Source organism: Schistocerca gregaria, chromosome 3 (assembly GCF_023897955.1).
Source record: "Schistocerca gregaria isolate iqSchGreg1 chromosome 3, iqSchGreg1.2, whole genome shotgun sequence".
Classification (NCBI taxonomy): Eukaryota; Metazoa; Arthropoda; class Insecta; order Orthoptera; family Acrididae; genus Schistocerca; species Schistocerca gregaria.
Window position 1 is genome coordinate 666252125 of NC_064922.1, and position 144179 is coordinate 666396303.

Genomic DNA, 144179 nt, shown 5'->3' on the forward strand with positions numbered 1-144179 from the left:
CAAGACAAGATCTTGTAGCTTGACTATCACCAGATCTCACTAAGGAACAACAGAGGAAGCTACTTGCCACTCTTCAAGAGCTCTCTGAATGCTTCAATCCACAGGTGAAGAGCAAATTACAACCAATAAGCCAGAAATCATACTGTGTGCAGCAACAGAATGTCGAATAATTCACGACTAGGTACAGAAAATGATGATGAATGACATCATTCAGCCTTCGCAGAGCCCATGGTCGTCACCAGTGGTCCTCGTAAGGAAGGATGGCAGTTGGCGCTTTTATGTTGATTACAGGAAGCTTAACATGATAACTAAAAATAAAGTTTACCCTCTTCCACAAATTATTGATACACTAGATTGTCTGAAGGAGGCTAAGTTTTTCTCAACTACGGAAATGTACTCGGTATACCAGCAAATAGAAGTAGACGAGGCTGATCGTGAGAACTGCATTCATCACCCCTGAGGACATGTATGGTTTAAGGTAATGCCATTTGGTTTGTATAATGCACCAGCAACTTCTGAACGAATTATGGATAATCTAAGTCACCTGAAGTAGACAATATGTCTTATTTAGATGACATAGTGTTCTTAGAGACATTTGGTGAATGCGTAAAAAGACTGAGGGCCGTTCTTAAGTGTCTCCAACAAGGCGGACTGAAATCTAATCCAAGAAAGTCTTTTTGGAGCAAAAGAAATCAAAATATTTGGACACCTTGTGTCAAATGAAGGTGTGTGGCCAGACCCAGAAAAGGTGAGAGCTATAATGGAATTTCCTATTCCTAAAAGTATTAGAGATGTTAGAAGCTTCCTCGGATTGTGTTCTTATTACCATCGTTTTGTCAAACATTTTTGTATCAAAGCCAGGCCACACCAGGAGTTGTTAAAAACCAATGCTAAATTTATCTGGGGTGGTGCTCAGCAAGATTCTTTTGATGTGCTACGAAAAGCTCCGACAACTGACACTGTTCTTGGTCTGTATGATGAGAGAGCACCTACAGTACTACACACAGATGCCAGTGGGTACAGGCTTCGTGCTGTTCTGGTGCAAATTTCGGATGGAAGAGAGAAAGTTGTAGCCTATGCTTCTAGGACACTTACAAAAGCCGAGAGCAACTGCTCAACTACAAAAAGAGAATGTCGTGCTGTGATCTGGACCACGTGTGAATTTCGACAGTATCTCTATGGAAGGCCATTCACAGTTGTTACAGACTATCATTCACTTTGTTGGTTGACAGGTCTTAAGGATCCAACACGACAACTCGACAGGTGGCGCTATGCCTTCAAGAGTATGACATTACCGTAGTTTACAAAAGTGGAAGAAAACAAGATGCCAACTGTCTCTCAAGAAACCCTGTGCAAGACCATCAAGACTTTGGTGAAGAGTCACTATCTCGCTGCACTCCAGGATCTCTTTGCTGACCAGGATGACACCAAGATCTCAAATTATGCTTGCCTTAAATCGGTCACAGGATGTGAAAGGACAATTTAAGGTAGTTAATGGATTACTTTGCAAGAAAAACTTTGATCTGTTTGGGAAGAGGTGGCTACCAGTGATTCCTAAACACATCCTCTTTGATGTTCTACAGCAAATCCATGACACACCTGAGGCCGGACATTTAGGATTTATTACGACAGACAATAGGATCTGCAAGAGATTTTTCTGGCCAGGTTTATTTAGAAGTGTTCGTCACTGTGTGTCGCACTGTCAAGAGTGCCAGAGGAGAAAGGCAGTTCCTCAGAAACCACCTGGCCGACTTATACCAATTCCACCAGCCAAAACGCCTTTCCATCACACTGGGATTGACCTCCTCTGACGATTTCCAACATCTGCTAGAGGCAACAGATGAATTTTTGTTTGCACTGATTATCTGACGCGCTATGCCATTACAAAAGCCGTGAAAACAGCCGAGGTAGCCAAATTCATCGTAGAACATGCTTTATTAAAACACAGTGCCGCGAGATCATTAATTACAGATCGAGGGAAAGTTTTTAAATAGTCTTGTGACAGAGATAAACCATCAGTGCAATGTTACTCATCACATGATGACTGCCTACCATCCGCAAACTAGCGAGCTTACTGAACGCCTTAATAAGACTGTAGCCGACATGCTATCATTGTTCATCAATGTTGAGCAGAGCAACTGGGATGAGGTGCTACCTTTTGTGACATTTGCCTACAACACCACTAAATAAGACACCACAGGATTTACGCCATTTTTCCCGGTGCATGGGCATGAGGCAATGGCGACGACGGACACTTTTTTCGTTACATCCTGATGACGTGGACGACTACTACATCAGCCAGGTGTTAAACATAGCTTAGGAAGCTCGGCAGTTAGCTCAACTCTGCACACTGCAGGCTCAAGAAAACGATCACCGTAGATATGACGCGAGCCACCGCCCTGTTGTCTACCAGCACGGTGACCTTGCCTGGATCTTCACTCCTGTTCAGAAGGTTAGTCTCTCTGAGAAGTTCCTCAGGTGTTACTTTGGACCTTATCAGTTGTCTGACGTTACTTATGAAGTTGAAGATTTCGACCCTGATGATGAAAGATCAGAGATAGGGTCCATGTCCTTCAAATGAAGCCCTATAAGGATCCTGCAACCCAGGGTACATTCGCAGCTCCAGCAACAGGCAACAAGCAGAAAGGTACCGAAGAACTTAGCGGCAAGTGAAGTTCTAAGATCACCGTCATAGCAAACCTCAGTCATTGGGAGTTGGAGTACGCAGGATCGATGACTCGTTCCTGGACTACGAGGATGTAACACCGAGATGCTGTTCTCTTAAGGAGGGAGCAACGTCATAGAAGCTGAGTAGCAAATGTCGTGTAGTGGATATGATAATTGTTGCATCGAGGGTCGCGAGTTCAAAACTCACCTGGACTGTACAATTTTAGTTTCTATATTCGGTTAAAGTACATTCTAGGAGTATCCACAAAGAGCAAGAATCATTGTACTGGAATGTTCTGTAGCTGTATATATACCGTATGTTTTGTGGCTGGGGGCCAGTCACTCCACGCTCTTATATGTGAAAGTGCTGAAAATATTGTTAATAACTGCTAATAGTAATTGTTTCATTGCTAATATGATTTAAACAACTACAACATAAGACAAAAATAATTTACAATTTTAGTCTAGGCTTCATCATTGTGTTCCATTTTCTAGTGCAACTGTGTTTACCAAGCTCCCTTCTGACAAACCCAACACAGCATTTAGGACTTGTGTAGAAAATTGAAAATGTACCTTATTAGCTGCTCCTACAAATTACCCAACTTCAAGGACTGAACGTTTCTTTTCGCTGTAACGCTCAATGCAAAAGAACATGAAATAACTTTTTGGGTGATAAATGTTTTGATTGTGTAGATATAAATATAGCATTGCATCAACAGCAATTACTTAATAAATGAGAAGCAGCTGCTTTTTTTCAGTGTCAAGTTTTCTGTAATTATATTATGAAATATTCCTGTGTTATTACATTGTAGTGGCACAGTACTGTTTGGAATCCACATCTTTTCTCATGTTTTCACCATATTCTTCCAAAAGACTCTAGTAATATCCAGCAAATTAATCAGTAAGAGGTGTACGTTTTGTGTTCCACAAAACTGGCTGTAGCTTTTCTGGCACAGGGAACGAACTTTCATCTATGCAGAACCACATTTTCCTATCAAGTACTGCTTCTTTTCTGGCATTAAGTGTCAGTCTCAAAACACGTCCTTTAAGTCCATTCAAAACGTAACAACCATTTCCTTATATTTCAATGTTGTCTATTGTATACAAAGAAAAAAATGTTTCATAAAATTGTTGCTCCCACAAATTCCCAGTGCATGCTGTAATTCAATGCATGTGCACAAGGTTCTACAGCTGCTCAAATTCAGAGATCTTGTGTTTCTAGTAATGAGTGACGGAAAAGTTAGAGTGTTCAATAATAGTGGTAAAAAATGTGCACAATAATGAAGATGATAGACTCAGTATTTAAAGTGATGAAATCATGGAACAAGTACACCTAAAATTTACATCAAATTGGTGATTAGTGTTTTGGCAGAGAATATTGTGAAATGATCTTTTCAAAACCCAAAGAAATTCTGGTTGTACGTAAAGGCTGTTAGCAACAAAAAAGTTATAGTGTCCAGTTACTGTCAAATGTGACAGGGACAAACTGAGTAGCAAAGCAAAAGCTGAATTCCATTTTCAAACATTCCTTTACAAAGGAAAACCCAGGCGACCTGCCCCAGCTTATTCCTCAAACCACTGAAAAGATAACTGAAATCAGTATTAGTATCAGAGGTGTTGAGAAACAACTGAAATCATTGGAACTGAACAAAGCTTCAGGGCCCAATAGAATCAACATTAGATTCTATGTGGAATTTGTGGCTGAGTTAGCTAATCCTGTAACTATAATCCACTGTAGATCCCCGAAACAAAAAACCGTTCCCCACAGTTTGAAGAAACCACAGATAGACTCGTCAACAATAAGACTAGTAGAAGTGTCGCATGAAACTACTGTCCAATATCTTTGACATCAATTTGTTAAGAAATCTTAATTCTGAGCTCAAACATGATGAGGTATCTCAAACGGAATGACTTCATCCATACCAACTCGCACGGATTCTGGCAACATTGATTATGTGAAACCCAACTCACTTCTCACATGGAAGCTTAGGATCAAGGCAGACAGAGGCAGTATTTCTCTATTAACAAAAAGCATTCAACTCAGTATCAGAACTACACCTATGTCCTAAGTATGATGATGGTGTGTCAAGTGAAATTTGTGACTGGATAGGGGAATGTGTGGTAGGGATTACACAGCATTTTATCTTGGGTGGAGGGCCATTGTCAGATGTAAAGTAACTTCATGTGCACCCCACACTGTATATTAATGACCTTGATGACAATGTTAACAATACTGTCAGACTTTTGCAGGTGATGCAGTTGTCTATAATGAAGCTAGTTTTCAAGCTGCTCACAATTGATCTCAGGAAAGCTAACCTTACTTCATGCAAAAAAAATTCCATCAGTCTGTAATTTTCAATCATTATAATTACATTACTTCGTTTTATAATTTTATACAGTCCGAAATCATTTTTGCTAATAACACGTCATGGCGACAAACTGGATGCAATCTAAGTACGTATTTTGATTTCTTTTCTGAGGGATTTGGTTGAGACCAAATTATAAAATTAACTTAGAATTTTAATTGTGATATCATCCAAGTAACTTTTGAATTACTGAACCAAGCCACCAACAGATATTTAGCACAGTAGAATATCCAAGCTTTCCTGAGTATGCAGTACCTGCTTCTTAGACACACAAATATCACTAATGAATTAAGGCAGCCATCCTATCAAATGCCAATCCAGTATTATAACCATCACATCAAGTCACCTTGCTCACATTTCAATTAATGTCGAAAACAATCAGTTTATTATTTAAAGGAGGCCATTTCTATGTGGGCCATCAAACCGTCTTCCATTACAACACACATTCCTTGATTACATCCTACTTTTCTGTGTATTACCTAACCACTGGAGTGATCTATAACATCAATTTATCACAAGCTGATGTTACTTTTAAGCAGTAAGTGGAAAGTGATTAGACAACATATGTGCTACCCTTGTGAATCTTAAGTATGGTTCTTGTGTACCACCATACATTCCATCGTTTAATTTCATTTAACTATCATTTATTTCCCATGCCTTTTCTATAAAAGTAGCTGCTTTTTTATTAATGGTACAATATTTTTTGCCATTTTCAGATCTGTGATATCTGCACCACACACAAACTTTAAGGAGAATATCACAATAACATGTACTATTAACAGTAATTAAGAACACATGTAACATAACAAACACTTTAATCTTTGAGCCAGTAACAAAGTGAAATGTTCGAAACCATTCTGACTATAGGCTCAAACTTCACACACATACAGTACATAGATTCCATCTATTTATAATGGTATACAAAAATGGCAACAATACATAGTATGAGTATTTCATTTTAGTCCATCCATGTTATTTATACAGATTGCTTTCACTACTATTCCTAAGCATTTACCCCCACAGCAAGAATTCTGAATTCATTAAAGCATAATCAAGCAAGAAAGCTTAGGTGCCAAAAAATATTTGATTTAACAATAGCAGATCATATACAATGCTTAATCTTAGAACAGAATCAACATTTTCACTTCTTACTGATAGCAGTACTACATACAATTCTGCTTTTTCTGTAGGTTTATCCATAACATTTCAGAATATCACTTATGGAATGTATTATATATTAAATTTATTCCACTAATCATTTGAGAAATTTAATGAGAATTTTAGCACCGTGTTTCATACAGGCCACTGCGCCCAATGTATCTAACCCATTTTATAACATCATGGTCTGAATAATTCAGCTTTGGTTCAAACACTTTCAAGTACCGAACTTTGAAGCCAGAAGGAGCAAATGGGACCTGAAAATGAAGACAAATAAGCAACTAAAAGAAAAATTAAATAACTTTTGTTAATTATGATTTGTATATGAAAACAATACCTCAAAATTCATGGATATAGGAGGTCTTGTCCACTTCTTTTTTGTGTCAGTTTCAAGAAGTTCTATTTCTGCAGATAACTGTGTTTCTTTCATGCCTGCCATTCTCTTGATCCTTAAAAGAAAGGGAGAAAACATTGAATACTTTAGCAAGTCTTGACAGATAAAAAGTAAAAGGTTGACTCCACACAGTGGTAACAATACACACAAACATGTAAATTGCTTTCACATTATGGAGGTTATCATTCTGTACTTAGAGGAATGTGTAACCATGCTATGAGGAAATTTAATTTAGTTTACAAATAAAAGTTCTGCTTGACAGCAATATTTTGCCAATGTTGGCCACAGAACATAATAACGAACTGTTTTTCAAGTCCTCCCATTTTCTCTTCAGCAATTTCTCTTCTTCAGGTAACCAACATTTATGTTTTAAATCAAGTAGTGCATTCTAAAGAAATGTTTTATAGCCATGAATCATCTATGAATTGAACTTTTTTTCTTTTTCCAATATTAAGTGACAAGCCTCTAAGCTTCATCTGTACTGCGATAACAGTTCACAATGTGAAGTTCCTTGAGATTCAAGCATTTATTATGGATGTAGTTTACCTCAACTCTTGTAATTGTTATAAATTGACAAAGTTCTACTTTTTTCATCGTTAGAGAGCACTGTCTGAACATCACTGATAAGTTCACAGTTCTATTGGATGTGAACTGTAGATTAAAACTGAAGAAACTGCAAAAAGGTGGGAATTTAAGGAGATGGGACCTGGATAAACTGAAAGAACCAGAGGTTGTACAGAGTTTCAGAGAGAGCATAAGGGAACAATTGACAGGAATGGGGGAAATAAATACAGTAGAAGAAGTAGCTTTGAGGAATGAAATAGTGAAGGCAGCAGAAAATCATATAGGTAAAAAGACGAGGGCAAGTAGAAATCCTTGGGTAACAGAAGAGATACTTAATTTAATTGATGAAAGGAGAAAATACAAAAATGCAGCAAGTGAAGCAGGCAAAAATGAATACAAACATCTCAAAAATGAGATCAACAGAAAGTGCAAAATGATTAAGCACAGATGACTAGAGTACAAATGTAAGGATGTAGAGGTTTATCTCATGAGGGGTAAGATAGATATTGCCTACAGGAAAATTTAAGAGACCTTTGGAGAAAAGATAACCACCTGTATGAATATCAAGAGCTCAGATGGAAACCCAGTAAATCAAGTTCCAAGCAAAGAAGGAAAAGCAAAAAGGTGGAAGGAGTATATGGAGGGTCTATACAAGGGCGATGTACTTGAGGACAATATTATGGAAATGGAAGAGGATGTAGATGAATATGAAATGGGAGATATGATACTGTGTGAAGAGTTTGACAGAGCACTGAAAGACCCAAGTCGAAACAAGGCCTCGGATGTTGACAACATCCCATTAGAACTACTGACAGCCTTGGGAGAGCCAGTCCTGACAAAACTCTACCATCTGGTGAGCAAGATGTATGAAACAGGCGAAATATCCTCAGACTTCAAAAAGAATATAATAATTCCAATCCCAAAGAAAGCAGGTGTTGACAGATGTGAAAATTACCGAACTATCAGTTTAATAAGACACAGCTGCAAAATACTAACGCAAATTATTTACAGACGAACAAACAAACTGGTAGAAGCAACCTCGGGGAAGATTAGTTTGGATTCCTTAGAAATATTGGAACACGTGAGGCAATACTGACCCTACGACGTATCTTACAAGATAGATTTAGGAAAAGCAAACCAATGATTCTAGCATTTGTAGGCTTAGAGAAAGCTTTTGACAATGTTGACTGGAATACTCTCTTTTACATTCTGAAGGTGGCAGGCGTAAAATACAGGAAGTGAAAGGCTGTTTACAATTTGTACAGAAACCAGATGGCAGTTATAAGAGTCGAGGGGCATGAAAGGGAAGCAGTGGTTGGGAAGGGAGTGAGACAGGGTTGTAGCCTCTCACCGGTGTTATTCAATCTGTATATTGAGCAAGCAGGAAAAAAAAAAAAAAAAAAAAAAAAAAAAAAAAAAAAAAAAAAAAAAAAAAAAAAAGAGAAGACTTCGGAGTAGGTATTAAAATCCATGGAGGAGAAACAAAAACTTTGAGGTTTGCCAATGACATTGCAATTCTGTCAGACAGAGCAAAGGACTTGGTAGAGCATCTGAATGGAATGGACAGTGTCTTGAAAGGAGGATGTAAGATGAACTTCAACAAAAGCAAAATGAGTATTCAAATTAAGTCGGGTGATGCTGAGGGAATTAGATTAGGAAATGAAACTAAGTAGTAAAGGAGTTTTGCTGTTTAGGGAGCAAAATAACTGATGATTGTCGAAGTAGAGAGGATATAAAATGCAGACTGGCAATGGCAAGGGAAGTGTTTCTGAAGAAGAGAAATTTGTTAACATCAAGTATAGATTTAAGTGTCAGGAAGACATTTATGAAAGTATTTGTAAGGAGCGTAGCCATGTATGGAAGTGAAACATGGACGATAAATAGTTTGGACAAGAAGAGAACAGAAGCTTTCGAAATGTGGTGCTACAGAAGAATGCTGAAGATTAGATGGGTAGATCACATAACTAATGAGGAAGTGTTGAATAGGATTGGGGAAAAGAGAAGTTTGTGGCACAACTTGACTAGAAGAAGGGATCAGTTGCTAGGACATGTTCTGAGGCATCAAGGGATCACCAATTTAGCACTGGAGGGCACCATGGAGGGTAAAAATCGTAGAGGGAGACCAAGAGATGAATACACTAAGCAGATTCAGAAGGATGTGGGTTGCAGTAAGTAGTGAGAGAGGAAGAGGCTAGCATAGGATAGAGTAGCATGGAGACCTGCAACAATCCAGTCTCAGGTCTGAAGACAACAACAACAACAAAAACAACAAAAATGTGTTGGTTTGAACTCCATACTGTTTCAATAACCATAGTCATGTGACGGGTGATGTACACCAGAGTTAATCTGGCCTTTTAACTGACTGACCCATACAGTTTTTGAGGACATAATGTTAAATGAGGGCTCTGAACTGATTTAAGAAAAATGTCCTGAGTAATTTTGGTCATCAATCTGGACTAGCTTGATGTAACCTATCACTCTTTCCTCTCCTATTCTAATCTTTTCATCTTAATCATAGTATCCAACACACATCTTTAATACTCCGCAAAATGAGAGAAAGTCATTCACATTATTAGAGCAGACTGATGTTTGGAAAAAAAAAGTGTCACTTTTGAGCGCTCTGGCTCTCCTAATAGGAAACACACTCATTCTCACACAAACACATGTACACACAAATGTACACTATCAGAGTGATGATCAATTGCACAGGACTGCAGAAACATTTATTGGAAGTTGTTTGAAATTTGACAACTGACTTGTGTACTTTTCAGTGCTGGTTTCAAAAACGCAATCCATTTTTTCTATCACGTCAGGGTTTCTCACAAAAAAAGGGAGTATTTTTGGGTATAATAACAAAATTTAAGCAATTTATCACATTTTTCCAATGTTATAATTTTTTAAAATATATATCATGTTCTAAACTACATTTCCAGTACACTTCCATTTCCCTTTAATCTCAGAAGTCCTTATAATAACGCTTTCACTTTCTGTTGAAGCTTCTTTTATTGCTTTTCCAGCTGTGGAGTCATTGAGGATCACCTCCTTATCATCCAGCAGTACACCGCTACTATCATGTTTATGTTCATCTTCCTTGATAGCTTCTTTCCATTACTTTGATGTCTTGGTGGAATATTCCCCCCTGCTCTTCACTTACATCGCCAAGGTTTGCAGGGAGTAGTCAATATGTCAGTGGACAAAATGAACTTTAAGAAGCTGGGATGTAACATGAGCATTAAAGTTGTCGAGCAAGTCTGCCACGATTGTATTTTAGTTTGGCTCTCTTGTTTCCTACGGAACCAGGAACAACTGATTTAAATGCCCATGCTGCCTTTTCTTTTTTTCCATTTTGTTCACAAACCTGGGATATGTCATTAGTTTTCTAATGTCTGGTCTGACGAAGATTCCTTCCTTTAGCTTTGCCTGGAATAAACCAGGAAACTGTCCACAAAGATATCTGAATCACTCCCCTTCTTTTGGCAAGGCCTTAAATTGTTTTATCAGCCCCAACTTAATGTGGAAGTGGTGGACGTAACATTTTTTTGGGATCCACGAGGCTTTTCCTCTTAACATTTTTAACCCCTACCAGTAAGGTTTATCTCAAGGGCCAAGCTTTCTTTTATGTAGTGTTGCTGTCTCTACTGTCCCATTCACAGGAAAGCAAGGTAACTTTGTATAGCCACTTTGTTGACCAAGCAGCATTGAAACCACCACCTAGTGTCCATTAGTGGTCTGAATAGCAGTGTTTGCTTAAAACCAGTTCAAGGTTTTCATAACATTCTTTTAAGTGAACCAAGTGTCAAACTGGTATAAAAGCATACTCATTGCCATTGTGTAAAAGTACTGCTTTAAGGCTTCTTTCTGAAGAATCAATAAAAGGTATCCACTCATCATGAGTGTATTCTATTTTGGAACGTTCCATAAGTCCAGGAACATCACTGCAAAACACCAGGTCACCTTCTTGAAGGAAGAAAGATACAAACACTTTCCCTCAATCGATACCAAGAAAAGAATGTTAGAGACAACATATGTCTATCTTTCAATCTAGATCCTAAAACCTCTGCTGATTCTTTATAAAGGCCGAGGTCTCTAACTAAACCATTCAGTTCAGATTGTGAGAATGGAATGGGATCATTGTGCTAGGATCGTAGCAATCTCCGTCTCCTTCACTATCACCTTGCTGAGCTAATGGCTCGTGATCATCTGTATCGTACAAAGAATCTGGAGGACAGATTATTGGTACGGTCCACGAGGAACAGGGCAAATGGCTGACTGAATGTTAGGGTAAGAAATTTCTTTTTGTTTTTTCAAATTGAAACCTTGTACGTTACAAGTACAAAAATAGCAGTCATCACTATGATTTTGGGCCCCCTCCAAAGTATTGGTATAAATTGGTTTAGGGAAAGGGAAAGGGAGTGGTTAAAAGAAAAGAAGACAGAGATGGAGTCAGCGGGGAAAATGACAAGTGTGTGTGTGTGTGTGTGTACAAGTACATGATTACCAAGTGCACACAGAAAAAAGGGGACATCATGACTACTTCTACACATCAAGGGGCGCAGGACTGGAGTAAGGTTGGTACGCCAAAGGCAGACAAAGTTTGGGTAATGTGTGTAGAATTTTGAGTAGGATGTCCCTTATCTCATATGTAGTTGAAGACCCTGTGAAGGATGTGGTTGAACTTTTTAAGACCAGGATGATATTGAGTTATGAGGGGAGTGCCAGTAGGAGGCTGGTTACCAGATTTACTGGTGTCTTAGGGTAAATCTGTTTACACACAAATTGGACAGGATATTGTCTGTAAGGCTCTCTGTCTACTTTGACACCTCTGCATAAAACTTTATGACTCTGTTCCCATCTCTGAAGTGCTATACTACAACCAGTGGAACTTACAGGTATTACGTCCATCCCAAAACTACTTCTGAACCCATTTCCCTCTTCATATTAGCAACATCTCACAATCTTACTTTTTACCTACTCCCCAACTTCTACAAATCCAATCCCAAAAGTCTCCCTACTTGTCTCATTGAGAATGGTTACAATGCTCCCACAGAATAAACCTCTGCCTTTGTTGACCAACACTTCCAAACTGCTGACTGACACCTCTCATCCTACATCCAAGGTGCTACTCACTTTCTTCACCACCTTTCTACAGTTCCAGTCCCATTACCAACACCTTCGTTGTTACTGTGGATTTGACATCCTTCTGCACTGACATGCCCAACTACCTTTCCTACTGTTGTCCTGATACCAAACCCACAACATGACTGACAATTATTTAACTTTTCAACGCCAGATATACAAACAAATCAATGTTACTGCCATTAGTATTTCATGGTATCATCCTATGCCATCTTATTTAGGACAATCTGCAGGAATTCTTCCTACACAGTCAACATCTACAACCCTTTGTCTGGTTCTGGTGCACTGATGCCACTTTCATGAGCTGAACTCATGATAACCTTTCCCTCTTTCCTCCATAACCTCAACACGTGTTCCCAAATCTGTTTCAATCGGTCCTCCAGAATTCAACTAGCCACCTTCTTTAAATGTTGATCTGCACCTCTCAGAGGCTTCATGAATATGTCTGTTCATATGAAGTGCACCAACCACCAACATTACCCACACTGTGACAGTTGTCATTCATTCCACATCAAACAGTTTCTTCCTTACACCTTCTTGGGCTCTTCATCTGCAGTGGAAACCAGGAGTTATTGAAATATACTCTTAACCGAGCCTTTACTGACAGACAATATCCTATCCAGTTCATTCATAAAACTGATCTTCTGTGCCATCTCATCCTCTGATACCTTTAAATCTGTTAGCCAGCCTCCAAATGGCATTCCTCTGATCCACCCAGCATCACTCTTGCCTTTAAACACTCAGCCACACCATTCACCAGGACTTATACTAGCTCTCATTGTGCCCTAAGATAAGAGGTATCAAAACCAAAATCCTGCTGACATGACCCAAAGTAATGTTCCACTGGGCACTCAACCAGCTGAATATCTTTGTCAATCTCTACTGTGATAGATCCTTCCCATATGTGATTCTGGGTGGATGAGTGTAATGTGTATTGGACAGCTGTGAATACCTGTGCAAAAGTTTACAATTTCTCCTGGAATGGAAACAGTTTCTTTCATTTCTCAATTATTCATCCTAACAAAGACACTTGGATGCACTGCTGCCTGCAGTCTTCGAGTATAATGATGACATCATTATGACTGTATTATATTGCATTCTTTATCATAGCAATGGATGATGTAATTTTCAACCAGCCACTCAACCTGCAGAATAACTTTGTCCATCGCTATTCAAATCCTGCACCACATGGATTATTCCCTTGGGGATGACCCACATGTAAGACCAGCCCCACTACCTCCTGCTGCAATCCAGTCACAGGTATTCTCTGTACTGTAGTAACCAGGGCTGCATGTGAAAGTAGCCTTGTTATGTGTCACCTATGCTGTATTACTGTGCAGCATTTATGTGGGCAGAACAGGTACCCAACTGCCTACTCTTCTGAATAGCCACAACCAGACTGTGGCCATCTGCAGACTTTACCATCCAGTTGCTATAGATGGTTCACACCATAACACAAATGGCCGACACCTGCTTCATGGCACATGCAATTTGAATAATTTCTTCCAGAACAACTACACATGTGTGAATTGTCTCTCCAGCATATCCTACATTCCCACTGCCTCAACTTAGCTTTTGCCTTCTGTCATTGACCACTTCCTCCCTCCCTTCCCCCCAATGTATATGTATGTGTGATTCATGAAGATATGCTAATATTTTAATGTGTTAGTCTACAAGTAAAACTAAAGAAATAAGTTCATATAAACATAGGTCCCCAAATGTTTAGTTATGAAGTTACGGCTAATAATAGATTTTGTCTGAAATTTAGCAACTTTTCCGATATGAAGCCACCGCAAAACTGTACGAGGTTGAAGTAAAGCAAGATTTCCTTTTATTTTGTTGTTATTGGTCTGGTGAATCTAATAAAACATGTCCCACACATGTATCTGCAGTAGTTTTCCAGAACATGCAGAAAAGCAAAGATTATTATACAAGTGAATTTGTTTAATTTCCATTAATAATGTAGAAATGTTTATGTCATTGTTGGCAACCGTTAGTGAGCTGTTTCAGTAGTTTTTTTAACCTTGAAACAAGTTAGTTTTCTTTACTGTTCGGTGAAAGAACATAACAGAGTAATTAAGTGAAACCACATAGTAACTGTTGTAGTATATACAAAATAGGGATGACTTTCAGATTTATGCCAGAGGAATATGCCAATATGGCATTTATTTATGGCAACTGTGATGGTAATGCTATGGCTCCAGTTAACGAATATTGGGTATGTTATCCAACTTTGAAGATTCCGAATACATGAAACATTAGTGGAGTATTTCAAATGTTATGGGAGACAGGTTCTCCACCTAGCGTTCATAATCAGCAAGAGTGATCGATATGTGAAGATAATTATGAGGATATTAGGGGTACTGTTCACTGAAGCCTGGGTTCCAGTACACAACGTATCTCTCAACAATTAGGCATTTTACAATCTAAGGTATGGTGTACACACAAGTAAAATAATCTATATCATTATCATACACAAAAAGTGCATCATTTACATCTGGAAGATCCTGCCCTTCGCTTGAAGTTGTGCAACTGGTTAAATACTAATCGGCAGTTACATAGGTACATTTTATTTACTTACGAGAGAGAGTAGTCGAGATGGTATAAACAATTTGCATGAAGCGCACATATGGTCTGAAGCAAGCCCACATACAATAGCGCAACACAATTTCCAGCAGCAATTTAGCATAAATGTGTGGTGTGGTATCCTCAACATACACTTTATTTGACTATTCATTTTCCCAGGACATCTAACTGGTGAGACATACTAACAATTCCCTCAAGCAGAAACACCCCACTTGCTCTTAAGATGTTCCACTTGCTATGCAACTGCAAATGCATTTTCAATATGACGGCATGCATCCACATTTCACTGACATCATTACTATGCATTTAAATGGACATGTTCCCCAGAAATGGGTTGACCGTGGTGCACACGTCTGTGGCCACCCAGATCACTTAATTTAACACCAATGTATTTTAGTCTATGGGGATGGGCAAAAGACATAGTTTAAAAGGATGAAGTTAATACACCTGAGGCATTACCTGGTCCCATTACAAATGCAATAGACTAAATTTAGATCAACCCTATGAAACTGAAACAAGGAACAATATCTATTCATACACATGCATCTAAATGTAATGTACTCCGTGGAGGCATCTTCGATCATTTATTGTGAAATTGTATATACATTTTACAACTTCCTTAACGCTGAGCTTTGTTTTTTTTTCAGTTTTACATTAATTCACATGTGCTATGGTATTAATAAAAGCAGAAGATCTGCACATTCATACAGTTTCAGTTAAAATTATTACCATCATTTTACCAAAATTAAATTCTCTACAACTTCTGTTGCAAATTTTGTGCATTTGTCTGGAATTTAAAAAACAAATTGTGCAAAGTTGTAAATAAATTAAAAATTTTACAAAATTGCTTCTTTGCTTCTCTGGATGTTCTGGAAAACTACTGGATACACGTTTGGGACATGTTTTATTAGATCCACCAGATCAACAACAACAGAATAAATGGAAATCGTGCTTTACTTTAACCTCCTACTGTTCTGCAATGGCTTCATATTAGCAAAGTTTTAAAATTTCCAGCAAAACATTTGCGGACCTATGTTTATATGAACTTTTTTCTTTAGTTTTCCTTGTAGAGTAACATATTAAAATAATTGCATATCTTCGTGAATCACCCTGTGCTTTCTTTCTCTTTTTTTCTTTCTTTTTATCAGTGCTCAGCAGTTTGTTCATGCCACCCAACAGGTCTGCTGACAATTTCTCTCATTCACAGATGACAGCAATGCCATCAGCAAACTGTCACTGATACTCTTCCACTCTGATTTTTTTCCACTTCTGACATTGCTGCTTCACGTATGAGGGCAATTAAAGTAACAGCAAACTATCAGTATTAAATGTAGTTAACACAGAAGGCATTTGGAACTCATGGAAAGGGAAGATGCACGCTTTGCGGAAGTTCTAGTATATGCAGACAGATAGCCTGAAAACAAGCTGAATAGGAAAAGCAGTTGAAACAAAAGGGCTGTGTCCCTATCTGTGTGCCTCGTCACAGACAAAGATATCCAGACAGGCAACCTCCGTAAGGGCCTGTAGACGCGGTCAGGGGTGCGGGACGGGGGGGTTACAGCAGTTCTGTCAGATGACACGTGATGGCGCTGGGGAGCGAAACTGCTCGGACAGCGGGCAGCAGGTAACTGCACACGAGGCCGTAGCAGTGGAAATCCCCACCACCACTTCCCCTCAAATGCCGGCACAGGGCACCATCCAGTTCTGAGACATTTAGTCGTTGCGGAAGATTACGTTATCTTTCTTAATATCCTTTATTTAATGAGAACAGTTATATTTAATACCATATCTATCATATTATTTTGTTTGGATCTGATGTGTTTTTCCTGGAAGCTCCGATTTTTCCTAACTTTATGTTTTGGGCGCAAAAGAATTTAATATCTATGGATAACATGTTATAAATCGATGTCAGTTTCTATGTGATGTGATGAAATAGATCTTCCTCTTAATCACAATGTAACGTTTTACTGATTTGCACGTCCATGTACCCATCCCTCCACAAGTAACTTACTCTATTCAAATTTTCTTATTCTTCGAACAATCCGCCCTCAAAGGAAAGGAAACGATGTTTCTTTATAACACTTGCCCCTGCTACCTCTTGCATGGCTTTTCTTTTAGGGGACATAGTTCCTTTGTAGAGACAGTTGTACTAAACCATCCTGGCATTTTACTCATAGTCGGCAAAAACTGGTCTGTCATCTCTATCTTTACTGTGTAGAAACGAGTAGTTAGTTTAAACGAAAAACTTCTGTAATATTACCATTAGGACTTATATTACAGACAAGAACCTCGTTATGTCTTCCGTAATACAGGGGATAAACACATTTTGTGACCTGACAGCACTATAAGGAAAAAGCAAATGAAGCTGTTATCAGCGTATTACTGTTGGCATTGTACAACAAAATTGGTATTCCATTCAATAATATTAATGTTCTCTTCATTGTAGTAGGTTGGAATTATTTCACAAATGATCGATCAAAACTGCACACTGTCTCTGTTAGAGGCTAGAACAACATAAAAGCAAGCATTAGCCAATGCACAAGACTCGGAAAACGAATTATTAAATGGCCTGTCACCTAAATCAGTCATTAGCAACGATAAACACACTCTTCGTAACAAACAGACCGAACCTAAAATCATTCTATGAATCTGCATGAGCTGACTAAAGGAGCAATTATTTGTGTAATCGTATTCAAGCAGATTATTGATCCTTATGTGACTGGTCGGCATTTTTATTCATTTCCTATGTCCTATGAAATGAGGATAAAGTAGATATCTTTAATTGCAACGCATGTTACCGCCGCCAGTTGCAGCTGTATGCAGAATTACGCAACAGAATTGTCTTGTGACACTATGTTGTAACGTCTGTTATAGAAGGCCAGTTTTCAGCATAAAACCTAGTTATGAATATTGGCTCATCACGGCTCCCTATTAGAGAATCAGCCAGCTGCTACAGCCAAAATTACGCACAGCGGAGAAGCGCAAAATTTTGTTGCGGCGCTCCTTTCCATTATTTATTAGATGTATTTTCCAACATTGCTTATTTCAAAAGGTCTGTCTTCTCAACGTACTGTGAACAACTTGTCTCAGGCTTTGATGCCTCAGGTAGAGCCCATAGTGTGTGTACAGAACTGCTCCAATATGCACAATACGTCACCGTCGAGAAGCTCGGCGCAGTTCGCGTGCAATGTTACATGTTGAAGCGATTAAGTTTCATGTGTTGCTATTTATTTTTGTCTTCTTTCGAGTTTGTTCGTTATGTTCGACATTAATAATGCTGAATTGACCTATGGCTGTGTGTGGAAACTAATCAGAAGACTAAAGGGCAGTAGTATTACTTGTCATAACTTCCTTCAAATTCCTGAAACATTTGCTCGGTGTGTTCAGCTCTGTAGCAGTAGTGACAGCAATAACATTAAAAATGCTACTGCCTGTAGCAAAAACTTTAGAGAGGACGTTTGTTTACAGTATCTACAAGCTGAATTAAAGAAACTTCAACCAAAATAGGTTTTAAAGCCGACTGCAAATTCTATAAGCTCGTGAAACTCGTAAAAGTGCACTTAACATGCTAGAAAAAGTAGATCAAAGCATAGAATCAGAGAAAGGTATTATCGAGGATGAAATGAAAAAACTTCAAGAATTATCTCCATTGAGAGAAAACAATTGAGCGTTTAATTTGCTTTTCGTTCTCAGTATATTGTTATCCGCTATTACTGTTTCACGCTTTAAGCAAAAAGAGGAGGTAATGCAAAGCATTAAGTATCTACACAGTGCTGATGAGTAAAGTACACAAAAGTTTTGCTAAAAGCACTTCACGAGTAAGCAAAAAACAAGCTTAAGTGAAGCATAAAATTTGTGTGTGTTGAGCATTTCATCAAATGATTGGCATATGCTACGACCAAGAAAGTGACGCCATATACGGACCACATAGCCTGGTACAGGTTGAGACACCCGAGTTTCTCCTGCATTATACAGCTTTCAAATAACTTCCCAGAATTCAGCCAGGTAACACTTTCAGCGACAGCCTTGAAAGTGGCGGGGTGTTCTCCCGCCGAAATATCGGCGGTCGCTGAAAGTGGTTTATACGGAGTCCGGAAGCAGTCTGTATACTGCTGGTCACGAAAGAGATGCAAAAATACATCACTGGATGTATTTCTTCCAGATCCGACTCCATAGAGCAATCACTTGGACATCACAGTGATAAGATAATAGAAGCATCGAAAGGTCCTATAAGCTCTGGGGCAAATGAGGAACAATCTCCTCCTAGCTTCATTGTCTCTTCAAACGCAGCTCTCTGTGTAAAGAAGCAGATGTGAATAAAAACCTGCCAAAACTTTTAATCGGAAACTTCAAACTATTCCTCAAGAAATCTCCGCAATTTACACCAAGATCATTACTGTACCTACATCCGTATAAAGGCACCTAACACGTAGGTAGAGACAATGAGGGCTAAACAGCGGCAGAAAGGAGCACACACATGGAGAGCTTCCGCAGTTCATTCCAGATGGGATTAAGGTATTTAATTTGTCATTGTTGAAGCACGGCGATCAATACTGAAGCTTCAGAATCATCAAACGCAGAAATGACAAGTAAATGGAATTATATCGTTTCCTTTCTACTTAATATCTGCACGAAAAAAAATGTTCTACAAGATTGCTGATTGTGACGAAAAAACTGCGTTTAGAAAGTGAAAGCTCTCACGATTGTTGTGTTTCCTGTACTATTAAAAATGTGTAATACTTAATAACGACTGAAGGATGCCAAGTTATAACTTATCTCATAGAAAAAGTTAAGCCATAGAATGTATGTGTCAAGGTGACCCATAATACGTAGTTATACATCTGTCATTACTAGGAAGACAATATGATAATTTCATTGCCGTAGGAAACAATAAGTCCCTGTGTAGGTAAGCTTCAATCGAACTCATATCTTATTACATCGCCCTTCAGTTTAGTAAATTAATGATGGCTTAAGCAGAATACTGCCATGCGCGAACGTGAAAAAATTGTCTCTTCTTGACAGTGACGTCATGCGGAAGCGCTCGCGGCCAAACGCTTTGGCTCAAATTTTCTATGTTGCTTGTTGCTGCCTCCACAGATGCAGCTACACTCTCTCGGTCTCTCCCCCCTGTCACCCCACCTCGCTACCCTTGATGTCAGGGAGGCCGTTGCCGAAGCGCCTCTAGCGTGATCTCCCGAAACTAAGCAGGCGACACGCCTGACATCTACTGTCATCTAACGGAAATACGAGCACACCCCCGGGACAGTGGTTTAGGGGGGGGGGGGGGGCTTCCTCTCTGTATATGTTACTCTGTGGCATCGTAAAAGAAGGAGCAGTAATACAATTTTTGTGGTCGGAGGGTGTAAAACCTCGTCAAATCCATAGAAGGATGTTGGAAAGGTATGGAGATAGCTGCATTAGTGAGACAAAGTGTATGAGTACACAGTTGCCTTTTGGAAGTGGACGTACACTAGTCACAGATGAACGATGCTCTGGTCATCCCAACACAACTGTTACCAATGAGAATGTGGGACACACCGGAGCCATGATTCATGAGAACGAACATATTTCTGTAGAAGCTTTAGCCAGGGTACTGCGTTTCAGTGTTGGAGATCCAATCACACCATTATTAATGTGGTTCTTAAGTATAATTTTGTGTGTGCACGGTAGGTGCCTGGGATGCTCATTAGTGAACCCAAGATGACTGTTCAAGGCTGCTGCATAATTTCTTGTGCAAGCCAACGCTGAAGATGACGACTGACATGTATCATCAAGGAGACAAAACCTCAAAACCTGGGTGCATAATGCAAAAGTGTCTTCAAAATGGTGACACACAGTTCTTTCAGCCAAGAAGAAATTCAAGACTCACTACTCTGCCAGAAGGGTCCTTTGCACCCTCTTCTGGGGTATGACGGGTCGATTTTGGAGCACTATGAAAGAAGGGGTGAAACAGTTAATGTTGCCATGTTGGAGAATCGGCTTAAAGCCAGCCATATGAAGCTGTTGCAGAGGCCTTCTGTCTAGAGGCATTCTTACTCTTCACAAGAATGTGCAGAATTGTCATGATTACTAAATAATATTCTGAATCTACATCTACTCCTCAGTATACTTTATAGCTAAATATCTGATTTTGAAGTATCTCTCACCATGATGTTATCTAGTCGGTATTTTGCTGTGTCTCCTGGTCTTTTCCAGGTATGATATCTCCTCCTGTAATTTTTTACCATCTATTTGCTATTACTAGTTGAAATTTACTGCAGATCTGAAGAATATGTTAAGTTTCCTCACATATTGCCTATTTTTCTACTGCATGTGTATCTGAACAGTAGCTGTTGGCCATTGTTTTATCTGCATTCTGGTGAGAAACCTATTGCTGAACCATCCTCTCTTTGCCCTATGTTCTTAGTCAAACTACTGCTGTTATGCTGTTTTCTGATGCACATGATATTTTTATCTTCCTTCCATTTCACTTCACTGGCCTCTTACTACATATAATTTCAGCATTTACATTCCATATTTTCGATGATCTAACTTATCTATTGCATTCAAACTCCTGACATTCTAAGTCCAAAAACTTGTTACATTTTCATTGGTTTTAAAAGCTTTTGCCATGGTCATCTCCAAACTGGCAGTGTCCATCCAGAAACAAAAATTGGGGACTTGTGAGAAATCATTTGGTAATTTGTGTGTCGTCATTGGTTTCGTGGACTTCCGTCTCATGACTAGTTCAGTACAGCTCTCTACACTCCCTATCCTGCTTACTGTAGTTTAGCCTTTGTCTCTTACTACAATTTTTAACCCTTACACTTACTTCCACTATTTAAATGATGATTTTTTTAATCCCTGCAATGTGTCCTATCACATGATCCCTTCTTTTAGTCAACTTATGCCATAAAATCCTTTGCATGCTATTTTGTAAGTACCTCCTAATTTCAAACACTTCTATTTTCTTTTTGTCTAATACACTTTGTGTGTCTTTCATACAGTGACTTCCATTGTTTTCTGCATTCTGATGGTATTTATTATTACCAACTGCCATCTTTAAAGGCAGTTTCCCACCTAAAGGGTCAGAGGATATCCTGAATCTCCTCCTTCATCCTTTTCAAAACGACACTTGCAGGGCCTGATTCCTTATACAACAATGTAGGGAAAAAAGGATTGCTACTTACCATAAAAAAGACATGTTCAATTACAGACAGGCACAAATAGGTCTTTTTTGGCCACAGCCTTCAGCAGCAAAAGAGAAACACACACTGCACACACAAGCAACCAGCACCTCAGGCATGCTTACTTGTGTTTATGAATGTGTGTGTGTGTGTGTGTGTGTGTGTGTGTGTGTGTGTGTGTGTGTGTGTGTCCCTTTTGCTGATGAAGGCTGAAGACAAAAACTTCAAGTAAGTGTCTTATTTGTGCCTGTCTGCAACTTAACACGTCTTCTTTACAGGAAGTAGCAATCTATCTTTTCATAGATTGTTAACATTACTATCTGGAGCTTCAACTGTGGCTCCTTATACAGGAAACCTTTGGCTGTTGTAGCTAATTATTTTTGTTAAAAGCTACTTAAGTACCTAAAGTTGCCCTGAAATGTATTTATTTCCAGTTCCCACTTCCTCCTTCCCCTTCTCTGTCCACCTCCTTCTGCCCCCTCTACCTGCTACTACTTCCCTCTCCGTCTCTCTCTTCTTCCCTTTCACTCTATCTCCTCCTTCCCTTACATCTCCTGAAATATGTATTGTGTAACAGTATACATGGATACTATCAGCTAAATGCATTGTGACTAGAGTAGTAAAGAAGCGATCACTGTAATGTGATGCCTGTTTCAACCGTTTTACTGCATGGACAACAAAAATGTAACCAATGATAAACCTTTTTCTTTTCATCATTATTGCTAAGGTTATTGCAAGTTACTAAGTGCTCTCACTCTCTAGTACTGGATGAGTAACATCTGAGTATTCATGCATGCTGACCTTCACTATTTTCACACACCCCCCCCCCTCCCTCTCCCACAACCAACCCACCGATAGGTGGTTCGTAGCTCCACAATGATTCTTTCCGAAGTGTATGTGATGTGTGCCAAGTTTGGCTGAAATCAGTCCACTGGTTTTGGAAGAGAAGTGGAACATATGCAAAATTTGATGAATTAGAGCCTATATAGTAGCCCTACCTACACTTAAGTTACAAATGAAAACCTCATGGAAATCTGTCTAGCAGTTTTGGAGATTACCGTGTTCACAGAAAGATGAAAAACATTTTTACAGATTTATTACCAATATAGATTGAAGCAGTTAACTGACTACCTCCAGACCAGAGCCAGAATCTTTGGATCAGTAGTTACAGTATTAATTTTTGTATTTTAGCATTCTTATGCACCAAAATTGTGTTAAATATTAGCATTAGTATTGAGGGTACATTACATAATTCTGAGACTTTCATTACTGTACCAGCATAATTGGTAACTCAACATAAAATCACAACAGAGTATAAACAACAACTTTCAGCAATATGTATGAACCATTAAGTACTGTGAACAGGTGTAACAATTCAAGCATTTTGACTTTTTTGTACTACCTTTTTAACTTCTAACACTTACTTCCACACAATTGCATTTTCTGATGCTTTGTACTTAGCTTTCCCTTTTAGGCAAATTAACTGTACACCTGATGTATTCAGGGGTGTTGGGATTTTAACTTCAATCTTCTGACCCAGAAGGGAAGGTTTGAAGTTAGATTTCAGAACAACTTTCACTTCCATCTTGGTACGTCCCACTTCTCTCACAAGAGGAATAACTCTGAATGGCAATGAGATATCTTTTGTCGTACGGTACCTGAAAAGGACCACCAAACCAGTCTCAACAAACTTAATACCTACAGCAATTTTCCACACACAAATAAAGATATATTCATTAGTTTCACAAAAAAGGGCATAATATAACCTTGGCATCATGAAACTTATTTATTTTGACTACAAACAGTTTATTTTGTCACATTATTGAAGTACAATAGTTAAGCTCATTGAAATATATTAAGATACTTTTAATACTCTTCCCAAAACAATTTGCAGACTATAGAATATACCCTTTCCAAGTCAGTAGGGGAAGTTGCTAGAATAGTAATTTGATCCACAGTTTAATTTCGAGAGTAATTTTGTATGCAACCTCACAAGTCAATGAGATAGATATGAACATTAATGTGATTTCCTGAAGATTTCCGTACAGAATCTGGGGTACCAGTTTCTTGTTAGGCTACCCCTCCACCCTCCCCCTCATGAAACAGTGCACTATGGCTCTTCATAATATCTCAGCCATGACATAGTCTGGACTGGAGTTTCTGCACTCCAACTGGGATTCAGCAGAGTTTTGGTGACTTCACAGAGACTTTCCTGGCCATTAGTTGGAAAAATTTGGTAAACATTGGCTCTGCAAAGTGGCATCTTTAGGGGGGAAAAGAAGTAATCGCTCTGCAACCAGCATGCTCCACAACTCCAAACATTCTAGAAAGTTCTAGAGTTAGACTGAACTCAACAAAAATCAGAGAATCAGTTGCAAACTCTTGTGGAGACAAGGGAGGTCCAGTGGAACCTGGACAGAGTGTTATTAAAATTTGAAATTTAATAAAGAGACAATATTTCAGCCTAATTGAAGAATTCAGATTTTTATAGAAGCAGCTTTGCTGTAAAAATAGCAAATTGGCAATTGAAACTTTAAAACTCAATTGCAAAGCTGTGATACAATTACATTTAATTATTTGCTCTTTTGATCAGTGCTAGATTGACTGCAAGCACTTAAAATACATTTATTCAATTTTATCATATTGAAAGCTTATGTTCATCATTATTTAAATTTTTAGGAAGTAGAAACTGAGTCTGATGTAACATAACTGACACTCACATACAACATTTTTTATCTGTTTTCTTTTCAGTGATTTTATGTATACCAGTTCACTGTCACATTCAACTTCTAGAAATGGTATAAATGAATTGCTTATGTATGGCTTGGTTGTAGCCCTAACAATGGTGTCTTCATAAATCTCTTCAAAGCAATCTGCTTCAAATGGAGAGATGGTGGTCAGCCTGACAACAATATGAGAGGTTCACACCTGCTATGTGTCACTGTTACAAAAGAACTAAAACAAGCTGTAAATTTACAAGCAATGGACCTCTAATGAACTGACTTTCATACCAGTAATAAGACTGGTTGTGACATTTGGTCTAAATGCCAACTCATTTGTCCTTAACAACCGTTAGCCTGTGACAGGATGTAATAAAATATGACGAGGTCACAACCATCCTCATATCACAAACAATAAAGAGAATTTCTCAGTCTCAACTAAAACACAGTGAAATTGATTGCAAAACACCCCCCCCCCTCCTCTCTCTCTCTCTCTCTCTCTCTCTCTCTCTCTCTCTCTCTCTCTGTGTGTGTGTGTGTGTGTGTGTAAGTTAAAAAATGATCCTAAGATTTCCCCAGTGGGTGAAAGAAATAACACTATTGACATATTATTTCTATAGGTGATTTCCTATAGATTCTCTCTCTTTCAGTGGACGATAAATAGTTTAGACATGAAGAGAATAGAGCTTTCGAAATGTGATGCTACAGAAGAATGCTGAATGCTGAATAATGAGGTATTGAATATAATTGGAGAGAAGAGAAATTTGTGGCCCAACTTGACTAGAAGAAGGGATCAGTTGGTAGAGCATATTCTGAGGCACCAAGGGATCACCAATTTAGTATTGGAGGGCAGCGTGGAGGGTAAATATCATAGAGGGAGACCTAGGGATGAATACACTAAACAGATTCAGAAGGATGTAGGTTGCAGTAGGTACTGGGAGATGATGAATATTGCACAGCATAGGGTAGCAAGGACAGCTGCATCAAACCAGTCTCAGGACTGAAGACCACAACAACAGGTGATTTTCACAAAACTGAGTTTATGTGGGCATTTTTATAAACAATATAGCAGGAGGAAGACTTTAGTGCTGATAAGGGAATAAGTGCTTCCCAGTGACATCCTTCTATAAAATATTTGAAGTCTTTTTGCTACAGTGAATTAAAGAATAAAAATTCAAGCTTATGATGGTAACCTCTACCTTCAAGAGGAAAAACTGACGTATTTTGTTGTCACAAATTGTATGACGACACCCTTTGATGGCATTTTGTAATTAAAACATCTGGATTGCCTATTGGTATTGAAAGTGTGGAATTTTGAAAGAGTATGCTATGTCAGTACTAAAACCTATATCTATTCCACTAGGCATAGGTTTTAGTACTGGCAAACTCTACTCTGTTAATTCTAAGCTTTTGATATCTGATGATGGCGGTAGCAGAAACCTCTTAACAAAGAAAGGAACTTTAATGACGTCCTTAAGGATAAATAAGTTTGGCATTTAGACCGAATGTCAAATACTGCATTACTGGTATGAAAGTCAATCCATTACAGATCCATTGCCCGTGCAGTCACAGATGGTTTTAGTTCCTTTTGTAACAGGTTCTGATTCATCATATTGAAAGTATAGACCTCTCTGACAAAAGAGCATTGTTAGTTTTGTCTTGGACAAACTAGACTATAGTACATTAACACTAATACAGGTTATGGTTTTTTGCATGAAGACTCTCTTACAAAATTTCCCTGCACTCTCCTCTCCTCACCCTCTCAAATCTCCCTCTGCTTACACATGGAACTTCATCCTGGCATTACTACTCGTTTATCTAACTGTAGACAAGTGCCTGACCCTGAATGGATAAAACTCTTGAGACAAAATATTTAGTAGATTTTACCTCATCAGCTCGAATTCTCCGTCAGGTGGAATGAAGCTGATGGAATGTTCCGTCTCAAATTTTGATAGCTTCACACATTGATGGAACTGACAATCATCTATGACAACTACAGGCTTCCCTGAACGTGCTGGATCATCACCACCTGCAGTCAGACCTTTTCCTTTGGCTTCCATGACTATCTTATCATTGATACCAAATTTACATTCTGGCATACCTGAGAGGTAAGATTTCATGACTACTTTACCAGCAACATGTGCTGACAGTACTTGACCTGCAAGAAATTTAACACACAAAAATTAACATTAAGTGAATATAGTTTTGTATAATACTTCACATCAGGTTTTTGTTTTACTAACACTCACAATCACATTTCCACTAATTTCTTGTTAGCTGTGATTCTAGTAACATTAAAAATTTAGGAGACAGCTATTGTGAGAGCACGATCAATAAATATTAAGCTGACAATTATGTTAGTGGACTTGACATTCAGTTTTTTTTAGTATCAGCATTATTCACTATTCGTGAATGAAAAGTAACCTGAGATGAAAGTTGTGGAGAAGTGCTTTAACTTGCACATATTGTGTGGAATAAGGCATGCCTATCTGAAGAAAGCAACAAATATGAAGAAAAAATATTTTTAAATGATTAATGAAGCTATATCAATTCAATGCCACTACTCAAGACTAAGCTTACAGTGGACATGGGACCTGACTATTTGACTCATTGTGGAGATACTCTGATAAGAAGTTGATACAGACATGTACTTGTCAGTGTTTTAATAGCAGTCCATTCTAACTGAACATTCTAAGTGAAGTTGTAAACATACATTGTGACTGATCTCACAAAACTTCTGATGTCTGATGCAGAGGAAATAAGAAACTTTTTTTCTTTAACTAGCAAGAATGAGCCTAGTCATATGAATTGAATGTAAAGAATATGACAGATGTCTTGAAAAACTGTTACTCTCTAGAGAATTTTTTGTTAAAATTTGATAGTGCCATAGGGTTTGGACTGAGAAATTTCACTATGTATTAGGGAAACTGCAGCAGGACTCAATGTTACATATTACTTTCAGAGAACAATTGCACCAATGAGGTGATTACATTAAAGTAGCACAATTTCAGTTATGACTACAATGTGTATACACACTCAAGGAAAAAGATTATTGGATTTTCCCAGACTTCTCAGTCAAAAACACATTTTCCCTGGGTGAAAATAGCACTTTCTCTACTAAATTACAATACACTTTCCCTTGGAGCTGTAGAAGTTATCAATCATTTGAATGGTCAAGGTTTTACACACTCTGGGGTAGAACTTCCTGGCACTTTAGGAAACTAAACCCAGGAGGGAGGGGGGGGGGGGGGGGGGGGGTGTTTGAAAAGATCTTTGATGTGCAGCAACATGTGTACTGCATATTTTCTTATTATCAAAATTGAGATTGTGAGGTGGTTTTGTCAGCCAATCATAGCTCATGTCACATACTCTAGCCAGCCAAAGACAGCACAACTTAAGATAAGCTGCAGTCAACCAACAGCAACGTAACGGAAAAGGTAATGGTTTAAATTACTAAAACTGCAGTATAGCTACAAGAAAAGCTAAGCTTTCACACATAACATTAGTTATTTTAGTATTTGTTACCCACAACTGTGTCAGTAAAATTTTAAATTAAGGCATAAAAGTCTGATCATCTGGGTCTGAAACTATTCTATGTGGCTGGTCATTGAAGCTTTAAGTTTTGAAGGAGAGTCAAATGCTCAATTTATGAAAACCAGTGCACATTCCATATTAACATAATTTGTCCTCTGTAAAATGAAATTCACTCTGAGAACAACGCATATGAGACCACCACTTGCAACCTTTACCTGTGAAATGTTAAAGAGTTGCGAACATGAGAGATCGCAGAAGTCCACTGAATGCATTATTGTCTAATTAGCCAACCGCCTTAATGTGATATTGCCTGTAATTGGTCGCTCATTTTCATGCCCTACACTTAAGTGATTTGCCAAGTTATTTCAATCAGAATCATAAAAGTCACTTTCTCAAGAAGCTGCTCTATGAAAATTGAATTGCTATATTTAGCAGCAGTTGTAGCTGAGTTTTGTATCCCCAGGATTACTTTGGTGGTTTGGAGTTATCTACAAAAACTGTTTTGAGATGAGGGCAAAAGAAATTTTTGAATAATAGAAATGGTATCACCGCCACTATCAACTTCGTACTGTTGATAATCTTGAAATATAATGGTTCTTAAACTTTTTACACTCATTTAGCAATTTCCCAGCTTTAACAACAAGACAGCGATGAAGGTATGTCGAAACAGCCAATTTTGTAGATGCGTCATTGTGACTAAAGCCCAGGCTTACAAAAAAAATTTATAATAAATGAGAATGATGATTTACTAAACTTGTTTAGAAACTGTAGGTTACTTAAAAGAATTTATTAAATTTTACACCAACATTGAATAGGTTGTGTATATGTTTTCAATTTGTTAATATGATTCGTATTCTGTTTATTAGTCCTCAATTCCTTTTTATTCACGAGTCTTATAACTTCAAGTATTTACACAATTTACTTGATGCATATATAGAGGGGTCAATAATGCACTACTGATTACTGCAACTTGTTATAAACTGTGGATGAGAGTTAAGATTTATGAAATGACAAGGGATTTAAGCAAAAAATATGAAATGATTGTATGGCATGAATGGTTGGGAGCCCCAAATGGGGAAGTTCAGCTACCTAATTGCAAGTAGTTTGAATTGACACCACACTGGGCAACTTGCATTTTGTTAATGAAATAATGGTGGAGTCAACCAAACACACCACCCTGAGCACAGAAAATCTCTGACCTGGCCAGGAATCAAACCTGGGTCTGCTACATGGCAGTCACACAAAATGACCATTCAGCTAAGGGGTCGGGCAAGGATTTTGATTTAACTTTATCAGATTTGCACTGAACATTTAAACCAAAATGTACCCTCAACATTACTGGGTACATACATCAATTTAGAAGTAAAAACTTTATCAACACACAATTATTTCATAAATACCGGAATATCTAAAGGGGGAGCCCATTGTACCACAACTATACACTTCCCATCAATTCTACCTCTGTAGCACAAGCTTAAATGCTAATCGCTGCAAAATTTGGGAGTGTATTTGGTATTACTTTTTGATATAAATGGCAATTCTGGCTTCCCCTTCACTTCTCAAAACCTAAAGTAAATTTCTTATTCAACATGGAAAAGGAGAAAATAAATGAAACCGCACAACCACGTTTAATGAATAAAGAGAAGAGCTGCAGCCATAATGTCACACACCCCTGCATTAGCCAGGCAGCCATATTGTGTGCCTGAATTGCATGAGATCTGTCAGTTTGCTTGGGATTTCTAGGAAACCAGCAATCAGTGACTGACTGCTGCAATCTGCCCACACATGCGCAATCTACAAAGTGATCAGCTGCTCATGCGATGGGTCACTGTGATATGTTGTTCGTGTGTGGAGACCTTTAGAAATGTACCCAGTTGTGATGTCACACTCATCAAAAGCAGTTTGTTATGAAGTAGTGCACAATCTTTGTTCTTAAGCCTCCAACACTTTGCTGTTGGCAGATGATTGTGCATGAACTGGGAAACCTAAGTTTAAGTTTGTCATTATTATCTTGTTTATGTTTTCTTGCTGCAGTCATGGGCTGAAGTAAAATTCAATGTTAGATTATCAGTTGTTACCAGTCAAAGCTACTGAAATTTAACTGCAAACTGAAAACATGAAAAATTCCTGGACTTCTAAAATATGTTCCTGTGATTTTCCCCAATGAAAAAATTCCCAGCCTTTTCATGGGGCTTATACACCCTCAACTACCAGAAGCGAGCAATATGTTATTTGCTCCACAATTTTGCATTGAGATCATAGCATATTTGTGTGCCAGCTGCCGAGCGTGTACAAATTTAAAACTCCCTAAAAGAGTAAAAACCCAGAAATTTTGCCTTTTTCCAGCACATTCTCTACCAACTGCATCATTTTTGTGGCTTTACTTTCATCAATAGCTGTCTCCTACCTTAAATACTTCACAAAAAGTAATACTGTATGCCTTGTAAGAAGCTCTAGTTCCGCAAGGTATGCAGCAAACTTTCTGTGAAAGGAGAGAGGTACTGACAGAAGTAACACTGCAAGTGAGAGTCATGAGATGGGCCCGGAAAAGTTTGGAAATTTGTGGTAAGTTCTATGGGACGAAACTGCTAGGGTCATTGGTCCCGAGGTTTATCCACTACTAAATCCAACCTGAACTACCTTACACTAAGGACGGACACACACACACACACACACACACACACACACACACACACACACACACACACACACACACACACACACACGGCAGGACTCAAACCCCAACAGGGGGGAGGGGCGAGCAAATCATGGTAAGGCGCCATAGACCGCACGACTACCCCGCATGGTGATATGCCCGGGTAGCTTTGTTAACAGAGTCCATAAAAGGCAAAGGTTCCAGTTTGAGTGCTGGTCCAGCACTAAGTTTTCATATGTGAATGTATGTATGACCAGTACCATCACATCATCCATTGTGGTCTTGTAAATGTAAGTTTGTCTTCCTATACATAGCCGCACAACCAAAAATTGCCTCCAACAATAGTTTGAATGGAATTTCTCAAAGCTTTTCCCCCTTCCTGACATCTAGAAACTGGATCTTTTTTCCACTTAATTGCACAGCAGTTCAGAATGCACAACAGAAAATACAGTACACACTAGATCATATACTTTATTTCAAAGAGGATTTATACTGAACATTTAAAAATATCATGAGAAAAAATCATATCCCATCTACAATGACCAATATAAATGGATGACAATTGATATGCCATGTGATTTACTTTGTGATGACTAACTGCAGAAACTTTACCTCATAATTGCGTTAAATGAAAGTTTTCAGATGAGGAGAAGGAGACCGTTTATCAACTTTCACGAACAATAAGAACTGTTGAAGGTATGAAAGTCCAAATGGAGATTACTGCCAAAGGAAGAAAATGTGGAGAGAATTACCAAATGGATCTGTTTACTAGGTGTGCTTCCTATCATACAGTGGAAGTGCTTTGCAAGAAAATGTGTTGAAATTTCGTAACGTTTTGAAAACTTGTAAATGAAACAAAAGTAACAGCAATGGAAGGGAAACAAGAGGAGCAGAAACAGTGAAAAATAAAACAGGTAAACCTGTTTTAAATATTAAGGACAGAGCGATCAATATCCAAAATTAATTCAGACGGGGTTTGAAAATAGAAATATAACGCTATAAATGTTTTTTCCAAGAGGAATCTTTGTAGAATTACAACGAAAGAGCTAACAAACTACACAATGTGGTGGCTAAGCCTGCTCTCATTTATGGTCATGAAAGGTGGGCCTGAAGAAAACAAGCAGCTGAGATGAGGTTTCTGAGGTCACTTCTCAGGCTAACGGTAAGAGAGAGTGCGGAGTGAAGATACAAGACAGCAAAAAGATGTAAAAAAACAGTAATGACAGATCTGTTGTTGCTGTTGCAGTCATCTTCAGTCCAAAGACCGGTCTCATGCAGCTCTCCATGATACGCCATCCTGTGAAAGCCTCTTCATCTCCGAGTAACTTCTGCAACCTGTATCTTACCGTATTCATCTCTTGGTCTGCCTCTATTTTTAACTCCCCCCCCTCCCCCTCCCCCCCACCAATACTTCCCTCCAGTACTAAACTGGCGATCCCTTGCTGTCTCTAAATATGTCCTACCAACCAATCCCTTCTTCTAGTCAGTTTGTGGCACAAATTTCTTTGCTCCTCAGTTCTATTCAATACTTCCTCATTAGTTACATGATCTAGCCACCCAATTTTCAGCATTCTTCTGTAGTGCCACATTTCAAAGGCTTCTATTTTCTTCTTGTTTAAACTCTGTCACCCATGTTTCACTTTCATACATGGCTACATGCCATACAAATACTTTCTGTGAAGACTTCCTGACATTCAAATCTATACTCTATGTTAACAACTTTCTCTTCTTCAGAAACTTTTCTTGCACTGCCAGTCTACATTTTATATCTCCTCTACATCCACTATAATCAGTTATTTTGCTGCCCAAATAGCAAAACTGATACTACTTTAATTGTTTAATTTCCTAATCTAATTCCCTCAACATCAGTTTACCTCATTCTACTAAATTCCATTATTTTGCTTTTGTCTATGTTCATCTTATATCCTCCTCTCAACACCATGTCCATTCTGTTCAACTCTCCATTTATTTAGTTGCTTTCCTCGTGCATGTGATTTTGGCTGTCTATAATAGCCAACTTGGGACCCCACACTTCAATCAGTAGTTAAGAGAAATTGTAAGTGTTCCCTGAACAGTACTTTTCCTTGTTTCAACCCAATGCACACAATTTGTCAGTCTTAATGAATGGTAACAGATTGGTTTGCCAAATCAAACAGTAGCTGGAATATATAGTATTTGTAAGTTTAGCACTCAAAATGTGAAGGATGCAGTAAAATATCTGAAATCTCTTGGCAATTTACTTTACAACATGTGATTAATCTTAATATTTAAATATCATCTAGGGTAAATGATTCTAAAATTTGAAAGAAACCCCTATTAGATTTATGCAATATCTTTCAATCAGTTTGTAAGATAAAATGAGCCTTCTTTACAGCCCCTAAAAAATGTGAATATTTGAAAATGCTTTCCGTTCCCTCCCCTAAAAATATTTTTCCTTGAAGAATCTATCTCAAGTGTCAAGGGAGAAAAAGCCATGCACTGCCTACATTCAATTCAATGAGTGATATATGAAAACAGTATAATTCTTTCATAATGAATCTTCAGCATCCATTAACTTAAAACTGAAAATTGATATGACACTCATTTTTAACTAAGAGAAACAGATTGCATTCAAACCACTGAAGTATAATTTCTTTTTAAGCTTCTCAGTTCGACTAGTCTTCCCACAATTAGGTACTCTATTTTACACACACCTTGTGGTGACATCAGAAGATTAACATATTCAAGGACATCTAAGAACAATTCGTTCCTTCTGTATTTTATACCCTCTCGACGCCATCCAATCTGTCCAGTAACTTGCGATGTTATCTGTGCTTGTTCTTCCTTAGTCTGAGATTTTATTCCCTGTTGTGTTATGAAAGTTTTCAAAACACCTGTGTCTGAATTCTGAGGATAACCGAAGTCCAAGATTTCTGCAAAAAATTTTGTAGCAAAATTATCAATTAATTCCCTTTGTCAAATGATTTTCAAGTATATGCATTTTGCAACATATAACAATAAATATATGTCTACTGACATTAATAATGAGAAAACTAATTTTACAATAAGAAATATTTGTATGTACAAAAATCAATTTTTAAGTAATTATTAAAGTAATACAAACAAACAATTACACAAAAGAAATAAAAGTCCAAGAGAAACTACCATAAAATGCATTCGAATGACTGTGCGTGTTTAATATCTGCATTTCCTCAAAGAGTTAACTGTATGAAAAAAATAAGCAAGTTTTTATGTCCTCACCATCAAGTAATTCATAAATGAGCACAAAGTTATTCTTGATATTCTCTTCTGAAATCTTTCCAAAATAGGACTGCATAACATCTATTATCTTCAACAGAAATTCAAACACCATGGCAGCGTTCACATTCTGCTTTGTTACTGCGGCAAGCCATATATTTGCTCGCTGTGAAAATAATAAATATGGAAATTTAAACAGAAATTTCTTTATGGGCACTCTACAGATGTTACACAAGTGAATACGCTGTGTCTTTCTCTGTCCACTTGATGTACAATGGGGGGAAATCTATGCCATTTTAGGTAAAGGGCACAAGGAAGGGCCAGGAAAGGGTGTGAATACACGTGTGTGTGTGTGTGTGTGTGTGTGTGTGTGTGTGTGTGTGTGTGTGTGTGTGTGTCTCAGAGAGATAGAGAGAGATAGAGAGAGATAGAGAGAGATAGAGAGAGATAGAGAGAGATAGAGAGAGATAGAGAGAGATAGAGAGAGATAGAGAGAGATAGAGAGAGATAGAGAGAGATAGAGAGAGATAGAGAGAGATAGAGAGAGATAGAGAGAGATAGAGAGAGATAGACAGGATCAGGACAGGGCAGGGAATGATCACAGTCCACTCCTGTATGACTGTTGTGTTCTGAATCTTCATGATTTTCCTAATTATTGTCTGAATACTTCAAGTTACTGCAAATCTTTCCCTGAATGACTAAATCTGGGTATGGGACTTAATAACATGGTTAAGTATCACGCAACCCCAGAACCCCTGCAGATAGGAGATAACAGTGGCATGAGAGGTGACTTATCAGCCAGAAAAAGTTGCATCAAAAGCCCCTCCTGGTTACATAGTTTTAAAGAATTAATTTGCAAACTGAAGAAGCTTTCTGACAATGTAACTATGAACAGAAGTGATAAACAATGTCAAAGATCAATTTTTGCTTTAAAAAAGAAAAAATTACATTTATTTTGAAAGAGGAAGATGAAATGGCCACATAATGGATTTTTGCCACCAGGTAAACACAAATCTCTAAAATATCAACAAATATGGTAAACTGCTGTAGAAAATGCAGGCTGTATCAGTTAATGGCAAAAAGGTATACATTTGAAAATAAACAATACAACAAGCAAAAAGTCTCAGTAAACATGGCCTCTAAAGTGTATTCCATAAGAGCTATCCACTTTGCTACATCTTTGTTACTGTGTAAACATCTGTAATGGCCATTGTTTTCTTGTTTTGATCCCTACTGCCTTGTCCCAAAACATGGAAAGCAAACTAGTGTAATATCCTCCAGTCTCTGTAACATTATTTTGCAATTGCACTAACATTGTAATTATTTTTTTATTGGCCTCTTTTCCTACTATCTCACCACAATAGCCTTCACTGTAGTTATTACTTAACATTAGTTAACGTCAACATCTCCATTTTTCCTTTTGCCTTAGAGTTCTCTACTTCTTTGCTGCTGCTGCTGCTGCAATCCTGTGTCAAACTTTCTAAAATCACACATACCACCAGTAACTGTATCTTCCACTGCATATGTTTCTTAGGACTGAGACTAAGCAAGATACACAATATTTGATCTCAGACGAAAGTTTTAAGAGCACTGAGCCCTGGTAAAGTAAGACAGGCATAATTTATGGCCAATGAAGTTAGTCTACAGTGTTTTAAACACTTAATGTGAGTTGCCTATAAGCCTCCAAAAATCAGATCGATGACTTCCATTCAGCCATAATTATATTCTCTACAGTGACAATACTAACATGTCATAATGGGAGACATGAATACAGACCTGAGCATTCTCCCATTACAACCCCTACACTACACAATGCAGTCACAGTAATGGCAACAAAAAAAGACGAAGTAGCTAGTGAGATGTAACGAGTTGAAATTGAATTCACCCGCTATGTTTTCTGCTCCCAAGAACAGCTAAAATTTTTTACCGTTTAATTCTCTAGTGCAGTGTTCATGTGATATATCACATCTACAGGAATAAATAAAATTGGTTTTTAGGCAAAATCTAAAATTTGTAGCTCAGCTGTTTACGTTCATGGGTATAATGATTCAATTAGCTTTACAGAAAACATTAGTAATACAAGGTATTTCAAAAAGGACTTTACAACTTTGAAAATTCACATAAATTGATTCAAAGTACCGAGAGAGGTGATTGTAGTATTATAGGAAAATACATGAAGTTTTGTCTCATGTAGTTTGCTAGTGCCGAATTACACTTTAATGACCACTTGCAGCAGTTGCATTAAAGATGGCTGCCATCACTGGACCCGAGTGTGCTAGCACTGCACTTAGGTTTGATGATTCAAAGTCGGCGACAACAGTTCATCATAATTTCCACACCAAGAACACTAAAGATCCTCCTAGTACCCCCACAATTTATGAGTGGCATTAAAATCTGGAGAAACAGGGTGCTTAGTAAGACGTGGGAAATCATCACTTCATCCAAGCACAGGGAGTGAGAATTTTGTCAACAGACCTATGGAATCAGTCCGGCATGCATCTCACGAACTGCAAATCTCACAGACGCCTGTTTGGCGTTTGTTGAGAAACCGTTTGCATTTGAAACTGTGCAGATTGACGATCATACAAGCAATAAAAAAAGACACCAAAAATTGCTCAAAAGAATTTCTGTGCGGAGGATATGTTAAATCAGTTACATGAGGATCAATATTTCTTGAACAAAATCATCTTTTCTGATGAGTCGACTTTTCACTTTAGTGGCAAGGTTAACAAACAACTGTTGGATTTGAGGAGCGAATATCCATAACAAACATTGCAACATGTTTGTGATAGCCCTAAACTCAACTTTTTTTGTGCACTGAGCAAGATTGATGTGCACGGCTCCTTTTTTCCCCATGAAAACCATCAACGGGATGGTTTACCTGGATATGTCGAAAGTTTGTACCACCTCTGCCGGCTTCTCTACCTGAACTTTGAGCAAGAATTTATTCTGTCACTGAGCAAGTTTGGGATGTGTGCAGGATAACCAACAGAAGCCACATACAACATCTTTAGTTTAAGACATAAAACCTTTGTGTGTTTCCCTACAAAGTAACACTAAACCTAGTTCTGTTTCCTTCATCAATAAATTGATATGAATTTTTAGAGTCTAAGTCTTTTTGAAACACCCTGTATTGTTACCACTCATTCAAAAGCACGCACTGCCAACTTTTCGAGAGTTATCTAGTGTATGTGCGGATGGATATGTGTGTGTGTGTGTGTGTGTGTGTGTGTGTGTGTGTGTGTGTGTGTGTGTGTACACCTGTCTTTTTTTTTTTCCCCCCTAAGGGAAGTCTTTCCGCTCCCGGGATTGGAATGACTCCTTACCCTCTCCCTTAAAACCCACATCCTTTCATTTTTCCCTCTCCTTCCTTCCTTCCTGACGAAGCAACTGCCAGTTGCGAAAGCTCTAATTCTGTGTGTGTGTTTGTGTGTTTTGTTCATGTGCCTGTCTGCCGGCGCTTTCCCGCTTGGTAAGTCTTGGAATCTTTGTTTTTAATATATTATCTTATGAAATAATTGATTAAAAGTTCAAACCCTCCAAAATCTGTGATGTTGCTTAGTAGTATGTTAATTTTCCTTCCTTATGGAATTACAATATGGAATATGCACTTCCATTTACATGTGTATACTGTGGATACTGAATGGTGCAATCAGAACTGACCAACTACATGCAAAAGGGCATAACTATCAATACATCATATAACTGCACTCTCCTGTGCCATTTGAGAGAGAGAGAAAGAAAAAAAAAACGTGCAGAAAATTGGCGCGCAGAGTTCATTCACATCAGGAGAATGTACTGCCACATGAAGCCCTCACAACACTGGAAACTCTGCATGACCAATTTAGAATTGTTACATCATCCGCCAATTCTCCAGATTTGGCTCTGCCTGACTTTCTTCTTTTCCCAAACCTAAAAGAAGACCTCAAAGGATGACAAACTGACAATGATGATGCAGTGACTGATGCTGTGAATACTTGATTGGACTTGCAATCAAAGACCTTTCATTTAAATGGTTTTTGAAGTAATCTGAGCATGCCAGCAAGTGTATTAATGTACATAGGTATTATACTGAAAAATATACTGGTCTTATGAAACTTTTATCATTCTCTATTTGTTAGGCTAGAAACTTTTTGATCCCCCTCATAATTATACTCTCCACAACTGATGACAAAATTCATGAAGTTACTAATAATCTGATAGCTCTCTGACGAACGTGGTCCTATATGCACATATAAGAAAAAATCTTTCTCCTCAGATGACAAATGACTTGAGTCCAATGATGAACAAGAATACTGCTCACATACAAGCTGCAATCCAAAATTTTCAGGGGCGGTGCTGCCAAAGAGAAAGTAGGAGTAGTTGATCTTTGCACTGCTAGGTGGTGAGAGCTGTATATCTGATGAGTCAATGTGCGGAGTTGCATTCAGCTGGGAGGACGTGTGTCCACAGTGACTTCCGTAATACTCTGTGTGTGGCAATCAGAAGGCACAGTGTGCACAGACCTTCGTCAGACTGTATCGGATGATCCAACCTTCTAGTCGTGGATTATCACCTGTGATGAGGGCTGGATTTGCGGTTATGAGCCAGAGACAAAGCAACAGTCATCCCAGTGGAAGGGCCTGGGCTATTCAAGACCCAAAAAAGCGAGACAGGTGAAGAGCATGATCATCATTTTCTTTGATACCAAGGGAATTGTGCACAAAGAATTCATCCCACCCAACCAACCGGTGTATATGTGCGGATGGGAACTACTTTGAGGTGATGGTGACATTAGTCCAAAGGTAAGATTTTGAACAGATGGCAGCACCAGTCCCAGAAATTTTGGATAGCACCTCTTACATTTCAAGGCAAATCCAAAAGTGGAACATTACGAAGCATACAGAAAGCTGCAAAACAGCATAAAGCAATGTGTTCCCACTAACAAAATCAGGGACACTCATTTGTTTACAGTGATATGACAACTGTGATTCTGTGAAACAATCTGTAGCTTGGAATGCCAGTAAGGTAAAATTAGAAACCTGCAAGCTTACATAAAATTAGAAACTGTTTTTCTGGTCTCAGCTGATTGAATTTTTCCCAGGACCAGTCAACCATCTTGCTGCAAAGAACCACTGCACACAAGAAACCTCAGACTACATAACTATGACACTTTCCACCTAACATGCATTAAAATATACACAAAAAGAAATGCAAAAATGAGAATCTCTTCTAATGCGACACGAAATGCGAACCAGCACCACTGTGATCAAGAATGACACAGATACTTTACTAGGCCTACCTGTATTAACATACACTTATCTCTTGTGAAAGGAGCATATCTCACGACATGGAAAAGAAGTGTACTCCAACCTATCCCTAAGAACAAAACCCCACAATCACCTTGTGATTACCATTCAATCAACCTCTTACACTGTATCCAAAGCACTGGATTTTGTCGTTCATGGCTAAATTAATGAACACTGGCGTAAGTTCAACATTTAGGACGAATACCAGTCTAGTTTACATAAACATCATAGCATTAACACTGCATTATGCCATGGATAACCACAAGCTACAATACTGACAATACTAGACTTCTGCAAAGCATTTGATGCCATTAGCTTTGACGTACTTCTCAGAAAAAGGTGGCAGTTAAATTTTTTAGATAGTATACTGAAATAATTTCAAAATAATTTGGAAAACAGACAGCAATATGTTGTCTGTGGGAATAAAACGTTATCCTGGAAACATGTCCTCTCAGTAATACCAAAGTGGTCAGTCCTAGGTCACTACGGTTTTCCTATTTTGTTGATCTTATTTGTTCTACCTTATCTACCTTACAAATATTGTTAGGCCTACATTCTCCAGCTTTACCCAAGTGCTAGACCTGAAGTCATTAATACTACCATCACCAACAGGAACAATGCGTCTTCAGTGGTGAGAGGGAGAGGAGTGCAAAACCTAGGATGTAAACTAAATGCAAAGTCCTAAGTAATTTTAGTATCCCACCTTAAATCAATAAGTTCTGAATTCTGCAAACAACTGCCTCTTATCCTTCTCGGTCATATTCCAATACCTTACCAAAATACAGTGAAGAACTTGGGTCTAACTTTGCACGAGCATCTCAATGGGGCAGAAAATTTGCTACATGCATGAAGACTTCCACTTGCCACTATGCCCTCAAAAGTTTTGGAATGTATTTCCACGTAATCTGAAACATGAACTTGTGCAATCAATTGTTGTTCTAATCCACACTGCTGTGATGTAATCCATTATGACACGAGTACTGAAAACACTACCAACTGTGACTATTGCATGCCATGTCCATTTCATCTGCTGTTCAGTGCACTAGCATCCCAGTAACTTGCATCAGACATCAAAAAACTGTCCTATCATCAGAAGTAAAACAAGGGTTCACATATCTAGCACCCTAGATTTAAAAAACATTCGTAAACTACTACTATGCTACTGCCATCCACATCTGGAACAAGCTACCCTGCAAGCTGCACAGAAATGCTGTTTTAAGAAGAATGTGAAACATTTCCACCCATCACCCTCATAATGTTTCCCAAAAATTAACATGCATGATCTGTATTTCCATTGTCAAACAGTAAAGAAAATGCTCACGTCATCTCCCATTTTCACTTGCTCGCCAATTTTCAGTCAGTCTCGTCACTTTACTTCACTTTTCCCTTCGTTCATGACATGTTTTATAAAGTTTCCCTTTCTCTCTTGGCAATCCCTTCTCGTGCCTTTTGTTGCCCGTGCTCAGTTTAGAACTACCCCTCTGTCTCTTGTCTAAATGTTTTACTCTTTAAGGAATGTATACTGTGCTTATTTTTTCTGTTTTATAGTAAGCCTCCTGAAACTCAAGATTGCCAAATGTGGTGGATAGCATGCACATTTATTCATACTTCAAATACCTTAGTTGTGTCACTCAATTTTTGATTGCCAAAGGTCAAGGTATAATGCCCTTAAGAAAAATGATTCGTTTTGGAACGCAGTTTTTTTCCATTTCTAATGTAAGAGAGATTGTTCTAGAGATGAGATCATTGGCCTAGCTTTGAAGTAGATGAAATAAATTTAATCTAGAACGAAATATTCACCCTGCAGCGGAGTGTGCGTTGATGTGAAACTTTCTGGCAGATTAAAACTGTGAGAAACCAAGGAATGAGGTACCGGCAGAAGTAAAGTTGTGAGGACAGGTCATTATTTGTGCTTGGGTAGCTCAGATTGTACAGCACTTGCTTGTGAAATGCAAAGGGCTCGAGTTCGAGTCTTGATCTGGCACACAATCTGCTATGAAGTTTCAAGTTTCAGTTGGTTTGGTTCATGGCTGTTTCCAGCCCCTGGTTTGACTACTATTTAACTTCAGGCACAAGGTGGTGGGCACAGGTCTCATGGATAATAACAAAAATGCTAGCAACATCTGTTTGATTCTTTATAAATGGCCCATATAGTGCTGAGAAATTTGTTCTTACTTCCAGTCAGTGTTCAATGACCAACAATAATTGTGCACGAGGTCTTAATAGTTAATTCTTCATGTGAAACACTTACTTTAAGAAGCTATGGCATCAGATACATCACACAGCTATAATTATCTCTTGTCCAATATCATATTATGCATTGCATGGGGATTAATCCGTTGTTGCAGAGTTAGGGATCATCAGCCACTGAAGTACATGACTGCAGTTCGTTGCCATTTCCAAATCGTTAAAAATTATGATGCAGGCTCCATATTAAACTATTTCTTATGAATTTCCTTTGGTTATAATCACGCCAAACTGAATTCTATGATGGCGAAGTACTTCATTTACATGACTACATGAAGTTATCCTGCAGATCCAAGCTGACCCTTGTTGCGTGAAACAATTTGTACATTGTCAGTACCATTACTATGACAGACTTACATTATTTCCATGTCCTTTCATAAACATATTTTTAATGATTTTTGAGAAGGAGATAGAATCTGACATGTCACAATATCGAATGATTAAACAGTGGCATTATTCACTGCAATATGCTTCTCTTCAATTTCACTATGTCAACAAATGGATTAAACTATTCATTCTATTCTCTGTATTTGTGCCAGCTAACAGCAATCAGGGAAACAAGTTATCTTTTCAATCAGAGCACACATGTAATTTAATAACATTTTAGAAACCTAAGTGAGAAAAACAGTGAACAGGCACTTTTTTGAAACAATACCTTAATGTGAAAGAAAGATGTTCTTGCTATATTAGTCACCGGTGATCTGACTTGCTGCCTGGCATGTATAACATTGACACGGAAAGCATCAACAGCATTTCGTCCAATATCATCTCTATACACTCTGGAGATCAGTACTTCACCTTTATGGTTATATACAAATAACCCACCGATCATCTTGTGGGCAGAGGTACCTGCAAAGAGATACATCTTTTAAAGAAGTACAGCGTAAATTAAGTTATTGTAAAAGGAATTTAGACACTTACAAATGTGTACGAATGTCCCCTCCTTGGAACTATCCATGGAGGGGGGGGGGGATGTTTCACATCATGAGTACAATGTATTAATATTTTACAGCATTTATCTAGAGGATAAATATAGCATAAATTACTGAGTTACTAAATTACCATCATATAACCCCTGATGACTTGGACATAAAAAAGGCAAATGAAATGGAATTGAGTAGATTAATCACAAACAACTTAAACTGGCGTAAACCACATTATAAGTCTAAATTCAGCTATGAAATTACTCTCCACTTCAGTAAACGATTTATATGTACACAATACCTTAAGGTAAAACCTCAACAAAATTATGAGAGAAAACCATCCGTTAAATGTGACAAATTACACATTTAACTAATCAGACCAACTTCTTCACTGCAGAAACACACACAAATTTAGTGAAAAGTTTTAACAATATAAATCATCATGAACACTAATATGACATGCACACATCCCTATACTGGCAAAGAAGGAAATACCAAGTCCACAAAAATTGTAATCAGAAACGAAGAGAAAACTTCTTACAGTTTCAGTATGACTTTCTACATAACATAGCACCTTAATCACAGCACGGGGATAAGATATCACAGGAAGCTCCCATCCACTACCATTTAATCAGTGATACCACACACAAGACATCCGGCACATACACTCATGTGATTAACTGCTTAATTTGACAAAGCACAGACGATTAAATCTTTACTGCCCTCACTTTCACAGCCAGCATAACATTCAGTACTGAGACTGATTTGATGCAGCTCTCCATGCTACTCTATCCCATACAAGATGCTTCATCTACCAGTAATTACTGCAACCTACATTCTTCTGAATCTGCTTAGTGTATTTATCTCTTGGTCTCCCTCTACAATTTTTATCCTCCAATGCTAAATTTGTGATCCCTTGATGCTTCCGAACATGTCCTACCAACTGTACTTCTTGTCAGGTTGTGCCACAAAGTCCTTCACTCCAATTCTATTCAGTACCTCCTCATTAGTTGTGTGATCTACCCATCTAACCTTCACATTTTGAAAGCTTCTATTCTCTTCTTGTCTAAACTATTTATTGTCCACATATCACTTCCATACATGCCTACACTACATACAAATACTTTGAAACGACTTCCTGATACATAAATCTATATTCTATGTTAACAAATTTCTCTTCTTCAGAAACACCTTCCTTGCCATTGCCAGCATACATTTTATATCCTCTCTACTTCGATGATCATCAGTTATTTTGCTGCCCAAATAGCAAAACTCCTTTACTACTTTGTCTCATTTCCTAATCTAATTCCCTCAGCATCACCTGATTTAATTCGATTATATTCCATTATCCTCAATTTGCTTTTGTTGACGTTCATCTTATATCCTCCATTCCTTTCAGCTGCTCTTCCAGGTCCCTTGCTGTCCCTGACAGAATTACAATGTCATCAGCGAACTTCATTTTTTTTATTTTTTCCATGAATTTTGATACCTACTCCGAAGTTTTCTTTTGTTTCCTTTATTGCTTGCTTAATATACAGATTGAATAACATCAGGGATAGCCTACAACCCTGTCTCACTCAATTCCCAACCACTGCTTCCCTCTCATGCCCCTCGACTCTTAACTGCCATCTGGTTTCTGTACAAATTATAAATAGCCTTTCGATCCCTGTATTTTAACTCTGCCACCTTCAGAATTTGAAAGAGGGTATTCCAGTCAACATTGTCAAAAGCTTTCACTAAGTCTACAAATGCTAGAAACATAGGTTTGCCTCTCCTTAATCTAGCTTCTAAGATAAGTTGTAGGGTCAGTATTGCCTCCCGTGTTCCAATATTTCTACGAAATCCAAACTGATCTTCCCCGAAATCAGCTTCTACTAGTTTTGCCATTCGCCTGTAAAGAATTCGTGCTAGTATTTTGCAGCTGTGGCTTATTAAACTGATGGAACAGTAAATTTCACATCTGTCAACACTTGCATTCTTTGGGATTGGAATTATTATATTCTTCTTTAAGTCTGAGGGTATTTCACCTGTCTCATGTATCTTGCTCACCAGATGGTAGAGTTGTCAGGACTGGCTCTCCAAAGGCTGTCCAGTAGTTCTAATGGAATGTTGTCTACTCCCAGGGTCTTGTTTCGAATTAGGTCTTTCAGTGCTCTGTCAAACTTTTCATGCAGTATCATATCTTTCTTCTTTATCTACATTCTCTTCCATTTCTATACTATTGTCCTCAAGAACATCACCCTTGTATAGACCCTCTATATACTCATTCCACCTTTCTGCTTTCCCTTCTTTGCTTAGAACTTAGTTTCCATCTGAGCACTTGATATTCATGCAATTGGTTCTCTTTTCTCCAAAGGTCTCTAATTTTCTTGTAGGCAGTATCTATCTTACCTCCAGTGATATGTGCCTCTACATCCTTACAATTGTCCTATAGCCATTTTTGCACTTTCTGTTGATCTCATTTTTGAGACGTTTGTATTCCTTTTTGCCTGCTTCATTTACTGCATTTTTATATTTTCTCCTTTCATCAATTAACTTCAATATTTCTTCTGTTACCCAAGGATTTCTATTAGCACTCACCTTTTTACCTACTTGATCCTCTGCTACCTTCACTATTTTATCTCTCTAAGCTGTCCATTCTTCTTCTCCTGCATTTCTTTCACCCATTCTTGTCAATCGTTCCCTAATCCTCTCCCATAAGCTCTCTACAACCTCTGGTTCTTTCAGTTTCTCCAGGTCCCATCTCCTTAAATTCCCACCTTTTTGCAGTTTCTTGTTTTAATCTGCAATTCAGAACCAATAAATTGTGGTCAGAGTCCACATCTGCCCCTAGAAATTGTTAGTTACGATGTCTTAATTATTTCATCTTCGTTCCATCTTCATCAATGCCATTGTAGTGGCTTCAAACAAACTGCACCTGGCAGCCATACAATCATTTTTTCATTTATTACAAAAGTTTTTCAATTACAAGTATTTTTTCAGGCTAATAAAATAGGTTTTATTATGTCAAATGGTAACACTTATTAAATTTAATCGGTACACTGAAGACCTTAGCTGTTAAGGAAATGAACGCTTCTAGTTCAATTTAAGCATGCATTCTCCAACAAGGAAAACTATTGATAAAATGTGTTTTACAACATAGCTCATCAAACTAAGCTATCGCTTAGGCACAACTGTTATTGTCAGACCATAGCCACCACACAGTATCAGTTAGAACTCTGCAAATAATTACTAGGTTCTCCTGTGTATTGGTGAGTACCGAGTTACTTTTTACCCAGCTTTACAAAAATGTTCATATACGTTTGTAAATTTGTAGTATTGTAATATTCTCTTTAAGTGCTATAGGCCCTATGTCTGGAGCAGGATATATACCTAGAGGATTGGAGAGAAGTGTATTAATGACCCATGAACATACATTACTGGCATCACCATTCCATGGGCAACATAGAACAAATCTGGAATAATATTGAACTGTTCGAGACTCCACAGATTTTTCCTGGCAGCCAGTCATTCTTTCTTCAGTGATGCATAATCTTACCTACAGCAAGATATACCCATGTTCAATATTTATTCTTTTACACTGAAATTTCTGCATATCTATTTCCATAAATTGATTCTTTTTCTTACACTATGTGCTTTTTACTGCATTAACAAAGACACTTTGCCAAATCAGTTCATTTAAGCTGCTTCATTTACAGAATTACTATTACTTTGGATGGGAATGATTCAGTGTTTGTAGATGCAAAATATTTGATAGTAGGAATCAACAGTCAGTGTCCAGTATAAGAATGGGTGATAAGATGCTAAGGGCAGAAACTGACTGTTCACACACTTGCACCAAAAGATGACAAAATTCGTAATCTAATAGAAGTGAAGAAATACACTGCATGGCAGTATTATACAGATGATGACTGTCAGAAAATTGTCACAAGTTAAATCTGCAAGAGGCTATATGATATGAGAAATTAAAATGGTATTTAATAACACATGGAAAGCGTTTAAGACAACTGTGAATTACCAGATGAAATTATGTGTAATGTGTTTTGTTAGTAATATTGTCACGGTCACTGAATAACTAGTCTTGTTTCCACTTGACCCTCATTTGGTGGTGGGGGTTGGATACGTTAGCACTGTACCCCAAAAGCGTCTCTAACGTATCTGCTTGGTTGTATGTGGCACACGCTTATCTTAACTGCTGTAAGCCGTGGTTTTAGTTGTAATATTCAATCAGTGTTTCAAAACATTTTCGTCCTGGTCGAGGATTTGTCCGTTTCCGTCTGAAACAGTGTTTCCGTACATCAAACTGCTTATCTGGTAGTGATAAAATCTGACATTCTATAGTGTGTGTCGGATGACCTCACATTAATCAATTTATTTCCTAACTCTCTCGAATGAACTTCATACTGAATACCATTCAGAACTTAGCTTTACTATTCGCCGTTTCTAAACGGTAAGTTTTCCTGACGCCAAACTTAAGTACATACGAGTAATACTACTAGCACTTACCAGCTTCACAGCTCTAAAGCAGCAGTCTGATCCCCTTCCTCTTCTACTCCATCACCATTTCGAGATTCAGCCCCCTTCTGCCAAACATCCATACACCCACAACATGGCCCCTTGAACTCAGAGATAACATTCATTAATTTGTGTCTATCGACAGATGAAAGCGAGTTATGCCGCTGTTGTTTTTATGGTAATTGAGTACAGCCACTGCTTCATACTTAAATTTGCTGTATCTTTGCGGCTGCATTTACAGAAATTGGACAATAAACTGAGATTCTAAAATTTTAGGTCGTTAACAGTAACAGTTGTGCAGTTTATGTTCCTTTTCTTTTCTTTTTTTAACTTCATTTCCATTACAAACTGAAAACAACATACTCAGGAAATTATGTCGCACGTATAAGCTGAAGTAAATGTGCTGAATGTGAAGAATCAGGTCCCAATTAATTTCGAAGATACGCGATACACGGCTTTTAGTAGCGTTCGTTCGTTTTAATCTCTGAAACTATAAAGATGACATTTATGTTTTGAATTGTTGATAATGCGCCCTTCGTACTACTGACGCTGAAACGTGTTGATTTTAAAGACCTGTCCAGTGTTATGCAATCATGCGTGTGCCAGACAATAACAATTTACCTAACTCCAACGTTGAATCTACGAAACCCCGAGAGGAGCTCGTAAGTTAAATTCTATGTATGTGATGGCAACAACTTGCCTGAGATAAACAGAATCCTGTTTTAAACACATTCATTTAAATGAAGGGAAACCACTACTGGAATAATAAATTGTCAGCATTGTAGAGAAAGAGCACAATATTTCCTCATCATCTTCTTATTCTTTTTCGTCTTCCTTATCAAACCTGTTGGGACACTGTACTCACAGCCATCCTGATTCCATCTTACAACTTTCGGTCTGATTTCTTCAAACGCCGCCAGCATACTTTTCTAACAGTGATGTTCAGTCTCTCTTTGATAACATGCTGAAGCTGTTTCTTTCTTGATTCTCCAGTTTTTTTTCACCACGTGTAGTTAAAAATAATTCCTTGTTCACTGACTGTGTTCTCCATAAAGGTATAAAAGTCATTTAATTAAGTTGGACAGGGATACATCTTTTTATTATTGATAATCTTCCCCAGTAAAAGCAGGAAATGCTAAATTAGGCTTGAGTGTCACAGTGATTTTCCCCCCACCCCACCCAAAAAAATAATACTTGTTTGTGGTGACTGACTGACTGATCATTCATTTATTGCATTCCATAGATCCCGTCAAGGAGAACTTGCAGGAATGAAGATCAAAAGGTCAAGCAAATTATAGAAAAAATAGTCGGGTTGCTGTGTTAACATTTTACTGTCACTTTCCTGCTTAATGCTGTTTGTGCTTATGCCAGCAAAATTCAATCAAGTAAATCTGAAGTGGAGCTCCTACTTTGAAATAAAGCTGTGGCCACCTTATTCTGCAAAATGGGTGCTTTTCCTCTGCTATTGATAAATTAATATTTACCTGGTTAAATTTGTAATTTTTCTGTGAAAATGGTCACCTACATATGTAAGTACGTAGTCCTGTTTATAGTACATTGTTACTTTTCATGCAGCTGCACCACAATCTCTGCAGTTTAAGCTGTAGCTAAAGGAACTTTTCTATCTTTGTAGCTGTATATTAGTATTACATAATTTGTAGAAAAGGCAGCTAATTAGGCATGTGTTTTGTTTTATTTTGAACCAGGTGGGATTTGTAACTGATTTGTACGTGTTATGTGCCAGCTTATTGAATACCTTCCCATCACTTCACTAAATAAGGGGGCAGGAATCATTTTTACAAAGACAGGAAATATGACATTGGTGGTTTGGACAATATAGTCTTCTTGACTGGCAGCACAACCTTGTTGAGCTGTTGCTTACCATGATTAGCCTTAGCTGTTAAGTTAATGCAAAGCTGGGAATGGCACTGATGACTGCTGATCAAGTGCACATTACATTATTGCTGGTTGGGGGTATTGGGAAATCGGGTTTCACTAGGCATGGTTGGCACTTGTATAGGATAGGGAATGGAAGGGAAGGTGGGTGGGGCCACATGGTGTCAAATTCCTTTTCTCACAAACTAGGCTCTATGCAGGTAGGCCTAGATTGTGACAACAGGCTCCATGTCTAATAAGTGTCTCAAACAGTTTAGATTTATACAACAGATACAGAGAAAATGGAATGTACCTCACTGGAAGGCATATACACCAGTAATAGGAAAGAAAGAAAAATGTAAATGAGGAATCTTTCAGAATTGAAGGCCTATACAGGTATGTCTGTCCTCATCAAAATATACAGTCTATTAAAAGTAAAGAAGAGTAAATAAAGCTAAAAGCTCTTAGATTGTCAGCTGCTGTTGTGTTCCTGCTGCAGTTGGTTCGGTGAATGACCAGGAAGTGAATATGACAAATAATGAGCCGAATGATTAGACAAGGTGGTGGATCCACTGAAGAAATAGTCCTTCATAAATGGTGTCACATTGCGGAGTGCATGAAATTATGTAGTGGAATATATTGGGCAGAATGTAATATAAAACAGAATACTCTGTAAAACTGAAACTGTACTTGTAGGCTCCTGTGTAACAACAACCTCAGAAATTGGAACATTTCAAAAATCACCCACAAATTTTTTGAAATGATTATTAGCTATGCAAAAGAACAGTTCATCGCCACTGTCATTTTTTCCTCCTGTCTCATTCGTTGGCATCACCAATTCTGAATTATATTATAACACAGGAATACAAAACAATCTCCCAAGAACCCCTCTCCAGGAGGCTTGCCACTCTTTGGTGGGTCTGTGCTTGGCTACCATGGGGCCCCAGCCTTTGCAGCATAGTTTTCCTTCTGTGCTGCATGTCTATCCTCTTGCTATCCTTTTTCTCCTCCCTTGGGGAACACACCTGGGATGTCTTTGGAAATGTGTTCTGCATTTCCAGTAGCCAATATCAGAACCATCTCTCCACTGTTTTTCGTTCCTTTTTTTCTTTCTTTATTCCCCTTCACCTATCTTTCTTCTGGTTTGGCCAGTGAGGTTCGTCTTTTTCCTTCTTTCTCGCTGTGCACTCATGTAGGCCTGCCCACACATGTGATGCGAACAGGTGACTGATAAACGTATAATTTCCTGCCTTGGAGTGACAGGTAGGGTTTGCACATACCTCGTGCTACAGGCCAGGCCCAGGAAGGGATGATTGCCTGAGCTGCTACTGTCCCAAATTGCCGATTGATCCCTGTGTCAGCTGTTCGGGAGATTTGACCTGAGGTTTGAATAGTCACCTAAGGCGGGTGTGTACCCTTCTGAAGGGGGCCCACCAGTTGGAAGGAGTGCTGGCAATTGTGGAGGATTTTCCCACAATGAAGCCTTTCACCTCCACAGTCAATGTCTACGAAATGTAAGTGGTATGAGGCTAAAGGTTCAAAGACCCTCCCAGCCGCACCACAGATCCTCGTGATTTCACATACTGAAGTCAGTCAGTCCTTTGCTACAGGAGATTGGTTTATTGTTCAGAAAGGTGTTCATTCACTAGCTGGCCCTGTGAAATCCTGCTCTCATTAACGCAGTGGTGCTTTGCTTTTGGAGACTACTTCTGATTCGCAAGCACAACAACTGCTTGCAGCTTCACTCCTCCAGAAAAAATCCGAACATACTTCTCTGATCATGATGTCATTGCAGTCCATTGCGGTTGCTTGCAAGTTGTTGGCTAGTTGGAAACCCTGGTTTCAACCATCCGGTACTTGCAGAACTGTTTTACTGCTTCTTGCTCCATGAAGGACTCAGCCACGCAGACATGTGACCTCAAATTTGGCATTGCAGTTGTAAAATTGCCCATGTTCATGGTAGGGTCATTCCATTTAAAATCAACCAATTGTATTACATGATTTGAACCATGACCTCTCAGATTTGGATTAATTTTTTTTCAGGTAATGTACCCACTAACACTAGTTTAAATTTGAAATTTCCAATTTTTATGACCTTCGGGTTTTGATTTTCAAGGGCTTAAAAATAAAAAATAAAACCTCTGGTTTTGATCAATCATGATTGTTTAAAAATGCTGTAGCTCAGAAACTATACAACCTAGAGAGCTCAAACTTGCACCATTGTTTTCCTCTAAAAATTCCCTTACATTTGATATGTAACATGACTATTCTACCAAAATCTGAAAATTTTAAACTATTCCAAAAAAATATTTTTTGAAATTTTCAAAATATGTACCCTCTGATTTTTTTTATAAAAATTATATGTGTTGTCCAGTCTAACTGACTACATGCATGCAAAATTTCAAGATGGGATCTCAATGGATTCTTGTATAAAATAATATTTTATTACCGAAATACGCACTAGTGAGGTGAAAACCAGACTATTTCTAGGCTGTGAATACTAAGGTAGGCCTATGTAATTCTAACAAACTTAAATTGTTATGTTAGCCTTTTTTTGCAAAATTACCCTCTTATTGTGTGTTAATTCATTAAATGATATAGTGTCGTTTTAATTTAATGTTCATGATTCTTTTAACTATGCATCAGAAGGAAGTGAACATATTTTAAATGGTAATATATGTGCTACAAGTTAAAATTTTCAATAAAGCCACTCACCTTCATTCTTAGTTGTCAATGGCAGAGATTATCTTTTTCTTGGTTTCCCAGTGTAATTTGTAATCATTTACAACAAGCTCCTTATATTAGAAATTGGCATATAAGTTATTTCACTTGGGAAAAAGATTAACTTGTTGATATTTGCATGGATAGAACTGTGTTTCTAATACTAAGTGGTATTTACAAAGTTAATACACATGGTATTTATACAACTTAGTGTTTAGTGAGGGTAGGTGTAACATAATTTAAACGCGCTTCTTTTATGATCTTTTAAGATATTTTTCCAAAGCAAGAGAAGACAACCTCATTTCTTTAGCACTTAAAGTGTAGGTTCTTCCCGTAGCTGTTGTTGGATTCGCTGTTTGTAAAAGAGTATTTCCTGGGACATCTAATATATCTCTTGGTTGTGGATAGTAAAAAGACTGGGCTGGACCCTTTGGGTGTAAAAAATTTATTCGGTACATGTCATTGTATTTTTCTTCAATGCATCCTAGCCACCAAGAGTCATCATATGCTACTGTCACAAAACCAGCAACGATATTTTCCATATGTGATGGTGTTATTTGGTTCAGTGTTGTCATATATTCAAGAGACTCATCCAGACTAAAATGATAAGGCTTGACAGCAATTTGACTCTCTGTGCAGGGTTTATATGAGTTAAACTTTAGTGTTCCCACAATTGCTTTTGATTCACTAAACCGAGGAAGTAAGTGTTCTTTGGTCAGGGCAGCTAGCTGCTTAACAGTTCCGCCAAGGCCATTGCCTGCACTCATGCCATAGGATGTTGCAAAGAACTCCCACACTGCCTCAAATTCAAAATCAGTTTTAAGCAAACACAAATTATGGATGTTTTTCTTATTTTTATATTGTGCAGTGCTGGCTGCCATCAGAAAAGTAAGTTATCTTTTTAAGTGCAGAAGGCAAGGTTTGCTTTATGATTTCTAGCAGTTTTTTCTGGAATACATAGAAAGCGACTGTTTTCTGCTGACTAGCTATAAATGAATGAGTTTTTACCTTCATTAGAGTGTCAAAAACTCATCCATAAAGTCATCAGTACTTTTTACTACAGTTTCCATCAAACACCTATCTACAGGTGCCCACTTTTTGTAGGTAACTTCATCAATCATATCGTCAGTGAACTTTTCATTCAATAGATCTTTAAGTCTAGAGACACCAGGACATTCTTTACAAACATCCATAAAAGATTGTTGCGATGATGGACTGCACATCGTCTTGACTAGGCAGGAATGATAAGATTTCAAAGCAGTTTTATCTCCATCCAAACAAAATTTTGCATCTTAGCACAATTCATCAATAGCTTAATGTTTTGGTGTAAGGTACACACACAGACATTATGTGTGCCTCTTCTTCCAGCCAGGACACAGTTCCTTGGTCTTAATTCGCAAAACTTGGAAAATCCAATTTTGTTTGCAGGGATCTTTTCCTTAAATAATTGGTATATTTCTTGCAAATTTGTCAACACTGGCCTCTTTTCAACCTGGATCTTTCTATCTTTATTTCTTATGGTCACACAAGCTTTTTTCCCCCGGCATCATTCTACTAACGTTGTCAGAATTGTAGAAGTCTTAACAGTCAACAATATTCCCATTTAGAGTTCTTCCAGGTTTAGGGTTAGGATTTGACAAAATTCCTTTTTCTTTAACTAACAGTTTTACTGTACCAGCCATGTAGTTTGTCACTCCAAATTCTTCTTCTATTTTCTGACAGCTCCAACTCATAGGTAAGCTAGACAAAATCATCATATTTTCACTTCTTTTTGTTGTTTGAGCAAACTTTTCTTTTAACTGTTGAATAATCTCCGATTCATCTTTGGAATGTTCAGTAATAACTACTTCAGGGCTTGATTCTGATAGTAAGTTCTTTTCTAAGCTAGACTTCATTTTATCAAGTTTTTTCTTTGTATAGGTAGGCACAGCAAACTTTTTCTTCTTTAGTGGTGACTCGCCAATGAGTTCCAGTGACTTGTTCAAATAGTCTATGGAAGATTGAGGGTCAATAAAAGAATCGTTTGCATTTTCGCTACTGCAAGGTAATACTTCTTCTGTTTTGTGTTTGTCACTAACCTTTTTCCTACATTCATCACATATTTTCATGCCACTAATGATTCCTAAGTCTAGAGAGCACATCCAGTCTGTTACATTTCTTAGTGATTGTACACAAACTTTCTTATGTTGTTGTACTTCAAAAGGGTTACAGCATTTAGCAGCAATAATTGCCTAATTCTTCTGAGGTGCCATTTCTGTAAGGTAACAAATTCTACTACCAAAAACTTAAATAACTACATTTCTATTATTTGGAACATTCTAGAAAAAATAAATATAGTAAATAATCGTATTTTATGATGTTTGATATATTACCACACACATGGTACGGCGTACACTAAGACTACATTGCTCTATACTAGATCACTTGGACAACTTAACACTAAAACACAATACAATATAGAGCACTCATAAGTTTTTATGCTATGATTATTTCATACGCATTTTAATGTAGGGTTGAGGCCCCACTTATGGCCACATTAATGACAGTTTTTAGGTTTTATCATGTTTAACTTGTAGGAAATGACAATATAATACTTAATCTTACCTCTCAATAAATTAAGTTTCTTCTTATGCTTTGTACAACATGTAGAATATATATATATATTCTACTTTGTACAACATGTAGAATATATATATATATATATTCTACATGTTGTACAAAGCATAAGAAGAAACTTAATTTATTGAGAGGTAAGATTAAGTATTATATTGTCATTTCCTACAAGTTAAACATGATAAAACCTAAAAACTGTCATTAATGTGGCCATAAGTGGGGCCTCAACCCTACATTAAAATGCGTATGAAATAATCATAGCATAAAAACTTATGAGTGCTCTATATTGTATTGTGTTTTAGTGTTAAGTTGTCCAAGTGATCTAGTATAGAGCAATGTAGTCTTAGTGTACGCCGTACCATGTGTGTGGTAATATATCAAACATCATAAAATACGATTATTTACTATATTTATTTTTTCTAGAATGTTCCAAATAATAGAAATGTAGTTATTTAAGTTTTTGGTAGTAGAATTTGTTGCCTTACAGAAATGGCACCTCAGAAGAATTAGGCAATTATTGCTGCTAAATGCTGTAACCCTTTTGAAGTACAACAACATAAGAAAGTTTGTGTACAATCACTAAGAAATGTAACAGACTGGATGTGCTCTCTAGACTTAGGAATCATTAGTGGCATGAAAATATGTGATGAATGTAGGAAAAAGGTTAGTGACAAACACAAAACAGAAGAAGTATTACCTTGCAGTAGCGAAAATGCAAACGATTCTTTTATTGACCCTCAATCTTCCATAGACTATTTGAACAAGTCACTGGAACTCATTATATATATATATATATATATAAAAAACAGATCTTTTCATTAAATGGTGACTTCAAACAAGACCAAACAAAGAAATGTTTCTATAGAAAATTGAGTAGCACATTTCATTCATTATAATAAGCATATTATAATCTATGGTAGGACTGGCTGATATTCCAAAGGAGCTAAAAATTGCACCCGTTACATCAAGGTGGCCATAAGTGGGGTAGTGGCCGAAACTAGAGCCTTGACCCTATATGAAAATCTTACATCTTTTTTGTAGTAAAAAGTGAATGTCATATAAAATCGTAAGATTCTTAAGTTATTATTTTTTATATATTTTATTCTCTCATTAAAATATCATTTAATGAATTGACAAACAATAAGAGGGTAATTTGCATAAAAAGGCTAACATAACAATTTAAATTTGTTCGGATTACATAGGCCTACCTTAGTATTCATAGCCTAGAAATAGCCTACTTTTCACCTCACTAGTGTATATTGCGGTAGTAAAATATTATTTTATACAAGAACCCATTGAGATCCCATTTTGAAATTTTGCATGCATGTAGTCAGTCAGACTGGACAACGCATATAATTTTTATATAAAAAAAAAAAAATAATCTGAGGGTACATATTTTGAAAATTTCAAAAAATGTTGTTTTTTGGAATAGTTTAAAATTTTCAGATTTAGGTAGCATAGTCATGTTATATATGAGAGGAAAACAATGGTGCAAGTTTGAGCTCTCTAGGTTGTATAGTTTTTGAGATACAGCATTTTAAAACAATCATCGATTGATCAAAGCCAGAGGTGTTTTATTTATTTATTTTTTTATTTTTAAACCCTTGAAACTCAAAACCCAAAGGTCAGAAAAAATTTGAAATTTCAAATTTAAACTAGTGTTAGTGAGTACATTACCTGAAAAAAGATTCATCCAAATCTGAGATATCAAGGTTCAGACTGTTAGTTGATTTGAGGTGGAATGACCCGGTAGCATTCCTGTGACCTCTTCCTCGAGCTATGCAAATAGCTGCCAAACTTTCCCCTGCTACTGTGCATCCCCTGCTACACAACCAGCAGGCCAGAAAAGACAGAAGGAATACTCCCATGAAGATTTCCTATGTCCCTCCATCTGAGTCTTCCTCTGTCAACCACAAAGGCTGCAAAAAGTGAAACAAAGGCAAATGATCTTCTTGTTTGCCACCTTGGAGATCATCTTTAGCGGTGTTGTCACATGATACTCTCGCCTGGCTGACCTCCACAGATCAACAGAGGAAGAAAGCCGATGCCGCTGTGGATTTCTTGGAGCAGGATCCTCCAGCCTGTGTGCCCTGTGGATGAGTGTTTTCAAATGCTTGCACTCGGCAACTGACGAGGTGACAACCCCTCCCCCCCCTTTTTTTTTCTTCCTCCCCTTTCCTCGTCATGGCTCTCCTCCAATGGAATGTTCGCGGCCTTCGATCCAACAAAGAGGACGTATAGCTGCTCTTAGAATGGCAGAGCCTGCTTGTTGTCTGCCTTCAGGAGATAAAATTGTGTCCTCACGACTGTTTTGAACTCCTGAAATTCTTCCTGATCTGCTTTGACGTCCCCCACCCACTGAGGATGGCATTCCGTCTCATGAGGGAGTCATGCTGCTCATCCGGGATGACTCTTTTTTGCATTAACACAGGAAGCACCCACATTCCTTTCGGATTCCAGGCACACCTACTCCCATTTGGACCTCTCCTTTTGACTGCCCAGCTTGCTCATCATATAAGTGATCTGTTCTCTCTGACACATACTCGTGGGACCATTTCCTGTGTGCTGACTCCTAGTCCACCTGAGTGCACACTCAAGTGGCTACTTTCTAATAAGGCTGACTGGAGGCTTTACTTCTCCTGACAACCTGCGACGAACCACATTTCCCCAGTTGCAAGAACGAGTTAGAACATATTACAAAAGTATCCTTACTGCCGCAGAAAGTTCTATACCTGGCACTTACCCTTTGGCGTGCCATGTCCTGGTCTCTTGGTGGACAGAGGTGTGCTGCAACACAGTTCACACATGCAGATGTGTTGTCTGCATTTTTAACAGTCATACTACAATGGAAAACTGAATTCATTATAAACAGTTACATGCACAGTGTCTTCACATTCTTTGGGATAGCAAAAAAAGCTAGCTGGATTTCATTTACTAGTTCTTTCAACAGTTGCAATCGCCATGTCGGCCAACCTCCACCCGCTCTCCGGAACAATTTCTGGGGTTATGGTAGCAGAAGATGTCATAGTGGACCCTATTGCTATCACCAACACCTTTGCTGCTATTTTGTGGAGATTTCGAACTTCTCCCACTATCGCTCTGCCTTCCTCCATAGGAAACGAGTGGAGGAGACTCTAGCAATGCCCTTCGCTTCTCAGAATCGTGAGTGCTAGAATGCCACCTTTACTATGCTCTCACTTCATCCAGATCCTGTGCCCCAGGGCTGGATGATGTTCACATTCAGATGTTGCAGAACCTCTCTCTTGCAGACAAGCACTTTCTCCTTGATATGTACAATCTCATCTGGTCAGAGGGCCTGTTTTCCAGATGCTGACGTGAAGCTACTGTCATACCTTACCTAAGCCCAGTAAGGACAAATACCTTCCTTCTAGTTATTGACATATTTCTCTCGCCAGCTGTGTTTGCAAGATGATGGAATGTATGATTCATGCCTGGCTGGTATGGTGGCTAGAGTCTCGCAATTTACTGACCACAGCACAGGGTGGATTTCGTGCACCCCGTTCTGCAGTTGACCATCTCATCACCTTGTCAGCCCATGTCGCGAATGGTTTTCTGTGGAAATACCAGACTATGGCCATGTTTTTTGATTTGAAGAAAGCCTACTATGTCTGCTGGGGGGCTGGTATCCTCCATACTCTACACATGGGGCTTCCGAGGCTGCGTGCCCATTTGTTTCAGGAATTTTTAAAAGACCAAATTTTGTCTTGTCAGACACCTTTATCAAGGACAACAATGTGCCTCAGGGTTCCGTCCTGAGTGTTTTCCTTTCTGCTCTAACCGTTAACCATATTATGGCCTGTCTCCCACCAGACATCTCGTGCCCCTTTTTTGTTGGTGGTTTTGCCATCTGTTGCAGTTCTCCACAGACTTGTCTCATTGAGTGGCATCCCTTAGTGCAACGGCTCCAGGAAAGCTGTCACTTACTCACTCTTGATGGAGCTATTGTGATATTTATGTGGGTTCTTGGACACGTTGGTGTGATGGGAAACAAGGCTGCTGATGCTGCTGCCAAGGCTACAGTCCTGGTACTTTGGCCCACTAGTTCTTCAATTCACTCTGATGATCTCTGTGTTGCTGTCTATCAGCAGGTGATGTCACTTCATGGGAACAAGCTCCAGGAAATTAAACACTCTTGGCTGACCTCCTTTCAGCCCTCTTGCTGTGAGATCATTTTAGCTATGTTGCATAATGGGGACTATCTTTTTAGCTATCGGCATTTGTTAAGTGGTGCTCCTCCCATTTTGTGCTAATTGCCCTCAATCTTTGACGGTTCGCAATTTCCTGATGGACTGCCCTTTTTTTAACCATTTACATTCCAATTTCTGTTTACTGTCTGAATTACTGTTTATCCGTTATAGCAATACGGCGAAGGACATTTAATCTTTAGTTCGGGGCCTCTGTTTCTCTATGGTGTATTTAATGGACCCTTCTTCAAGCACCTGTCTTTCTTTCCATCCATTGATTGTGCCTTGACTTGCAAATCGCTGACGTGGTGTCACTTAAAAATGCCTTGCAATACAGTGGCCGAACTCCCCCGAATGGGGCCTCCAGGCCAACAACACCATATGATCATTTCGTTTCTAGATTCAACGATTCTCATCGGCTATTCTGTTCTAATACCCATATTGGCTGTGGCCAAGGGAAACAAATTGCCAACAGCAGCACACAGTGAAGAGCCACTGACACCTCAAGTGGGCTTTAACCCAACTAGAAATTGAATTAGTCTGTCAACAGTGTAGTCGTACGCATTTCAGAACACTGGTTATGTAGTGCTATCGTCATATGAATTGGTAATCTGCTACTGCAGAACTACCATATAAAACGATGGTAAAGGGCAAAAAATCATGTATTTATATCACAAAAAAGACAGATTTTTCAAAGTATGCAGCTTATAATCACAAGTAATATAGATAAACATTTTGAAATTCAAGTGGTTGAAATAAGAGTATGACATCTAGAAAAAGTTAAATATTTTGTGTGCATACCTCACACCTAGTGGCAATATGGACAACTTTTTTTTTTTAATTGTGAATACTTTTGGCGTAGCACAAATGGTAAACACTTCTTATAGAGGAATCATAAATCCATCAGTCTTAGAACAGGTACTTACACATATCATAAAAGAAAATTGCAAACTATATGATTTTATACTCAGCTTTTAGGGAATAAGAAGCAGCTTTGTCTTCATGTTAGCTACAAATTTCCATAAATGACATCTCTACACATTTACTTTAAGTAAACTTCATAATTTTACAACTTCCATTTGCATATAAGTTCCTGAATCTGTTTAACTAAGTTGAAGAAGCTTGGAAATCAGTAGCATTCATTGCACTGCAGTACAGAGTGCCCAGGCTTATAGATGTCTGTCGGTAATGGTGCACTGACTCTCATGATCAGTTCTAAATCTTTTGAACAGTTAGGTTTTTTGCAAGTTGCACTGTGGCATATATTTCATACTTCATGTAATCTTTCTTCCATTTATATGATTGATGTCCAGATTTTACAAAACAAAACTGGCTTTCCAAGTTTAAGTGTCTTCTCCCTTCTTCGTTTAACCAAAAAATTTACAGCCTTGTCTTTCTCACTGAGGACTCTTACTTTACATGTTTTCTTTTGGTTAAAAAGGTACTGTATTGTAGCTCTGGACTGTTATTAGCACAACAATCATTGTTTGAACCACAGTTCGTGGAACTGTCACAGTTATTTAGATATTTTGGATTGAACAGTTCCCTTGAAGAACTCAGTAGTAATCTAAAGTTCTTAATTTATCATCACAGCTATAAAGTTTATATTAAAAATGAAGAAATTCCTCCAGCTGTATTTAAGGTGTTGATTTTATTTTGGCAACTAGTTTCAAAGTTGTAACAATGTCATCTTTAGGCCCTATAAAATATACCATACATACAACAAGAAATGTGACATCAGTAATCTACGAGTTAGTATGTAAACAAATGTATTGTAGACATATTACATAATGGATGAATCAATAAAATTAATTTCATTTTGGCCATTTTCATGAAATTCAATCAATTTGGAAATTAACAATTTATGTGGAGGGAAAGGTAGAAAGAGTTATGTTTGCATAACACTGCGTTGTCATCATACTAAAGTGACAGTGAAGCAAGTTACTGAAACAACGTCAATCGTAATGCCTCAAAATGAATAATAAGAAATTGGAAAACGAGTATGGAACCTACATACTAATCAATCTAAAACCTACTCATTCGAATAAAAATGTAAGTTAACATGCCGCTGAAAAGCCTTATTTCAACGTCTTTGTCTCATCGACAGCAGTCCCCCCTGCTGGTCCGGGGGTTAGAATAGGCCCAAGGTATTCGTGCCTGTCGTAAGAGGCGACTAAAAGGAGTCCCTCCCCCTCAAGGGGGTAGTTAGCTCCTGCGTCTGGAGACGGACGGTTCCACGACCTATCTTTGCGGCCATTTTGGTTTTTCACTTCTTCTGGTTTCTTCCTTTCTTTGTTCTTCTCCATCTCACTGTCTTACTTACTCTTTCCCTTGCCTTCTTCTCCTTGGCTTCTTCTCCTTGCCTTCTCTGGTCTCCGCCTCGGCATTTGAGACAGTCTGTCCTTTCTTTCCCTCTCTCCTTTCTTTTTCCTCTTCTTCCTTCCTCCCTGTGCGTGCCTGAAGGCTGACCCACGCGTTCACACGTGTAGCTGGTGACGGGGTAACGCGTAATTCGCCGCCCTGGGTAGACAAGTAAGGCACGCACGTACCCCCTGGTAAAGGCCAGGCCCAGGGAGGGGTGATTGCCTGAGCTGACTCCTTCCGACCATGCCGATTGGTCCCTCCATCCGTTCCTCGGGAGGTGTGACCTGAGGTGTGAACAATCACCTAACGGGGGAGTGCCCTCTGAGAGGGTCGCCACAAGGAAGGAGTGCACCATCGAAGACGCTGGCAATCCTGGGGGATTCCTCCGCAATAGATTTCTCTTCTTCTTCTCTCTCGACTTCTGCCCACAAACGGAAACTTGACCAGCCACCAGTGACAAAAGTACTACCGCCTGCCCCACAGTTGCTCGTAGTTTCTCGATCTGAGGACGGAAAGGATTTTTCCTCTGTCAACCCTTTTGTTATCCAGAAGGGCGTAGATGCCATAGCCACATCGGTCAAGTCGTGTACCAGGTTCCGTAACGGTACCTTGTTACTAGAAACTGAGAGCGCCTTTCAGGCACAAAAACTGCTTTGGGCCACACTCCTGTATACGTTCCCTGTCCGGGTGGAGGCTCACCGCACTTTGAATTCGACTCGTGGTGTGGTATATACTAGATCACTTGACGGATTGACTGACGAGGAGATTCAGTCTTTCATCGCTGAGCAGGGTGTGACGGCTGTCCATAGGGTCATGAAAAAGGTCAACAATGACTTTGTACCGACCCAGACACTTTTCTTGACCTTTGATAGTGTTCAGCTGCCGTCGCGCATCAAAGCGGACTATGAGGTTATTTCTGTTTGCCCCTATGTCCCGACACCTACACGCTGCTACCAGTGTCAGCGTTTTAATCACACTCGCCAGTCTTCTTCCAATGTGGCTAAATGTGTCACTTGTGGCAGGGATGCCTATGACGGTGACTGTCCACCTCCATCTCCTCGTTGTGTGAACTGTCAGGGTGACCATGCAGCGTCCTCTCGCGACTGTCTCATCTACAAGGAAGAACGATGTATACAAGAAATTCGGGTCAAAGAGAAGGTGTCCACCTCGGCTGCTCGCAAGCTATTTGCACGTAGGAAGCCCACGTTGCTCCCAGCGGGGAAATACAGTACTGTCCTCGCCTCTCCTCGGACTACCAGGGAGGTGGCGACGGAGACATGCGATCTGACCTTCAGCACTACGCTCGTCCATTTGGCCAGTGCTAAGATTGCCCGGTTGACGTCTCCTCTTCCTCCCGTCACCCCTCCGACACAAGCACCTTCATCAGCTTCTGCCAAGACGAAGACCCAGAAGTCAGATGCAAGGGCCTTCAAGAAGGAACCGTCCCGTGCAGACTTCCTACGTACCTCGAACTCCCAGTCATTGACCAATACTTCCACAAAACGACCTTCCAAGAAGGCTCCTAGGAAGCACAGTTCTCCTTCTCCGCCACGGCGCAATTCTTCGCCTGCGCCACCCAGAGGTTGCCGCTCCAGGCCGTCATCCGTTTTGCCTGGCCGCACCGCTGGTAGCCGAACATCTGGCTGTTCACCAGTGGAAGAAGCTCCCTCTCCCGGCCATCTTCACAAGATGGCAGATGAACCTATAGAACCAATGGACGATGACTGTCCGCCTACTGCTAGCGGCGGCAGTGCTCGCTCGAAGCCAGGCCCTCAGCAGCCTTCGAGGTGACCCCTTCTTGCATCTTCTATTTCTTTTTATTCTCACGATGGCACTTCTTCACTGGAATATTCGCAGCATTCAGTCCAACCGAGAAGATTTGAAATTGCTGCTCCGTTTGCACCATCCGCTCGTCGTAGCCCTCCAGGAAATGAAGCTACGCCCATGCGATCAAATTGCCTTGGCACACTACACCTCTGTGCATTTTAACCTACCCCCTGTGGCAGGTATTCCGGCTCATGGAGGGGTTATGTTGCTGGTCCGGGATGATATTTACTATGATCCCATCAAATTGCACACCGGCCTGCAGGCAGTTGCTGTCTGCATTATTCTCCCCACTTTTACATTTTACATTTGTACCGTTTACACTCCATCGCCGTCTGCCGTTACCAGGGCAGACAGATGCAACTTATTGCTCAGCTACCTGCACCATTTTTGTTAACTGGACAATGCCCACCATCCTCTTCTGGGCTCTCCAGCATCCTGTCCGAGGGGCTCCCTGTTAGCGGACCTTTCCAACCAGCTCAATCTTGTCTGCCTCAATACTGGCGCCCCTACTTTTCTTTTGGACACATCTCACACCTATTCCCATTTAGACCTCTCTGTATGTACTACCCAACTTGCATGCCGGTTTGAGTGGTATGCACTTTCTGATACATATTCGAGCGACCACTTCCCGTGTTTTATCCATCTCCTGCATCATACCCCCTCTCCGTGCTTAACTAGTTGGAACATCTCCAAAGCAGACTGGGGGCTCTTCTCTTCCAGGGCGACCTTTCAGGATCAAACCTTCACAAGCTGCAATAGTCAGGTCACACACCTCACGGAAGTCATTCTCACTGCTGCTGAATATTCCATCCCTCACACTACTTCTTCTCCAAGTCGCGTACCGGTCCCCTGGTGGACCGCAGCATGTAGAGACGCTTTATGTGCTCGTCGACGTGCTTTACGCACCTTTAAACGCCACCCTACTTTGGCGAATTGTATCAATTATAAACGATTACGTGCACAGTGTCGTCGTATTATTAAAGAAAGCAAGAAAGCCAGCTGGGCTGCTTTCACAAGCACGTTCAACAGTTTTACTCCTTGTGTTGTCTGGGGTAGCCTGCGCTGGCTATCTGGCACTTAGGTCCACTCACCAGTTTCCGGCTTGACGGTCGCGAATGACGTCCTTGTGGCCCCTGAGGATGTCTCTAATGCCTTCGGCCGCTTTTTCGCAGAGGTTTCGAGCTCCGCTCATTACCACCCTACCTTCCTCCCCCAAAAACAGGCAGAGGAGGCTAGGCCACCTAACTTCCGCTCCTCGAATCGTGAAAGTTGCAATGCCCCATTCACCATGCGGGAACTCGAAAATGCACTTGCGCGGTCACGGTCCACCGCTCCAGGGCCTGATTCTATCCATATTCTGATGCTGAAGAACCTTTTTCCTGCGGGTAAAGGTTTCCTTCTTCGTACTTATAATCGCATCTGGATTGAGGGACATGTTCCCGCATGCTGGCGCGAGTCTATTGTTGTACCGATCCCTAAGCCGGGGAAGGACAAGTACTTGCCTTCCAGTTATCAACCCATCTCGCTTACCAGCTGTGTCTGTAAGGTGATAAGGCGAATGGTTAACTCTTGTTTGGTTTGGCTGCTCGAATCTCGACACCTACTTACCAATGTACAATGTGGATTTTGTAGGCGCCGCTCTGCTGTTGACCATCTGCTTACCTTGTCGACCTTCATTATGAATAACTTCTTGCGGAAGTGCCCGACCGCGGCTGTGTTCTTTGATTTGGAGAAGGCTTATGACACCTGTTGGAGGGCGGGCATTCTCCGCACCATGCATACATGGGGCCTTCGCGGTCGCCTCCCTCTTTTTATTCGTTCCTTTTTAATGGATCGATAGTTCAGGGTACGTGTGGGTTCTGTCCTGTCAGACACCTTTTGCCATGAGAATGGGCTGCCACAGGGCTCAGTTTTGAGTGTCGCTATCTTCGCCATAGCGTCCAGTCCAATAATGGATTGCCTCCCAGCTGATGTATCAGGCTCCCTTTTCGTGGACGATTTTACCATCTATTGCAGTGCGCAGCGTACATGTTTCCTGGGGCGCTGCCTTCAGCGTTCTCTTGACCGTCTTTACGCCTGGAGTGTCACCAATGGCTTCCTTTTTTCTGCCGAGAAGACGGTCTGTATTAACTTCTGGCGCTACAAAGAGTTTCTCCCACCGTCCTTACGACTCGGTCCCATTGCTCTCCCATTCGTGGAGACAACAAAATTTTTAGGTCTTACATTTGACAGGAAACGTAGCTGGTCTCCACATGTGTCATATTTGCCTGCCCGTTGTACCCGTTCTCTAAATGTCCTCCGTGTTCTCAGTGGTATGTTGTGGGGAGCGGATCAAACCGTCCTACTTTGCCTATATCGGTCGATCGTCCACTCCAAGCTGGATTATGGGAGCTTCGTATACTCCTCTGCACGGCCATCCATCTTACGCCGCCGCAACTCCTTACAACATCGGGATTTACTTCTTGTGATCGGAGCGTATTATACCAGTCCCGTCGAGAGTCTTCATGCTGAAGCCGGTGAATTGCCACTCACCTACCGGCGCAATATACTGCTTTGGCGTTATGCCTGTCGGCTACTGTCAATGCCTGACCACCCATCGTATCGTTCCTTTTTTGACGACTCTCTCAACCATCAATACAGGTTGTATGTCTCTGCCCTGCTACCCCCTGGAGTTTGCTTTCGTCGCCTCCTTCAACACCTTGATTTTTCACTCCCTGCAACCTTTAGAGTGGGCGAGAGCCACACGCCACCTTGGCTCCAGGCTCAGGTTCGCGTTCACCTTGACCTCAGCTCACTCCCAAAGGAGGTTACCTCCGGTTTGGTATACCACTCCCGTTTTGTCGTATTCATTAATATTACCTTTATTTATACCGATGGCTCTAAGACCAATGACGGGGTCGGGTGTTCTTTTATTGCCGGGGCACAACGTTTCAAATACCGGCTACATGGCCATTGTTCGGTCTTCACAGCTGAGCTCTTTGCTCTCTACCAGGCTGTTCTTTACGTCTGCCGCCACTGACATTCTGCTTATGTCATCTGCTCCGATTCTCTGAGCGCCATCCAGAGCCTCAGTGATCCGTATCCGGTTCACCCTTTCGTGCACCGGATCCAGCACTCTCTTCAGCAGCTGGTGGAAGACGGTTCTCCAGTTAGGTTTATGTGGGTTCCTGGCCATGTCGGTATCCCTGGGAATGAAGTGCAGATGCTGCGGCCAAGGCTGCGGTACTCCAGCCTTGGACGGCTTCTTGTTGTGTCCCTTCATCAGATTGTAGGAGGGTCATTTGCTGGCGCATTTTATCGCTGTGGCATGCCGATTGTGCTGCACTTATGGACAACAAGCTTCGGGCCTTGAAACCTCTTCCTGCGGCTTGGACATCCTCCTCACGCCCTTCTCGGTGGGAGGAGGTCATTTTGGCCCGGCTACAAATTGGACACTGCCGGTTCAGCCATCGTCATCTGCTGACGGCTGCGTCGGCGACGCTCTGCCCATCTGTGTAATTGCTGACGGTCCGCCACATTTTAACGTCCTGTCCGGATTTTACTACACTGCGTCTTGATCTTGGCCTGCCATGTACTCTGGATTCCATTTTAGCGGATGACCCAGAAGCTGCTGCTCGCGTTCTTCGTTTTATCAACTTGACAAACCTGTTTAAGGACATTTGACTATGCTGTTGTTTTTTTAATCCTATGCCTGTTAATACGTCCTTTATAGTGTTGTCCCTTTTAGTTGCTGTTTTAACCTTGTGCCTTGCAGTGCATTCCTAACTTAGTCTGGGCGCTAATCTAACCATTGTAGTTGTGCGCCACAAAAGAAGAAGAAGAAGAAGAAGAAGAAGAAGAAGAAATTGACAGCAGTATTCTTGATCACAAGTAGTCTAATTCTAATATGCTTACGTGGTCAATAGAATGATCAAGTTCATAGCAATACTCTAAAAGAAGTAACTAGGTATTGACAGTTGAAACAATTCTTCACACCTTTAAAATATTTGCTGTTCCTCTAATAAACACTTACCAGACCGAAGACATACAGTAAAGTATACAACGTATAACACTCATATTGTAAATGTGATATAGTCAAAGGTTGATTAAGTTAATTACACTCAATGACGTGCTTAATCACTAATTATTAGGACAGCGGAAAGTCTAACAACCAATATCACCATTACATCATGGGTACTCATTCATTTCGCTTATCCATATACATCAGTTCTTGTATAAAATTAATAGTTGAAATACTAGCTGTCTACTGATTACGAGATCAAGTATTGAGAGTGGGAAGTAAAATTATTCTGAACACAAAGCTTCTTAAGTGATTAAGATGAAACTGACTCATAACAGTGAAAGATGATGATGTGTCCAGTAAGGAGTCTGAGAAGGGAAAGCGAATGCTTTATTGAATTGACCACATAGTGAACTCCATAGTAGATATAACTGAGCACAAACACATGAACTACTACCTTATAATCAATACCAACGGACAAATCTCCATATATAGGGGTGTCAATCCAAGTACATGAATTCACATAATCTAGAGGCCAATCATCAACCACAGTATGGAAAACTGTGAGAATCTGTACGGATGATTGGCATCTGGTAATCGTTAACAGGCCGACATCTCACGATAAGGCGTCATGTAATAAAAGGAATAATATCGGTCCTACTTACATCACAACTTACGTAAATATTTATAATACTGCATATCTGCACTACCGACAAAATACTATTAACTTCAAAGTGAGTGATTATTTCCTGTACATGCAGAAGTCAGTACTGCTCTATCTGTATGTCAAAGGAAGCCGAAAGTAGTATTTAAAATTGTATCGATGTTTACTGATCAAATAGTTTGAAACACAAAAAAATTATCATTGTTATTGTGCAATACTCGTGGAGTAGAATACATCGATATCATTCTTTCATCATCAAACTCCGATTACACTCTTCAACATTACTAAATCAAGGTGAATTGTAATCTTATTTTCACAGATGAACTCCATTACTATCACTTCCACTAGTGTGTTATCATCATATATTAATCCTGTAGCTTTAACTAATATGTAATGATAACACAGAAATCGTTCTAAATGAAAGATATTCTTTACGATAAAAACATCGTGGCAGTATCATGACTAGAATTATTAGGTATAAGAGAAACAGCTAATGAGTGGTTCCATAAATACGTGGAAGTTACGGTGCAATAATAGAGATAGCCTGACCTTCAGATGATGCTAAATTCTTAATGAAACACTTACCAACCACAGAACATATTAACATACATGTTCCTCAGGTTAGCATAACAGGACTGTCAATTTCATTTTGAATGTACAGTGTAATCAACCCAGAATATCAGGAGTGATGGTAAAAGCAGTTGCTGTAATATAATGCTGTAAGTCTTCAAGGTTCTTTGGTGGAGAAGGAATATAAATGCTGTCCTTGATGTAACACCACAAGAGAAAAATCGCTTGGTTTTCTGGTAACTGTGGTGTCCACTGGAGCAACGCCAAGCCAGTGGCTGCAACTCTGCCTATCCAGCGATGTGGCAACGTCTCATTCAGGTTATCTCGTACACAATTGTGGAAATAGGGAGATGCACCATGTTGTTGAAAGATGAAATCCCTGCTTTCAGTTTCAAGTTGCAGGATGATCCACAGTTGCAGAAAGTCAAAATAGGTGAAACAATTGATAGCTCTCTGTGAAGAAAAAGGGCCCATTAGCTCTTTTGTTGGACACAACACTAAACATGTTAACTTCTTCAGAATCACATATATGTTTGACACTTTGATGTGAATTATCTGTTCCCCAAATGCATATGTTGTATCAGTTGATTTTTCCTGGAAGATGAAAAGTGTCTCTGCCACTGAAGATTAACTTGCTCTTGGTCATTTTCCTATTGGTTCTGCATATCAGAGTTTAAATGCAGATGACTAATTTTGACATCGAGGCTGGTGGCTTGCACAAACTGCAATTTCTACAGTCCATTCTTAATCAGTTTCAAAGGACTTTTCACAGTGGGGGCAAAGGGATGTTTAATCCTGCACTAGCTTGACAGTAGACTTGGTGGGACTTTTCATCATCATGCCTCTCACATGGTCCACTGTCTGTTCTGATAAGCCTGGTCAGCTGGAACCTGCTGCATCACACAAACCACCACCCTCCTTGAATTTCTTTTACAAATTCATTGTGCTTTTGTAAACTGTCTTGTGAGACTTGGGCTACGGAAAGCCATTTGCGTACTAACTGCTGATAGGCAATGGGCAAATTCTAGCCAACAGAACGCTTTTTCTGCCTCACCTCCACCATTTTCAGCAACTACGGACAACAGTGCGACTGCCAGTGCTTTTCCAAACTGACATTGAGAATTTATTTTTCACCTACAGTGTCATTTGTTATGTTTTGCTATTTACTTGTACTGATTTTTTAAAAGTTCCATGGCCTTTGTAATTACCCTGTTTATCAATGTCTTTCCTGATAGTAGAATCCCCCTGGAGGTTCGCCACTCTTTGGCGGGTTTGTGCTTGGCTGCCACAGGGCTCCAGCCTTTGCAGCATTTTTTCCATTCCATGTTGTGTGTCTATCCTCTTCCTATTCTTTTTTCCCTCCCTTGGGGAACATGGCTGGGGTATTATTGGGAATGTTCTGTATTCTGTCACTGACCTGCAAACAGTCTCAACTTTCTTTTTGGCACCCTCTTTTTTCTTTGTTTCTCTTCTCCTCTTATTTCTCCACTTCAGCGTTTGAGGATGCTCTTTTTTCCTTCTTCCTGCCTGTTCACTCCTGAAGGCCGGCCGCATGTCTGATATGGAAAAGGTGACGGGGTAATGCGTAATTCCTAGCCCCGGGTCGACAGGTAGGGTTAGCATGTACCTCCTGGTACAGGCTAGGCCCATGGAGGGGTGATTGCCTGAGCTGTAACCTTCCCAAATTGCCAATTGGTCCCTCCGTCAGGTGGTCGGGAGGTGTGACCTCAGGTGTGAACAGTCACCTAAGGCGGGTGCGCCCCTTGTGAAGGAGGGCCCCAGTTGGAAGGAGTGCATCATCGGAGATGCTGGCAATCCTGGGGGATTTCCTTGCAATGAGCCAATCATCCTCTCCATTGACTTCAACGAAACATAAATGTAATGAGGCTACTGATTTGAAGACCCTCCCCGCTGCACTGTGGTTCCTTGTGGTATCACATACTGAAGACGGTCAGTCCTTCACTGCAGTCAATCTGTTTATTATTCAGAAAGGTGTTGATGCCATTGCTGGCCCTGTAACATCCTGCTCTCATTTATGGAATGGCATTTCACTTTTTGAGACGGCTTCTGATTCTCAAGCACAACTATTGCTTGCTGCCTTGCTTCTCCGTGGCTACCCTGTTTGTGTTGAGGCGCATAGAGCTTTGAATTCTTCCTGTGGTGTAATTTACTCCAGGGTGCTGGATGGTCTAACCGAGGATGAAATATAATTTTACCTCTCTGATCAGGGCGTCATTGCCATCCATTGTGTAATGGAAAAGGTTGATTCCTCCTTGGTGCCCAGCCGCACTCGTTTCCTCACCTTTGATAGGGTGGTGCTGCCACCCAAGCTTAAAGCAGGTTATGAAATCATCACAGTCCGGCCATACAATCCGAATTCGATGCGCTGCTACCACTGTCGTCATTTCAGCCACACTCAAACCTCTTGTTGCCACCCAGCCAAATGCGTAACCTGTGGCAGGGATGCATACAAGGGCAAATGTTCGCCTCCTTCTCCCCACTGTATCAACTGCAATGACGGTCATTCTGCCTTCTCCCGGGAGTGGCCCATATATCTAGATGAGCGGGCAGTTCAGGAGATTCGGGTAAAGGAAAAAGTGCTGTACTCTAGTAAGGCGACACCTCTTTTCTTGTTACCCCTCGCTCCATGAAGGACATGGCCACTCAATCTTGCGACCTCAAATTCGGCTCTGAGGCTGTGAAGTCGTCCAGTGTCAAGGTAGCATTGCTGTCCCCTGTCCCACTGTGCAAAAAACAGTCAAACTCTCGTCTAAAGGGGTGAAGCTATCCACTACACAACTGGCAGGCAGGAAAGGACAGAAGGAGAACTCCAGATAAGACTTCTTCCATCCCTCCATCCAAACAACACACAAGTCTTCCTCTAACCAGAAGGGCTCGAAGATCCTGCTTGACGGTGTCGCCATGTGGTCACTTAGTGTGGCCAGCCTCTGTCTTGTCGGTGTGCATCACCAGCTGTTTTTTAGTGTTGGACTCCACAGACAAACCACACAAGCATACCAATGCTTCTGTGGACCCCATGGGGCAGGATCCTCCTGCTTCTGTACCCTGTAGTAGCAACTCTACACCGGCTGCCCCTCGGTAGCCACAGAGTTGACACCCCTACTTCTCTTCCTCCTGATGACTGTCCTCCAATGGAACGTTCGTGGCCTTTGGTCCCACAAAGAGGATTTACGGCTGCTTCTAGTAGCATCTCAGCATCCCCTTGTACTCTGCCTTCAGGAAACGAAATTGCACCCTCAAGACCGTGTTGAGGTTTCACTTCCTCCTGAGGTTGGCATCCCATCTCATGGGGGCGTCATGCTGCTCACACGGGATGACCTTCATAGTCAACCCATCTCCCTGACTACCCATCTTCAAGCTGTTGCCGTTCACCTTTTCCTTCCCCACCTGACGTTCTCCCTCTGTACCATTTATGTACCTCCGTCATTCGATGTCACCAGGGCAGACTTCCTTCAGCGTATTGGGGAGCTACCTCCCCTGTGTTTGCTACTCACTGACTTTAATGCACATCATCCCCCTTGGGGTTCTCCCAGGACCTACCGGAGAGGTACTCTCTTGGTTGACCTTCTTAACCAACTCAACCTCTTCTGCCTTAACACTGGAGCACCCACTTTCCTTTCTGATTCCTCGCACACCTATTCCCATTTGGACCTATGCTTCTGCACTGTCCAGCTTGCCCATCGTCGTGAGTGGTCCGTTCTTTCTGACGCCTACTCAAGTGACTATTTCCCATGTGCTCTCCATTTGCTGATTCCTACCCCATCCACATGCATGCCCAAATGACAGCTTACTAAGGCTGACTGGCAGATTTATTCCTCCCTGGCAACCTTCACAGCACAATATTTCCCCAGTTGTGATGATGAGGTGTACTGTCTCACCAACATATCGTTACTACTGCATAATGTTCCATTCCTCACACTTCCTCTTTACCACGTAGTGTCACAATCCCTTGGTGGTCCATGCCTTCCTCTGTCATGTGGGCTATCCTCTGACAGCTCTCTGGAACTAAGATCCATTTCCCCATTTCCGGCCTGACAGTAGGTGCCGCTGTCATTGTGGACCTATTACTATCTCTAACACCTTGGGCTGCCATTTTCGCAAGTTTTGAGCTCTTCCCACTATTGCCCTGCCTTCAACCATCGGAAATGATTGGAGGAGGCTCGGGCAATACCCTTCACTTCTCCAAATCATGAGTGCTACAATGCCGCCTTCACTACGAAGGAGCTAGATCATGCTCTCAGTTCATCCCGGTCCTCCACCGCAGGGCCAGACACTATCAACATTCAGATGTTGCAGCACCTCTCTCTTGCAGGCAAGCACTTTATGCTGAACACATACAACTGCATCTGGGCTGAAGGCACATTTCCTGGATACTGGTGTGAAGCCACTGTCGTACCCATACCCACACCTAAGCCCGGTAAGAACAAAAACCTTCCTTCTAGCACCCCCTGTGGGGTCCAGGGTTAAGAATAGGCTCGAGGTATTACTGTCCATTGTAAGAGGCAACTAAAAGGAGTCTCATACGTTTTGGGCTTTATGTGATGGTCCCCTGTGGGGTTTGACCTCCATTCTTCAAAAAAATTTCTGAAGAGTGAGCTAATTGGGGAAGTGTGGTGCCTTAAGTGGCACATGGTGTCCATTGTGCCTTGAGATCTGTAGCCTGCTTTCTTGTTGTCGCATTGTGGTCACGATCATTCTCCATCTCTTAGGTGAGGACACCATCCTGGGTGCGTTTTCCACCAGGCACTATGCAGTGTCGTTTTCTGCGCCAACAATGACTGTGGACTTACTTGCACTTGATATCCAGCACGGTAGCCAGTCATTTGTGGTGGGGCCGTCATGTACCCTGTTGGTTGTAGCCCCCTGACAACATAGGAATTGCTCTGTTGATGCCTGCGCCATTAACTCCTCATGTATGCCAAGGAGTAGAAGATGCGTGTCACCCTGGGGCATTGGGACTCCCAGCAACGACCATCCTGCCAAGTGGCCTTTGCTGTGGCTAGGTGGCACCTGTGGGGATGGCCCCTGGTCGGAGAGAGTGGCATCAGGGAAGATGACGCACGATGAAGTGTACCACGTCATCGCTTGCTGGCGATCAAACACTAGCAGTCTCTAAGTGTTCTAAGTCTCAGTACAATGCTAGGAAGTAAGACCCTAATTCATTCCCCTTTCTGGCCACACCATGGTAGGACCGCCAGGCTAAGGATGGCAGTGAACCTTATTCACAAAGGTACCTTGTATGTATGAGAACTGCTGGGGACTCCTTTGTTTCAGTGAAACCACAGTTTATTGTAGAGCATTTAGAGGGCAAGTTTGGGGAGGTGGAGGGCTTGTCCAAAATGTGCCCTGGGTCAGCCTTGATAAAAACAGCTTCCTCTGCTCAGTCATGGGCTTTACTCGCTTGTAACAAGTTGGAGGATGTTTCTGTTGCCATAATGCCACATAAGAGCTTAAATATGGTCCAGGGTATTATATTCCACAGGGACCTTCTTTTGCAGTCTGACGATATGCTGTGCACCAGTTTAGAGAGGCGAGGTGTTCATTTCATGCGGTGCGTCCATCGGGGTCCAACGGATAATCAGGTTGCAACTGGTGCCTTCATCTTGGCCTGAAGGTGGCACCTTACCCGAGAAGGTCAAGGTGATGGTCTACCACTGTGACGTCAAGCCATATATCCCTCCCGCGATGCAGTGCTTTAAGTGCTGGAAGTTCAGCCATATATATTCCTGCTGTACTGTCAGCGTCACATGTCAAGATTGTGGACATCCATCATATCCCAATACTCCATGTGCCCTGCCTCCCATCTGTGTCAGCTGCGGAGAGCATCATTCACCTTGCTCGCCAGTCTGCCGAATTTTACAGGAAGAGAGGAAAATCATGGAATACAAGACCATGGACCGACTGACCTACACCCCCCCACCCCTCCCCCCGCCCCTTCTGCTCCCTCACCACCTACCTCGGAAGCACTGCCCCCCCCCCCCCCCACTCCCCCAACCATCAGGGACACCAGCCCCTACTTCTCAGCCAGAGAAGCACAAATCTTCTTCGGCTCCTCTCGCCAGAAAGGCATCCCTTGGGTCACTCCCTTCCCGGGTTTCTGCTAGTGGGAAAGATGCCACCCACCAGTGGCTGAAGTGCCCAAAAGCAGCTGGTCATAGGGCTTCGTGATCCTCCTCAGTCCCAGAGACTGAATCAGTGAAGCCCTTCTAATGAGAGAAACCGAAGGAGCAGAGAAAAGTCGAAAAAGAAGACCCCTAAAACTAAGGAAATTGCGGGGGCACACACACCACCGCTACCTACAAGCTCTGTGACTGGGGGTGAGGTGGAGATTCTGGGATCTGCTGAGGACCTAGATCTTGCTGGACCCTCAGACACAATGGATAGAGACTGCTCAGGCAATAAGATGGTGGCAGCAGGTGACCCTGAGGCGTAGTCCACCATATTGAATGTTCCATGCCTTCCCAGTCTCATGATGTCATCCTCCAGTGGAATTGTGGCAGTTTCTTCCACCGCCTGGCTGAGCTATGGCAACTGATAAGCTTTACACATGCTATCTGCATTGCCCTCCAGGAAACCTGATTCCTGGCAATGCGGACCCCTGCCCTCCACGGCTGTACGGGTTATTACAGGAACTGTAGCGACTATAATCGAGTGTCAGGTGGAGTTTGCGTTAATGTCCAAAACTCGGTCTGTAGTGAACACGTGCCCCTTAGAACCCATCTTGAAGCTGTGGCTGTCAGAATGATGATGATGCAGGAAATAACTGTCTACAATGTGAATCTTCCTCCAGATGGTGCAGTACCCATGAATGTATCAGCTGCACTGATTGATCAACTCCCTAAACCTTTCCTATTTTTGGGAGATTTTAACTTCCATATCCCCTTGTGGGGTGGCGCTATGCTTACTGGCCAAGGCAGAGATGTCGAAACTTTACTGTCTCAACCTCTTCCTCTTAAATACTGGGGCCGCCACACATTTCACTGTGGCTCCTGGTAGCTACTCGACCATTAATTTATCCATTTGCAGCCCAGGACTTTTCCCTCTATCCACTGGAGAGCACATGATGACCTGTGTGGTAGTGACCACTTCCCCATCTTCCTGATGCTTGCCCAGATGGAGTTTCAGCAAGACAGACTGGGAAACTTTCACCTCTGTGGTCACCATTGACTCTCCCCCTTGTGGTGACATCGATGTGATGGTTGAGCAGGTGACTACAACAATCATTACTGCAGCATTACTGCTTTTTAGGGCGTCCCTGGCGAATGGCAGTTCCTTGGTGGTCACCGGAAGTTGCTGAGGCAATTAAGGAGCATCAGAGAGCTCTACAGCGGCATAAGTGGCACCCTCACCTGGAGTACCTCATGGTCTTTAAGCAGCTCTGTGCCTGCATTCGCCAGCTTATCAAAAGATGGAAGCAGTATCATTGGCAGAGACATGCGTCGACCGTTGGATGCCATACATCACCTTCCCAAGTCTGGACGAAGATCAGACGCCTTTTTGGTTACCAGATCCCAACAGTTGTCCTTGGCATTAATATCAATGGCGTGTCGTCTACTGATGCAAACGCGATTGCAGAGCACTTTGCTCGAGCCTCTGCGTTGGAGAACTATTCCCCCAGCCTTTTGCACCCTTAAACGGCGGGTGGAAAGGAAAGTCCTCTCGTTCGCTACATGCCATGGTCAACGCTATAATGCCCCATTTACAGAGTGGGAGCTCCTCAGTGCCCTTGCACATTACCCAGACACAGCTCCAGGGCCAGATGTGATCCACAGTCAGATTATTAAACATCTCTCATCTGACTAGAAGCGGCATCTCCTCATAGTCTTCAACCAGATATGGTGTGATGGCATCTTTCCATCCCAATGGCGGGACAGCACCATCATTCCGGTTCTTAAACCCGGTGAAAACCAGCTTGCTGTGGACAGCTGCCAGCCCATCAGCCTCACCAAAGTTCTTTGTAAACTGCTGGAACGTGTGGTATGTCAGCGGTTGGGTTGGGTTGGGTCCTGGAGACATGTAGCCTACTGGCTCCAAGTCAGGGCGGCTTCTGCCAGGGTCGCTCTACCGCTGATAATCTTGTGTCCCTCGAATCTCCCATCCAAACAGCCTTTTCCAGACGCCAACATCTGGTTGCCATCTTTTTCACTTACGAAAAGCATATGACACCACCTGGCGACATCATATCCTTGCCACATAATACGAGTGGTGTCTCCGAGGCCCACGCCCAGTTTTTATCCATAATTTTCTGTTGCTTCATACTTTTTCATGTCAAAATTGGTGCCCCCCATAGTTTGCCCCATGTTCAGGAGACTGGAGTCCTGCAGGGCTCTGTATTGAGTGTCTCTCTATTTTTAGTGGCCATTAATGGTCTAGCAGCAGCTGTGGGGCTGTCCATCTCACCATCTCTGTATGCAGACAACCTCTGCATTTCGTATTGCTCCACCAGTACTGGTGTTGCCGCCATCCACAAGGTGCAGTCATGGGCTCTAGCCCACGGTTTCCAGTTTTCAGCCATGTGTTATGCACTTCTGTTGGTGTCATACTGTTCATCAGGAACCAGAACTTTACCTTAATGACGATCCACTCAGTTTAGTGGAGACATATCAATATCTAGGGCTGGTCTTTGACACCATATTGACTTGGCTTCCTCACCTCCGTCAGATTTAGTGGAAGTGCTGACAGCACCTCAGTGCCCTCCGCTGCCTGAGCAACACCAACTGGGGTGCAGATCGCGCTCTATGCCATGCAGCTCTACAGAGCCCTTCTTCAATCCCACTTTGACTATGGGAGTCTGGTTTATGGTTTGGTGTCACCTTCAGCATTGCCTTTACTCGACCCAGTGTACCACAGTGGCGTTCGCCTAGCAGCAGGAGCTCGTATGAATAGTGCGGTGACCATTGTCCTGGTGGAGGCCAGAGTCCCTCCATTTCAGGTTAGGCATGCACAATTACTCTCCAGCTACGTTGCACACTTTAATAGTTCTCCTGCGCAACCGAATTACCGTTTCCTTTTTCTGCACACCATGGTTCGTCTCCCGCATTGGTAACCCAGGTCAGGGCTTACAGTTGTTGTTCGTGTGTGATCCCTTTTCTCTGAATTGGAGTCCTTGCCTTTACCACCTATACTTGAGGTTCATTCATGAACATCTCCATGGTGTACACCTAGGCCACAGCTTCGTCTGGACCTTCCACATGGCCCAAAGCATTCCGTTAACCCTGCGACTCTCCATTGTCACTTCCTCTCGGTTCTTGACATGTACCCCCTGTGGGTTTGGGGGTAAGAATAGGCCCTTGGTATTCCTGCCTGTCGTAAGAGGCGACTAAAAGGAGTTTCAAATGTTTCGGCCCTTATGTGATGGTTCCATCTTGGGTTTGACCACCATATTTCAGAATTATTCTGATGAGCGAGGCAGTTGGGGAAAGGCGTCTTACTTGGTGCATGGTGTCCATTGTTGCACTGCAGTCCTGCTTACTCTCCATCTCTTGGCCAAGGATACATTCCTGGATGTGATTTCCAGCCATGCTGTCTGCAGTGTCGCTTTCTGCACTGACGACGACCATCGAGCACTTGCCACCTAATACCCAGCACGGTAGCCAGTCCATTGTGGTGGGGCCGCCATGTACCCTGTTGGTTGTAGCCCCCTGACAACACAGGGATCGCTCTACTGATGCCTGCGCTGTTAACTCCCCACATATGCCAAGGAGTAGATGCCTATCTTCCTGGGGCATCGGGACTCCTGACAATGGCCATCCTGCCAGGTGGCCCTTGGTGTGACTGGGTGGCGCCCATGGGGAGGACCCTTGGTTGGAGTAGGTGGCATAGGATGGATGACACGCAATGAAGCATGGCACATCTTCTCTTGCTGGTGGCCAACCACCAGCAGTTTCTAAGCATTCGAGGGCTCACTTTAATGCAAACATGTATGACCCCAAATCGTTTCCCTCCCTGGCCACACCATGGGAGGAACGAAAGGCTATGAATGACAGTGACACATATTTGCCCTGGTAGCTAGTCTCTACGAGAGCTGATGGGGAATCCTTTGTGTCCATCAAGCCTCAGTTCTTCGTAGAACATTTGGAGGACAAGTTTGGGGAGGTGGAGGGCTTGTCAAGAATGCAGTCCAGGTCAGTTTTGATAAAAACAGCACCCTCTGCCCAGTCATGGGCATTACTCGCTTGTAAGAAACTGGAGGATGTTTGTGTTACTGTCACGCCCCATAAAAGCTTAAATATGGTCCAGGCCATTATGTTCCATAGGACTTTCTTTTACAATCTGATGACAAGCTGCACGCCAACTTGGAGCAACGAGGTGTCCATTTCATCCGGTGCTTCCTCTGGGGTCCGAGGTATAATCAGGTTGCCACCGGTGTGTTTGTCTTGGCCTTCGAGGGTGACACATTACCCGAGAAGTTGTAGGTAATGGTCTACCACGGTCATGTCAAGCCATATATCCCTCACCCGATATGGTGCTTCAATTGTTGGAAGCTCGGCCTTATGTCTTCCCACTGTGCTTCCAGCCTCATATGTTGTGATTGTGGTCGTTCATCCCATCCCAATACTCCATGTGCACCGCCTTCCATCCGTGCCAACTGCGGAGAGCACCATCCCCCTTGCTCACCAGACTGTAAGATTCTACAGAAGGAACAGAAAATAATGGAATACAAGACCTTGGACCTACTGACCTAGACTTAGGCTAAACAGAAATTTGAACGGCTTCATCCCATGTGCATGACATCATCTAATGCGACCACTGTCACTCTTGTTACAGCTCCATCCATTGCACCACATGCAGTCAGCTCTCAGAGCCGAAGGACCACACCTGCCCTCTTGATGCTGGGGAAGGGGGGGGGGGGAGCACTTCCCTCCCTGTTACTCCTGCACCACCTACATCGGCAGCAGATCCCCCAACTAGCGGGGACACCAGTCCCCACTTCTAAGGTGGAGAAGTGCTAGTCTCCTTCGGCTTCCCTTGCTAAGAAGGGATCCCTTGGGTCACTCCCTTCCCAGGTTCCTACCAGTGGCAAACCAGACACCCACCAGGGGCTGAAGAAGTCCCAGGTAGCTGGTTGTAGGGCTTCGCAGTCCTCTTCAGTCCCGGAGACTGAATCAAAGAAGCCCTCCCAGCAAGGGCAACCAAAGGAACAGCGTGAGAAATCGAAATCGAAGACTCCTAAGACCAAGGAAATTGCAGGAGGATGTATACGACCCGGTACATCCAGGAGATCCGGGAAAAACTCGGGGATTTTTTCATCCGAGAGAAAACCGGAAAAAACCCGGGATATTTTTAGAATTCTAGGAATTTTTCATTGTTTTAGTTTTCAGTTAAATTTTTGTAATTTTGACTGGTAAGAACCGATACTCTAACAAAGTATATTACTGTATTCCGCTACTGCAGAATAATACTTCAACAATAAAATATAAACAAGAGAAAAAAACGAAAATAAATTGCAAACGAAATGCGCCATATACAACAACGACACACAGTACTCACGCAAGCTTCTGCCAATTGAAAATGTGTCGAAGGCTTTAAGAAGACTATGCAGTGCTTCATAACAACAAATTGCCTCCAATGAGCGTGAAGTCGCAACTGTTTACATTCTATTTGCTTTAGCAGTTATGCGCGGGATCCTGCGCATGCGCAGTCGAGTCACGTTTGAGTAGTAGATTCTCCCGCTTCTGGCTACAGGAATGTGGCTGTTGGCTGTGCAAGCAGTCGCAGCAAGCAGCTAAATGCTACCGGGAGAAAGGGGGGCGCAAAATTCATATTCTTGAGGAAAAGAAACTTGTTGCACAAAGCGCCTAGCATCCAGCGCACGTTTGTCTACCGATTATTCATATGATTTTGAAACGCTTCCCTGGTGGTTTTTGAACATTTTTGAAAACATTTTAAGTTGATTTCTGAATGAATGATAAGTTGACTTTTGAATGTATGCATAGTGTGCGTGATGTCTCTGTCAGGAGAATCCTCGTCGCATCTAGAAATAAACTTTCCGCAGACAAAAGGGAACGGGGCCATACGAGCTGAGGGAGTAAAGCCGAACGCATGAATGTCAATCGCTGTCTGGTTATGTGGTTGATTGGGTTTGCGAATGATCAGCGTTGTTACAATTACTAGCGAAATCCATAGATTCAGACTACCAGAATGGAAAAAAAAAACGACTGACAGGCATAGCAGGTGAGAAAGATTACGTATTATCTTCTCGGTGTATCCAAGAAAATGAAATTTTGACAAAATTTTTGGCCAGATCGCTACACTAGTAAGGACCAGTAGTACAGTCCACGCCTAGCAGCCGCGTAAGTTCTATCCTGGAAGTAACGCGGAAAACGTGTTGTTTGAACACGTAATAGCGCCTAAACGTAAAATAATCTCTGGATAACTAAACCTGTGATTCTGTCAGGATAAGTGAAGTTAATCGGGTAACAAATTTTGACAGTGGCAGCAATAACTACAGAATTTGTGATGACAAGATTGTTTGTTAGGCCGAGGAAGGAGAAGAAACTGGGATATCACACAAATTATGGAAGAATAAGACAATTCCAGATTTATATATAAAATTTCGTAATACTACTATTCGATCACATGCTTGAGAAGCTGGTGCGTATGAATGAAATGTGAAACTATTTAAGATTTTTGCTTGTAGTAGGCCTCATAGGCATTTGATATTGGTACTTCGTGGATTATATTCTGTCGTGTTATAAAAATGGCCATTTGTGCCAAAACAGTCTCGTTTATTTTGTGTGTTACAAAACTGCTGCAATATTAGAAAGGCCTATTTTGTTGTATCTAGTAGACAGTGACAAAATAGACGTACTCAGATCGAGAAACCACACCAGTCTTGGGTATCATTTGTATTAACAGCTTTTTCAGTATTAGATAACGACATTTTGATTTTTCATGTAGCAAAACGTTTGACGAACATTGATGAGGTAATAGATTCTTTCGCAGAAAGGAAAGCACGCTATGTAAAGCTGTAGCAAGATTAGAGAGACAAAAATGTTAGGAGCTAAAGTTTGAAGAAATGTGTAATTTCTTGTTTATGCCTTGTCAGTATTGGTTTTATATATGCTATATTTAATTTTGTCACACAAAACAGCAGTTATTAACTAATAGGCAATGAAGAGGTCAGATTTTCTCTCGATTACGAATAATCCCATCCGCTATTAATTGCGAGATGTTTTTTAAGAGGGGCAGGCTGTCAAACCGGACGACTGGGAGCACGAGAGGCACCACAGGACATTTCAATTTCCACTCTCCTGAATATGGTTTGGACGTGTGGTGGAAAAATGTTTTATGAAGAGGCGTGGCACTGCACTTTGGCGTACTTAAGACCAAATAATATGTCGTACACTTCCTCGAATACATGTTTTATGTTTCATACTTATGCACTAAAAGATGAACATATTTTGAAAATTCGATTTTTTTGTTATTGACCCGGTTTGCAAATGTCGTAGATCCGGGGCTGATGCGTGGAGCAGTCTGAGTTATAGTGGGTGGTCTTCACGTGACCCGTGTTTACATTTGGTGATTTTGCTGCTTCCCCTTCGTTTACTTTCACGTTAAACGAAAAAAAAAAACGGATATCTGTGGCCGGGAGCTATCAGGTGAATTAAAACACATTCGCATAATTACGGAAGCCTGAAATATGTCATTAGTTTCAGATTTTATTTTATTTCCACCTTTCTGGCAGTCAAGCATTAATCGCCTTGCGGACCATTGAAGTTATTTTTGTCTGTTTGCTAAAGAGATTTGACTTTTGTTAACCTTTTCCGCAGAGGCAGTCAATGTATTTGAAACGAAATGTTTAATTTTACAATACGGGCTAGTTTCAACTGTTCGCTGCATTTCAAGTGCACGTTTTTATTTTCTAGCACGTATGGCATTATGCCATAATAAGGAACCAAACATGATAAAATACAGTACTGGTGCTCCAAGAAAATTTACATCCCGAAAACCACACTGAAAAGCTTAATATCAGGTCGAGGCCTACTTCCTTGGGAATCTGGACATACGAATGTGCCCTTTAAGTATGCACTTTAAATATGGTTCACGAAATTCCGATGCTCTTGCAGTATCCTCTGATGTCTTGTTTCTTTTATGACATAATGTTTTACACGTACGGTACGTACGTACCGGCTTCCTACATCACGATAGCTACCTAAGCGCGGTGTCGCCTGTTACCTGCGCGCTCTGTTAGCTGCTGAAACGAACCAATTTCTAACAGGCCGCGGGAAAATATTGCGAATAGTGGTTTGAAAAGCGTTACTTTCAACGTAAATATCCTTTTACGTAAGCTGAACTATGTGCAAGAATGTACCATGAATTTATTAAAATACAGAGCGTTTGACTCTCATTTAAAAATCAACTCTTCGATGATGAGCCATTTAGAAGAAAGTCGAACCCTGAAGATCAGACATTTATGTCATTAAAAATTTCACTCGCACATTTGTGTGATGTATCTTTAAGTGTAACACGCGCAAAAAAGGTCAACAGTATGTGCTTCTCTTGCAGCTTGAGACCAATATTATACAGAGCGTTACAAAAATGTACGGCCAAACTTTCAGGAAACATCCCTCTCACACAAATAAAGAAAAGATGTTATGTGGACATGTGTCCGGAAACACTTAATTTCCATGTTAGAGGTCATTTTAGTTTCGTCAGTATGTACTGTACTTCCTCGATTCATCGCCAGTTGGCCCAATTGAAGGAAGGTAATGTTGCTTGTGTTGACATGCGACTCATTGCTCTACAGTACTAGCATCAATCACATCAGTACGCAGCATCAACAGGTTAGTGTTCTTCACGAACGTGGTTTTGCAGTCAGTGCAATGTTTAAAAATGCGGAGTTGGCAGATGCCCATTTCATGTATGGATTAGCTCGGGGCAATAGCCGTGGCGCGGTACTTTTGTATCGAGACATATTTCCAGAACGAAGGTGTCCCGACAGGAAGACATTCGAAGCAATTGATCGGCGTCTTAGGGAGCACGGAACATTTCAGCCTATGACTATCAGCAGCTGATGGTCCTCCACGGGTACACTTCTGCGAATGGTTCATCCAACAATGTGTCAATCCTCATTTCAGTGCAAATGTTCTCTTTATGGATGAGGCTTCATTCCAATGTGATCAAATTGTAAATTTTCATAATCAACATATGTGGGCTGACGAGAATCCGCATGCAATTGTGCAATCACGTCATCAACACAGATTTTCTGTGAACGTTTGGGCAGGCATTATTGGTGATGTCTTGGTTGGGCCCCATTTTCTTCCACCTACGCTCAGTGTAGCACGTTATCATGATTTTATATGGGATACTCTACCTCTGCTGCTAGAACATGTGCCTTTACAAGTATGACACAACACGTGGTTCATGCACTAAGGAGCTCCTGCACATTTTAGTCGAAGTGTTCGTACGCTTCTCAACAACAGATTCGGTGACCGATGGATTAGTAGATGTGGACCAATTCCATGGCCTCCACGCTCTCCTGACTTCAACCCTCTTGACTTTCATGTATGGTGGCATTTGAAAACTCTTGTCTACGCAACCCCGGTACCAAATGTAGAGACTCTCGGTGCTCGTATTGTGGACAGCTGTGATACAATACGCCACTCTCCAGGGCTGCATCAGCACATCAGGGATTCCATGCGACGGAGGGTAGATGCATGTATCCTTGCTAACGGAGGACATTTTGAACATTTCCTGTAACAAAGTGTTTGAAGTCACGCTGGTACGTTCTGTTGTTGTGTGTTTCCATTCCATGATTAATGTGATTTGAAGAGAAGTAATAAAATGAGCTCTAACATGGAAAGTAAGCGTTTCCGGACACATGTCCAAATAATATATTTTCTTTCTTTGTGTGTGAGGAATGTTTCCTGAAAGTTTGGCCATACCTTTTTGTAACACCCTGTATGTGAAAGCTTTGCTTTTCTCATAGCAACACTATGGCTATTAATTTAAACTATTAACTTTCCCTGTTTGTGCATTCGTACTACTTAACAGTGATGTTGCTGTTGGCTGACTACATCACGTGTCCTATGCTCTGAATATCCGCTGTCATTGGCTGGCGAGATCACGTGACATGAGCTACGAACGGCTTACAGAAGCACATCGAAATCTCGATTTCAATGATTCGGAAAGTAACATGGGCGCCGCATACATTTTGCTGCACATAAAAGATATTTTTCTCTGAGTTTCGTTTTCTAAAGTACCGGAAAATTGTACGTCCCGAAACTGTACGCCCATGTATAAAACTATAACCATTCAAAGGATTGATAAGGGAAAATATACTATCACCCGGGAGAAAGTGTATTTTTAACTGGGAAATCTGGGAAAAATCCGGGAATTTTTTTTTGCTAGTGTGCAGTGGCACCCACTCCACTGCTACTTTCAAGCTCTGTTGCGTGCGGTGGAGATTCTGGCGTTCGCTGAGCACCTAGATCTCGCTGGTCCCTCAGACATGATGGATGTCGCTCCTGTCGGTACTCAATTGGTGGCAGCAGGGGACCCAGCGGTGTAATCTGCCTCCTCGGTCCCATGACGACTTTCTCGGTCTTGGACAATGTCATCCTCCAGTGGAACTGCAGCGGCTTTTTCCACCATCTTGCTGAGCTCTGAGAACTTCACAGCTTTCACCCTTTCCTCTGCATTGCTCTTCAGGAAACTTGGTTTCTGGCGATGCGAACCCCCGCCCTCCATGGCTATCGGGTTATTATAAGAATCGGGTATCTGATGGCACCTGCATCTATGTCCTTCATTCTCTTTACAGCGAGTCTACCCATATACAAACACCTTTAGAGGCTGTTGCTGTTCGGATGTGGGTGCCTCAGGCTCCTACTGTCTGCAGTTTCTATCTTCCACCGGATGGTGGTGTCCCGCAGCATGTCCTGGCTGCGCTGATAGCCCAATTGCTGCCACCTTTTCTGTTACTGGGCGATTTCAACACCCATAACCCTCTGTGGGGTGAATCAGTGGCAGCAGCCCGAGGCAGCATCATTGAGCAAGTATTGGCACAGCTCGATCTTTCTCTCTTAAATACTGGTGCCTTCAAACATTTCAGTGGCACATGGCACGTACTCAGCCATCGACCTTCCAATCTGCAGTACTAGCCTATTACCATCTGTCTAGTGGAGTGTGCATGACGACTTGTGCTGTATTGACCACTTTCCAATCTTTCTGTCACTGCCACAGCGTCACTCTTCAGGGTGCCCCTGCAGATGGGCTATGAATAAGGCTGACTGGGACTTGTTCACCTCCGTTGCCACTATTGAGCCTCTTTCCAATGACGCCATTGATGTGGTGGTTCACTCGGTCACCAGCGGCATCATTACTGTCACAGAATCTGCCATTCCCTGTTCTTCTGGGTCCCCTCGGCGAAGGACTGTGCCTCGGTGGTCGCCCGAGATAACTGAGTCGATGAAAGATCGCAGGTGGGCACTCCAGCATCAGAAGCGGCTTTCCTCATTGGCACACCTCATCGCCTTTAATAGGCTCCGTGCGCAAGCCCGCTGCCTCATTCGCCAACGCAAACAGGAGTGTAGATAAGGTACACTTTTCTAAAGCTCTCCCAATAAACCAAAGCTGACCATTCACCTTCCCTATTAACATTTAGATATTTCATCAATGTGACCTGCACATTCATGCTGTGTCAAGATTTCTTGACATATATAAGCAATTCCACTCCCTCACCAAAGGCACATGAGATCTAGTACACTATTTTGTACATCTTAGAAACCTCTGTTGCTGTGTTCATCAGGAATTGCACTGATGACCATTAGCCTGAGTCATTGAAATAAGCAGTCATAATACGGTATCTAAAAGGGAAAAAGAACTACCCTAACTATTGTTACATCATCTTATCTTGTGCATTGTTTAAATTTCATGCACTAGTTTCTATCATTAATTGTATGTGGCTTATGAACAGTTCATTGACCATTGCCTTGTTGGTGTTCTGGGGTCACTGAATTCTTCTTGAATAGTTACATTTTAAATTTTAACAATGTGACTAGATTTCTGATGGAAAAGTGTGTCAAGTTGTAATAAGTCACTGATGAAGATCAGATACATTACATAGATCTTTCATTCTTTTCAGAAGTTTAATATCTCTTGCTTACAAGTTAGTATGAAAATGGGAAAGTAATTCATTGATCGGCATTCCACAACCTTCACAGCCCTTCACCTTAGGCTTTAGGAGAATCATATTCCTTGTACCACATTTTTTTTTATCAAATGACAGTATATTTCATATCAGCTTCCTCTAAAACTTAATGTAACTTTTTCTTGAAATTTTCAGATTTCCATTGCTACAAGGTTTCTGAGTAATCAGAAGATACAACAGAGCCCTTTAACATACAGGCAGAAATTTCTAAAATCTAAAGGACTGACAGATGAAGAAATCAGCATTGCCTTTGAGCGTAGCTTCACTCCATTGGTGAGTAAATAAAGTGGGAACTCACTAAGCATTGATGCCCCTGTAACTGTAATGAATTCTGAGTAAAGGTGTTGAACCTGGTAAAAAACAGATTTGTTGCTGATGCAGAAGCAAGTAGCATTTGAACACTTAATACTTTATTGACCTCGTAAAAGGATATGACTTTCTTAATTGAGCTTTCAGTGTATTTTGCTCACACGTAGCAACAAATCAAAGATAATAGTGAATAATTAAGTTTCTAAATTTGTGTGTTCTTTATTCTGAGAAAAAGCTTAGAAAAGAGAAAATGATGGAAAGGAGTGACTAGTTACTCAAAGCCTTGTTAACATCCTTGTGATGAAAGAAACACTGCCTGCAAGCACTGGATTTATAACTGCAGTTCACTTTTGTAGCTTGCCAGCCTTGTAATGCAAAATTAGTAATGGCTTCATTCTTCAATTCAGAAACTCATTATAGTAATACAGTTCAGGTTACCATTTCTCCTCTTTACTTAATGTAAGGGAAAGGCAACCACTTACCTGCAGAGAGGCTAACAGCTTTTGAGATCCTACCCTTTTTCTAGTGAGAGTACACACATTCACACATACAACCACACAGCCACGCAAATGCAATGTACTTTTGGGTGTCTGTGTGGCTGTTTATGCGAATCTATGTACTCTTACTAGAAAAAGAGCAAGAGCTCGAAAACTATTGTTAACTGTTTCCTATTACGTGCTTAATGAACAGCCCTCTACAGGTGAGTTGTTGTCTTTACCTTATTTTATGTATTTTTCCATCCAGGAATTTTCATTATTGTTAGGCATGATTCCTCTTTGTTATTTAGACGAAGCCTGCATCCTGGAACCTCTGATTTCTTTGTCATTTTGCTGATGGTACAGTAACCTCTAATTTTACAAATTGCTCCCTGATGAGGTGCAATGCACCATATGAGAATTTATTGTAGTAAAATAGTAAAACAATCCACAAACTGAAAGGAGGGGGGGGGGGGGGGGAGATGTGCTTACCAGAGACAGAGCTTTGGTCTGTAAACCAAAGAGTGAGCTAGAATGAGATTTTCACTCTGCAGCAGAGTGTGCACTGATATGAAACTTCCTGGCAGATGAAAACTGTGTGCTGGACCGAGACTCGAACTTGGGACCTTTGCCTTTCGCGGGTAAGTGCTCTACCAGCTGAGCTACCCAAGCATGACTCACGCCCCGTCCTCACAGCTTTACTTCTGCCAGTATCTCGTCTCCTACCTTCCAAACTTTACAGAAGCTCTCCTTTCCACAGTTTTAATCTGCCAGGAAATTTCAAAGAGTGAGCTGTTGAGTCCCCACTCTGTCTAACCTGTAATGTTGCAAGGAGCACCTACAAGCTCACAAACATAAAATATGTCATATGAATCAGTGGTTACACAGTGCACAATATGTGTTCCTTTCCACTAAATATGTTCCTGCTAAACAGAATACAGAAATTAGAAAATGATGTAACTAATGCAATAAATGCACATGCACAGAATCTACACAGTCACAGCCACTGCTAGGTGGGAAATTGGTACATAGTTGTAATGAGCAGCAGGTGTAGTGTTTTTCCAGGAAGGGCCACCTCTTCCTACCACAAGCTGTACTTGTTCTTAAATTTACAGACAAGACTAGAACTGTGGAGAGTAAATTGTAATGCATATTATCATTACGTTAGTATTTACTTTGATGCTTCCCAGGGGAGAAAAAAATACTTCCTATACTTAAGTTTCAATTTCTGTAAGCGTGTACAGGGTTTCTCTTCTAAGGGTCATCAAGTGCATTTTCTTTGGTGTTTTGGTAGATTTTTTTGCAATGGGGAGGAAACCATTGCTTTCCTTCAACATTGAGCGTCACATAAAAGATGTGATGAGTGATATTTGCTTGGACTGACTCCTGATACGTATTACAAAAACAACATTACAAATACGTGCTGAAACACAAGAGGAAATGCACCTGATGACTGTTTGGAGATATACCCTGTATAAGACTTTATTCGTATTTTGTCACTTCCTGTTCATACCTAACATTGCCCCTTCTACTACATAGTGTTCCAGTATTTAGAAGTGAAAACTGCTACAATCTGTTAAAATGCAGTGAGTTCTTGTTACCTGCTGTTATTTCTCTTACAGCCAGACACTCAGACATCAATAGCAATACCCCCCCAACAGATAGTTCTTCCACGACCAACATTCTGGAGCAGATTTAGAGATATTGGCAACAGTATAGCTCTAATAGCAGGTGCTCTCTATGCATTATATCTGTTCTATAAGGTAAGTGTTTCTTATGATGACTGATGCAAAACTTTTGGAAGCTGTGTCTCTTGATGGTTAATTATTTGGAATATGTTGATGCTTCCTTTTCTAAAATAAATTAGCTTCAACATTCAGTGCTTTACTGATTTGCATGTTCATTGAAAATTTTCTCTGGCTGCTGTACTACTGTGATTATTTATGAGATCAAATAAAAGAAATATAACAGAAAGAACTGTGAAGGGGATGAAATGTGTAGTCATATGATTAAATATATAGGCAGTGATGTTAATAAATATTGCGCAATGATTATGATGAAAATTTTTGAAGGTATTATTACCACCTATAATACTCTGTTAGTGGAACTTGACACTAGTTATCCTTCCTTCATCTTTACAGTATTCTCTCCTTGAGTCATATGTGATAGATCCAATCCTGATGGAGATATCATATGAAAATATATCAGAAGCACCATTGAATAGTTTTGTTCTAAACAGGGTATATGTTACATAGGTAATGCCAGGGTAGGTGTCTATTATGAGTTGGGAGTTCAAATGTATGCCGAGTGATGGTCCCCTTAGGGAAATGGCAGCAAGGGACAGGAAAGAACACCAGGCACACTCAGTGTATATGTCTGTGGACCTCATTAAACATGTTGAAGAGGTCATTTCAGTAGCCATTGGGGAACAGGGTGCAACCAACTACAGATTGCGACACACATTCGAACAAGTGATGCATGTTGTCCGGGCATTTTTGGGTCGTTTCAGTGACTTGCAAAAATGGTTGGAAGATCAGACCTGTGCATGGAGTCTCAACGAAGCTCACAATTTGCAGCATTGTCCCTAAACTAATCATTTCTCTTTGGTTCTAAGTTGAGTGGAAGTACTAAACCAGGGACTTCAAAAGTTCTGTGACAAGCTAGGCTGAGACTTCCTGGAGTTAGGCCATAGGATTTAGAACTGTAGGGTCCCCCTAAATAGGTTAGGTGTGCACTGCACATCAGATGCTGATACTCAGCTAGTTGACTCTGTGTGAGGTGCAAACGAGAGTTTTTTTTTTTTTTTTTTTTTTTTTTGAATGGGCAGCTCTCCATCCAGCTGTAGAAAATCCAGACGTACCAGGTGTAAGATCCAAAGAAATGCCTCCCACAGGCAAGAGTGTTAAAACCTTAATGGTAAACTGCCAAAGCATTCACAACAAAGTGCCAGAGTTTGAAGCGCTCATGAAAAGCAGTGAAGCTCATGTAATACTAGGTAAAGAGAGCTAGTTGAAACCTGAAATTGATAGCAGTGAGATTTTTGTGGAAAATTTAAGGGTATATCAAAAGGATAGGCAAATGGGAAATGGAGGTGGTGTATTTGTCACAGCAGACAAAAAAACACCTCGAACCCACTGAGATATGAATTGAAGCTACATGTAAGATTGCTTGGACAAGACTCAATATCAGGGATGGGTCCTTCTATCGCCCACAGACTCACCTCCTGATGTAACAAAAAACTTCAGAGAAAATCTCCGTTCACTTCTGTGTAAGTCCCCCAATCATACGGTAATTATGTGTGGGGACTTCAATCATCCAACAGTTAATTGGGAGAATTCTAGTTTTGTTAGTGGTGGATGTGATAAAACACCCTGTGAAACTTTACAAAATGCCTTCTTGAAAACTACTAAGAACAGATTGTTAGGAAGCCTACTCGTGATGGAATATATATATGTTCAGTAAACCAGATAAAAATCAGTTATGTCATATGTAAATGAGGAATCTGAAACTTTCAGCACAGGTCAGGAGCTAGTAGAGGAACTGTGGCTCTAGTTCAGAATAATAATTGACCACACACTGGATAGATATGTACCCAGCAGAACAGTCAACAATGAAAGGGAACGTCTGTGATGTGCAGTCAATGTAAATAAACTTCCAAAGAAACAGAGATTACTACACAATAGGGCTAAAACAAAGAGGAGGGCTACAGATAGAGAAATGCTGAATGAAACACATTTGGGTGTCAAGAGAGCAATGTGTGATGCCTTCAGTGACTTCTGGAGCAGAATATTACCAAATGATCTTTCACAGAACCCAAAGAAATTCTGGTTGAATGTAAAGGCTGTTAGTAGCATCAGAGTTAGCACTCAGTCCATAGTGAATGGTGACAGGAATTAAAATCGAGGATAGCAAAGCAAAATCTGATATGCTTGACTTGGTTTTCAGATGTTACATTACAAAGGAAAACCCAGGAGAACTGCCCCAATTTAATCCTCCTATAACTGAAAATATGTGTGAAATATGTATTAGTGTCTGTGGTGTTAAGAAAGAGCTGAAGTCGTTAAAATTGAATGAAGCTCCAGGCCTCAGTGGAATCACTGTCAGATTCTATGCTGAATTTGAGGCTGAGTTAGCTGCTCTTATAACTGTAATCTATCATAGATCCCTCAAGCAATAAACTATGCCTAGTTTTTGGAAAAAAGATACAGGTCACACCCATCTACAAGAAGCGTAGTGAAAGTGATCCATAAAACAACTGTCCAATTTCCTTGACAGCAGTTTATTGTAGAATCTTAGAACTTATTCTGAGCTCAAACATAATGAGTATCTGGAACAGAATGAGCTCATCAATGCCAACTAGCATGGTTTTAGAGAACATCGATCACGTGAAACCCAACTCGCACTTTTCTCACAAGACATACTAAAAGCTTTGGATCAGGGCAACTGTGTAGATGCAGCGTTTCTTTATTTCTGAAAAGCACTTGACTCAGTACTGCACCTATGTTTATTGTCAAAAGTACGATCATATGGGGTATAAAGTGAAATTTGTGATGGGATTGAGGACTTCTTGGCTGGCAGGACACAACATGTTACCTTGGATGGAGAGTCATTGTCAGCTGTAGAAGTAACTCCCGGTGTGCTGCAGGAAAGTGCATTGGGACCTTTTCTGTTTATATTGTATATTAATGACCTTGCATACAATATTATTGTGAAATAAGGCTTTTTGCAGATGATGCAGTTATCTATAATGAAGAACTATCTGATAAGCTGCATAAATGTTCAGTCAGCTCTTGATAAAATTTCAGAGACTGACAACTTGCTCTAAATGTTCAGAAATGTGAAATTTTGCACTTCACTAAATGAAAATAATAATAATAATAATAATAATAATAATAATAATAATGTAATATCCTATGACTACTGTATCAACTGTTAACTGTTGGAATTGCCCAAATCAAATACCTGAGTGTAGGACTTTGTAGGGATATGAATTTGAATGATTACATAGTTTCAGTCATGGGTAAAGCAGGTGGTAGACTTTGGTTTGTTTGTAGAATACTGGGGGAAGTGCAATCAGTCTACAAGAGAGATTGCTTACAAATCACTCGAGCAACTTGTTCTAGAATACTGCTCGCAGATGAAATGTCGCATGTTGGTATAATCCATGGGAGAGTGTCATAGAGATTCTGAAGGAACGGAAACGGCAGGCTCTTGAAGACAGATGTAAATTATACTGAGAAAGTCTATTAACAAAGTTTCAAGAACCAGCTTGAAATGATTACTCTAGGGATACGCTACAATCCTCTATGTATCACTCACACAGGGATCATGAGGAAAAGATTGGAATAATTACTGCACATGCACACTCCATCAGTAGTTCTTCCGGTGCTCCATAGGTGAATGGAACAGGCAGAAACCCTTATAACTGGTACAATGAGACATACCCTCTGCCATGAACCTCACGGTGGTTTACAGAGTATAGATACAGAACAAATATCAGTAGTTATAGAGGAAGATTAGTGGTTTTGTTGTAAGGTTGGAAGGGAGGGGGGGGGGGGGGGGGGCTTGTATGATAGTGGCTCCATTCGCTCCACTTTAGGTCTGACTTTAATGTACAAAGCAGATGTGATAAACACAGTTGGTAACTTCCAAAGAAACGAACTTAGGTCTTCTTTGTGTGAGTGAACAACAAAAACGGCTTCAGAGTTCTGCAAAGTTACAGTTCACAAGTTTGAACAAATTGCAGTCTTTAGTATAACATAAAGTTTTCCAATTACTTGAACAAGTTAAGTTCTAAAATATGAACCAAAGGTTCGAATCCAGAGTTTTAAGAGTTTTTGGCAGACGGTCCCTTGCTGATCGAGTCCTGACGAGAAAACCAGAGAAGTTCTCTAATATTGTGCGTATACTACCAGCATTAAGTCACACTCTGTCAAAGTGGAAGAGAAGTAGTGAAGCACAGTATAGCAAGGTCTCCCGGTGTGACACTGTTACATTGACTAAGTCTGGTCCATCAGTGACTTGCAGAGTGGAGAGAAATCCTCGTTATAGTGAGTGATGTCCTGGCGAAGTCCTTTTAGGGTCTCACTGTGCTGGAACTGACTTCTCAAATCAAAGTGCAAACATAAATAATTGTCTCATGGAATGATGCTCCATTTGTGACTGGCTCCAGTTGATTCCTGTTAAAGTAAAAAATAGTTTGGCCTATACACACTGATCAAAGCTGTGCATGTGTCTGTGTCCTAACCCAGCTGCTGGTGCCACCCTTTGTTGGTCTGGCTGGTTGGCTTGCCAGGTTGAGTTGCTGCGGCCTCTGGTCTGTCAGCATGCAGGCTACGATAGTGCTGCTGTGGTATTTGTTCTGTGGGTAGCTGTTGGTGCCCGCTGTTCATGTTGCCACAGCAGTATTCTTTGACTTACTCTATGAATACTAGAGCAAGGGTTGATATTAACTGAAAAGTGACTGCCATTTCGGATTCTTGCATGAAAACTTCTCATATCAAATCATTGTTGCTCTCCATTGGTATTTTGCCAACTAATGTTCAAAAGTCTTGTAATTGAATTCCAACACTCACAAAATAAACTTTATTCTGTAATTTGTGTAAGATATTTCAAAAGTTGGACAATATGCATTCAGATTGTATGTTTTAATGGATAGTGCCTCTCTAAATCAGTGGTTATATGGTGCTATGCTGTTTGAAATCTTCCTATACATGATCTCTTGTTGGCAGCTGTATGAAAAGCCTAACAGTGAATGTTAAATAATGTTTTATGGTATGTTGTGTTATTAAATATCAGTACACAAATTACTAGTCTTTAAAACTCCAAATATGTGTGTAATCCTTAATACATTTTTACCTTTCACAGCGATTCTTACACTCATTTTTCTTTGGGAAGAAAAAGAAGAAAACTCTTGAAGATTCTATTGTGGACTTAGAGAAATCATTGACAGGGAAAGTAAAGAGTGTGCAGGATGATGTGAAGAAAACTAGTATTGAAATTGGACATTTAAGCAACCTAGTACAAAATGCAGATACAACAAGTAGGCACATCCAAGATCTCAAGGCAGAGTTCTCCTCACTCAAGAGTGTGCTTCTTAGTGGGTAATGTATCACGTAACATACTATTTTCTTATAACAAATTAGTTATGTTGCTAAAGGATTTATTAGAATATTACTAATCTGCACCAGGTAAAGTAATTAAATCTGCTTTTGTGTTTCATATGATCTGAAACTTTGTTCTTGGATATTAAATCATTGATAATAATCATTGGTCCTTATAGTGGTGCTAGTATTCTGATACTGCAGAGTAAAAAGTACAATATCTGCCACCCTACCTACCTTTCTGTGGTGCTCGCTGCTGCTGCATGCATTTATGTGGTAGCAAATGCTGAGTAGTCAGAGATACTTGTATTGTTAGCACATACAATATTGTATCAAAATATAATAAAAATGATCCATATCTAATGTAAATACAAGACACTGAAAGAAAAAATGGAATATCATCAGATGACATGGAAATCGCTGAAATTAAAGACTAAATGGATACAAGGTAATATGGTACTGTTTCGGAAGTAGTAAAATATGTCATAGTGGCTATGTCCTCAGTAATTGGAGTTAATTCTCACTGTACTTAATAGTTCTTTGAACACTATACCACAGTAGTGTATCTAGAGACACTCGGTCTATTAGTACATGCAGTGTGCACCCTGCCACAGGGAACTATCTTAAGTTTTGTTATGTAGTTATAATATTAATGAATATAATAGAAAGAAACATTCCACATGGGAAAAATATATTAAAAAATGATGCTGTGACTTACCAAACGAGAAAGCACTGGTAGATAGACACAATAAAAAAAAAAAAAAAATAAAAAAAAAAAAACACACACACACACATACATATATATATGTATATATATCCATCTGCACATATACAGACACAAGCAGACATATGTAAAGGCAAAGAGTTTGGGCAGTGTGTCAGTCAAGGCAGAAGTACAGAGGCAAAGATGTTGTTGAATGACAAGTGATGTACGAGGGGCAGCAACTTGAAATTAGTGGAGGTTGAGGCCTGGTGGGTAATGAGAAGAGAGGATACATTGAAGGGCAAGTTCCCATCTCGAGAGTTCTGATAGGTTGGTGTCAGTGGGAAGTATCCAGATAACCCGGACGGTGTAAAACTGTGCCAAGATGTGCTGGCCGTGCACCAAGGCCTGTTTAGCCACAGGGTGATCCTCATTACCAACAAACACTGTCTGCCTGTGTCCGTTCATGCGAATGGACAGTTTGTTGCTGGTCATTCCCACATAGAAGGCTTCACAGTGTAGGCAGGTCAGTTGGTAAATCACAAGAGTGCTTTCACACGTGGCTCTGCCTTTGATCGTGTACACCTTCCGGGGTACAGGACTGGAGTAGGTGGTGGTGGTGGTGGTGGTGGTGGTGGTGGTGGTGGTGGTGGTGGTGGGAGGGTGCATGGGACAGGTTTTACATCGGGGGCAGTTATAAGGGTATGAGCCAGAGGGTAAGGAAGGTGGTTTGGGGATTTCATGGGGATGAACCAAGAGGTTACGAATGTTAGGTGGACGACAGAAAGACACTCTTGGTGGAGTGGGGAGGATTTCATGAAGGATGGATCTCATTTCAGGTGTTGAGATCATTTCATTGAGTTGTTGATGCTGAGTATTAGTGACACATGGAAGGTTGAATGTGTCGGTTTGTAGATTCAGGTTAAAACATAGCTTGAGACTCGATTTCTTTAAGCATTGAAATATTTTAGATCTCTTTCGTCTGTGAAAGTAGTACATTTCTCTTATGCTTTTCGTGAATTATTATTAGGTCAAGTCCTATCCTTATGGCTTGGTGGCTGAGTGTTAAAGTGCCACAGATCCAAAGATAGCATGCTCAGTCACCAGTTAATTGTAAGATTTTTATAAGTCACTTATCACTTCTTTCACCTCTGGCAATGTTTATTGATGTGAAAAATGCCAAGTTGCAATGTGGTTCAGAAACTGTGGTTCCCCCTATAACTAGCTGGATAAATCAGTTCAAAGGTTGGAGGAAGGCATCAGCATACCACTTCCAACAGGACCATGCATAGTACACCACTGAGGTGTTCAAACCAATCTTTGGATTGATGACTGCTGTACTTTATCCTTATAAATTAATACTTATATATTCTGTGTATTTGTATATTTTTGAGCTACTTATTTTCATTGTATTATGATGAGAAATCCTATATCATTTTAAGATGATTCCTCGATGAATAAGTAACTAAGTTAGTGGTGTAACTGATTTTATAATTAAAATTTGTATTTATGTGTTAATAATATTCTTATGTGAACCATATTTTTTTTTACTACATGAGCTACTCCTGTTTCTTGTCTCTATGTTTGCTTGCAGTAACAGTTAATGGTCTGCCCACTTTAGATCATTTTGTGCCATTACCTCATTAAAATGATATGTATTATAGTTCAGATGTTTCTGGATCTTTTTTAGGTCACAGTTTCCTGTGCCAAAAAAGACCCCATTAGTATCAACTGCAATTCCTTCTTGGCAGATGCCTCAAAAAGAGGAAGGTGGTACAGGAGTGCAATCCAAGACTGAAGGTGTCAGTGATGAGGCTTGTGGATCAGGCTCAAGTGATCCCGAAATGATAAATAACAATGGAAGTGATAGCAGTATGGAGTTAATCAGAGAATAGCATCTCATAACGATGTAGTAATAAATGCGGCATCTTGTAATTCAGAAACACTGTAATTTGCCATATATTATAGTGACACATTATCAGTACTTTAAATGACTGCCATAAGCTTAGTCATTGCTCAGTGATTTTGTAAAACAAAAGTTTTCAGAGAACCAGCAGTGCAGATTTTTAAAAAATCTATTTTTTTTAATATTTTGTAATGTTGCTATATTTGTTATAGCTCATGGGCATTCCATTTAATTATTTCCATTGTGATTGACTGCAATGGTTTGTAATATTTGAATTTGTGTAGTATCGATTTCAAGCAGTGTGTTGTGACATGCAGGTAGTCATTAGTACATATAAAATCAAAGGTATCTTGATCCAGACTTCATTTGTTGTTTCTGTATGGTTCTAGATATCACAGGTGGGGGAAAATAAATTTTATTGCACACATTGGTGTGAATTCCATATGCTGCATTTAAGTCTTGTAATCATCTGTTCGATTTTGAGGAAGTGCAGTGTCAGATTAATGAATTGATAGCTGGCATTTCACCGATGCTCGATGCTTGCTCCTTTTCCTGCCATGTTCCCCATTGAGAAATGACAATCTGTAACTACCTGTTAGCCCAGTTTCCTCCATCTTTTTGTTTTCCTTTAATCGAGCTCAGTAATATTTGGTTCCACTAGCTAGTGTTTTTACTATCTTTTTGATTATTTGTGTTCCGTCCTTTAACCTGGTAAATACTTTGAAGTTGTTTTAACCAGTGTCTGACCACAGTTCCACTTAGGAGATTGTATACAGAGTAAATAAATTTTTCATCTTGCAGTAAAGTTTCTGCCAGTTGGGCTGTTAGTAAACTGTGTATCAAGTATCTTGTACAAGATATAATTTGTAAATAAAATGGAATTTAATGTGCAGTATGTTAAACTGTTGCTCTAGTATATCACTTATTTCATTTTGCAACTTCTCAGAAAATATTTTGCAGATTGAAGATGATGGAGAATCCTCTTCTGATGGCCACAAGAGACCAAAGTTAAATTTATACTACTATATAAAGACAAATCAGTGTTTAACATTCTTACCATAAACCTTAAAGTTCTTGACTGATTCGCTTCAAATTTTCACATTGTCCTCTAATAAATGGTCAGACAGGCATAGGCTATGTTTCCTTTTTAATATTCATGGTACACAAAAAGAAAATCTGTACTATTACTATATAAATACAGTTTGTTGTTTAAGGTTGTTACCAAACAACTCAAAATGTTCTTGATGCTCTAATAAACCTACAGATGCACATAGGCTACACATGATATATAAACACACACATATTACGTGAGTGGGGACAACCAAGAAGTTCTTGACTGATTTACTTCAAATATTTGCATGTCGAAAAGTACTTGGCCTGTTTACTTTAAACTTTTATACAATTCTCTAATGAACATGCAGATGGATACAGGCTACATATTTTTAATATATACAAAATATAAATAAACAGGTAATGTATAAAGGGAAAACATTATTACCAAAACTCTCAAAAAATTCTTAATCAATTTATTTCAAACTTTCACATGATACTGTATTGAACATTTGGACTGGTGCATGGTCTATAGTCTTTAAATATATTACATATTTTTCAATATATATGTAATATGTGTAGTTGGAACATTGTTACCAAAGCTCTTGAAAAGATCTTAATTGATTTTCTCCAAATTTCTGTGTGATACTCTAATATATATTCACATGCCATAGGCTGTACATTTTTAAAAATGACGATGTACAGGTTTTCTGTTAAAGCCAACTGTGAGAAAGAAAATGCTGTGCAATGAAAATGTGCAGTTTCTTACAGTCGGCTTCAACTATGGTAGGAAGGTATGTAAACCATTAGATAAATTGTTTCTCCCAAATGTATTCTTTCTCCTTTTATATGTTTTCAATAAATAATTGTAGACACAACAATTTATAATTCAGGATGGAATGTAACAATATTATGAGAGGGAAAGTTGCTACTCACCATATAGCGGAGATGCTAACTCACAGATAGGCACGACAAAAAGTCTCTCACAATTATAGCTTTTGGCTGTCAAGGCCTTAGACAGAGAGATGCACGCACGCACGCGCGCGCGCGCGCGCGCGCGCGCGCGCACACACACACACACACACACACACACACACACACACACACACACACACACACACACACACACACACACACACTTAACACGACTGCAGTCTCAGGCAACTGAAACCACACTGCCCACTGTGGCTTCAGTTGCCTGAGACTGCAGGTGTGTGTGTGTGTGTGTGTGTGTGTGTGTGTTGACTCAGCATCTCTACTATATGGGTGAGTAGCAACTTTCCTTCTCATAATATTGTAGACACAACAATGTGTTGCTTTGTTTTCTTCCTCCTCGTCAGTTGTACAAAATCCAGGAAAGTGGTGCTTAAGGCTTATCAGCTTGTGATTAGAGTACTACTATTTAATCTGAATTGTCTGAAACTTTGTAAACTTACCCATCCACAAATTAAAATAATGTGAATTACTGGCACTGAAGCTACTACCTCAGTAAGAATTTAACAAGATAATTCTGTTGGTGCTCCATAAAATTTGAAGTGTGGGGACTGGGATTTCAGAAAGGTTGTGAAATAATAGCTAATTAAAGATATGCAAGTTTGTCACAGTATCATTAAGATTTAACTAAATCAATGAAAATGAAGGAACATATGAAGCAGTTTCAGAAATGCAGATCATTAGAAGAGATGGCTAATGCACATGCCTGTGTTCCGTGGCAGGGTTAAATCTGACTTTGGCACAGAAGGGGGTAAATTATGCTGCCACAAAAGTCTTTGGTCACCTACCAAACAGCATCAAAAGCGTGACAGATAGTCAACCAACATTTAAAAATAAATTAAAATAATTTCTAGATGACAACTCCTTCTACTCATTGGCTGAATTTTTAGATATAAATTAAGGGAGGGAAAAAAACTAACTTAAGCATTAGTGTCATGCAATATTTTGTGTAATGTAATATCTTGTACAGACATCTTTCTTTAACCTGACACGTTCCACATCATTACGAAGTGTCGTATTCATGATATATGCAACAAGTATTAATCTAATCTAATCTAATCTAATTGAAACAATGTATTAGGTTTGAAAGATTGAGGAAGTGATTTGTAGTCTTTGAGCTGTGGCCTGTTATTGTGTCACCCCTGATGTCAAAAGACCAGGGCGTGGATTTGAATCTAAAATGGGCTAATTCATTCTTAAAGGCCTAAAATGGGCTAAATAGGACTTAAACAGAAGAAGCACAGGCTAAAGAGGACTTTTGTAGAAAAATGTGTTTTAAATAGATTTCCAAATTAACTCCAAGGAAAATCAATAAAGTGAACTTGCACATTTTAAGAAAAATCTTAATGAATAACTTTACACACAGCACTGACAATAAGAATGTGTACGACACAATGGCACTTGTCTTTGTAACCTGATAATGTGTCAGCACTCTGCTGCATCACATACGTGATTGTAGTTATTTCCGTGGTTTGGAAGGTACATGGAATGTAGCCCACACTGAAACCAACACTGTATATGATGCGCTGTTGCTGCATTGTCACTCTGAGAATATGTCCATGCACTGCTGCATTGGGACAATCCCAGCCAGCCCTTACTTACATGCTGTCCAGTAATGGAGAGGTATATTAAGAGAACAAATTGGTGACACTTAAGTCTGTTTATTACTGTAGGTATGAAGTAAAGTTGTTGTTGTGAGTTGACTCGCACAGAGTAGTGAGATTTAAGTGTAATTTTGCGATGCCTAATCAGAAATTGTAGGGAACTGGTCTTTTGTAAGAGGGGATTGAGGAAGACTACAATTTCACAACTGTTGACAAAGTAATTTTTTTTGCCAAGCCTATTAAAAACAAGTATGTAAATAAATGTTATTTTTTGTCATTCATTTTATCTACCAATCTTCTTGCTAGTCTTCTGATTGCAGATTTTCAGATCAAAATTTAAAATTATTTTACTGACATGCATATGTGATTCAACTGAAGCTGTCATTTATCATGATCACATTCTTATTTTGCAGTTACTGTCATCTTTTTAGTGTTTGTTTGTTTTAATTTCATGTAAGACATGGTAAAAAGTCACTTTTCCTTCAAGACAAAATTCCACATCTCAGATTAAGAACATCACTAGGAAGAAGTGTAAGTGACAGATTCAACCAGTAATTTCCTCTATAACAAGCAGTATAGTGGACAGCTATAAATAGACTTGCGTGAAACCTTAGTGTAGGCTAATGTACCGTGGGATGTGCTAAATAACTCTACTTTTAAAGGCTTCTTGGAGGGTATCAGAGGCCACAGTTGTGGCAGATTTATAGCTAATGTCATGGTTAGGAAGTTAGGTTCTGCGGCATCAGGAAAATCCCACCTACTCCTGTGTAAAGAATTGAAGAAGATAAACCACAGTCAGTGATGACCTCATCCTATGGCCAGGAGAAGATAGGGATGAGAATTTTTTGCTGTTGATGACAGACTGTGCTGCTTGTATGTTAAAAGCAGGAGCAACACTACAGGAATTATAGCCCAGTGTGATCCACTGCACCTACCTTGTCCTCCGCCAATGACATCTATCAAAGGAAATCAGAAATAATCTTCCCGATGTTAATAGTATCATTTCCTCTACTAGGAAAGTATATTTCAAAGCTCATTCAGTCTTTTAAGAAAATAGCTCCAAATATTCCCCTCCCTTCAGAACCCATACATACTTGCTGGAGCACTTGGCTCTAGGCAGCTTTGTTATGTGTGAACACTGCCTTAAAGTCAAAATGGTAAAAGTCACAATCAACTCTAGTGAATAAGCTTTTGTGAAAAATAGCCAAGATGGCCTTTAAGAATAACAAGAATGTTGCACGCTTGACATTTTTTAGAGCTCACTTCCAACATATACCCGCTGCAGTTCAAGACTAGACTGTGCCCCTCTAGCACTGAAAGGTGCTGCAGATATGATCTTCAGGATGCTGATGTATCTGGAGGAAGTACATGGTTCAGTAGCTACAACATGCAACACTAAATTAAGGAATATTCTCTTGAGTATCAAGATACGAAGAAAGTGTCCACCAATTATTCAGAAGTAGTAGTTCGAAAGTGGATTGTATTGAGTTCCAAAACCAATTGCCTCTATGAAATAGGTACCATTGACCTCTTTTGCTGTAGAGAGATCTTTCTTGACCCACAAAAATGTTCTGAGAGCCAGCAGAAAAAGTTTCATTTCACAAAAGTTAGAAATGTGATTAACTGTTCAATTCTCTACCAAAATGTAATTATATAAAATGTCTTGTTATTTGTAGAGTTGGGCCACGGATTGTGGTCATACATTGGCACACATTTCAAGTGTTGTTTTTATGAGTGACACATGGAAAAAAATTCAGTTACAGACTTTTCATTGCCATGTAAAAAGAGAAGTAATTGTAACACAGGTAAATATGTCAATTGTTTACACATTTTTCGAATGCCGATATAAAGAATAGTTAACTGTTTATTTTCCGCAGAGAACTAGAATAACTGTCAAAATTATAATAAATTTCTAATCTTAATATTTGTGTTCATTATATTTATTATTAAGAGACTCCAAAAAAGGCTAAAATTGTTTGTTTAAACTTTAAAAAAAGGGCTATTTCAAGAAAATAAAGGTCGTTTCCATAAAAACCTAAAAGTCTGGTCCATAGTGATAACCATTTTACAGAGTTATAGATGAATGCCCTGTGCTGAAGGAGACATTAACATTGCATGTTGTAGGACATATGGGATATCATGGCATGTACTTAATGTGCAATAGAAATGTCAAATTGAAGAAAATTTGTTAGAGGACCACAAAATAGCACACAACAGTGGGGTGAGATATCTTGTAATTTGATTGATGGAAGAAAACCATGAGTACCAATTACAATGTTGCCTTATATGACTGTCATAATGTCGTTCTTTATTAACGAGATTGGTGTTATGTGACTCCAAAGGTCCACCAATAAATAATACATTGAGCTCCTTACCTTGAAAAAGGCTTAGATCTAAAAACTTATCTGGAACCGCATTCCATCTGCCTTATGACCTGAAAGAACAATGAAGATAAGAATGGGCATTTTTTCAGAACCGCAACTACAAGGCCTGCACAGATCCGATGAAACCACTTCCAGGAATGCATTTTCGTTGAAAATCAAGGAGCTGCCTGAACAGAATCAGAACAGAGCATGCCAGAATGAAAGTGTGGTACTGATGGCATCTCTGCCAGCCACACCTGGTGCACTGCATGCCTCACAGGAGATGGCACATTTACACCTCCTGTCAAGGTGCCACCGGCAAGATTGCTCTTTCATCACTTGCTGCCTCCAGTGATTGGTGCAACACATACAGGCCACCAGAGGATGCCAAATTCATATGACGTCGCTGCGTGTGACTCTGATTGGCTGATGCATCTTTTTAAGCAGGCACACTCAGAGCTTCATACTTTTATCAACACTAGTATGGAAGACTGCAGTGACAAACTACATAAGTGTAGTGTAGTGGAACTGGTTAGTGCTCCTATATTTCTTACCTATTGGAGAAAACAGTACTCAGATTAAATTAGTGACACTATCCAAAATTATAGCTTTGTGTTTGTTGCAATTGTTTTAATATAAATTAATATATAATAGAGGGAAACATTCCACGTGGGAAAAATATATCTAAAAACAAATATGATGTAACTTACCAAACGAAAGCGTTGGTATGTTGATAGATACACAAATAAACACAAACACACACACAAAATTCAAGCTTTCGCAACCCACAGTTGCTTCATCAGGAAAGAGGGAAGGAGAGGGAAAGACGAAAGTCCCCTAAGGTTAGTCTTTCCGCTCTTGGGATTAGAATGACTCCTTACCCTCTCCCTTAAAACCCACATCCTTTAGTCTTTCCCTCTCCTTCCCTCTTTTCTGATGAAGCAACTGTGGGTTGCGAAAGATTGAATTTTGTATGTGTGTTTGTGTTTATTTGTATGTCTATCAACATACCAACGCTTTCGTTTGGTAAGTTACATCATCTTTGAAACTTTGAATTTGCATGGGATTTATTTTTCAGAAGACATAATTATTTTTTATCTTTCCCATTTAATTCACAATTACAATTATATTTGAAATCATCAGTGTTATTCTATAATTTTTAATGGTAGCTGAAGAAATATTTTATTAGCAGTGAGAGTTTGTGGGAATCTTAAAGTTCTATACAAAAAATGAAGAGAAAATAACAGATGAAAGAAACGGAAACAAGCAGTGTTCAAATTTAAAGTGCAATACCACCTAGATATAAGAATGATTATGTCAATGAGCGACGCTTTCAATGAGCCACTATTATTGATAAAGAGCCATGAGTACTAAATGAGTAGTTTTAGGTATTTTTTTACCTTCCATCACACTTTAAATGGCTGCACAGACTTAAATGTTGGAGTTCCTAAAAATGTTCATGAGAATAATTAAAGATTTTAGAGTAGTTTGCAATAGTGGTGCGGCACTACTAAATTTTATTACTATTCCGTAACTTACCTGACTGGATCAGCATTTAAGACTATTGCTTCTATCAAGAATATTGCTCTCATTGTATATAGCTCAGGACCACAGAAGAATTCACAGTAATTCAAAGTTGTGTACATCTCAGTTATTAAGTGTGTGTATTGTAAAGAAACTACTTAATGTGTTACCATTTTATAGATGTCTGATTGCCTTACTTGGTAACCTCAATTACCAGTACATTATAAAGCTATGCTCTTTAAATGGAAAACGGTTGAAAATTCTCACTGCAACTGCTGCACTCTGGAACAAATACTGCTGCACATAGTAATAAAGCGCTTTAACCCTCCAGTCACCTACTACCTCCCACATGCCCAGCGTCTTGCCACAAAAAAGCACTCCCCTCGTGACTCTGTACCATCTAGGACAGGAACTGAATCGTATTCTCCACCAAGGTTTTGACTGCCCTCATTGTGCCCACAAGTGAGGAATATCCTATGCGCTATTCTTCCCACAGTGGTTATTCCGCCACTTGCTGAATCTACATAATATCCTTGTGCAACCCCCTGCTCCCAGCCCCTTGCCTCATGGCTCATACCCCTGCAATAGACCTAGATGCAAAATCTGTCCCATATATCACCCAATCCCCACCTACCACAATTTGGTCACAGGTATCTCCTGTCCCATCAAATACGGGGCTACCTGTGAAAGTAGTTGAAGCAGTCATGATCTACAAACTAAACTGCAAGTGCAGTGCTGCTTTCTACATGGACATGACAACCATCAAGCTGTCTGCCAACATGAATTTCCACCAACTAGCTGTAGTCAAGAGAGAGTTGGAACACACAGTTGCTGAACATGCCTTCTATTCCACCATTTCACCTGCAGTCTTTTTCCCTTCTCTACTTCTCTCCTCACCCTGCCCACATCTGAAACCTCTGACCCCACCTAGCAGCACTACCCTGACCCCACTACATCCCCACATCCTCCTACAAGCAGCACTACACCTTCCCCCATCCTTACCCTGCTGTCCTTCCCCCTCCCCATCCCATTCTCATTCTTGCCCCCGCCACCCACAGATTATTTCTCCCATCAGATACTGCTGCAATACACAGTTGGCCTTAGTGGTCAGAGAGAGCAATTTGTGTATGTGGTGTGCTTGTGTGAATGTACGTGTGTGTTTTATACTTCAGAAATTAAATTTATAACAGTCATTTCATTGTTGCTCTATGCGACTCAACAACAACATTTTAACCATCAAATATTAGTGTGTGATGAGTTTTGAACTTTCACTCATCATCAGGTGCCTTATTATGCCTCAGTATGTCGCAGAACGCTTTCATAAACCACAAAATAGATCATATCATATAAGGTAACTTATCAAAGCAGTCTATTTCTTACTGTTGTAATCTGTTATTGTATTTATGTGTAACAGCATAACTTCTGTTTAAACTGGATTATACCCACAGACTGTTTCATCAACATTGTTGTTTCAGCTCTAAGATACATGAACTGTAATGTTCATTGTACAAGGCATGTCTTTAATGTAAGTGCTGTTCTGGAGAAAACCTCTCATAAAAACAGTTTTTCAAATCAAAATGTACAAGGAAGAGAATTTCTTAAACTATTTCTCCACATATTTGCCACCGTTGTTCAGATATCTGTCTTAATGCAAAACCAACTTTTCTTTGCCCTTCATAGAAAGATGCCACCAGTGACAACAACCATTGCTAAGCATCGTTTCTTGTGTTGTCCTGGCTGTCAAAATATCTCCTTGCAAAATTGCATTTAAAGTTCAAGAGCAGGTAGTAATCAGAAGGTGTAAGATCGGCAGGGCGGTGGGTGATTGAACTGCTCCCAACCGAATTGTTGAATAAGGTTTTGAGTCAACACCAGCAGAATGGGGACATGCATTGTTATGAAGCAACACAGTGCCTTGACTGATCATTCCGTGCACTTTATTTTGAACCACATGCCGAAGCTTTCTCAGTGTTTCACAGTATTGTACCACATTGAAGGTTTCACCACTGGGAAGGAACTCAACAAGCAGAATGCCCTGTCTCTCCCAGAAAACAGTGCTGACATCGTTGTTTTGAATTATTATTTTTTGGGGGGATCGTGAGTACCCCCACTTCGTTGACCTGTTTCGATTCTGGAGTGACACGAAAAACCGAAGGTTCCTCATTGGTCACAATTTTGTTTAATAATTCATCTCACTCATCACTATATTAGGTAATTAACATCACAGCACTGCCAAGTCACTTCATTTTTGGACATCTGTAAGCATTTTATGAACATAATTTGTGAAAATTCAAGTGATTTGTGACAGTCTCGTGCAAAACAGTTTTTGAAATCAGTGTAAGCCTGTCACAAAGCACAATTATTGTGAACAATCTGTTTTCATGAATATTCTCAATCACTTTCTCAAACAGGTCATCATTAACTGCAGAAGACTGTCCACTCCACACTTCATCATAAGCATTGGTTTGTCTGTCATTGAATTTCCTCATCCACTTTCACCGTTCCATCAGATATTACACTTTCACCATAAATCTCTGCAAGATAATGATGAACATCAGCTGGCTTAACATTCTTTGCAATCAAGTACAATATTGCAGAACGCATTTCGCAGTTGGTTGGCCCCGAGATTGTGATCAACATTTTGAATGATCACTAGCAAATGTAACACAACACAATCTGGCTGTAATGGTGTCAGTGGAAAAACAGTGAATCAGAGAGGTGAGTGTGAATATGTGGAACAGTGTCATTAGCGTTGTGATGGCAGTAGAATGAAACATTACTTACTTTCAGAACATGCATTGTATGAAGTTCCTTATTGTAGCTTTAGAGAAAGCACAAAGATGCACATTACACTAACATAAATGTATGCTATATTCCAAATAAATATTTGGCACGATGTATTGCAAGTGGCTTTACATTCATAGGTGTACATTACTCTGTGTTTCAAATTAATAAAAAGGTAAGTGCTACAGAATTTGAAATATTCATCTTGTTCTATCTTTTACATTTGCATTACAAATGTAGATCTCTAGCTACTCCATCAGATTGTCTTTCCCCTTTGTAGATATTGTGCAGTGGCCTACAGTAATCCTTCTAAAGTAAGTGGCTTGTGAGTCTGATGTTAGAGCTACTACAGGCTTGTACTTCATGTTGACTGTCATTGAATTCAGGTCACACTATGTAATCAAAAGTAGCTGGCCGCACCCCCCCTCCCCCCCCCCCCCAAATAATAATAATACGTTTTTCATATTAGGTGCACTGTGCTGCCACCTACTGCTAGGTACTCCATATCAGCGAGCTCAGTAGTCATTAGACATTTTGAGAGAGCAGAATGGGGCCAAACTCAGACTTCAAACGTGGTCAGGTAATTGGGTGTCACTTGTGTCATATGTATGTATATGAGGTTTCTACACTCCTAAACATACCTACGTCCACTTTTCCTATGTGATAGTGAAGTGGAAACACGAAGGGACACGTACAGGACAATAGCGTACAGGCTGACCTCTTCTGTTGACTGACAGAGACAACAACAACAGAAGAGGATCATAATCTGTAATAGTCAGACATAGTCAGACACCTATCGAGACCATCTCACAGGAATTCCAAACTGCATCAGGATCCACTGCAAGTATGATGAAAGTTGGGTGGGAGGTGAGAAAACTTGGATTTCTTGGTCGAGCAGCTGCTCATAAGCCACACATCATGCCAGTAAATGCCAAATGATGCCTCGCTTGGTGTAAGGAGCGTAAACATTGGACGATTGATCAGTAGAAAAACATTATGTGGAGTGATGAATCACGGTACACAATGTGGCGATCCAATGGCAGCGTGTGGGTATGGTGAATGCCCGATGAACGTCATCTGCCAGCATGTGTAGTGCCAACAGTAAAATTCGGAGGTGGTGGTGTTATGGTGTGGTCATGTTTTTCATGGAAGTGGCTTGCATGGCACTATCACAGCACAGGCCTACGTTGATGTTTTAAGCACCTTCTTGCTTCCCACTGTTGAAGGGCAATTTGGGGATGGCGAGTGCATCTTTCAGCACGATCGAGCACCTGTTCATAATGCAGTCTGTGGTGGAGTGGTTCCGCGCAATAACATCCCTGTAGTGGACTGGCCTGTACAGAGTCCTGACCTAAGTCCTACTGTGCTTTTATCAAGTTATGGGCAGGGATAGATTTTTTGGGATCCTGCAAGCTTTTGCGTTTTGCAAAAATCCAGAACCCAAAGAACCTATATCTGGTGAGAGCCTGTACAAAATTCAACCCTTGTTAGGCATTTTTCATAAGACAATGGACAGACTCATATTACTGAGCAAAAACTTGACAATAGATGAATCCATGGTTCTGTAGGGAGGTAGACTCATGTTCTGACAGTATATGAAGAACAAGGCTCACCTTTATGAAGTTAAACTTTATATGCTGAATGAATCCTCTGGGTTAGTCCTGAGGGATTTTGTATATACAGGTGCCTCTGATGAAGAGGTTAGTGGAAGACTACAAGCTAGTTCAGCTGTCCACAAATTAATGAATGGAAAATTGGGGGTTGGATATTCGTTGTTTATAGGTTATTTCTATAATAGTGTCAACCTCATCCAAGAATTTCTTGAGAAACCTGAGATGATTTTGAAGTACAATGGATCACTAGGCAAGGTCTTACATTTTGGTCAAATGATGGCATATTACTTGATTATTCAAAGAAAGAGTCTTAAATGGACAAAAACACTTAGAATACATTTTCTCCAGCTATGCCTATTTAATGCGCACACAACATATAACAAATTTAGGCAAAAAAAAGCCTTTACGACTTTTGTAATTCAGTAATAAAATCCCTACTTCTCTTTGTTACACAGATGCTAAATGTGATTTGACATTTAAAAAGAACTGGGATCAAAGGACACTGATCATTTCCCCACAGAATTTTGGAAGGCTGAAGAGACAAATAGAAAGTGATGCCGAGTTTGTCTAGACAATAAGAAAAGGCAGGAAACGTCCTATTATTGCTGTATCTACACAGATATGCCAGCATTAAGCATAATAACCTTTCTTTTAAGTATTATAAAAAAACTGTCTCAATAGTAATTTTTAATTCAGAAATTTGCACATTTCATTTGAGCTATATATTTTCGATGAAAAATGAAACATAAAGTCCTGCTGTGCAAGCCTGCAATGTAGGTTAAAATCCCCCTTAGGCTCGGCAAGCACTCGGGCTCACTGGTATACCCTCCACTGCTGGCTAGGAATCAGGGGAGTGTGCCAGCGCTCCTCCGTATTGAATGGGTTAAGTGTGCCTGTTTGCTGCTCAACATCTTCTATATGTTGAGTAGCTATCTATCCTCTTTCATATTGATGTTATTTCTTTATGGATTTTCCATTGTTTAATAAAGTATTGTTGTTGTTGGGGGGGGGAGGCTCATCACCCCATGACCTCCCACTGATGAAAGCATCTTTATTGTAATCTGAGTTTGGCTTAACCCAGGTACAGACAACATTTAACTTTGTTTGAGTTTAATGATTATTTATCCTATCTGACTGGCTGTGTTCATTCCTTGGTTAAAACTTGTAAGAGCAATGTTCAGTTTAAAATCTGTGAGGGCAAAGACCTTGGAAGCAAATTATTTAAGAGAGTTTTATGTATAGAGTGGATGGCAGTGGCCGTGTCTATGGTGGGTGCCATTTTCTAGCTAAACATTAAAGGTAGGTATGCAGCTAATTACAGATATTATCATCCCCAGGCAGTTAATAAGTTTGTTTTGATATTCCATTGGAAAAATTAATGTTGGTATGTATATTGTTAAATTTGAAATTTAATGAGTTACACATATCCTTGGAACTTTTAAAAGTAAGCGGTGTATGATCTACACCTTTACATTATTTCAGTATTACAATCATTACTCTATAGTTTTTCCCATTAATGAGAAGATATGCAAGGAGGCCACTCAGAATGTTCCGCATATCTAGGCCTGCTTCTTATTTACATTTTTTTTTTTTTTTTTTGCTGAATGTCACTTAGTGACAGAACAAGCTGTAGCATTTTGATAACATTATTTCTGGTAAGGGCAATGCTATATTTTTCATGATATTCTGTATTATTACGTCATTGGTTCCACCTAACAAACGAAGTAATTGTGTTGTAGTCTTCATGTACGGATTTAGTCAATAATATTTTAAAGAGCCAAATAGAGAATAAACAGTAATGTACTAGTCCAGCTGCCAGGTCTTGGAACTAATTTGAGTTCATTTAGATTGCTACAGGGCAATGATCAATTATGACTTAGATGTCAATGTAAGGCTAGTGCCATGAAGAAACTAATATAGTAGCACAGGAATTGATCTGAGTCTGCCAATTGGCAGCTTTTTTATAACAATGATGTAGTTACATTGTGTAGTTGGATTTCTTATGTCACAGTATTTGGAGTATATGGGATCACAGCACAGACACTGCACTGTTAAGAAGAATATAAGCAGATTGCAACAAACTTTGTGCCAACAAGTTGCCAATATGCTGCTGAAGTGTCGCTGGGAGTCTCAATCTCTCCCCATGTGATTTCCCTGTTTTTGGAGCCCTGAAGAAGGGCGTTTTTGGTTGTTGATTTGTTTCAGATGAAGAGGTGTGTACCTGGGTACAATCATGGTTCTTGGTTTTGTAGGGAACTGCAAACATTTTTTGATGAATGCACTGGCCATCTTGTCTCACAGCAGGATAAATGTATGAACAGTTCTTACAATTACTTTTGAAGTTATAACCAGTTTACTTACGTTTTTCCATTTGTCTGATTTTCATTTGACTGGCACTTATATACATAAGCAAGACTCTGTGTTCCAATTATTATGGAATCAGGTCCCTAAACTCTGTTGTGAAGAACTAGGGTGCATAGTCATTAAGGAGCAGATGAAGTAAATGTAGGATATGAACAGTAGTAGTGAGGGATAGATTGCTACTCACTGTAAAGATGATTTGTTGAGTTGCAGGCAGGCACAATGAAAAGACTATCATGCAGTTAGCTTTTGTTCAATGCCTCCTTCAGAAAAGGAAACACACAAATTCATGTGAGCAAGCACACCTCACACAAACATGGCTGCTATCTCCAGCCGTTCAGACCGGTCTGAGCCTGTCTGCAACACAATATGCTTCTTTAAGGTGAGTAGCAATCTATCCTTTCCCAATGTTGTTGATATTCCTACATACACACAACCTGTCTAGCCACAACCAAGCTAATGGGGCATATGAAGCACTGACATTGTCAAATAAGTGGATGTTACAGATGCAGTCTACACAAGCATTCATAGCTAGTTCTCTAATAGGCCACTTGCACTGTCCAGTGGAATGGGACGGTGGTGTATTGGTTGGTTAGGATGACATAAGCATTATCCCCACGCAGGCATTTTGAATTTGATGAGAGGGAGTGGATGCCAGGAGTCCATTAAAGGTGAGGGCTACAGCAGATTGCAGACTACAGCAAAGCTCTTTATTGACACATTGTGCTGGAGCGGACACAGGTGCGTATCTGTGTTGGATTGGTGTGCCTGGTGTCGACCCATGGTGTCTTCATACCCAGTGTAGTGGAGGTGGCCATGCCAGAAGGTCTCCTAATCCTCTAGGAGACGATGTCCTGACAATGTGCTGCAGTGGTGGTGGCCAACTGCAGTAAAAGCAGTATCCTTGCAGACAGGAGTGGCTGTAGTTAGCACAACGAGTAGTAACTTGGCAAACGTTTGCCACTTCACAGGATTCCATGGATGCCTCTGTTGCATCGAATTATGGACTGCTCTGTAAGCATGTCAGAAGCTGACTGGCGGACGCTGTATGACCAGATATGCAGGTCAGCTATGCTCTGTTGCTGAAATCTTCAGGTCATGAAGCCTGGAGACCAATTTAGCTGGAGTGAACTGGTAATGAAGTGGAATGCTACAAAGAGATTCTTGGCTCTTTGCCAGACGTACATATTCTAAACAGATCTCCTCACAGTTCATTGAAACAGTACAACTTGCACTGGCTTGAGTGAACGGAGACCCTGTCACTCAGTTAGCGGCTGTAATTGTGTGAGAGGTGTAGTGACATTTGTATACTTTTCAAGCCCTTTTGTACAGTTGGTATGGTCACTTAAAGACAGAAATATGGTATAATTATACTAGAAAATAACTGGCAAAGAATTTTTCTAATTTAATTAATGTATGTAACTGAGACTAGATAGTTTAATTAACTTGTATAGCTAGTTTATAGTGCACTTGTAACCTAGTTATCATGTACTAACACACTGACACATTACCAAAAGACATGTAGTTGTAGTTCACCAACATATTAACATAACATAGCTGCATAGTATCCTTATTTTGTTGAGCAGAAAAAATGTGCAGCCAGTTAAAACATTGTAATAATATATGTAACACAACCTACTACAGTACCTAGGCAGCAGTTCAAAATTAAATGCAGCAGAAGCACAAACTGGCCATTCATGTTTCTAGTTATGCAAGTCTTGACACACACTGATATAACATTGGGAGTTACTTAGCTTGTCAGGTGTCATCAGCCACATGCCTTCATGGGTGATAAGGTGGTCACCATGTCACAACATTCATCTGTGTTGCAGTATTTTGTCTCTGTTGTGACATACTTCCCTCTTTAGAAAGATTTGGTTCCAAATTTAGTGTGATTCCTCCAAGGACAGTTAGCCATAAAGGTGATAGAAACAGACAGTCACATTTGAAACCCATTATTATCTCCAGGGTCTGTGGAGTTTTAATCAGTGGTAGGAGTTCTCTGGGTGTGCTGGTAGCATATGCTTCTGGGCAGAAGGGCAGTGAGGTGGAATCTGAATAATTATCCATTTGTGAAGGTGATTGATGTGGATATTTCTAATGCAAGGAGTTGATTCTTATACTATGCGCAATAATGTCTTAAATGTCTCAATAGCTGCTTTAGAAACTAGCTTTGTGTTTTCTGTTGTGAGACCCTTAGCTGAAATGCAGGTTAGGGGGCACAATCACCATGTTATGCAAATCATGCCCAAGTGGGTATATTGAATCTACACAAGGTGTGTAATGTAATCTTATAATGGCCCTGATATAAATCCTATGTGGGGTGTCTAGCCTTTTATATAATTTATTCATTAAATTAACTGATCAAGTTCCCCTCCAGAAATGATGTTGGGAAAGGGTTCTAATGAGTGACTGTTTAACAGAAAAATGCCATCCTGAAAACATTACAGTAACATTTACTTTCTTTAAATGGAACACAAAAATAATCATGAATTTGTACAAGGATCAACCATGTATATTAATGTAAACCAAACATGTAAATAATCCTTAGCCAGTAGAATTGTTGGCAAAAATCTAATAAAAATGACACTGGTTGGAATCTAGTGTGCTTTTCTAGTAAAAGAAGGGGGAACGAAGAGAACAACTGAAATAGACAATATTAATAAACAAACGGGTAATTGGATGCAGTACCATGACATCATCTAAGGAGGTAAAGTGGTTCTATGGATGCCACCTCTGTGAAACCTTAGCTTGCATTTTGGGAGCCTGACAAAGTAACTGAAATCCTACAAGCCAGAGCTGTATATATTACCAACTGTATGGCACAAGGTGGTGTGCTGATGATGGCTGCTACTCATAATTGGCTCCGCTGCATGGAGATGGGCTCTGCCTCGGAGACCGATCAAAGCACAAGTGCAAAAAACTAAGCGTTTGTCCAGATGAACAGACAAGTAAAACTGCAAATGAAATTACTCTGCAGCAAGGATGGTATAGTATATGACTGGCTCCTGTGGCATCCAGATACCTCACTTCTCTTCCACTCTGTGCCAGTGAGTGAATGCTCCGCTGTGCCAGCAGTACCAGTCATCACTGATAAACAAAAGTTTTGCCAATTGTAGCCCTAAGCAAATTTGTCTGTATTCCCACTACTATACTCCATCAACATAGGCACAAATACCATTCCTTTCCACCACTTCCTAATGGTGATTGTAAATGTGTGCTGATGTAAGAGTCGATCAACCTATCACAGCTTCTGCCAGCGATTTTCATGGGAAGCTTTCTGGCACCAAATGCCAAAGGAATACGATAATTGGGAGGCTACATGTGGCACCATTCTATCAGCTATCCTGTGGAGGTCAACACTCATTTTCCAAAATGTCCCAAACAACAGTGCAACCATGATGCCAAGCTGGTGTTTATTCTCAAAACATGAGGCTTTTGTAAGAAAACTGTCTCAGCCATTGTAACAATAGCAAGTGTCTGTTGCTTCGGCCCTTGAGACCTGATATCAAAGGAGAAAGCTGCCAGCCACAGTTGGGACTCCCCAGTGACAGATTGTTTTCCCCACCTACTGACTATTTGCTGCTATTGTGAGCAGTTGGCGTCCTCACAGCCCAAAAGTTCCCACTAATCTCCAGCATGAAATGAAAATAATTATAATATGCATGCATTCATCTACTCCTGATCATGTACATGCTGGTATGTAGCATCCGATTACCTACTTTGTATAACAGTATATATGATAGCAAAGTGACATGAATTTGCATGCATGCAAATACAAATTTTAGAAATGCAAGATAGGCTGGTCTGATAGCCTTTCATAAGTGTATGAAGAGGCCAGACGGCCTGCAGTCTTGCAACTTCACTGAAGTTTTATTACTCTGGTCTCCTATGAGTCAATCCAGAGAAGCTGTAAGTGATGGTGGCCTAAGGTGCTGCAGTCATGGACTGTGTGGCTGGTCCCGGCAGATGTTCGTGTCCTCCTTTGGGCATGGGTGTGTGTGTTTGTCCTTAGGATGATTTAGGTTAAGTAGTGTGTAAGCTTAGGGACTGACAACCGTAGCAGTTAAGTCCCATAAGATTTCACACACATTTGAACATTTTTTTGTAAGTGATCAGTCTGAGGTCGTGTTTAAGTTATATTAGATTTCAGTGCTCTTCGGAGGAAGACTGGGTAGGTAAAGCAATAATAGGTAATGTTCAGCATTTTGGTACTTGGGGTGGTCGTAGGTAACCAAGAAGAGGGGCCAGATATGTTACAATGGGCACTGTTGATCATTAAAGCCTGACCACATAGTTCTAGGCAATGTGTTGCATTTAGATGCACTGGACATAACATGTGCAAATGGTGATCATTTGTGTCACCACTGAAGAAATCCATTGAGGTCCAATAATTTGACAATAGTTGGCTTGACTAGTCAGTACTTCATGAGGACAGTCAAGCGTAATGTCTTCTGTGTGAAACAGCCTGAGCTTGTAAGATCATGAAGTGGTATGGATCAATTTTATGGGCATACATTAATATGCTCAGCTCAGTGCCTTAGCAGTTCCAAGGTGGTAATTAGCGAGTAGGACTTTCTATACAGGGTAACTAGTAGAACATCCTGTAACAACGGATGTAGTTATTACTGGGTAATAATGGATTACATAGCCCTCAAACTGGTACTGTTTACATGTCAGTGATATTTGTATCCATACCAGTAGCCAGGTTCTCCCTACATCTACGTCAGCCGTATGGTAGAAAAAAGGTAAGGAACTCTCCTCCAGTGTTAGCACTAATTCCAGAGGGTGTGATAATCCATATGAATCTCTTATAGCCCTTGAGAAATTGCCCCCAGCATTAAAACTACTGGTGTCAGGTGGCATGAGTGGCATTAAAGAATGATTCTTTAGTTAAGCCCCCTTTAAGCAGTCATTTGTGATACTATTGTACAGCAGTAGTCACACAGTGATCAGCTGGATGTCAGTAATGTCCAGTTGGATCCTGAAAATGTCTGAGTCTTGGTCTGCTGTGACTGTTGTCTCCTGGATGTGACACACTGACATAGTGACCAAAGCAGGAACGTGCCATGTTTTGTTGACTACATACTTCTCCAACTTGCCAGTTGCGTGGTATGCACTCTGTTTCCCAATTACATCCTGTGACTGTGTTTATTTGTTGCAAAGCACTGGCTTTCCCAAAATTGTTTTAAACATTTACACCCCACCCCTCCCCTCCTGCATCTTCCCAACTTCCCTTCTGTCTATCTGTGGTACCACTTCTATTGTCTGCCAGAGTTGCATCTGAAGACAGCTGAAGGAGGATGGTAAGAATTGGTATTCTGCCAGGGTTGGTTCAATACTATTCTGCTCTGAAGCTTTGACTGATGTTTCTCAAAGGCTTTGTCTAGTCATTGTATGCCGTTCTTCATGGCCCAGGCATTGAATTTCATCCTCAGTGTCTTATTGGTGGTTGAAAAAGCACACAAATATTTAAAGGGTGTATTTTAAGGGCTCTTATCATTGCATAGCTGCTGGCTGAGCAGAAGCAGACTGTGGCATTGCTCTTTGGTTTCCTGATTTTCTTCAACTGGTATTCACTCATCCAGGGTTGTGCTGGTGCCAACTGTCCACCAAGGAGAAGATGACATATGCTGTCAGTATGGCAGCCCATCTCAGTGGTGCTCATTTTCATTGGTGGCATCCATGTAACAAGCCAGTAAAATTTATAATGGAACTGTTTGTTATATAACTTTCATTTACGTCATACTGCTTAACACACACAAAAAAATAGTAAATATGATAATTATAAAATTATAAGTGTAGACCTAATCCACAAAATAGTGTTGCTAATTACAAAGTATATGCAGAAGTGAACTCAACTTTTTGTGTGTGTGTGTGTTGGTTGATGTCTGCCTAACTGCTTGATTTCTAGCTTCTCTCATTTTATAAATGAAAGGGCAGTTTTAGCAAACAATCTACTTTATTAATTTTAAAAACACTGTAGTAATACTTGTGTTGCAACCATAGAGCTCCAGAACATGAAACACCACTGACAATGGAACATTTCCAGTTGTAAATAAATGATTTGATGAAACTTGATAGGTACAGAGAGAGATCAAAATAATGCAAGACATATTTTTTCATTTGTGCCCAATTTAAATTTTAAATGCAAATACAAATGTTTTATTCCACTGTTGTGTTATCAGATGCCAAATGCAGCGTATCGACACCAAATGTAGTGGGTGGGTGCCAGGAGGTGCCATATTGAAACTCAATGAGAAGTTCCCAAATGATTTACTGCTCTTTTCACCTCCGTCTGCATCGCAGGTATTGCTGAGGTAGCACCCCAGCATCCTGTGCAACGCAACACTTTGTCGTGCCAGCCTTGTTTGCCAGCTGTAGAGTTCTGATTACGTCTGGATGGCTGCTCCAGCAGCCAACTCAGCGACCACTGTCCTCGTTGTCTCTGTGCTGCTCCACCAGGAGCAGTAGGCCGGCCTCACTGTTGCTTCTTCCTCAGCTAGCCTAGCTGGCAATGCAGTGGCAACAACCGCCCATGATCTGGTGTCCGAATCTGCGGCCCCTCTCCACGGAAGTCTCCGGCATGTGTCGGGAGCCGAGACGACTGCCTGCAGTAGCGAGCCGAATAGTGGCCCGCTACTGGCTGGCTGCGGACCCCGTGTCAGTCTCAGAGGATCTAACCAACGATCCGCTGTGGACTGGGATGCTGTCGCCCCATCTGTTGCTGCATGTAGCCTGGCGGAGTGACAGACAGGACCAAGATATTTGTAGCTGTCATGTGTCTTTGCAAGTCCACCATATGGCATATTAATTGTGTGCCCACTTTTTATGTTATGGTCTTGAACGGTTCTCCTCAAGTCAAATTTACTCAGATTCTCTTTAACGAAGACGAGGCAGTTGTGAATACACAGGCCAGGCACTGTCATTATATTTGGTTTCCTAAAATAATCTCGACATGATTCATGTGGGCTGAGTTCTGCTATGCACCTTAAGGCTTTCTTTTGCCATTTAAACACTAATTTCGAGCCTACAGAATTGCCCCATAATAGTATTCAATAACTCACTTGCGAATAGAAGAATGCAAAATATGTATGAACCATGCGTGGCTCGTGTTCCCGCCATCATCTATTTTACACCCTATTTTTAACATACTTCCACCTCACGACATTAATTTAAATTACTACTGTCACTGAGTTGCTGCTTTGCCTGACCTTGAGCGGTGTTAGCAACGTGTATCGATATATCCCCTCTCATAGTATCTTTGATTGACTGCTATTACTTCCCGGTCATTGTCTGTGAGAAGCCAGTTGAGTGCGGGTCGATTTTGGGCTGCCAGTCAGTTGGAACGCGCCTGGAGTGCAATCTGGAACTGCCAGTCGGGTAATTGCAATGCAGCACTAGTGCAGTTGGGTCAGAGCAGCAGTGAAGTCTGCGTTGACATGGCTCGCCTGACAATTGCCGCCACACATCACTTGAGCTGGGCCATGGTCTTGGTGGATCGTCGGTCAGTCATCCTACTGGACGACGCATTTTGGCTCGCCGATCATTCATGAGTCAGCTGTGCGTGTGTGCATCGACCCCCATTTGTCTTCGTGTGTGCTTAGTTACTGTTGGGTGTCGTTCAGGTCTTTGTGCAGTGTTTGTCAGGTCGTGTGTTTTGTTGGCGTTATTTCCACAGATGACGATTTTAGTTGTTGTTGGCGTACTGCCAGAGTCAGTCGGTTGTTGCGGATGAAGTAAGTTATCTCCGCGCAGTGCAGTCGGCTGTGGAAGCGTGCTGGGCCCGTAACCCAGAGGTACGTGGATTGCAACCATGCTCTGTAGTTGGTGTTATTTCCACTGACAACAATTTTAGATGTTGTCGCCATACTGTCAGAGTCAGTCGGTTGCTGTGGATGAGGGAAGTTAATCTCTGCACGGTGCAGTCGGCTGGGTCTGCTGACAGCCCCTGCGCAGTGTTGGAGCGTGTGTGGAGCTGTCCAACTGCTATGAGCTTTGTGGTTCACCAACCCAGGACGTCAAGGTTGAGTAGTGGTTTCAACTACCCAAGCCATGTCCATTCATGTTGTGGTGGTTTGTTTTGGTGGTTTGCTGTTGGGGAGGTTTTCCTGTGAGCGACACCGAGTGTTTCTACTGCTGAAATTTAGGTGCCATGAAGTGCAATTAACCTTTTGGTTGACTACAATTTGTAGTACTACTTGTAGCCATTAGTGTTCCTGTTACCTGCCCTGGCCACTAACGTAATTTCAGGCAGCGTACTTTCCTCACCTGTTGTCACTGACCATGCAATTTTGTGTAATTTTGGTGTGTAATTTTGACAACTAATATATACTCCATTGTGTGTTATCATGTTTGTAACCTTTTCTGTTTGAGTTCTTATGTACTGATTGATGGGAAGCAAGTCGTGGTGTCGGTCAGTCCATGTCTGTCCCCTGGTTGGGTTCCAATGGATCAAGTGTAGTTGGGCTCACCACCTGTCTCGCCTAAGTGAACGAGGGCAGACCAACCTCCCTGGAGGCTTCTGAGTGCCACCGGGGTTTAATTATCTGTTTTCAGCTGCTTAAAATTTAAGGCTTATGGCTATTTTTTTCTTTTTTCTTAAAAATTTTGCAAAATTGATTCTTTAATTTATCTTTCAAGCTTAAACATTACGGTCTTCTGCCTTTAAAATTTTCTGGTAATATATTTTAAAATCTTTAAGCTTAATGGTGGCCTTCAGCCTTTGGTATTGCACCTTGTTCTATCTACTTTGCTGTGATGTTTTTTTAAATTATTTTATTGCTATCTTAATTGGATTTTTATCTTGTTGATTTCTAAGATTTCTTGTTTGGAGGCCTTCAGCCGTGAAAGAGTTGCATTCGGTAAAGGTCCGACTGTGCATCTTTGGTTGTAAAAGTGTTATTAAATTACAATAAATTACAATTGGAAGGTGAAACTGACCCCAGCCTTATTTGGCCCTTTCCACAATCCTAGTTACCTGTTATGTCCACCGGGTTTAGCAGGCATGTCAATGTATATAACAGAAGTTCTGTACTGGCACTGCTCCTCAGCTTGTACTGCAGATATTTGGCATGTGCCAATTCGCCACATATCTTTCCTGTATGGGTATCCCAGCTGAGCTTTTGATCTATATGAAATCCTAATAATTTTACTGTTTTGTTATCATGATTGGGAGCATTCAGACTGAATACAATAGCTTCAGTTTTACTGTTATTCTCCTGCAGTACATTTGCTTCAAACCAAGTAGTGCATCTCTCCATTTCCACTGCCATGCTGTGTTACACATTTTCAAGATTGGTATCACAGGTGATGAGTGCTGTGGCATCAACATAATATAGCACTGCATCACATGATACAACTACAAGTAAATCATTTATATAAATAATGAAAAGGAAAGGTAAAACAAACCTCAAAAGCTTAGTTGGTGTATTAAGTTTAGAGAGAATCGCTTCAAAATCTTAATACTTAAAAAAAAATGTGGTCATATAAAAGCTGAAGTGTAATCAATTTTCTCAAAAACTGTATAATTAACTTTTATGATAATTTGAAATTTTGCAAAATTCTCTACTACCATTAATTAAATTTTAAAACTGTAAACTTTTGGTACAACATAAATTAAAGAAGATTTCACAGCACTTCCATGTGAAATAAAGCTGGTTTCTGAATTAACATTTTTGGAAAATAGGCTATACACAATGTGCTGATTAAAACACAGTGTAGACCAAGCCCTTAAGTCTGGAATGACAATTGACATAAAGGAAGAAAACCTTGATTAAAATTATGTTTTCCCCCAGGTTAGGGGTGGAGGTGTTCGGCCTGCTCCCTTTCACTCGGAAAACTTCAGCCTGCAAAAAATCCAAGAATAAAGCCTTGAAACCAGATGAGAATTAGACGGAATTGACGAAGCAAACAAAAATGATATATCAATTTTGGTACATGGAATGTCCAGTGCATCACAAGTAAGAAAACAGAAGTATTCAAAGAAATCAACTGGAGCCCTGTAGGCATAATAGCACTAACTCAAACAAAAAAGAAAGTTAAAAGAGCAGAGGAAAGAGATGTTTATGTTCATATTTACATTGGAGTGGACTAAGAGTGTTGGACAAAGAAGGGAGTATCTGATGCAGAACATAAAAAGTGGAAACACTGCATTAAGAAATGGAACTGTGTTAACAAATTTCTGAGGCTAGTGGATACGAAGCTAAAAGGATATGATGTAGTGATCATTGCAGGGTATGCACCCACAAATACTACTACTGGCATTGAGAGGAATAATTTATTTAATGATTTGACCAACCGCCTAGATGGCTTTAGCAATGGCAAGGAACTGTACCTTTTAGGAGATTTTAATGGATGAGTGGGTAAGCAGCAAGCAAGGTTGTAGCCAAATTTGGGGAGGATATTGTGACTGGTAAAGGAGAGATGCTGTTAGAAATGTGTGAACAGTGCAGTCTTAAGCTATGGAATGGCTTTATCCAACACAAAGAGGCCCATAAATATAACTGGACACAGCCTACAAGGAAATTACAATCTATAACTGATTATGTTATAGGGAGCAGAATGTGGATCTGGCCATTTCCTGCTTGGTTGTGCGCTATCGTTCACAGGTGGGTTATGAGCAATAAGGCTGGTGATAGAAGTAGGTATGTAAGACTGAGGGTAGAGGCAAAGAAAGCAGTAATTAGAGTAAAAAAATGATATTGGGACTTTAAATGTGAAGAAATTAGTAACTGCTTAAGGATTTCAAAATTCAAAGAAGTACGGAAGGTAATAAAACAGCAAAGAACAAATGGCAGAAGTAGTATAAACTTACAGTTAATAAGCCTAGATAGCAAAGCTATTTTACTGCTGTCTTAGTGGTGAGGAAATCCCTGTCAGGCTTAAAGAAGGGTTCATCACAGATATATTTAAAAAGGGAAGGAAGGATTACTGCATAAATTACCAAGGCATCACTGTTCTCATTTCTGTATTGAGACTATATGGTAATATACTTAAAACTAGAATTGAGAGAGAAATTGAGGAAGTAGAAGAAAGGAATGGCTTTCAGGCAGGATGGTCTTATATCAATAACATCTGCAGCATTAGACAGGTGACTGACAAGAGACAGGTACGTAACTTGGAGAGACACATGGTTTTTCTAGATCTGCAGAAGGTCTACGATAGTGTACCACTTTGCTAGGATATGGGAAGCAATAAAAAATAACAACATTCATAAATGTTATCTACAAGCTTTTAGAAAGCTGTATTCAGATAATACTTGTCGTGCTAAAGTTGGGAAGTTACTATCACAGAAACTTAAGGTTAGCAAAGAATGAGACATTGATGCTGTTCAGTGCCTACCCTCTTTCATATATTTTTGAATGAAGCACTGAAAACCTGGAAAAGGAAATTCAAAAACATGGGAATTAGAGTAGATGATGACATCCTGTTCTCCCTAAATTTGGCTGATGATCAGGCCATCTTTGCCAAGGAAGAAGAGGATGTGGCTAATGTGTTAAGAGAGCTTAAAGAAGAATATCAGCTATGGGGCTTGAAAATTAACTTTACAAATAGGCTACAAATACTGAAACTTGGTTGTCAGAGGCATAGGAAGGGATCTTGTTATGGATGACAGATCTATAGCAATGTATAGCTATTCATATAAATATTTAAGGACAATCATTTTGGATAAAGGTAGGAGCAGTGAGGAACTCAAGCACAGAGTAGGAAACAGAAATGTGGCAATTAAGCAATTACACTCCATTATTTGGAATAAAATGACACCAAAAAATTTGAAAAGGAAGGATTGGTTGGTTGTTTCGGGGAAGGAGACCAGACAGCAAGGTCATCGGATTAAGGAAGGATGGGGAAGGAAGTCGGCCGTGCCCTTTGAAAGGAACCATCCTGGCATTTGCCTGGAGTGAGTTAGGGAAATCACGGAAAACCTAAATCAGGATGGCCGGATGCGGGATTGAACTGTCGTCCTCCCGAATGCGAGTCCAGTGTCTAACCACTGCGCCACCTCGCTCGGTCGAAAAGGAAGGATATATGACAGTATAGTAGAGAGCATTGCTCTGTATGGTGCTGAACTGTGGGAAGTGTATAAACTTACAGTTAATAAGCCTAGATAGTGTGCTCAGTTAATGAGAAGAAATTAAGACAATGGTAATGGAGTTTTGGAGATGAAGTTGTGAAGTAACAAGAAGAGAATAAATAAGAAATAAAACCTCAACAACTTCTCCCCCATTTGCTTCTGGTCGTAGTCAATCCAACAAGCCACTTTGCTAGATGTTGACCTCCACCTCAAAAATGGCTACATCAGTACCTCCACCCATATAAAACATACTAACCACCAGCAGCACCTCCACTCTGACAGCTGCCACCCGTTCCATACCAAAAAGTTCCTTCCATACAGCCTAGCCACCCATGGTTGTCACACCTGCAGTGATGAGCAGTCCCTCTCAAAATATACTGAGGGTCTCACTGAAGCCTTCACAAACCATAATTATCCTCACAATCTTGTACAAAAATAAACCTCCCGTGCCTTATCTATCCAGTCTCCCACCACCTCATGAAGTCCCACTGTCTGGCCGCAGAGGAGCACTCCCCTCGTAACGCAGTAATACCCAGGACAGGAGAAACTGAATTACATTCTCCACCAGGGTTTCAACTACCTCTCATCATGCCCTGAAATGAGAAATATCCTGCCCACTATCCTTTCCATCCATCACACAGTGGTATTCTGCTGTCCGATAAACCTACACAATATATTCATCCATCCCTAAACAAGCCCTGCTCCCAATCCCTTACCTCATGGCTCATACCCCTTTACCTATGTGCAAGACCTGTCCTATACATCCTCCCACCACCATCTACTCCAGTCTGTTCATTAACATCACCTATCCCATCAAAGGCACGGCTACCTGTGTAAACAGTCATGTTATCTGCAAGTTAAGTTGCAAACAGTGTGCTGCATTCTTTGTGGGTATGACAACCAACAAGCTGTCTGTCCACATGAGTGACCACCGACAAAATGTTGCCAAGAAAGAAGAAGGACAAGGAACTTGTTCATCTGATGATCCCAAAAGACTCAACGAGACAGGTACAGCCATTGGGGTGTACAAGGCTTCAGCGTTGGAAGAACTTTATAAGAAGATTTTCAGATCTAGTTCTCATGAATGACTGTGAAGCCGATCTCGACTTGAGAAGCAGTATAATCAAGCTGCAGTCACTAATACACAATCAGTTTTCTTCAGCAAGGTTTACCAATGCGCCAAAATATGCCTGGTACAAATCAGGGTATTTAGAGGATCACCCACCACAATTTGAAATCCTGCTTATTTTTGTTTTATATTGTGTTGTGCGTCATGTGAATTACATGAAGAAATTTTGTTCATTTCATGTGACTGGCATAAAAAAATGTTTGTTTTAAGTTTTTCTTTGTAAGACTACTGTAATGATTTTGTACCGTAATAGTCACTTATTATTTTCAGTTAACAAAATCCATGTGTGTGAAATAGCAAACTGAAAAACAAAAAATAACATTAATTTAAAACACAAAGTAAAACTCAGCAGTTAAAAAGTTGAGAAAGACAACTTAAGAATTAACAGGGAGAGGCGTGTGACTTCTCCTGCCTCACACGTCCCTATTTTGTGCCTGCAAGACCCTTTCCTATGATACGAGACTGGAAATGCATGCTGTTGTCACAGTGTCATTTTGTCGAAGTAGTGCATAAAGAAATGACTACTAATGAACACACAGTCAACAGTCAACAGCGTGCTTAGTTCATAAGCTGCTGCCTACGCAGCCAGTGTCTTGTGCAGAAGAAAATGGGTTTCTGACATTGTGTGCATGATGTCACAGAGAGTAACAGTTTGCACTCATATTCTACTTGATTTCATGAGTGGTATTGTTTTTGCTTAGGTAATTTTGTGTAGTGAGTGATCTGCAAGTGAAAGTGTTTTGAGTGCATGAAAGCAATGCCAGATTGTGCTGTTGTTGGCTGTAATTCTCATGATCATGACATTAAAGGAACGAAGTAGTGCTTGATGCTTTCCTTCATAATGAAAGTCTGCAAAAGATCTGGCTGTCAAGATGCCATAGAAAAAATGCTGTGAATGTTGCAAATGCTGGAATGTGCTCTAGTCATTTCAAAGAAACTGGTTATGTTAGAGACTTGCATTTGGAGCAGCTAAATTTAGCATGGAAATGAGTGCTTAAGAGTGATGCATTTCCATCATGTAATTTGACATGTAGTAGTAGTGCCAATGACAGCACACCACATGTTACAGAAGAAAGCAAAGAATGTTTTAACAAGCATGAGATCTATAGGAGAAGCATACAGATTTTAGAAAAGCTTTCACTGTGGAGGAAGTGTGTTTATAAACGTATATTTACAGATCTAAAAGTACACTTACACTCTGCAAAAGAATGTGAAGAACATTGCAGAGGGTACAACGCACTGTATCAGTTATTATGGCTTTTTCCCATTCCATTCATGTATGGAGTGCAGGAAAAATGATTGTTTAAATGCTTCTGTGAGTACTGTAATTAGTTTTATCCTGTTCTTAGATCTATGTGGGAGTGACATGTAGGGCATTGCAGTAAATCCCCAGAGTCATCATTTAAAGCCATTTCTTGAAACTTTGTTAGTAGACTTTCTCGGGATGGTTTCCATCTACATTTAGCAATCTTCCGTTGCAGTTCTTTCAACGTCTCAGACAGTACTTCATTATAGATAACTGCATATGCTGAAAAATGTCTGTGGTTACTGTTAATACAGTCTGCAAAGTCATTAATATACAATTCGGACAGCAAGGGTCACAACACACTTCCTGGGGCACACCTGAAGTTAGTTCTACATCTGATGATGACTTTCATCCAAGAAAACATGCTGCATCCTTGCTACCAAAAAGTTCTCAGTCCAATCACAAATTTCACTGGATAATGCTTTTGACAATAATCATAGGTGTGTTGCTGAGTCCAATGCTTTTTGTAAACCGAGAAATATTGCATCTACTTAACTGCCTTGATCCAATCATTTCAGTATGTCATGTGAGAAAAGTGTGAGCTAGATTTCACAAGATTGATGTTTATAGAATCCGAGCTGGTTGGTGTCGAGGTCATTTTGTTCAAGATACCTCATTATGTTTGAGCTCTGAATATGTTCTAAGACTCTACACCACATCGACACAAAGGATATCGGATGGTAATTTTGTGGATCACTTCTACTATCTTTCTTGCAGAGAGGTGTAACCTGTGCTTTTCTCCAGGAACTGGGCACGGTTTTTTATTTGAGGGATCTGAGATAGATCATAGTTACAAGAGAGGCTAACTCAGCTGCAAATTGAGTGTAGAATCTGACAAGCTTTCTATTGGCCCCTAGGGCTTTGTTCAGTTTTAATGAGTTCAGCTGTTTCTCAACACTACTGACCCTAATACTTATTTCACTCATCTTTTGAGTGGAATGAAAATTAAATTGGGGCAATTCTCCTTGGTTTTCCTTTGTAAAGGATCATCTCAAAACAGAGTTAACCATTTCATCTTTTGCTTTGCTAACTCAATTTCATTTCCTGTCTGATTTGTTAGGGACTGGACCCTAACTTTGGTGCCACTAACAGCCTTCACATATGTCCAGATTTATTTGGGTTTTGTGAAAGAACTTTTGACAATATACTGCTACGGTTCTCATTGAAGGCATCATGCTTTGCTCTTCAGCACGTCACTATCTATTGCCTTAAGCTTTGTTTTACACCTCCATTTCCCATTTGCCTGTCATTTTGATATACACTTACTAAAGTTTTTGGTTGCATCTGGAGATGCATTTAAGCAATCATTTTTCCTGCACTCCATACATGAATGGAATGGGGAAAAGCCATAATAACTGGTACTGTGCGTTGTACCCTCTGCAATGTTCTTCACATTGGTTTGCAGAGTATAAGTGTAGTTTTAGATCTGTAAATATACGTATATAAACACTCTTCCACCACAGTGAAAATTATCATTTTTATGCCCAATCCTGTTACTGAGTCTTGCCCAAAAAGTCTCGCATGCAGCTTCAATTTTTATCTTGGTGGAGCTGAGTTGCATGTCTAGTGACAAAAATATATTACCTCCATTTCTCATTTGCCTATCATTGTGATATATGCTTAAATTTTCCCAAAAAAATCTTACTGCTATCAGTTTCAGGTTTCAAGCAGCTTTCTGTACCTGGTATTAAGTTATCTTCACTGCTTTTCAGGGGTGCTTCAAACTCGTGACCCTTTTGTTGCGAATGGTTCAGCAGTTAACCATTACGATTTTAATACTCTCACCTGTGGGAGGCTTTTATTTCAGTCTTACACTGATATGTCTGGGTTTCTTACAGTTGTTGTTACCTTGATTGGACGGAGAGTCTTCTAGCCTGAAAAAGCCCTTATGTGCCCCCCACACACATTTAGCTCACCTGAGTAGCAGCCTCTGATGTGTAGTGCACACTTGACCCATTTGGGGGGCCTACAGTTCTGAACCCTGTGGTACAGGTCCAGGAAGTCACAACCTAGCTTGTCACAGAAACTTCAAAGTCTCTGATTGAGTCCTGCCACTTGACTCCGAACCAAAGGGCGATGATCAGTTTTGGGGACAATGCGGCAAATTGTGAGTTTCATTGAAACTCTATGCACAAGGCTGGTCTTCTTAACCTTCTCTACCAGCTGCTGGAATTAAACAAATCTCATCTCAGAGCCCAGACAACAAACATCATTTGTTCCAATGTGCACCACGATCTGCAGTTGGTTGCACCCTATTCCTTCAACAGCTGCTGGAATAGCCTCTTCAACAAGTTGAATGAGGCCACTAGGCATACAAACTTAGTGCAACTGGGGTCATTTCAAGTTCTTTTCTATGATTTCCCTAACGAGTATCGTAACAGAAAATCATCAAAAGATCTTCCAAACAACTGAAAGAAAATCTGGTTGTATGGAAACGTTGTTAGTGGCACCAAAGTTAAATGTCTAGCCACTCACAGACAAGGCAGGAGAGTAGCAAAGCAAAATCAGAAATGGTTAACTTTGTATCCAAATGTTCCTTTACAAAGGAAAACCCAGGAATATTAACCCAATTTAATACTCATACTGCTGAGAAGATGAGTGAACGAGATATTAGTGCCAGTGGCCTTGAGAAACAGCTGAAACCATTAAAATTGAGCAAAGCCCAGGGGCCCAATGGAATGTGTGTCAGATTCTGTACCCGACTCACGGCTGAATTAGCCTGTCTGGTAGTTATAATCAATCGTAGATCTCTCAAACAAAAAACATGCCCAGTAGCTGGAAGAAAGCACAGGCAATATCTGTGTACAAGAAGAGTAGCATAAATGATACAAAAAAATACCATCCTATACTCTTGATGTCGATTTGTTGTAGATTCTTAGAACATTTTCTGAGCTCAAACATAATGAGGTATCTCGAACAGTAAATCACAGTTGTAATCTGCAAACTCATACAAATACTTGGGTGTAACACTTAGTGGGGATACGAAGTGGAACGATCACATATGCTCAGCCGTGGGTAAAGCAGGTAGCAGCCTTCAGTTTATTGGTAGAATAGGGAAATGCAGTCAATCTACAAAGGAAATTGCCTACAAATCACTCGTGCTACCCATCCTAGAATATTGCTCAAGTGTGTGGGACCTATACCAAATAGAACTACAAGGGGTTATTGAATGTTTACAGAGAAGCACAGCACAAATGGTCACATTTTGTTTGACCTGTGGGACAGCATCACTGAGACATTGAAAGAACTGAACTGTAAGACTCCTGAAGATAGACGGTGTGCTGTGTCAAAACACACGGGTTACTAGTGCTGAGCATCCTACATGATAACTTAATAATAACACCTGGTGGTTACTGTAAATATATGTATACACTGTGTTAAGAAAGAAAAAAACAAAACATGTTGTAGATGAGCTGCATATGTTGATGTAAAAACAGGTGATGAATGCTCACAACTTTGACAATGCAACAATTCACCTTTGCTAGGTCCAGAGATGCTGCCTGAGCGATGCGCAGTAGCTGGCTGCTGTCATAGAGAATGGACAGCAGTGATGAATAATTAATTAATTGTCTTAAGTTGGCATTGCATTGCATGTTTTAGATGGTTCCTATGGTAAGAGTTAGTTAGTTCCCAGGTAGACCTCTCACCAACTAAGTGGATACATCGTTGTGTGTCTAGGTCTGATAGTAGAGCACCCATTTCATGGTGTAGTGAGGCACCGCATCTGGCGATTAAGGCTTGGGAAACGGAAAGGAGTTTTGATTGGTAGTACCAGTATTTTAATTTGGAGCAACTTTTAGCTGGACAGTGGAAGTTTGGGGGAGAAATGAAAGAGCTTAGGGAAAGTACGAGTAAAAACTTAGAAAATGAGTGGCATGAAGAATTAAGGAATGAGGTATTAGATTTGAAGCAAAAGGATCAGGAATTGTCAGCACTTCCTGGGGAAATAGAAAAGTTGAAAGAGGCTCAGCAAATGTCGATGGAATTATTATTTAAAGATGTATCTAGTCAGGTTACTGAAGGACACAGTAAGCTGCAGAAAGAGCTAAAGGAGGATCTTGGCAGTCAAAGTAAGTCTGTTGATTACGAAATCAGTAAGTCACAGACTTGGGTGGTGAGTGAGTGAAGGTCAATATAGGCTTCTGTGTCAGAAATTAGTGTTACTGATAAAATGAGTCAATCCACGTGTGAGCCTGGTTATAGTCGGCAGGCAGATGTAACTTCAACTCCATGTAGTTGTGAGGCGAATCGGTCACAAGATAGTAGTGCAGATAGTAGTGTGATTCCTGTGTCATTAAATTCACAGGTGAACAATGAACAGGCCTGTAGAACCGAAGCAACTAGTAGTAATGATTTAGTGGAAGAAGTACAAACATTTAGGATAAGAAGAGTAATGAGTTGAGGTGTTCATCGATCTCATAAGTTATCGATGGGTTCCACTAAAAAGTATAAGAATGAAAAGGTCGCAAATAGGAGGACGGTCCTTCTTATTTGGACAGAATTTTTGACAAGGACGAGAAAAGGTTAAGGAAGGGTAAGTTTGAAGTAGAAGCAAGAAGGCCCAGAGCCTACCAAAAGGTATGAGAGACTTGTGGGTCATTAGCCATAAGTTAGGCTAACTCATGCCACATGGGTTAGGAATTATAAATTACTCACCTTTAGTGTCTAATTGTTTAATATTTTATAAGGTATTTACTATTTTTGTTGATATTTTAAAAATAGTGTGGCGTTTGTTTTGGCAAATAGGTTAGTAGTCAACAGATTAAAACATTCTATATGATGATGTTATCAGCAGAGTAAGCTGACTGTGATTAAAGTATAAGAATAATGTGGGTAAAACATGGGGACAGCCCTATGCATGATGCTAGTTTTATGTGGAGGAGGGATACCAGAGGATGTGTTTTAAGGAGGGCTACTAATATATGTGGTATATTGTGTAATAGCTATAGTATTAATGATCGTTTTCTGGTTAAAACTAAGCATCATACACGTATTTTTAGGTAATTGAATGAAGAATAGAGTTAAATTGAGTGGGCAGAATTCGGGTGAGGAAGGAACTAATTAAACCATAAATTAGCAGAATTGTTTCTTTGGAAAGATACAATTGGCATCACAGGTATGAGAGCTGAAGTTGCAACTGACCTGTTCCTTTAATGTATACCTAGTAAGATGTCTTTAGAACTTGACGGGAATAGGACAAGTAGCAAGAAATGCTAAAGTAGGTAATTTGCTTCAATGTCTCATGCCTCAGTCCAATAACTGAAATGTAATATATATCAGATGTTGCCTGAATTAGTTGATTAAGTCCTGTTTAGCACATTTAGTAAAAGGAAATATGTAAGAGAGGTTGCTCAGCAACAAGTAAAGGCTAGGAGGGGGCTCTGTGCTGTGTCAAAACACATGGGTTACGTTCGCCCATACTAGTGCTGAGCATCCTACACGACAACTTAATAATAACACCTGGTGGTTACTGTTAATATATGTGTATGATGTATTAAGAAAAAAAAATGTTGTAGATGAACTGCGTACATCTACAAAAAACAGGTGGTGAGCGTGCGACTTCAGTGATGCAAAACTTGCCTTCACTGGATCCAGAGATGCTGCCTGAGTGATGCGCAGAAGCTGGCCTCTGTCATAGAGAACCGACAGCAGCAATGAATAATTAATTAATTATTAAGAGTTAGTTAGTTACCATGTAGACCTCTCACCGACTAAGTGGATACATTGGTGTGTGTCTAGGTCTGATAGTAGAGCACCCACTGCATGGTGTAGTGAGGCACCACAGCTAGCGGTTAAGGCTTGGGAGACGGAAAGTAGTTTTGATGGTAGTACCAGTATTTTAATTTGGGCACAGTTCACGGAGGCAGCGTGGCTATTTAGTCTCTTAGGTCCCTGCTCATATACGTTGCTGTGATGGTTGATTCCTCCCAACGCTGAGCAACGAAATATACAGAGATTCTGTGGGATTTTTTGAATAGCCGCTGGTGATACACTAGTTTGGGCGAATTTAGGTGCACGAGCTATCAATTGATTGTCGTCTTGTGGACAGTTTAGGTCATAAAGTTTACTGTGGTGAATCCAGCATGAGCCTGGTTAGAGAGAGAAGTAGAGTGCTGAGGTTTTGGGAATTGGTGGAACTGACATCCTGTCCGTGTTGTACGATTAGTTGCAGCTCGCCCAGAGGTAACTGGGTTGTTAGCCATTTTGTTGAAGTGGTTTGGTAATGGTTGGTAAGTGTGTGTCGAGAAGGGGAAGCCTCGAACACATGTTCGTAGTTGTTGTTTAAATACCACTATCTTACAGCGGACCGAGAATTGGCTTGAATAAATATGAACTGTTTCACTATGTTGTGATTGAGCGCACCAGTAGTTGAGTGGATAAGTGATGAGAAAATAAAGGAACCATTTTACAAGCAGCATGCAGCTAGACAAAAACTTGATTAGCCAAAGTGACGAGTGGCCGAATTCAAATAGGGAACTTAGCAGGTCGCGTATTGTCAACGCATGAAGAGGTTCAGAATTGTTTTAAATTGTCGCTTAAGGTTAGATTTAAAGTGGCGGTGGCACTTAAGGTTTTTGTTTAATTGTTTTATTACTGAATTCCCTTGTTGTGGGGTGTAGTCTTTGAAATCACTCGCTCGCTTACATGAATGAAATTGTATTGAAATACCAAGAGAAAATAAATTCAAGTTTTCTTGGGTTAACATAAAACTTACATGTATTTAATTAGTATCTGATGTGTGTATATATATTTTACGAGAAAAGAAAAGTGTGAATTTCAGAGATCTTAATACCGCGTTGAAGGACACTAGTATATGCTGGTATTTGTAAGTTTGCCTAATCAAAAGTTCATTGATTGAGTGGAACCATGATAAACCTACAGAGGGAAGATATTCTAAAAAGTTAAAACGATTTCATTGATGGAAATAGTGTCTAAGTAAATGCAAGTAGAATTGAAGTAGTCGTAATTTATTACGGAAAGGTCAATGATTAAATCAAGGGCAAAGATTATTAAAACGCTGAAGTACATGACGTCGTATTGTTTACATTGCAACGCTGGGCTAAGTAGAAAGAGATTTAGTGGTAGCATAAACTATTTCAATTCTTATCGCCTGGCCGAGCGATTCTAGGCACTACAGTCTGGAACCGCGCGACCGCTGTGGTCGCAGGTTCGAATCCTGCCTCGGGCATGGATGTGTGTGATGTCCTTAGGTTAGCTACGTTTAAGTAGTTCTAAGTTCTAGGGGACTGATGACTTCACCAGTTAAGTCCCGTAGTGATCAGAGCCATTTGAACCATTTTAATTCTTATTGATATTGGTGGAAGCATCTTAATACAAACTGGTCATAACACGATGGAATATGGAATAGGAATTTGAAAGTAATTAAAAAGTTATGACTCTTTTTCCAGCCATAATGTACTGCACTGTGAGAATTTCATTATGTGGGAAAACAACTGTTACCTAGTTGCGGCGTTTATCTTACTGTCTTCAATTTGTTCCTTGAGAGCGCGATTACGATACGAGCTAGACTTCGAGTAGCCGCCAGGCGCTCCACTACGACTGGAATCTTCTAAAATCAGATAGTTATCCGCAGTCATAACATCGACTGTGAAATTAAAAACTGTACCTAATTAAAGCTGTAGTGGTTCACCCAAGTATTTTGAGGGGCAGGAAGCCATACATTAACAGCATAGCGATGTTGGTACAGTACGATCTGTTGTCGTTGTAAGTTCGATCTTGGTAGAATAGGGAAATGCAGTCAATCTAAAAAGGAAATGGCCTACAAATCACTCATGCTACCCATCCTAGAATATTGCTCAAGTGTGTGGGACCTATACCAAATAGGACTACAAGGGGTTATTGAATGTTTACAGAGAAGTGCAGCACAAATGGTCAGTTTTGTTTGACCTGCGGGAAAGCGTCACTGAGATGTTGAATGAACTGAACTGGAAGACTCCTGAAGATAGACGGCAACCATCCCGAGAAAGTCTACTAACAAAGTTTCAAGAACTGGCTTTAATTGATGGCTCTGGGAATGTAGTAAAATGCCTTACATGTCACCAGTGCTTTTTTCTAAAAAAAAGTTTGCGGGTACTCCGACACTGGATATAATGCAGCAAAAATTATTTATAACCGAAGCATGGGTACCACCCGTCTGCTTTTAGCCACGACATCATCAACATGTTGAACTAAAACAAAAAAAAAAAGGTATTGGACTCCTCAGTCGACACAATCTCAAATGAAGCAGGCAATACCGAGAAACACCCAAATATACAAGAGAATGTGGTATCGAACACTCGCAATGAAAGACAGGACACACTGTAAAACTTCTCACAACTGACAAGAACAGAACAACAAACACAAATGAATAAAGAACAACGAAACAAAGATGGCAATGAATCGTGAAGGATCATGATAGCGGGACATTTATTTTTAGCTTGGCGTTTGAGCATAAACATATCCGTTTAGCACTACCATCGCCCACTATTAGCGGGCGAGGGCACTACATGCTTGTCGAACTCACTGCCAGCAATTCAGTTGTCGAGAACAGTTGCCACAACTTCGAAACGCTTGAAACAGTCAATGACATTGCTTTTCCTACCAAATACTGCACTGGTATTGTTCATATTGTAGTTACCAACATGAAAACATGAAATAAAAATTTACGTCCGTGAAATAAATCTTTGGCACTCTTCCATGTTCTCAACATCTTAAAAAAAATAACTTTGTCGACGAAAAAGTTTAAGGGTAAGCAACCCCCAGCGTTCCTCCAGAAAAATAGCGTTGCATGTCACCCCTATAGGGATTGTGAGGATAGGATTACACTAATTATAGCACTCACAGAGGCATTTAAACAATCATGTTTCCTGCACTGCATGCGTGAATGGAATGGGAAATATCCATAATAACTGGTAAGGCTGTTAGCGAGACCGATGTTAAGTGTCCAGTCGCTCAAGGACAAGGCAGGAGAGTAGCAAAGCAAAAGCAGAAATGCTGAACTTTGTTCCTTTACAAAGGAAAACGCAGGATATTATACTCATAGGATACTATGTTTATTTTGTTTTGTGAAGTACACATTGGTTTGCAGAGTATAGGTGTAAATATAAATTTATTAGCACTCTTCCTCCACACAGAAAACTTTTCTAAAGTCTCTGTGCTTCTCCTAGGGATCTCATGCTTGTTCAAACATTCTTTCCTTTCTTCTGTAACATGTGGTGTGCTGTCATTGGCATTACTACTATAAGCCAAATTACACGATAGAAATGCATTGTTCTTAAGCACACTTTTCCAGGCTAAAGTTAGCAGTTCCAAAAGCAACTCTATTATGTAATCAGTTTCTTTGAAATGACTAGAAGACATTCTAGCATTTGCAACATTCTTTTCTATGACAACTCAACAGCCAAATCTTTTGCAGACATTCATTGCAAAGGATACCATGAAGAACTACTCCAGTTCCTTTAATTTCATGATCACGGGAATTAGCCACTGCTTGCACACACACAAAACACTTTCACTTTCTAATTACTCACTTCACAAAAGTAACTAAGCGAAACCAACACCACTCAGAAAATCACGCAGCCTCCAACAAACAAATACAAGTGCAAACTGTTCTTCTCTGATTGCATACAATGCCAGAAACCCATTTTCTTCTACAAAACTCCGTAGCTGCCTAGGAAGCACCTATATGAACAAGCGCACTGTTGACACTTAACCCAAGTTATGCGTGTTTGGTAGTAGTCATTTTTTTATGCGCTACTTTGATGAAAGCTGCATAAATGTTCTGTTAGCTCTTGATAAGATTTGAAAGTGGTGCAAAGATTGGCAACATGATTTCAATGTTCGTAAATGTAAAACTGTGCACTTCACAAAACGAAGAAATGTAGCATCATATGACTATAATAATAGTGAGTCACAGTTGAAATGATGAACCCACATGAATACCTGGCTGTAACACTTCGTAGGGATATGAAATGGAGTAATCACTTAGGTTCAGTAGTGGGTAAAGCAGAGTGATAGACTTCAGTTTACTGGTGGAATACAGGGGAAACAATTATTCTACAAAGATTACTTACAAATCACTTGTATGACCAGGTCTAGACTAATGCTCAGTTGTATGGGACACATACCAAATAGGACTAGCAGGGGATATTGAATGTTTACAGACAATGGTAGCACAAATATTCACAGGTTTGGTTAATTCTTGGGAGAGTGTCGAGAGATACTGAAGAAACTGAACTGGAAGACTCTTGAAGACAGATAGACATAAACTATTCTGAGAAAGTCTATTAACAGAGTTTCCTGAAACAGCTTTAAATGATGACTTTAAGAATATACAACAACCCCCAACGTATCTTTGATGTAGGAATCATGAGGATAAGATTGGAATAATTACAGCAGGTGCAGAGGCATTCAAAAAAATTATTATTCCCACGCTCCAAATGTGAATGGAATGGGGAAAAGCCCTACTAACTGGTACAATGGGATGGGTCCATAACCATGCTCTTCATGGTGGTTTGCAGAGTGTAGATGTAGACTGAAGGCTTCACATATTGCTCTCTTGACTACCACATGCATTTCATTCATCATCTCTCTGTCTATACCCCTATGGTATACCTTATACCTGTTATGTAGCAGCCTCTGTTTTTCTTAGAAGTTTCCTTACAGTAATGGTACACTATGGAGGATCTCTCCCATTATGAACTGTTGTACTGGGTACACATCTGTCCAGTGCATTGTCAACTATTCTTTTAAACTTGAGCCATTGTTCCTCTTCGTTGGGATATGACACTGCTGCTTTTCTGTTTAGTTTGCTGAACATATAAATCTTTTTGCTTGTTTTAACTGTCGATTGTAGTTTGGTATTCAGTGTTGTTTTAACTGCCTGTTGGTTGCTGATACCAGTTTCTGTGTGGACTTCCTAAGACTGGTGAGGTCTGTCTGTTACCATTAGACCTAATATATTTCGATCAAGAGTGGGGTTGTGAACTATCTGTTTTAGTTTGTATCCAGAGAAGGCATTTAATAAAATTCACAGGATGACTTGTCATGCAGACCACTAACAAAACTAGAATTATTCAAATTGATTGTTGAATGATTAAAGTCTCATTCACTGATTACAGTATGATTACAGAAATTATGTACAAGCAAACTGTATTTTTCTGCAATGTTTTCATTTACACCAGGAGATGAGTCTGGTAGTCGGTAGAGAGGACCCTATTATAATTTTACCCCCACCATTGATATTGAGTCTTACCCAAATGATCTCACATGCAGCTTCTATTGCTGTCTCGGTAGATTTGAGTTTCTTGTCTACTGTGACAAATAGACCACCTCCATTTCCCTATCCTCTCGATATATGCTTAAATTTCCCCTAAAATCTCACTACTTTCGCCCTCAGGTTCTAGCCAGCTTTCTGTGTCTAATATTATGTAAAGTTCAGTGCCTTTTAGGAACAATTCAAACTCTTGCTCTTTGATGCAAATGCTTCGGCAATTAACCACTAGGACTTTAGTACTCTCGCCTGTGGGAGACACTTCTTTGGGTCTTACATTAATATTTTTGGCAAAACTCAAACAATGGAAAATCCTGGATGGAACGTAACGACATTATGAAAAGGAAAGTTGCCTCTCACCATTGATTGTTGGTTGATTAAAGTCTCATCCACTGATTACAGTGTGGCTACAGTTGTCTGAGACCGCAGTCACATGTGTGTGAATTGCATGCATCTCTCTGTGTGTGTTTTGTCTTTTTTTGACGGAGGCCTTACGGGCCAAAAGCTTTATTTGTGACATTCTTTTTATTGTGCCTGTGTGCGACTCAGCTTCTCCACTAATACTTTTGGATTTCACACAGCTATCGTTATCTGAGTTGGATGGAAAGTCATGTGTGCACCCCACACACATGGGCAGTTGCCTCTGATGTATAGTGCACATCTTGACTCATTTAGGAAGACCCTAAAACTTTAAATACTATGGAACGAGTCTAGAAAGACATAGTCTAGCTTGTCATAGAACCTTGAGAGTCTCCAGTTTAAGTCTTCCACCTGAAACAGAACCAGAGGGCCATGATGAATCCTGGGGGCAATGCCTCAGATTGTGAGCTTCACTGAAAATCTGTGAGCAAGGCTGGTATTCCCAACTATCTGTGCTAGTCAGTGGAATGATCCAAGTTTGACCTCAGAGCTCATACAGCAGGCACTGTTTGTTCCAATGGTCGCCACAATCTGCAGTTGGTGGCATCTTGTTGCCTCAATTGCTGCCAGAATATCATCTTCAACGTGCTGAATGAGGCCTTCAGGCATACACACTGAGTTTACATGGTGTTTTTTCCCATGCCTTTCTGCCATTTCCCTAAGGTGTACCAAGATTCACTGTATGTGTGAACTGCCGATGATTAATAGATCCCTATTCCTTTGCTTTCATTGCCCTGTTACATAGGACATAGCAGGTTTCTCAATATCGTAGCAGGTTTCTCAATATATGAAGCAAGTCTCATTGGCTCACTTTCAGCTTCAGTGGATGACAACAGAATCTGTTGGTTAGTTGGATGGGTGCAACATCCTGAGTTCTCCCTGATCTCTGTCTCCCCATACGATGTCTTGACCCAGCTTTGACACGCCACTCACAGCCAAGTGGATATGAATGATGGAGCTTGTATTTCCTGCAGAAGAGACGACATCCACAGGAGAGGATATTACTGGAGGTACCTCTGGTAAAAATTTCTTGGTAGCTCTCCTAACACCATTCGCAGCAGGTTCTAATTACTCGACAGTAGCGAGAGAGATTTTCAACTGCTTATGAATAGCAATCAGCTCATCGCCTGCCTGATAACAGCAAACACAGTGGGGCTCTATTATGGCTGGTACCATACTAATCACTCAAACATTAAGGTGATACTTAATTTCGCGTCCTTTCTGCTACGCATTAATCCGTCAGACATTCGTTTCCTTTATAAGCTATAGCAGTAAGATAGCTGACGTGGTATGAAGAGGAGGAGCTTATTCCAACAGCTAGTGCCCTAACAACAGTATGAAGGCTGCCGCTCCCAGTATTCTCTGCTCAGTGGCCAAGTAAAAGTTCTCCATCAGTATTTTGCAGAACAGTGAACGCGTGACTTATGCCGGGTGCAGTATTTTACAGAATAGTAAACAAATAACTTTCTACTAAGCTTGTTGATTGTCATTTAATTTATGAGTTTGATATGCACAATTGATTATCAGTGGTCTTTTGCAATTTAAGTAATTTATAGCCAAAAAGAGATATATATTATGACAACGGAAAACTTGGTACAAGTTTTACTGTTTCTCTTAAGCGATTTTCGGGTTATTCAACAGTACCGTAGCGTTAATTTGACGATTTAATACTACACAATATAACAAGACGCCGGCACGACATTTTATAAAAAACGGCATGAAAAGCTCGTTTAAATTTTACTTCAAGTTTTTGTACATAAGTTGTCTAAATGAATTTTTTTGATGTGGGTGATTTTACTCGAAGACAAAGCAAATGCCGTGAGGCGATTTACATACGTAAGTAAACGAACGTGCGAATTTAACGGATTTTGTCCGTTAGCTGATTTTGCGTCCCCGTTTATACTGGCTAGCCCAAGATGAACACAGTTGAAGTTATCTGTAATGATTTAGATAAAACCAGAACTCAGAATTCCGTAGCGGCGTTACAGGGGAGAAACGCTCATCTGGTAGCATGTGCATTGGGTTACGGGCACGTGGTAAATATCTTCGACGTCACTTGTCATCAACGTGTGGACTATGAAGAGATCAAGGGCTATACACGCGCCAACCGACTGACCGTCAAATTGTACGTCTGTGTTAACGTTTTGACCGGCGGACGGACTTTCCTTGTCGGGATTTCGGGCGGGTAGGGCCACCAGACAGCCGCCTCTTCTCCCCCTCCGCGGCACCCAACAATTTGTGCCGTTTCGTGTCAATTTGTGAGACGAAAGTTCGTCAATAGTTTCGAGTGGCGCTTAGACAGAAGAAAAGTCCGTTGACCCACTGCATTTTTATTTTTAGGTATCATTTCTGATACTCAGCGGAAATGAAATCTAAAAACCGAAATATTGACATACAGTGAACGTTAATCCACAAAATATACTTGCTTTATTGTTCTAAGTATTAAAAAAGTCCATCTTATACCCAAGCGCCCTGGCATGAAGAGCAAAGCTTGCGCTATTTCTTTACAGTTCTAACGGTTGCTAGGTGCTTCATTTCTTATGCATGTGTTGTATTTATTGGATGATGTGCACCACCACAATGTGTAGTCCTTCTTCGAAACTGAAATGAGTTTCTTAAACTTACAGGTCATCTTTTATGCTACATACATAAATTAATTAATAACTTTTACGTGAACGTCGTTTGTTTTCTTTATTTTGCTTTATTAATATATGTTTCGTCGTCAACTACAAATCACGTTGTTGGTTTCAGGAATCATTTTAGCTAGTAATTGTGGAGACAGAACTCCACTGAGTTTAACGTCCTCCTAACATCTCCGAGTGGCTAGAAATCGTAATGTAGCCAACAGTCTCTACTCGCAGAATATAGCCTCTCTCATGACTGTATTCTTTTTCGTTAAGAGCGGGTTGTTGATGTTAGGCAGCTCTGAAATGCATGGACCATCCATTCTTCGATAATTATGAAAATAATCGGTTTCCAACTCCTAAAGTAACAGAAAGCAGGCGAATTTCAGTCCTTGTACTAACCACTTCTTTACCCATAGTTTGCTTTCTGCTTTTTCTGGCATTGTTGCCTCTGAAACAACCAAGAGAAACCCACGTTTTTGTTTGTGAGTGAAGCCAAACGGGATCTCGTACAACAAAGTCCAATGAACTTCTGATACACAAATCATTACAACGGCACTACGCTGTGAATGCCGAGTGCAGTCCATTGGGACATGTGTAGACCGCCACGGAAGTCATCGGTCGGTCAGCCGATAAATTGGTGCCCCTGTAGGGGCCTCAATAAAAATTCACTTGACGGTAGTGAAACTAATGGAATACTGGGAAAAATATTTTCACCCAATCAAACCAAAAAAGGTCAAAGTAGGTTCGATGGGTGAGCGTTATATAGATCTTGTTTACCCGTTAAAACTTTTTTCAGAGTCAGCATGGAAAATTACATGCTCGGTTCGACCATTTATTTTAACAGAAAATTGAAAAAGAAGAAGAAGACAGATCAAACTTTAGTTTTTTTGCATGTTTCAGTTTGACAGATGCTTGAAATATTTGAAAATCAGCATTGCTCGTTTAAAAGCTAGTGAGACTACAGAATGTAGCAGTAACATTTCAGCAATAGAAATGTAGCAATGTATGTTTCGCATGGTGTCCAGCGATTTTAGAGAAAAAATTCCCTGGGTTTTCCAGTTCATTTTTGTATTTTTCTACGCTTTTGTTGCGCTTAGTCCCTAACAAATGTATATGAACATAATGGATGCTTTACTTCTAGTTGAATGAAAAAAAAAGAAACCCTTGAAATAATGTGTTTTATTTTAACAAAAAAGAAACATACCAGTGTTTGACAAAATAATTGAATTGTCAAAAGTAATATGGACAAAAAATTACAAGATGAGAACAGGTTTCAAATGAAATAAAACATTATTGTTAAAACATTTCCATTATGACCAAATAGATGTTGGTAGCACTCAAGGGTATAAAAAAGCATTATCTACTTCAGTATAAATTGTACTTTTCACAAGCACCTCTAGAAATAAAATTCACACACAATTTTAACACAATAACTATTGAAAAATAGTAACATTTGTTTGGTAACGACACATATGTGAACACTAATTCACATCACGGAAAGCATTTTTTAATGATACAGCTTCATTTTCAATCTGAGCAATCTCTCTATCAGCACGTTCCAAAAGTAGCTCTCGCAACTTTTAATTAATACCTTTCATCTTTATCTCATTTTCTTTTAAGGACTTCTCAGCTGCCCTCTTCTCCGCTAGTGCTTCACTGCATCTATTATGTGCATTTCGGAAGCTCTGGATTAATTGTTTCATGATGGGTACGGATCCAACACCATCAGCAACCTTGACTGCATCATTAACGAAGGGCTACGAGAGGTGGTTCTGTCAAATTTTCTACAAGAATGGAGGAGTTGTCAGAAAAACCTCTTTCAAGACTGGCATTTCGATGGAAGGGTATGCAAGCAAGCTTGACAAATTTCTTCAAATATTCGTATCCCCTATTATCTCCAATGACCATCATCCAGAATTTATCAATTCGATCACGATTCACATCAAATTCTTTCAGAATTTCCTTTGTGGTCCTAGTCTCTAAAAGATTCTGGAATTCTCTAGCAATTGAATCAGCCTCATGAGCACCAGAGCGATTTGAGTCTTTCAGATTTGTTAATGGTACACTTAGATGTCTCTGTGCAAGGTCAGACGTAATGGCCACTTCTGGGTCCAAACATGTGATGCCCTTCGTGAAGGAATATGCGAGGGGTGAATTGTCCAGAATTTTTGTACACTATACTCTTCCTGAATGTATGACACTAATTTTGGAACACCAAGATATCTTTCTGAGATACATCACATCGAGCCAGAGCTTTCCTGGTACCATAGCCAGTGTCCGCTTTCTCAGGTCCTAATAGATTTGTGCTCTCACTCAAATCTATTTTGAAAATACTCTGCCTCTCCAAAAATTTCGGGTCTGACAAATGTTTTCATTAACTCTTTGACCATAGAGTGGAGGGAGGTGTAAAGAAAAGGAACTAAAGGGGCATCCAACTGAAATTTAGCCAGGAATGACTCAACGTGGGCAGCCATAGTCTCAAAAAAGGCGAGACAGGCTCTCAGCATCTTGTCTCTCAAAGACACTACTTTGTAGCTATGATTCTTAGCTTTCCAATATTGATCTTAGATTTAGGTTTTACCTCTTCCTGTTCCTTCTTTAGCTTTTCTATTTCGTTCACATACTTTTGAACCATTGTTAAAAATCTGCCCGAGCCCTGACTACCACCATTTCATTTTCCACCCATCGCATGGCACAAACCTTCTTCGGAAATTCAAAAGTGCCTGCAATACTGGTGAAATCAGCTCTATGGAAGGGAACATTTTTGAACAGGTTATATAATGCTCTCATAAACTGAACAATGTCCCAGCCAGCACTAGCACAACCTGTTTTGAAAGCACCGTGAACTGTGCGCAATCCACATGTTCCAAAGTCCAAAAGCACTCGATCTTACGTATTACCTTGAAATTTAAGCTTGCTCTTTAGTTCTTTTATGAATGCTTTGTTAACATTAGGAGCATCCATGGACACTCGGACAACCTGCTTTTTTACATCTACTTTAGATTGGGATTCACCTGCTTCAAACACTTCAATTAAATTTTTTGCAGCACTTTTCTCAGAAAACACTGATGTGAGGTACATGCTCGATACCTATCCCGACAAACTGTCCCAGAAACGTACAGAGAGATCCATTTGCTTGTTTTGGCTAATCTTGTTAGGGCTCTCATCAAAGACAAATGTGACAATGTCACTGGCAGCGACAGTATCCTGCAACTGTTTAGTGAAAAATGGACCCAGTCCAAACACAATACTATAATTTGCTTTTGATTTTTGAAGCTGCACTTTGGAGGCTATGTCATTGCAATACACCTGGTAATAGACTAACAAGACTTCCAGTGTCCCGTGAAGACTGATGTCTCACAGCAGCGAACAGACACAGCTGGATTTCTGCCTTGGTCACAGCATCCCTCTGTGTGTAGTCTAGCATCGTAGGCCTGAAGTAGGTATATGAGTTTGCCACAGATTAGGACCTGGCTGCTTGGCCACATCATGACGGCACGACGCACTCCTTGCCTGCATCACAGAGAACTAAAAATGCAGAAAGACTAATTAGAGATACAAATTAATAATTAATAATTTACTTATATAATGCACTTATCACAATTGTTCTTTTCATTGTCAACATTCGTGGTAAGCTGATTGTGTTCAGCAGTGGCAGGCGGCACCACCGTGGCTATGACTGATGCTATAGAATTGGAAGCACAGCTGTTTCCAGCAAACAGCTTGGATATAGGCACTGTTCTCTTTCTAGCAGCCTCAAGCCCAATGTGCTTTTTACCCCTTGCTTGACTGGACAAAGCCTGCTTGCCCCTATTGCTGAGGGAGAAGTTCGTTTTGCAGAGCACGCAACAAACACTGAAGTTTTCAGTTGTGTGCTCAGTAGTCCACTAAAATTCTGGATCCTCGGCCTAGCGAGGCCAGTTCTTTGGTTGCGACCTATCTTAACACATGCATTAGAAAGAACCACATATACAATATAGGCCCTAGTGAGACGTGTCCAAAAGCGCACAAACACATTCAGACACTTTTTTACGCATACCACTAAAACTCTAGAATCAGTTTTATTCATACACTAGCTGAGAGCCCACTGCTTTGCTCGCGAAGACTTACAGACAGCATAGATTTTATTTGTTCTTCTTTAATCGAATTTGTATTTTGTCGTGATCATTTCTAAAACCTATTTATTATTAGTAACAGATAAGTCAAATACCTATTTTCATAGATATATTTTTAAAATTTGTTTCATGTAACGGAATATTATGAAAATTTTCACTCCCCTCTTTCTCGCCCTTAGGGAATGAATTCCTAGTTTTGGTACTGTGTACTAAGTAATTAGTTGGAAAAAGAGATGTATTATTTACAACAAACTTCATTAAGGAATAAATTTACTGA

The 144179-nt window shown here is 40.2% G+C and overlaps 2 protein-coding genes across 2 annotated transcripts; one reads left to right on the forward strand and one right to left on the reverse strand.

The window, feature by feature from the left end:
* Positions 1-5831: 5831 nt before the first annotated feature.
* LOC126356161 (AP-2 complex subunit mu) lies at positions 5832-47249 on the reverse strand. The gene is made up of 8 exons (XM_050006907.1): positions 47149-47249; positions 42375-42568; positions 34188-34350; positions 33641-33859; positions 26645-26915; positions 23462-23695; positions 6529-6640; positions 5832-6448 (listed from the first exon to the last, which is right to left on the reverse strand). Exons 2-8 carry the CDS (start codon positions 42549-42551, stop codon positions 6314-6316), a joined length of 1311 nt encoding a protein of 436 aa, XP_049862864.1. The 5' UTR covers positions 42552-42568; positions 47149-47249; the 3' UTR covers positions 5832-6313.
* Positions 47250-47736: 487 nt separating this feature from the next.
* Positions 47737-97567, forward strand: LOC126356162 (peroxisomal membrane protein PEX14). Its single transcript, XM_050006909.1, has 5 exons — positions 47737-47819; positions 86304-86441; positions 88576-88716; positions 93821-94056; positions 96450-97567. Exons 1-5 carry the CDS (start codon positions 47751-47753, stop codon positions 96652-96654), a joined length of 789 nt encoding a protein of 262 aa, XP_049862866.1. The 5' UTR covers positions 47737-47750; the 3' UTR covers positions 96655-97567.
* Positions 97568-144179: the final 46612 nt, after the last annotated feature.

Coding starts and splice junctions, on each gene's coding strand:
- LOC126356161 (XM_050006907.1), bottom strand. CDS start 42,551: ATGATCGGTGGGTTATTTGTATATAACCATAAAGGTGAAGTACTGATC. Junction 34,351..42,374: donor CATCTTTCTTTCACATTAAG/GTATTGTTTCAA, acceptor TTATTTTCACAG/CGAGCAAATATATGGCTTGC. Junction 23,696..26,644: donor GGAGAATTCGAGCTGATGAG/GTAAAATCTACT, acceptor GGTCCTTTTCAG/GTACCGTACGACAAAAGATA.
- LOC126356162 (XM_050006909.1), top strand. CDS start 47,751: ATGCGTGTGCCAGACAATAACAATTTACCTAACTCCAACGTTGAATCT. Junction 88,717..93,820: donor CATTATATCTGTTCTATAAG/GTAAGTGTTTCT, acceptor TACCTTTCACAG/CGATTCTTACACTCATTTTT. Junction 94,057..96,449: donor AAGAGTGTGCTTCTTAGTGG/GTAATGTATCAC, acceptor GATCTTTTTTAG/GTCACAGTTTCCTGTGCCAA.